A 144,179-nucleotide genomic window follows, 5' to 3' on the forward strand; every position below is an offset into this window, starting at 1 on the left:
AAAAATCCTTGGGCAGAGGCGGGCCTGGATCGATCGGGACTTGGGGCCGATCGGTCGATGCCGGAGAGGAGGGAGGAGGAGAAGATCCTCGGGCGAAGGCGAAGCTCGATCAAGGCTTGAGGGCAAGAGAACAAATTAAAGAAGGAAAAAAACCCACGAATACCCGAAGAAGAGGAGGAGGAGAAGGAGGAGAACAAGCGAGACAGAGGGAGAGGAGGGAGGAGGAGAAAACTACCTCAGGCAGAGCGCGTTGGGGTCGGTCGGTCGACGCTGGAGAGGAAGGAGGAGGAGAGGAGGTAGGAGTCGGACGGTCCGCGTCGGAGAGGAGGAAGATGAGGGCTAAGGCAGCGCCGGAGACGAGGAAGACGAAGACAAGGGCAGCGCCGAATAGGAGAATGAGGGGGCTCGGGAGTAGCTAGAGCAAGTATGCAGGCTCGGGGTCGGCCGCTGGGTTTTAAGGGGGCTTCGGTGACGCTTATAAGCGTCGTTTTTAGCATTTCAATTAACCACGCTTATACGCGTCGTCTTAGGCCAAAAACAACGATGCTTTAAAGTGTCATTTGGCTTTAGGTCTACGATGACGCTTTTAAGCATCGTCCACTACTTCAAATTACCCACGCTCAACAAGAGCGTTGGGAAAGTTTGACGCGGGAGCAGAATTTACCGACGCTTTCCCCTAGCGTCGGCTTTTCCCGCTTTTACTGTAGTGATAGGGCCTCAGACAGGAAGCAAAGCAGTTAAATATGGAAAGAAATGAACCTATTACGAAAAAGACAAGCATTCGAGTTCTTGTGATAACAAGAGAAAATAATAATAATACTAATAAAAGAGATTGGACCCTTCTAAGAACTGCATTAACAAAAGATTTGTATTTTTTTTTCTCAAATTGATAAACCAAGCGGAAAAGTATTGCTTCAGTAACGTTAGAAATATGAGGCGAGGATCAAAGCAAAGATTAGCGGAGAGACCCACCGAGGTTTTGGGAGATCCGCAACAGACACCAATCTGCTTTAGAGAACTAGGCAGCAGCCATGGTACAATGGAAACAAGAAGAAAGAAATGAAGGTTTCACACGATCATGCGTGCAACTAACATAAGAAATTCTTAGATCACATTTTCTTTTGCCTTGCAAATTACATTCATAGGAAGGCGCATTGCTTTCTTGCATGCTCTGGAATCAACTTGGCTACGATCTCCAATGGGAACTCCCTTCAACTCTGCTCAATGTAGTCAATAAGCAACGATGACTATCTAGAGGGCAAAAAGACAGGCACAGATGGAACATTTAGTACTTAACCATGAGGCTTGAAGTTAAAGACTAAAGAGCGGGGGTAGAAACCGACCATTTGGCAGACGGGTATTTGGGTCCCTAGAGATCGTCAAAGAATGGATGAATTAATGCCTCCAGCTGCATCGGATGACAACTGTTCCATTAAAGGCCTTTGGCACATAAGCTACAAACAGTGTTTTAGATATATATTGTCACGCCCCGAATCCAGGCTTTGAATGTCATGCCCTAATTCCGAACCATGATACGGCCGTGCTATTGCAAACTTTTGCTCACAATAACATAAAGCCACTCTAAGAATTCATATCAATAGTGAACAAATCTTATTGATAAAATGTCATCCATATTTCATCAATATGGAGTAGTACATAGCTTCTAAAATTTGAATATTACATATCAATTTCCATTACTCCAACCCTGAATAACATCAAGCTCCCTGCTCCTAGTAGTCTTAGTCATCTGTAAGAAAAAGATAAATAGAATGACATGAGCTACAAGGCTCAGTAAGTAACCAAGTACTATCTTATTGGATCAAGCATAATTATGCCAATGCAGTATTTAAGAAGTTAACAATTATAGCAAAATAAATCATTTTATAGATTGTATATACAAATCAGGTTATAAAGTAATGCATGCTCCATCCATGAAAGTTCATAATTATGATAATGCAAGTCATATGAAAATGTTGCCATCTATCTATACTTTATAAAACATGCTCTCAAACGGATGTGCTGCTATGGTCACTATAATCTCATGACATGGCCTGTTAATCGCAGTCGACGAGTTTCATAACTCATTCATTTTCATTACCAACTTTAACCCGTTGGCAGAGGGCCATATTCATTGGATGCTAGCTCCAGGATGTCGACTGGCCTCTATTTCTAGAGGCAGGCATAGCTATCCGAGAGTTCATAAATTATATTCTTTTTCTTTCATAAATTATAATCATCATAAATGGTTGGAAAATGATAAATGACATCATATAATTTAAAATGCATAAACATGCCTCAAATATCATTTTTCATGCAGTTTATCATAATCAGAATTTAAATATTTATGAAGGATGCTATTTAATCAAATTCATGAATCACATGCAATCATATACTTGATTCTAATTTTGAGAAAATATATCATAACAAATATATTTTCATAATTATAATCAAACAGTGATTTGAAAACTTTAAGATCAGTGTCAGGGTTACTTACTTCAATTTGCCCACCAAATCCTAGGTTCGGATGATAATTCTCCAACACCTAATAATATCATCAAATTACATGTCACTTGCACATTCAATTTCTATTTATTTATACTCTTTTCTTAATTAACCCATTTACAGCCCATCCACAGGACTCAATTTCATTTCCAGATTACTAACCTGGTTCAATTTCAATTTATGGTTTAAGTCTAGTCAAATTTCTGATTCAAGTCTAACCAATTTCTTGGTTCAGGTTTAACCCAAAGTTCTGGTTCTGGTCTAGTCAAATTTCTAATTCAGGTCTAACCAATTTTCTAGTTCAAGTCTGACCCAAAGTTCTGATTTTTGATTCAGTCTAACCAAATTTTTGGTTTGGGTCTGACCAAAATTTCTAGTTTAGGTCTAGTCAAATTTTTGATTCAGGTCTAATCAATTTTTGGTTCAGGTCTGACCTAATCTCTAGTTCAAGCCTGACCCAATTTCTGATTCTGGTCTAGTCAGTTTTCTGATGTAGGTCTGGGCTCATTTACATTTAGGCCAAAAATTTATTTAATTCTGGATCAGGCCCCTGGTCTGATTCAGTTACCGGGCCCATTTGCATTCAGGCCCAGAACTTAATTAATTTATGGAACATGCCCTTGCCCTGATTCAGTCACTGGGCTTGTTTCTATTCAAGCCCAGTAACTTATATATTGGGTTTACAATCATGCCCATAGCCCCAATATCCTTTTTCTTTGACTCGGCCCAAGTCCAGTTTGGGTTTAAAAGGAACTGTGCCTAAGACCAAGCCCAGTTACAGGGCTAATATTATTTTATTTCAGTTATATTTATTTATTATCTTAATTTATTATTTATTTATTTACTATTTATTTATGCATGGTTGTGTGTGTAATCCCACATCGACTATGCACCGAGTAGATATTAGGTACTTGACAGAGCCAAGAAACCCAAATAACACATTTCAGCTAATCTTTTTAGATTAGGTCCTGGGTTGTGACAAATGACCTATGTGGGCTGGGGGACACTATAGTATGGATTCACGAGAGCTAATCACGAACTGATTGTGGTGTTTTTGATTAGATTTCAATGGATTTGGACCTTTAGACGATGATGTCAGGACTTGGAAGGAGTATGTGAGGATCCGTGCGGGAGTCCTACATCGGCTATACGTTGGATAGATCTTGTATACTTGTGTAAGGCCAAGGAACCCAAGTAACATCTTCTAGCTAGTCTCCTTTTGGGGGTTGTGATAGGAGGATTGAAGTTGCTTCTACTTTTCTCTACTTTTCTTTGCACCTTCGACAGGTGCACAAATATTTGCTGCTCGAACTACCTGAACTCATGACACTTTGCAGTAAGCCCATACATAATATATTCCAATCAATACATGAAAACAAACTCCATGAGGGCTCCCAAGCATGACTAAATCCCCACAATAGTCACACATATGAAAAAAATAAAGGGTTGACCATATGGGTCTTGAGCTCTGTCCATGTTATTGTGTCTCTAAATTGCTGTAGCTGAAGCACTAATAAGTTCAGCAAACTAATCCAAGGTTCTCTTTGACGGACTGAGGCTCCCCTTCCTGCAAGCAAGAGATAGGTGGAATTGTTAGTGTCTCCATGCTCCCATAGGCATTCCAACAAAAGGGGTCATCCACCAACTCTCCATCAAATTTGATATGGAATTGAGGGCTGTTCTCGATCCGTAGGTCCTTAACAGTGAGATTACTGCTCATGAAGAACCTAATCAACTGTAAAAAGGAAAAGAAAAACGAAAAGTTTAAGGATTTCTTACACTGTTAGAATGAAACCCAATATGATTGGAAAGGTCCAAAGAAACAGAAAAAAATCTTACTGAAATCGGTGCTTACCGCTGGGCTATCGCAAGGTCCAGGCAATGTAGTACCAAGTGGCCCCTGATTTGGTATTAGATTACAGCATTGGTTCACCATGAGGCTAAACTCCTACTTACATAATTTACATGAGATCAAGAGTGTGACATACTCTGTGAGGTTTACATGGGAGATTCCACCAATCTTCGCCATTGCCTTCGATGGTTCCTTCTCCCCTCAGAGTCATCCCATCGAGTTTATAGAACACAAGCCACTGGCGCTTGCTATCAGATGCTGGCCAGCAGTCAGGACCATCAGGGGGCATCAGCACTCCATCCACCTATACTAGTACAGCTACTATAAGAACTCAGTTCAATCTGAGAGAGAGAATGAGGCATTGCTGAGGGAGTTAAAGTCTATATGCTTACCTGAAACACAAACCCGGGCTTGCATGGCCCTGAAAAGATTGTCGAAGTGATCATGAAGTCGCCATCTGATGGCACAAGAAGTATGCTGGATTCAGCGGCACACGCAGCCTTCCAAGCCGCTCGAAAGGCTTGGGTGTCATCGGTGGATCCATCGCCAGCAGCCCCGAAAGACCTCACATCAAAAACACAAGGCTCCGAACTCGAATTATAGAAGTTATCACTAGCTGTTGGAGGATCAGCAGGGGAGAGCTGAGGGGGCTGAGAGATGTAGTTTCCACTCTCTTTATGACTTTTCTTTTGCTTGTAGAAATGTTTCCTTCCATTTGAGCTCTGAAGACTTAATAGAAGGAATGTGATTGCAGTAAAAATGGAAAATGACACATGAAATATCGCCATTAGCTTCAGAGAATGAGAAGAACAATAATTAAGGGACTTGGAAGATTTGAATTGAACGAGAGAAAAGGAGAGGAGGGAAAGAAAGTAGTATAGCTGGTTGAGGCGAGTAATTGAAGGGAAGGAGTTTAGAGCTGAGGTGAAGGCTATCACAGCGTCAGGGTGTTATGTATGCCTCTGGGGTTTATAAGGGGGCAAAAGACTCCCCATGAGAGGGCGACATGTGTCTTATTGATTGGATCATCATTGTCTAATGTTCTGCTCCACTTCACATGAATCTATAGAATCTCTCTCGCTCTCTGCGCTTTTAGGCCTTGGTCTGAATGTGACAAAGACTATTCGCCATTCTCTTGGCTTCCAGACAAAAGACTACGCTTTCCAACTATAGACTTGTGTTGAAGAACAGGGCATGAGGTTATATTATTAGTAAGTGGGGGTACAAGACGACTCATATAGGTTATTTTCAAAATTTGAGTAGAACGGTAGAAGCTTCTAGGGATTCACAAGTGGTTATTATAGTTGGCTTTTTTGTTTTTCTTTTTGTAGCATCACATTTTAGAATAATGTTTCAAGAGGAAGCAGAAGATATATAGAGCTCATGACACACTAAAGTTGCACTGCCTTCATTACAATTTAGGAAACAAATTGAACAAGTTAAATTGGATATGCTTACCAGCAAGTGATACGTATTAAAATGCAATGCAGTGAAGTTCTTTTTCTTGTAAATTGAAGTTCTTCATTTAAGTTTCGCAAGCACCGCCGACTACATTTTGGTTTTTTATGAACGTAAATGATTAAAAAAAAGGCATGCAACTTTAGCATATAATGACACATCTTTAAGGGTAGTGTCATCATTTACATAACACTGTCTTTTGTTATTATCTGTAAAATTGCGGTTCATGTAATATTTTTAGTCTGGCCATGTATCATGCTCCCATTACCCATTACACTGATATAAACTGAGGTTACAGTATATGACGATGATGATGATGATGAAGCTATTACTATGACATATATTGAGAAGCAATTACTTTTTTTTTATTGAAATAGTGCTATGCACCAAAGATTTATTAAAATCCAGCATATTTCAAGGTTCAGTATTCTCATTTGAAGAGAAACGTAGGAATATGGAGGATTCCACAAAGAAAGAATGAAAGAGATCGATGGGGGCCTTAGAAGAAACAGTGGTGGCAAGAAGAGAGTCCCGTGACCTTAGGTCGTACTTCTGCCTCTCTCGTGGCCGAGAGCGCAGCAAAAGGTGGCGAGAAGAGACAACAGAATTTAACGAGTCACGGGCCGGCCGGGTCTCCGCATGACGAGATCGACTGAAAACTCCTTTACCTTGGCGTCCTCTCACATGCCCTGACACAAAAGACTAATAAGAATAGCAGTTTGAATCAGCACGTGATTAAGAAAAAGATTGGAGAGAGAGAGAGAGAGAGATAGGGGAAAGGCAATTCAACTCCAAGAGTTAATCATGAGAGAATATTAAGCTATAAATGAAAAAAATATAATCATATAGACTTCTCTCATTAAACTAGTAGACATGATCATAACAATGATACTGATGCAGCCACATACAATGAATTTTACAACCAAAGTGTGATGTGTGGATGTCTTCTAACTTTAATTCAATCAAAGCTTGTCCAGGAGCACGCACTGGGATCGCAAAGATTCTTATTCTCATAAACACTTTTTTTTTTTGTTGAGGAAAGAACTACTATTTGTCAGTACTATCTGCATCCACCACCTTTTGTTTGAAAAATTGAAGGGGTCAGGTGCGTATTCTTTATGTAGCCATAGATATGGCTGTGGTCTTGCTCACGGATGCTAGAGGGGCTGCATAAAAGCTAATAATTGTGTCTGTTTCTGAAGGTCACGGATGAATTGGATGATGTTAGGGATGATGCTTGTGATTTTTTTCCCCCTTTTGTTTTCGAAATGCTTGTGTAGCTATCACCAATGGGCTGTCATGGTGGTTGGGCTCCCTCTCCTTTATTTAATAGCTCTAAGCTTAGCTTTTCAAGAAACTGATTCTTCCTCCCATACTTCACATGAAAGATTCTGAAATTCCAAGCTGATCTCTCTCACCCACCACCCATGCTGGTGCGGTCTTTTTGGTTCACGGGTCTATGTGATATGGAGTTACGGACAGGTAAAAGGACAATAGGAAGTGTATCATAATATAAGGCTGGAACTCTTCATTTCAAGACATTTAGTAGTACATCAGATTGCCACAAAGCTAGTTTTCATTAGCAGTGTTCAGAGGGAGGATCTATATATATATATATATGCCTTCAGTTGTTGAAGCATAAGGTGGGGGGTGGGGTTTGGTTGTAGCTATGGAAAGTATATATGTAGGTCCATTTAAGGATATGGCATCTATTCACATGGACGGTGATTGATGTCGGCGGTACAATTAATTCATATCAGAGTAGTACCATTAATTCATTTGATGATTCAAGACTTATATGGGGCTTGGTACATCGATCATGCTATGTATTCCAAATTCCAATACTTGAAATCAGAACTTCAAAATCAGAATTTTGAAAATAAATAAATAAATTAAATGATCGATTTAAATGCTCAACATGTAGTTGATCATAGGTGGGTGGGAGTAATTAGATTCCTTAATTATGTTACAAATTAATGTCAAATTTATTGTATATATATGTTAGGGGTGCTTTGGTTTTGTCGTAGGTAGGTGGAGGTAAGAATTTTTTTTACATACTTATAATGTGAATGCTTAATTCTTATATATGAATGTACAGTTCCGATATATGCATTATAGAAAATATATGAGCTTGATTATGCATAGAAAATGACAGTAATATTGCATGTTGTGATGTGAACATGATGTGAACATGTTGTGCGTGTATGTTATAGAAAATATAAGAGTTCACATTACGGTTAGAAATTGATAATATTTTGCATTCTATAATATAAGAATGTCAAGTTATTTAACTAATAAATGAGACTAACTTAGCTAGGTTATTGGGTGGGTTGATTTGATTGGCTACGTTATTATCGATTGCCCTATCATAGGCTGAAAATATAGTATTATCGGCATGATCAATTGCCTTGCCACAGGCAGAAAATGTGACAGTGGTTTAGTCTAAAGCCGAAGATAACATAATATAATCAATATGCATTCTTGACATATATGGGTGGGTGTGAGCTCCAGAATAACCATGTTAATTTTGGACGGCTAGTCACGAGCCGTAGCATAATATTATAGATAGTCTAGCCACGAGCAGAAATATGGTTCATTGGCAGGAGACATGGCACTATTGATTGTTCCATCATGGATGAGAAATGTAACCATGGTTAATCTAAAGCTAAAATATGAGATATGTGCATGTGAATATGTTTGGTGAATTTGGACTCTGGGTTGATCTCATTATTATTGATTGCCCCATCATAGGTGGGGGTGTGCACGGTTCGAATTGAGTTGGTTCAGAGATATTTTTGAAATCAAACCGATTTAAATCAGTTTTCTAAAACCGAAACCAAAACCGAACCGACCCTATGCTTAAACCGATTTAGACCAACATGGAGAAAAAGAGAGGGAGGAGAACAATGGACTCAGCGTACAACCTAGACTAAGACATAGATCGATAAAATTCAAACCATGCCACTACAGTACCTTAAAAGAATTAACAACAAATAGATCTATAACCCCAAAAAAGAAACAAAAAAAATCGAAGGTTACCTCTCCACAAATGTCATCTATCTTCTTGGAGTTGTAGACCCTTCTGGCATCATGGACTGATCCAAAACAAAACTTACCCAAGATTCCTCTTTTCCCTCTTCAAATCCCTCTCAATCAAGCAGCTTTCTCGTTGAAATTCCATTGTGAATAAAATGGTTAATTTGATATTACATGAAATGCTATTTATGAATGAATTAATTATATTGGCATATGGTGTGCATATGTATGTATGTATGTATGTATGGATCTTACTGGAAATGCTATTTGTGAATTGATCAGTTATTGTCGCATATGGTGTGCGTATGTATGTATTGATGTTACATGAAATGCTATTTATGAATGGATTGGTTATTTTGGCAAATGGTGTGCGTATGTATTTATTCTGGTATATTTGAGTCATGGTAGATTGTTAATATGTCTCTTCATAGTAATTGCATAAAATATCAAAAAATAGTTATTTTGATATATATATATATATATATATATATATATATATATATATATATATATAAAAGCATTTTCCAGTTTATTTGAGTTTTCCTAGATTATTGGTATGTGATTTCTTGAAAATTGCATATAGTTCAGTATTGATTATTTATTTATGAGTATGTTTGTCTAGGGATTCTTACGAGACTGTTAGCTTATATCATTGTCTTTTTTTTTTCAAAGCAACATGTTGTATAGCATTCAGTTGAGGTTGGGGTTTGCTAGAGAGAACTAGAAGGAAAATCAATATCTTTGATATCATTGAAAAAAAAAGAGTATTTGGATCACACTTTTCACTTAATAAATATCGAAACTAATTGTTTTGAAATTTATGGAAAAAAATAATCTAATAGGCCTTGCATATTTTATAGGGTTATGCTCTATGGAATGTGCATCAGTGTGATGTGCCAACTCGAATGGTAGGTTTGGAGCATGACAATTTTCATATTCGGTAACTCATTTAGACATGAAAATGCTTGATTCCCATGGATATTGAATTATACTTAGAAAAGATAAATCTATGTCTAATGAGGGGCTTGGTTATCATTTCTTATAGTCCTTGATATATGCCTAAGTAACAATAGAAACCAATTTATTATATTATATTATTAATATTAATTATTGATTAAAAAATAGTGTAATAATTTTTTATATTATATCATTTTTATTATTTATTTTCAAAAATATACAACAATAATCTATTACCTAACATTTATTACCTATTAGGTAAAATATTATATATTGTATTGTTATATATATTACATTATAAATATTATATCGTAAGATATATTGTATGATATTTTAAGTTACACATATTTAATATACAATAAGTTCATAATATGTAATGTTTGATATTAAATAATTATCATTTCGTTAGTAACTATACTTTATATGATATATTAAATTTTCTATTAATGATGTTATTGTATCATAGTATGTTATACATTATTTAATTAGATTTTCTACTATTCATCATAATTCTTAATTATTATTATATTAATAATGACAGCATCTCATCTTGGGGATAAGTTCATCTGAAGTTCCTTGGGAACTTGGGAACAAACATCTCAACTTTGGGCCAGCATCTCACCTTGGGGATAGCAAGCCATGGAATCCTCTTTCTTGTGACTTTGGAATCCCCTCCTTCCCAAGTTGAGATGCTATTCCGAAGTTGACACGGGCTCGTATAGGAGAAGACGCACGGCATGAGGCAAAGTTTATATTATAGGGGAAACTAATGGCCAGTCCATGTTTTGACCAGTCAATAATGTTTAGTCCCTGTTAACCGGTTCTTTAACAACCGGTCTAGCAGCATTTCGATATTCCGTCATGAGACGGAAATACCCCTCACCCTTTGCTCTCCCTCTGTTCCATGAATAGTGACCTCTTTGTGGAAGACAATGAGACCGAGGGGTGCATCGGGCACCTCGGCCGCCGGTCATGGCCCGGCTCCCTCCTGGGGCCGCCATGGCCCGACCCCATTCCAACACTACCGGCCTCGCGAGAGGAGAAGAGGGAGGCCGGGCCCCGATGACCCCCTTCCGGTGCCACTGGCCTCTCGGGACGAGAAGAGGAAGGTCGGGCCGTGGTGGCCACTATTGACCGTGGAGGCCGGGCCTCACGGAGGAGAAGAACATCGCTGCTGGCCAGCCGCGACTGCCACTATTGACTTGCAATTAGTTAAGTAAGCTTAGAACTCAGTTCATATAGGCTTGAACACAATTAACTCACCATTGCAATTAGGTTAGTAAGTTTCGTACACAGATAAGGTTAATTTAGCCTGGCACATAGTTCGTATAGCATTGTACACATATAAGTAAGTTTGGCATGCAGTTAATCAATGTTTGAACACTTACTCTAGCCTGTCACACATTTAAGTAAGCTCGGCACCCAGTTAAGTAACCTTGGAATATACTTAATCTAGCCTAACACATAGTTAAATCATCTCGGAACACAGTTACGTCTTCTCTGCACACAGATAAATCTTCTCTGCACACAGATAAATCTTCTCTGCACAGAGTTAAGATGGCTCAATGTTGGAAAAGGTTTGAGCCATCTTAACTATGCAGAGAATATTTATCTATGTGCAGAGAAGACGTAACTGTATTCTGAGATGATTTAAGTAAGCTTGGCATATAGTTAATTAATGTTTGAACAGTTAATCTAGCTTGGTATATAGTTAAGTCTTCTCGACACACAGTTAAGTAAGCTTGGAACATATTTAATATAGCCTAGCACATAATTAAATCATCTTGGAACATAGTTATGTCTTTCCTGCACAGATAAATCTTCTTTGCATAGAATTAAGATGGCTCAATGTTGCAAAAGATTTGTGCTAGACTAGATTAAATGTATTCCAAGCTTATTTAACTGTATGCCGAGAAGATTTAACTGTGCAAAGCTAGATTAAATATTCAAATATTAATTAACTGCGTGCTAAGCTTACTTAAATGTGTGTCATGCTATATTACCTATATACCAAGCGTACTAACCTAGTTGCAATAGTGAGTTAACTATGTTCGAGACTAGATAAACTGAGTTCCAAGCTTACTTAACTAATTGCAATAGTGACAAATTCACTGTACCTATCAATATCATAAAGATTAAATTATTTGCCACTCACTCATTATTTTTATTTATTTAGTTATTTATTATTTTATTTCATTGAAATATATTTATTTATTTATTTGTTTGTTTATTCATATATATATATATATATATGCATTTATTTATTTATTTATTTATTTTATTTATTTATTTTCTTTTTTTTCTTTCCTTTTCTTCTTTTTTTTTCCTTTTATTTTTCTTTTCTTTTTTCTTCTCTTCTTCCCGAAGCTTCTTCTTCTCCTTTCTTCTCCTCCCGGCCTCCCTTCTTCCTCTTCTCTTCTTCTCTTCTTTCCATTACCCGTGACTCAAGGGAGGCCGGCAGCGCCAGCAGCCGGTCAGCGGCTTAAGGGACTCTTTCCTTCACTTCTCTTCTTCTCTTATTTTCTTCCTAGGAACTCTATCCTTCACCCACGGCTCAAGGGAGAGCTTCCCTCGTCGAAGTGGCCGGGAGGGGGCCGGGCCATGGCCAGCAGTGGCCGCAACCGGCGGCACCAGCCAGCGGCTTAAGGGACTCTTTCCTTCACTTCTCTTCTTCTCTTATTTTCTTCCTAGGAACTCTATCCTTCACCCACGGCTCAAGGGAGAGCTTCCCTCGTCGAAGTGGCCGGGAGGGGGCCGGGCCATGGCCAGCAGTGGCCGCAACCGGCGGCACCAGCCAGCGGCTTAAGGGACTCTTTCCTTCACTTCTCTTCTTCACTTCTTTTCTTCTCTTCTTCACTTCTTTTCTTGTGAGGCACTCTTTCCTTCACTTGCGACTCAAGAGAGAGCTTCCCTCGTACCCAAGAGGGGGTCAGGTCGTGGCTGGCGGCGGCCGTGGCTGGTCAACAGCGCTTGCGGCAGCTGTGGCCTGGCTGTTGCGACTGACCCCCTTCTTCTTTCTTTTCTTCGGTAGGAATGGGGATTGGCACCTCTCCACCGTGGAGGCGGGGGCATCTTTGGTACTTTATTTAAAAAAAAACCTCTTAGGAACTGGAAATTAAAATTAGTGAAGTCGTTGGACTGGACATTTCAGTTATTGATCAGAACTTTTTGTTATACCAAGGTCCATCAGAGCCTCGGAGGGAAGGGAATTAATTACCCGTATATGATATATACTAAGCCGTTGGACCTTTTCCCAAGTTGTCATCCTGCTCCTTGTATTATCGTTTATCTGCACCGCGAACATACATCAATAGCAAGAACATTCCTTTCAACTTTTTATTATTTTTCTCACAAAACAATAACATTTATATACTATAAGCAAACATTACCCCCATATTACCATTGTCTGCAGCCTTACCAAAGGTAAGGAAGGTTCGTGTAAAAAAGATGCAAGCAGGGCCCATTATCTGGATTTATCTCAATAGTCCCGACATGACTAAACCTGATATAACATGATCCTACACTCAGTGTTGCAATTTCATGGACTGCATGCGGGAATTAGAACACAAAATAAACAAACCGTGAAACTATTTAAAGAAAATTGAAGCATACCTTGATGGCTCTGAGCAGCCATTGTTGATCACTGCAGTGATATCCTGCAGAAAACGAAAGCACAGAGATGGGCTGGATCTTTCCCTCTTTTATGCATGTCTCCTCAATGGGATAGTTGCTTCTAGAACGTAGAGATCTTAATGCCATAGGTTTTCTCTACAGGCACATATATCTAGGAGTAGAATGTGGACCCAGCCCAATTAGTAATATTAATGGGTCCATTTATTACATAGCCATTAACCAAATCAAGCCTATACCAATACTCACTACACCACAAGACTAAAACTAAAAAGCCCAAAATAATTATATGATTATAAATTAATTATGAGTTTCTTAATATTTATTCAAATGACAATTTAGCCCATATTATGTAACAAATTAAATTAAAATCAATCCATAATAAATGGAAACCTCCTTTTATGAGTAATTCTAACATTCTCCTATTTTAGCGACATTCATTAGAACTTTATATATATATATATATATATATATATATATATATATATATATATATATGCATGCATGAATGTATAATTCCGGCTAAGTTCGCCTCATGCGGCCTAATGTGCCGCATCTTTCGTATGCCGCATCTTTTTATCTCCCGTATCCAATTCTCCACTCTTTCGTCTCCCCTCTTCCTCCTGGACTCGGCATCTTTGAGGAAGCTTTTCATTCGTTGCAGTTCTGTTCTGACCCATTCGACTTGATCCCTCGCCCCACTTAAGAAAGCAGCTTCTGAGGAGGTTGGCAAGCTGAGAGACGACATCGGAAACCAGAGACAGCCATCTCTCCTTCCCTTGCTCCTCCTCACAGGAATAAGGTTTCAGACAATACGGTCAAATGGAGGAGCCAAGAGGAAGAGGGAGAGGGCTTTATCTCTCCGGAGCAAGAGCTCAATTCTGATGCTTTCCGTCACCAAGAAAAAAGAAAAAAAGAAAACAATCTGATGCTTTCCTTCAGCAATAGCCATGGAATTTTCCTTTTTTAAGGCAGGAATGGAGGAAGTGAGAAACTTCCCCCAAAATTTATTAATTGAAATTCAACTTCGGGACAGCATCTCATCTTTGGGATAAGTTCATCTGAAGTTCCTTGGGAACTTGGGAGCAAACATCTCCACTTTGGGACAGCATCTCACCTTGGGGATAAAGTTCATCTAAAGTGCCCCGGCAAGGACGGCTTCCAAAGATAAATTCTTCAAGAAAGAGGATTCCATGTTTCGCAATAGCTGTCCATGGAATCCCAAGATTTAACTTTGGATGCCCTCCTTGCCATGGAACTTCAGACGAACTTTATCCCAAAGTTGAGATGCTGTTCCGAAGTTGGCACGGACTCGTATAGGAGAAGAAACACGACATGAGGCCCAGCTTATATTATATATACTAAGGCCCTGTTTGGGCCCTCCAAAAGTACTTTTAGATAAAAAACTGTGTTTGGTAAATTTTTCAAAAAAGTGTTTCAGCTTTTGCGGGAAGCTGAAAACAGCTTTTGAGAGGAAGCTCTAATTTGGAGCTTTTGGGAGGAAGCTGTTTCAGCTTTTTCGGAAAACTGTATTTTTGACAAAAATACCCATATTAAAATAACATAATTATATAGTTTGTCCCTTTATAAACCTAAAAATCTGCTGGAGCAAAGAACCCTAGCCGTCAGACTCCCTTCCAAAATCAATTTATTGTTTTTTTTTATCATCAACCTCGCGGCCCACGCTGAGGTCCTCCTCGAGCGTGGACCACGAAGAAGAGCCCATGGACCGCGGAAAATTATTTTATGGAAAATTATTTTATACTAATAATTATAATATTTTATACCTTTATTTTTGTATTATACTATAAATATAATATCATATTATATTACATCATAATACATTAATATGTTATGTTAAATAATTTAATATTATGTTATATTGTGGAAAATTAATTTATACTAATAATTATAATATTTTATACCTTTATTTTTGTATTATACTATAAATATAATATCATATTATATTATATCATAATACATAAATATGTTATGTTAAATAATTTAATATTATGCTATATTATGAAAAATTAATTTATACTAATAATTATAATATTTTATACCTTTATTTTTGTATTATACTATAAATATTATATTATATTACATTACATTATAATACATTAATATGTTATTTTAAATAATTTAATATTATGTTATATTATGGAAAATTAATTTATAATAATAATTATAATATTTTATACCTTTATTATTATATTATACTATAAATATTGTATTATATTACATTACATTAAAATACATTAATATGTTATTTTAAATAATTTAATATTATGTTATATTATGAGAAATTAATTTATACTAATAATTATAATATTTTATACTTTTATTATTGTATTATACTATAAATATAATATACATTACATTATATCATAATACATTAATATGTTATGTTAAATAATTTAATATTATGTTATATTACCAAATATTAATTTACTCTAATAATTATATTACTATTATGCTATATTAACATAATATTATTTTATATTACAATAATATTATACTATATCATATATTTATGTATTAATTTATGTTATGTTTTATTATATTATGTTGTATAATACTATGCATGTCCTTTATGGTAATTTTGTCATATAAAAGTACTTTCTCAGTTTGTTTATCAAACACAAAACAAAGTACCACAGCACTTTACGAATGTAGTTACCAAACAGCAAACAGCTTTTTATAACAGCTCTACTTCAGACAGCTCTACTTCCAACAGCTCTACTTCCAACAGCTCTACTGCCAACAGCTCCCCCAAACAGGGCCTAAGCCGTTGGACCTTTTCCTTGGAAAGGGGAGTATGTCATTGTTTTATCATTATTCTTATCCTACTATAATTTTCTTTGACATAGAGGTAGCCTTTTTCAGATGGTAGTCAGCAATTATTTAGGATAACTTGGAAATGTGTCTTCTGCTTAGTTTTTTTGAAAAAAAAATAAAAGTAATGTTTCTTTAGATATGAATTTGAATGGATTCTGTTACGCCCCGAACCCAGCACCTGGTCCGATACGCGACCGGCCGCATGAGCCCTAAAGCAGTGTCTTAAAGATCATGCAAGGACTATGATTACAAAAATTTCAATAGATCCACAATTAATTTAGTAATTCAAATAGACAAATTCAACATGCCCAAATAAACACGTTAGTTCAATTACAATATCTTCAAATGTTCATCGACATCAAAGAAAGATAAACAACTAACTAACTAATGACTCTGGTACTCGCACTCTGTACCCATCCTATCCAAATCTATGCATCCTATAACTCTGGTAAAAAAAAAAAAAAGAAAAGGGGGTGAGCTTTACAGCCCAGTAAAGAACCCTACACATCCATACCAACACAATAATAATATGAATTTGAAAACCACGACAAATCGATGCACATTTCATGAAATTATAAACAGTTTCCAAAAGACTCAAATAATCAATATAATTATGTACATCAATCATTAATGAAAGTCCATAATTATACATCAAACATCAATAAAAGTCCAGCAACATAAGAATGATATGGTATATAATAGCTTAAAAAACATTATGACTGTTTTTAATGCTTTTTCTTCCCATTCTCTATTAACTTGATCCGGATCAATTATCTTTCTGACTTTGGGCTATATCCCGATCACGTTTCCGGCCCGTGACGGGACAATCGATAGTATCACATTTCCAGCCTGTGACGGGGCAATCGATAGTATCACATTTCCAACCTATGATGGGGCAATCGATAGTATCACATTTCCAGCCAGTAATGGGGCAATCGATAGTATCACATTTTCAGCCTGTGATGGGGCAATCGATAGTATCACATTTCCAACCTGTGACGGGGCAATCAATAATATTACATTTCCAGCCTGTGATGGGGCAATCAATAATAACAAGATAAGCCCAAAGTTTCTACTCATTTAACCAATTCACATACACACATCAATTCCTTTTCTCATCTTATATCCGGCCTACACTAACCATGGTCACGTTTCCGGCCCATGACAGGGCAACCAATATAACATGGTTAGTCCATACCACCACATCCATTAGTCCAATTATGTAAATGTAAATTATGCTCAGAATTGTATTCGTCATAATATCAATTATAAACAAATATAACCAAAATACGATTTAATGCCATCATATCATAGGAACCTCATTTATAAATCCAAATATGCAGGTGTAGGTTATGCGCATGCATGCATCCACCATAGTACCAATCATAAGCTAACACAATCAAAATATAATTTAATATAAAACTATTTTTGCTTTGTCTATATCATAGCATATCAAACTATATGATATAAAAATATTTATATCATGCAGGATTGGCGTACAAGGATTCTTACCCTTTATTGAAAACTCAAAAAACTAATCACCCGCCCTCATGGCGATCTATGAATCGAACTGCGCAGGCCTCTGCTCAGCGTCCTCTCGTCCAATAGATTGTTTTCCTACAGAATCTAGTCAATATTAAAAATTACCTAAAATATTTGACAATCCAAGACCCCGTTTGATTTTCTAAAGAGGAAATCTAGCATCTTAGGACTACCCAAGGTCCTCAACAGTCCAGATCCAAGTTTAGAGAGAGAACCCTAACTAGAGAAAAAAAAGACTAGAAAGAGAAAAGAAGGGCAAAGAAAGAAGAGGGGGAACCGAGTGGCTCTCCCTCCCTCCCTCCCTCTCTCTCTCTCTCCTTCTTTCTATCTTCTCCTCGTGGCATGCTTGGCGGCGGTAGCCACCCATGGCCGACGACCCAGTCATCGACAACCCCAACGTGGTGCCGACCACGTGCCATGCCCGACGACGGTCGGCCACGCACCATGCCCGACGACGGTCGGCCACGCACCATGCCCGACGACGGTCGGCCACGCACCATGCCCGGCGACGACAGGCCGAATGGAAGAAGGAAAAGACCGAACCGTTGCTCAGTTTCTCCATCAATCTAATGGCTTACCGACCATATTCCCAAAGAAGTAATGGCCCAAAGATGAGGAAGAAGGAGGAGGAGGTGCTCACCTTGCCTCCGACGAGCTCCTCTGGCTAGATCAGTGGTGAATACTCTGATCTCCTCTCACAGATTGCTTGGCGGTCAATCCTCCTATGGAAGGGCTCTTGGTTGATGCCCTAGAAAGGAGGGGAAAGGGAGTCTTTATAGGCAAGAATAAGGCTCAATTTAGGTAAGATTTGAGCCTCGTTTTCCTCTGGATTTTTTTTTTTCGGGTGGATTTGGGAGGATGAAGATGGGTTTGAAACAGAGGAGGGAGAAGACCCGATCAGGAGTCTCCCCCCCTTCTCATGGGTCAGACTAGTGCCCCAATCCCAATAAAATGTGGGCTTTACAGATCCAGCATAATTTTGTTTCTTGACCGAAAAGAAAAGAGAGTCTTCAGTGAGGCTTGAGTCCTCAAGGTTCCTTTAAGAAGCGTCATTCTAAATATAAAGTATGTGAATACATTTGTCATAGTTCAGCCTAGATTAAGTTATCATCTCTTTTTTCTATCTAATGCAGATTCTGTCTGTTTATGAAGAGAGTCAAGTGGTTTTAAGTGGCTTGGCAATAATGTATCTTGGCACTTGAATTTTAGGCTTCAATTCAATTATACTTATCATCCATTCGCATACAGATGAAATATTCTTTCTGTTTGGTAGCTAACAATGTGAACTTCTTGTTAATTAAATGCAGACTTCTCTTCCGGTGAATGAGATTACTAAAGCCTTGGCAAAAATGGGATACTTGGTGATACCATCAGACGATGCTGGCCGATTCGTGTGCAACTATGTTTACTATCATTCGCTCCAGTTTGCAGAACAACATGGCATTAAGTCTCTTTTTGTACATGTTCCTCTTTTTCTGACAATCAACAAGGAAACCCAGATGCAATTTGCTGCTTCCCTTTTGGAAGTACTTGCTTCCTTGCCCTAGTGCCTTGATCATCTTCTTGAACATTAGTTCCCTCTTCAAACCTGTTGGAATTTATGGTGAACCAAGGTGTCAGGCATCATATAAGGATGCTTATTTGCTTGTTAGACCAAAATCGTCTCTCTTGAAGATAATAACTGTGATTTTGTTGATTTGGTCAATCATCTACTCATGTGTCTTGGATAGATGGTCAATGGAATTTTCATGTTTGATACAAGCAATGTACGGTTGCTTGAGGGTGTATATATTTGTGATCAGATTTTGCTCATGAGTTTGTGCATCCTGCAAAGAACTCTGTATTTGCAGAAGCAAATGTGGAACAAGTTGGGTCATTTCTGCTGAGTTCCTGCTTATGGTTTGTATGAGTGCTAAGAATTCCCATCTAAGAGCTCGAATTATTGTTTTTTTTCAAGTTATAAGCAATAAAGTGAGGAAATTTCAGATCCTAAATTAATAAATTATAATAATGAATAAAATCAGCTGGTAATCCTTTTACAAAAGCATATCGAGCTTGTTCCTATGAATATGGTCAAATAAACTCTATGTACATGGACGACCATAAGCCAGCAAACTTAAAAATTTCTGCTTGATTTATTCATTAGGACTTGTTGCTGGCTTATGGTAGATGCTTGGTGTAATGTTAAGCTCTAAAAGATGTAATGGAATCCTGGGACGATTATTATTGGATGAAACCTTCAAACCCAAAACATCAACATTAACAGCCTACTGCAGTGCATTAAATACATGCGCAGAGAAAAATGCGCAACTATGAACACAAAGCCCCTGCAGTTGCCTGGGAGACCTAAGGTTTCATCCAATAACATCAGGATCACTACTTATAACATCAAGTGATTCTTCATGAGTTGCTGCCTTTGAGAGCAATTGCTTAACTTGGCTCTTCTTTGTCAGACTTGCCATTGAAAGTTCATCAAGGTAGGTGTCTGGGTGGTTAAAGTCTTGGTGATAAACAGTACCTATCAAAGTGACACCTGTGTATTTGGAGCTGCAGGTATAACTAAGTCTGGTTGGATGTAGTTCTTGCTCCATTGTTGTTTGAGAAAATTCCTAGGTTCACAACCACACCATCAGATCAGAACAGAATAACTAATGCACGAAAGAACCCTAATCAGCCTTGGCTTCCACCCTTACCACGCGATTGAGGTATGGTTTCTTTCTTAATTTCTCTCCGGTTATTTACCTGTTTGGAGATTCCAATCTCTTTCTTTGAAATTCTTGATCTCAAGGTTTCTTTTGGATTGTTCTTTTTTTTTTTTTGAAAGAATTTTTTTCGGATTGTTCTGGCTTTGTTCCCGTTTTATTTATCCGAAATAGTCAGATGCTTGTGTTTCGAGATGATTTCATGCTGTTTTAGATGAATCGGTGCATGATTTCTGGGTAAGTTATGGACATGGTGTTGGTCTTGTAGTTGAATGGCATCGTGCTTCTTTGAGACGATCTCGAAGATGAGTGGTTGCTGTGGTCCTGGTATCGATCTAAAGATTAAGTTTTTTGGCTAGATGTTAAGAGTAATTTTTCTTCGAGAGCCGGTGCGGGATCATCCTTGAATCACCACTACAATTTTGGTATTGATAACTTGTTTTCTTGAAGTCAACATCTTTCTTCTAAGTTTGTTTTTGGTCGCTTATGGCAGCAAGTTTCGGATGGATATCTGAATTCATCTTCAGTATTATTAAGCAATGAGGAGATAAACATTATGGATAGGGATAAACAATGTTATAATTTTGACAGCCTTGTCATCCAGCTTAGGAACTATTACCATGGCATCTACCAAGAATGCTTGCTAGGATTCCAAACACAAAATACATCGAGGTGTATCTAAGTGAAATAGTGAGAGGCTGATGGGCAGCTGTTCACTGATGTTCTGTGCTCTGAAGATATGTTTTATTTGAACTAAGGTTTGGTGTTCTTCCCCTGTATCGAGATGGGAGACAAATCGATGCAACTGCTGTAAAACAAAAAATGAGTTTCCACCGAAAGCCTGCCTACAATCTAAGGCTGATCTGAGATTCATACGACACTCTGTGTAGCTGAACATTTCAAAACCTATCATATATTGGAGGCAAATATTGAGCAGAAACCCAGTAACCATATAAGTAAAATAATTCAACAAAAACAAAAAGAGAAAAATATTTGTCAGTAAAGATTTAAAAGACTCAAACAGAAATAGCTTTTCAGAAGCAATAGCAGCAGAGCAGTCCATTCAAGTAGATAAAATTTCAGATATTAGAAGATGTCATGGTAGCCGAGGCCTGCTCATCCTTAGATTTCTTCTTCAGTGCCATTGAGTATCATCTCAAGAGCGAATTGTTGCATATGGTGGTTGTTCTGAAAGGTTAATACAGATATCTCTCATCTCTCTCATTGGCCATGTGGATAATATTATTATAAGTTTAGTTCTGTCATTTTTGCATTTTGATTGTGTTTGGGGACACTAAGTTTGTTCACTGATATTGCTGAAGAACATTGACACTGCATACCTACATATCCACTAGTATATTGATATATAAGGCTGTGTTACAAGGATATACCATCTCAGTATACTATATCAACGTTACCTTTTTTTCAGTGCTATGCCTTTATATGTTAAAGTCTGATATCCATAAGCTCACTGTATAGGCTTAGCTTGCAAATTCAAGTTAGCGAGCAGACTGTCTTGTGTTATGAATGGATGTGCTACATACTACATGACTGCTACACTATAGTTGTATGCTTCTTTTTAAGTGATTAATATCGAGCAGTTGTGAATTATCAATATGCTGATCTCAGATATTTCTTTGAATGGATATGTAGATGAAATGGATCACATGGCTGTCCTCATCAAGTACACATTTAGAGCCATTAGTCATCTTATGGCCTTTTTAACTTGCTCGCCTTCCATCACATTGTCAGTTTTATTGCCTTCTTGGCCTGGTACCGGCTGCATGTATCATATGATTCTTTTCTTTGGTAGGATTCATATTATTGTTGTAGGAAATTGTGTTTGAAACTAAAATTTAGTAAGGGTGGGCCTATGTTGAGCTAAGTCAAATACAAATTTGTAATGTTGAAGGAAAAACAAAGAAATTATAACCTTTGCTTGTGGTTGCAGGCTGTATCCATGCCAACAGCCTCATTTCTGAACCAATCTACAAAGGTCCCGGATTGGGTAGAAAATGGCAAATGGCAAACTGTAAGTAATTCAATGTTGAACGATTTAGAAGGGATGTCTCATCAATATGACACAGGGCAATTGATCCATACAGTGATACCTCCTACACTTGGTGCACTTAATCTGCATGATGGCATCACCAATACTTGGTCCATGCTTCGTCGGGGAAGACCAACCAAGTTGTTGGCTTGTCAGCTGGGATTAGGGTGTTGGTACTAGATACCTCATGTTGGTGTCGATGAGATCTTGGGAGGCGATGATGGCCCGATTGGGGGTGAGTTTAGGCGATGGTGGCAGCACGGGTACTAACTCCAGTGAGGCATGTAACAAAAGCATGCTTGATCACATACACCACTAGCAGTAACTCTGTACATGCTCTTGTTCTATCAAGGTTCGCTCATCTCTCTCTGTTCCTATGTTAACACTTTAATGACAACTAGACTGATTATCACATGAATGTTAATTTTGATTGAGGCCACTTAAATTTCAGTTTTATTTTCAAATCATATTCATTTCTAGGCCCTTATCTTTTAAAATTTTGTCAGCATGTTTTGAATTTGGATTAACCTAGTCAGGGGCAGCGGTGAGGATGAGGGAGAGAAGGAAGCCAGAGGGACTGCGATAAGCGTGGGATGAGAGGAAAGAATAGCTGCATGCAATGATCTTAGTTTTTGGGGTTCTTGGGTGAAGGGGGTGGGGCATGGGGGCTCCAATAGTCTTATGTACCAGGACCAAAATTTTGTTGATCAGAGATTTTTTGAACTTTGAAAACAATGCCTTCCCAATGCCTTCCCTCTCATTAGCTTTTCTTGATTCCTCCACTTTTTTAGGTTAAATAATACCTCCATTTATTGTGGATGAAACAAACTCTAATTTGAGTGTCGGGCCATTTGACCTATAATAATGTATACTTGATTTCCAACTCTTTGATAAGTTTTATAATGAACTGCAAATAAGTATATTTTAGGTTTTTCTCTCTAAAGGCAAATTTCTGCAGCAACAACTTTTATTTCTGTTTTATTAAGGTCATAGCATTGGGAAGCACGAATTCTAAACATTTGGATCCAAAAATAATAAGATAAAGTCAATTTCACTTGTTATTTAATTAGCTCTAGGTTTTATTGCATCTTAATTTTTGCATTTCTTCTTCTAATCTATTCAATGGATTTTTCAAATCCTGATGCAGATGTTTTTATGTCTTGTGGTTTCAATCGTATGGTTATTTTGTTTTGTTTATTATAACACCTTTTTTGGGCAGAAGGAGAAAGGAAACAAACATTCTGGCTTAGGAAGGTTGATGATATGTTCCCAGCTTCCATTAAAAGCCTTTTGACAAGCAGTATCGTTAAACAGCAGTTACAAGAACTACTTGTATCTGATACTAAAGACTAAGAAATGCATACATGTTTCGAAACCCATTTTAATGGATGCCAGATCAAAGCCAAGGGCTAACAAACCCCGTATGCCTTCAAGGTGGACCTTATAAGCATGGAAGGCTACCCGATTAACCAACTAAATAAAATCTCAGTAAATTCAATTTAAAAGCAAAACTCACTCAATCTTCCAGGTATTAGGTAAGGAAAAATGTAAATAATAATTTATGCTCAACAACAATAATCCCAAGATAATAGTGTCACAATGTTCCAGCACATAATTTGATAACCAAACCAAATATAAAAGTAACATATACAGAATCCAACTAAATAACTAAAGAAAACTATATCTACTAGGAACTCGGAAGCAAGTCTATGCGTGCACTCCCCAAGCCCCATGTGATTCATGATTTAGAATCTGAAAATAGGAAAAAAAGAAAACAAAGAAAAAAGTTAGTGAGCAACACTAGCTCGGAAAGTAACATAATATTAGAAAATAGTGTCTAGATATGCTAAGCAAATGATAAACCAAAACAACAGTTTACAAACATAATATTAACTAGGAAAAAAAATTTATTTTCATTAAATCTCAATGAATGTCTTTTAGAAATTTACTTTTCATGAACTATTAATAAACTCAACATCAGATAATGACCACATAACTTAGTGGCATGGATCAGATACTGAATAATAGGCATAACAGATATAAAGTACACTAGGTACCAGATAACAGATATCAAATAACAAGCATTACTCTAATTACTTGTGGCTCGATATTAAAATTAGTTTATCAAGTTACAAATCGATAGAACAAATTAATTTAAAGCAAATTATTAACAAAAACACTAAGAAGTGTTATGTTACTTACTTGCCATAGCGAGAAACTCCAGCGCTCTCCTTCGCATGCGAAGCCTAGCATGTTCAATTAATCAATACAAATTCAGTGCATCGTTCATCAACCATCATAATAAATTATTTCTAAATTCCTAATTTCAGCTTTAATGTCCAAATTACTTTTAGCTTTAATTTTTTATCCCACTTAATTTGAGACTACATAAATGAATAAAAAATTAGAGTTTTGACTAGAGCATAAAACAAGTAGATATAGTACGTAAAGAGTAATCACTAGCAAGGTCAGCAGTACTTCATTGAGTTAAATAGTCTTTTATCTTAATCTAGAGGAGGTAAAGAACTTTACAATCAATTTTCTTAAGTTCTGGATCAAAAGTGTTAAAACTCAATCAGAATTTGAGCAATTAGAACATTCAATCATGCAAGAAGTTTATTCCATTAGCAGTATCTCAAGGGATGGATATAACATAGGAAAGGGAGGGGAGAGGGAGCGACTTACATGAATTCAATTTCGTTCGGCAAGTCAAAATGAATGGAGGGGATGTGTCGGACTTTGTACGCATCCTCATTTCTGACCCTTTTGTTGAACTCATAGGACATATCTCTCAGGTCCAGTTCTCGAAGTGTGGTCACGTGCTGCAATCCCTCAGGAAGCATCTTCAACTTCTCGCATTTTGCGATAGTTAAGTGGGTTAGGCTAGGCATCGCCCCAGCCTTCACTCTCCATTCCTCTAAACTATGGACACCGAATAATACCAATTGTTGTAGTTGAGGAAAGCCTCTAGTAGAAGAACATGACATGCTCTTCCCTTTGTATGCATACGCATTTAGTTGAAGAAGCCTGAGGTTTGGTAGCTTGTCCAGCACCGGCATTGGGTCTTGCTCGAATTCAGAATGAATTAATACGAGCTTGGTGAGGTTTGGCGGGAATTGACTGCTATCTGGGCACTGCTGCTGTTGTTTGAGTAACAACCGTCCCCATAATGTCAATGAACGGAGCTGGTACAGGTTTGGTGTCTGAGCAAAAAGGACATCCCCAGGGATTATACGTTCGAGCAAAATCAGAGACAACGAGACGAGGTTGTCCATTTGCTTGAGTGCTTTTTCGAGTGACTCCTCAAACATTCTATCAACTGCTTTGTGAATCTCCTCTGTAGTAAAGCTTGGCGTAGTAACCGATTTTTTGATGAATCTTATGCCTCGTAAACGGACAATATCCATAGCATCCAGACCAAATTCAGACTCCTCGATTTGCAGAGTCTGCAAGTTTTTGTGATCACCACCTATCGGTGCGCTTAGAAACATGTGCAGATTAATATATACGTGCCTCAGTGTCCGGATTTTCCAAAATGATTTTGGAAGCCAATAAATGTATGTACCACTCACATCCAGAGTCTGCAGATTCAGGAGATGTCGGATGGAGGATGGCAGTCTCTTCAAACTAGTGTTTCTCAATCCCAGATATCGTAGATGAATCATGCTGCCGATCTGTTTCGGTAACTCCTTAGAGAATAATGAGATTTTTCCAGCTCTTAGATTAAGCTATAGCCGCATGCCAGCACGTGTAGATCTAAAATTAGAACTCAAATAAAAAAATTAGATTGAATTGGAATTACCCGATCCAATCGATCCATGTGCATCCCTAGCTGTAATGGGCATATACTGAATTAAATTTAGATCTAAAATTAGAACTCAAATTAAAAATTAGATTGAATTAGAATTACCCGATCCAATCGATCCATGTGCATCCCTAGCTGCAATGGACATATACTGAATTAAATTTAGATCTAAAATTAAAACACAAATAAAAAATTAGATTGAATTGGAATTACCCGATCAAAGATCCATGTGCATCCCTAGCTGCAATGGGCATATACGCATAGAGAAGTTAGCTCCTTGCTTTCCTCGTCGCAGTGAGGGGGCTGAGTGAGAGAGATGGAAAGAGCTATTGCTGAAGCTCTGGTTTCCAATGTCGTCTCTCAGCTTGCCAACCTCCTCGCACAAGAAGCTGCTTTCTTAAGTGGGGTCAGGGATCAAGTCGAATGGGTGAAAGCACAACTCCAGCTATTGCAAGGTTTCCTCAAAGATGCCGAGTCCAGGAAGAGGGGAGATGCAAGAATGGAGATCTGGATAAAGCAGATGAAAGATGTGGCATAAGTTATAAGTTATACACATGCATGCATCCATCATACTACCAATCACAAGCCAACACGATCAAAATATAATTTAATATAAAACTATTTTTGATTTGTCTGAATCATAGCATATCATACATATCTAAGCATAAAAATATTATATCATGCAGGATTGGCGTACAAGGATCCTTACAGAAATTGTAGATTGACTCAAGCACAGATCCGAATCACAACCTACGCGCTGGGGTGCTGAGTCCCCTGATCAAACTCTCCTGACACTGCTGACTCTTCCCCTACAACATCAATTATAATTCACAAACTAAATTATTTAATATTTAAATATTCTAAACCATAATTCACATCTACTATGGGGTCCATCACCAGGTCCCCAAACATCTCAATCCCTCCAAATCTAGGGCAGTCGGGGTGGCCCGACTCCCACCTTGTACCACCGGCCTACGTCGTCGCCAGCCGTGGCCACTGCCACGCCGGCGATGATGGCCGGTCCCAGTAAAGAGACCAACATAAAGGGATGATTTTTCTTTTTTTTTCATGGTTGGGAGTACATCTCCCTCCCTCAAATCTTTTTGATCCAAGGGCAACAACCATGGTGGCTGTGCCCTCTCCTTCCCCAACCCGACAACAACTCGGCTACCATTGGCCGAACCATCGCCGGCCGCCACTGTTGCAGTCGCCGGCGATGGGGCCGGCCAAGAGAGGGAGGGAAGAAAAATCGACAGAGGTTAGAAGACAAGCCCTCTGTCTTCTTCTTCTTCCCTAAGACCCGGATCCCTCCCCTCACCATCATCACCGAGGGCCACCTTGATGGTGGCTCGGCCCCCCACTCGACGGCAGTCACAATGGCTCCGATCTCACCGTCGTCGCCGGCCGGCGGCCAACCGAAGAGAAGGAAATGGGATCACGAGGATGAAGACCTCGGATCCACTACTCCCCATCACCAATCAACCCAGAAATCCCTCTACGACCCTCACACAGACCCGATCCACTCTCAAAACCATAGATCCCGGCCAACCCGGCGGCCGACGGCGGCAAGCTCCGGAAAGAAGAGGCCGAAACAGGGGTACCCTGTTTCGGACTCTTCTCCGACGATTCACCGGCCAAAACCTCACCCACATGACCCAAAAAAAATCTAGCAAATGCAGCGCAAAGGGGCGAGCCATGCTTACCTCGGTCCGATGGGTGTTCCGGTGACCTTTCCGGCGAGAAATTGGAGGAGGAAAACCTTCGGATCCCCAAGCTTCTTCGCCCGATTTGTGAGGAGTCTTCACGAAGGGAAGAGGTCGCTTTGCGGCCGGCCGGATCTCCTCTCCGGTGTCGTCTCCTCCGGCGATCGACCTCACGCCGGACGCCGCCGCCCCCCCCTCTAATGCCCTCTTTGCTTTTCCCCTTCCACGATCGTGCCTAGGGCACGATCGTATTTGATAGATGGGCCCGGTTTCTTCGGGCCAGCCCATCAATCCACACATTTTTTTTTTATTATTATTTTTTTTTTGGGGGTATTACATGTTGAAAGTAAAATGATTAATAATTATGAAATGTACATTACTTATGATATATTTTTTATTCTATTTTTAAGTTCTTATTATTCTTCTGTTGCATAAAATTACATTTCAGTTTTCAGTATCTCCTCGCACATCGTGCGAGTATCTTTCTTATTCTTTTCCTAAACAAAAGAATAAACAATAGAGGAAGGAGAAATTATAGGAGATAACCTGGCTGGTGATTAGATCTTCCTCAGGTTGAGATTGATAGCAACAACTTGCTTTGATAGACAAAGGGAGGGAGAGTGAAAAATAGTAATGAGAGAGAGATCGATGATGAACGAGAAGAGCCCTGAAATTGGAATTGGAATTGGAAGGAGAGAAGTCGAGGTCGAGGTGAGGACCACCTCCTCTCCCAGCACCAATCCGAGTTGGTCTTCTTTGTTTTTTTTTCTCTTGATGTCTTGGACCTGGCATTTAGGGCCAGGATCCATTAAGAAAAGAGTGAAACTGGAGTAAATATTTTGGGCTCTTCAGGCCAAACTTTTAGGCCCATTAAAGACAACTTGCAAGATTAGTACACCAGGAAGAGATGACGACTTCTGTTGGGGAAGTACATTGGAAATTCTCTATATGGCCCGAATTTTGCAACTTTCTTGCCCCTAAACATATCTAATTTATCCTGTTGTGTCAAACTTTTAGCTCTATCACTTATCTAAACAATCTTTTCTTTGACTATTACATTTTCATAAGAAAAAACTCAGATTTTTATTCATGGATATCACCCATTTGTTTGTTTTCATGCAACTTTTGTGCTGGCTCTTGTATTCCAGTTGCTAGGCACACTTAGACGAAGAAAATTATCTTAAGAATCAAAAAGAAGTACCTTGAGAATGTGATTGTACATGAGCATGTTTCAACAACTTGAAGCATTAGAAGTTGGATACGAGGGGTGCTTCTTCCTCCAAAATAAGCCATTGTGGAATTTGAGTGCCTTCAATGGGATTGGAATGATAAGAATTTGGAACACGGATAGCTAAATTCAGTTACTCCACCCATCATGGCAGACTTGGCTTTGATGAACCTGGTGCTGTAATATAATGGATGAAACAAATCAAACTAATTGGTTTGAGTTGCTGGATTCCACAAGCTCAATCTGTGGCTTTGGGCCGTTGGTCATCATTGGATCAAAGGAACGAACATGTTGTCATCATGGTGACTGAACAAGATCATCACTTAATGGATCCCGATCATGATTCCAGTCAACATCTTCCATCTCACAATCCATCACTTGCCGCTCCAGGTTTTCATCATCAGTAAATTCTTCAGTATCTACTTCACTATTATGGCTGTTGAGACACTGAAAAGAAACACGAGAAAGGGAGCAGTTGGTGTAATTCTTATTCTTTGGCAGATAGCCTGGTTATAAGTTTAACTAATTTAAATGGTGCAGAACAATAGTTGACAATCTGTGATTGTAGTGAACTAGGAGATCTACCTCGATGCTTTGAATGTGATATCTTTGGCACCGCTCCTTCAGCCTTGGGCAATGAGCAGTTTCCACTAGTTGGGGAATGAATGGCAGCTATTCATTTGGTGAGAACTGGAATTCAGGGCAATGACTTATTCTTAAGGTCTGCAGAGAGGAAAGGTTGTTCGGCCCTGCCATGGTTCTGAGCTTGGGGCAATGCATTATCTAAAGCTCCTTGAATGCAGATAGGTTCTGATGGAGCAATGGAAGGGATCTTAGGTTCTCGCAGCCATTAACTACCAATGACTCAAGCGAGGATGAAAGCTGCACATTTGGCAAGAGCTGGAGTTCCCAACAGTCATATATGAACATGTTTTGGAGAGATGTGAGGTGGCGCAGGCCGAGCACCAATTTCAGCTCCTTGCAGTCCTTTATTGTCAACCTCTTAAGCACAGAGAGGTTCTAGTGCAGGCGAAGGGAATCTGGAAACTTACAGAAAACAAGCATCAAGGATTGAAGTGATGATGATAGCCACTCGTCTGCTTGAGAATCCAGCACAACACTGTCCTTAATTTCCATAAAGATGTTCAAGGTCGGTAAAATTGTCGACCCCATGGTTTCTGATCTCGTTGATGTTTGATATGGTCAGAATGTCAGCAAATAAAATGAAACACAGATTTAAAGCCTGTAATCAAATATATATTATGAAAGAATGAACAATTATACAACATTTTGGAATAATAATTTGAACCAACTTAAGCTGGAATGTACCTGAGAGTACATGATCTTCTGTCTATTGCACCACTACCTCATCTCGGGGCAATCAACAATCTCCACATCCTAACGTATCGACGAAAGATGGTCACCTGGTGCAATCTGGAGTTTCGGACATCGAGCTATATGTAGCCTCCTTAGACAAGTAAATTTTGCAATCCCACCAATGATTTAAGCTGCATGCAATCCCTAATATCCACAGTTTCAAGCCTGGGTGGCAATGGTAGCTCTGGTGATAGGTGGAGTTGAGGACAGTTGCTTATCTCCAACTTTCGCAGGGAATCAAGATTTTACAACCCCACCAATGACGCGATCTGCATGCAATCCTTGATATACATAGATTCAAGCTTGGATGGCAATGATTCCTCTGGCAAGACATGAAGATTTCTTGGAGTGACTCAAAGAAGGTTTTGTAGGCCTTCTGGCAACTCTGCAAGACTTGAAGATGTGAGATCCAGTGTCTGTAGGTTGTAAAGGAAACATAATGATCCAGCGAACCCTGACCCATAATCAATGTACAGATAGCGCAGGTGTTTCAGGTTGCCAATTGAATCTATCAATTCGTTACGGCTAGCCAATCCAATTCCAAGGCCCTTAATCGCTGCATATTTTGTAGAATTCTCATGCTGTCTACCATGAACACTTGTTTCATCCACCAGGTGGCTTGTTGGTGGTGGGTTCATAGTGCTATCAACTCTTCTCTCTCCATCTTCATAAGCACTTCATAAGGACAACATATAGCACTTCATAAGGAGATAACAACTAATATAATTTGCCTATAGGCTGTTTATATACATCATAAATACTAAAAATACTCCATGTAGACTACATTAAAAGCCTGTAGACATTTCTTTACCAGATAAATATGCCCACAATTTGAATTAGTTCGTAGAAGCTTGGACTCCTGCGATTCATGTGCCTCATCTTTAAGTCTCCACTTTCTTGCTTAACTAAGTTTAGAGTGTAACCCATAGAATACAAAGCAATCTCTAGAGAAAAATATTTCAGGGCGCCAATGATATGCAACAAAAGAGTTCGTTGGACATAAAAAATCCAATTTAGTAGTTGAATAATCAACCAATATTTCGTATATCGAAATAATTCTCGCAAGTTATACCTTTCAATCTCTTTATATAGCATGGTTTTTTTTGTTTGTATGCACATGATAGAAGCTCCATGGCATTACTCATAACCAAGACAAGAAATGCATTTTTGGGTTCTTAGCCATAACTACTGGTTTGGCACATGTTTCTCTTGTAAGCATATATTCAATTCTTTTGAAGTTGATTTTAAAGAAACTTAATTTGAAGATAGTTCGAGAAAATTTTAAAATATGTTTGCAGTGCCTGTCACATTTTAAGCATCCCATATGGTTTCATGTTCCTTTAGTTTGAGACCATGACTGTGCACCGGTACAGTATAACTAATTAAGCAAGGAAAAGTCGTACTGAGGCTCCTCTTAAACAATATACATAGAGTTTGCAGATTAAACATTCGCAACTACTCATCTAAATATAAAACTCGGACACTCGTTAATATTTTTCTTGAATAAGAAAGGATTTTTGTACGATTTTCCAAGAGAAGTTTTATTTAGGATTTTTGTTTTCCAAGCACAGCTCTAGCGGTGCAGTTGGACACAATATATTTATTAGTCCCGAGACATGTCCGTGGTTATGCTACGAGCCGTTTACACGTATTGGTCTTAAGCTCAAAAATCTTGAAGGGGGGGAAGGAGAATAAAAAGAGATGCTCATGGATGGTTTCGTGTAGATTTAGTCGAGTGACCTAGGAATCCGGGTCAATACATTGCCCGCTGCCACCTTAGAGGATACCCCGATTACATATTTGAGGCTGCTGATGTTGAAGTTGGCATAGTTAATAGATATCAAGAATTTGACCAGAGATCAGCAACAGAAATGAGGTAGCTAGAGAAGAGTGGGTTTGTTTCTTTTCTTTTTCTTTTTGAGAAATCATGCAATCAGATATGTGAAAAAAATAAAAAAGAAGATTGGATTCGGTGCTGTCTGATTGTTTTCAATCTATGTAACATTTAATGCATTTATCTTAAAAGCAGAGACAGGAATAGCCCACATCTTTTCCATTTTCTCTAAATATACTTCTTGATCTGGAGATTTGGCGCCCACAGATATTTAAACACGGAGGCGCCTTCACCATAGCTAGGATAGCTTCAGGCAGCTGCTTTGGAGTTTGATCTATATTTCAGTGCTTTTTCCATTAAGTTCGGCATAGAAAATTTGGATATTTGAAGAAAAAGAACCAATAATCTGGAAAAATCAGGAGGACGTCACACAACAGAAGATTTAAGATGGAAGAAAAGTCTTGGCGTTTTAAAAACCTGTTGAAGTAATTAGGAAATCCAACATTTGTGTCCAAATACATGTGAAGGCACATTTCAAGAAAACTACATGTGAAGATAGAAAACATAGGATAACTGTGAAATGAAAGAAAAGAATAAAAAGAGTGAATGGCCTAAGAGCTTGATATAATTTTAGAGCATGCAGATTTTAGCCACTGAAATCCATGAAGTTCTCAAAAAAATTCAGCTTCAATGCTTAATTCCTTGTGTAACATAAACAAATGAGTCGACCATGAAAGGCAACAAAAAATAAAGGGCCACTTCTCCTTTACGATCATTGAAACTCTAATCAACAAACACATGGTGCTATACGTAGTTGAAAACATGCCACCCTAGCATCCATGTTCTTTTAATTGCGTAAACAGGATACTGTGAAAATCAAAGTCTCCCACCACAACAAAATATAGTAAGACCCTGAACCAACCCTGAACCATTAAACAATTGAAGTCAACTTGATAAAACATGGACATATATCAGACAGGAAAGGGTAGATGCTTTAAAATCCTCTACCGTTATTCCCGTCGTTGCTCTTCTAACTTGATATTTTCTAACCAGCATGTGCCATTTTTGAACGAGAATCACCTTGAGTTTGCAGTGACGCAGCATCTTACGCCATTATTTCCTGTAAGACTTAGCAAAAAGGCTTCAAATATCTCTCCTACATTTTTCGCCTTTCCCCATCTTCCAGCTAGAACTCGAAGGACCAAAATCTCTTGTAGAAGGATGGCAAAGTTGGGAGACAGCAAAGGAGCTGAATCCTTCAGTATTGATCTTGAAGAGATAGGGAGGAGCATAAGGTCGTCCTTTCGGATTGCTGCTGCGAGTTCACGGAGAAGCTCCAGCATCTGTTCTGCAAGGGAGGAGGATGATGAGTATGAGTTAAAATGGGCTGCAGTTGAGAGGCTGCCCACCTTCGAGCGAATAAGAACGTCAGTACTCGATCACTACAGCAACGGAGATGGCGACGGATTGCGCAAGGAGAGGAGGGTGATTGATGTTGCCAAGCTTGGAGCACTAGAAAGGCGCTTGTTAATTGAGAATCTCATCAAACACATTGAGAATGATAATCTTCAGCTGCTGCAGAAGCAAAGACAGAGAATAGACCGGTAAGCTTCATCTTATAGTTTCACTCTGTTTGTATATGCACGCAATATCACCTGTGGGACACTTACATATCTAGTTTGCCAATATATGCCAATAAGATGATTATGTACATTGAGATTGATGGGTAAACACTAATTATTCATTAATCGTTTGAACAGAGTAAATGTGAAACTTCCCACTATTGAGGTACAATACAAGAACCTGTGCGTGGAAGCGCAGTGTGAAGTAGTTGAAGGGAAGCCCCTGCCACTGCAAAGAGCATGCTTTATGTAAGTAGACTGTATCATCCCTCATTGATTGATGAAGATGTCCTGAGTAAAACTTTATTGTTTACATCAAGCCCATTGATGTGGTTTGATCACTAACTGATGCATTTAAAAGAACAATTTTCTAAACTGGAGCTGTTTAAAATTTAGACTACATAATCCAAATTAAGTGGCAAGGAGACCAGTGTCGCATTATGTACGGAAAGTTTATGATATCTGATTACCATGACTCTTCTCCACAGTGAGAGAGAGAGAGAGAGAGAGAGAGAGAGAGAGAGAGAGAGAGAGAGAGAGAGCTAGCTTGATGAAGAGCTTTACAACATTATCATGCCATCACAATTTAAGTGAAGGTATTTACAAAGCTAAAATATTTATTGATTCCAGAAGTAGATAACTGAATGAAACTTTGATGATGCATGGACAGTTAGCCAATCATCTTAATATACACGAATTTGCATTATAAAGTAATGCTGCTTCCTATGGAACAGGATCTTGCCAGGTTGACAGGCTTCAGGACTCAAGAGGCTAAAATTTGCATTTTAAAAGACATCAGCGGGATCATCAAGCCCTCCAGGAAAGTATTTAGGATAAATCAAGTTAAAGAATGAACCTATATACTCACTTTTGTTTATGGCTAGTTTAAAAAGAGTCCGAGCAATTTTGCTTATCTTTTAGTACTTGAAAACTTACCTTGCCCTTCCATGAGGATTGAATTATTGTTCAAGCCATCTTTATTTCAAATGCAAAGAGATGGATATGGATCATGGATCTTTGTCAGAAGTAACCATTTTACTTGTCTTTGCTTTTTCATTTGCAGGATGACTCTCTTACTTGGACCACCAGGATGTGGAAAAACTACTCTATTGCTAGCACTCGCCGGGAAACTGGACAAATTCCTCAAGGTTTATGTCTTCTGGCTTACCATCAATCATAAGTCAGCCATATGGAAGTGGTCCTTCCCCTTCAAAATTTGCAAATATCATAACAGTTGCATTCTGATAAGCTTACTCAATCCACTGCGAACGATGTTCTCGACATATTCACAACTTCAACACAGAATGATAACCCCACCACAGAAGCTTTCTCATAAAAAACCCAGGACTTTAATTTGAAAGAATGGATTATTTAAGCATATGATTGCAGAAGGATGTTTCTCCAAGATCATCAATATTTCTGCTAGATTTGCACTCCTACTTAAATTGCATCCAGTTTTAGCCTTTTTCTGCATGTTATCAAATAACCACGCATTATTTTCAAATAGCATACACCATGACCCTCCTCTAAAGCAAATTTATCAATTAAAAATCTTATTGAGATAAGTGACTATTGTAGATCCATTGAAACTAGAAAGTTGCCTATCAAACTACAAGAACTCAACTAAGTCATTGTCATCTGCTATTTACTGGTCTTAAATATAAACTATTGATGTGCAAACCATCCCATAATAAACAACATGCTTAAAAATAGTATGTTATCTTAACCATGTGTAAATTTTTCTTTTCCTTCTCCTTACCAATTTATCACCAATTCTACAAAATAACTCCCTTACATGAAAAGCTGCAAACATACCTTAAAGACATAATAAACACCTGGGATAAATGAGTTTTGGTCATAACTGGTCTCTATAAATGCTTTCAGCTTGTGGGCTTCAATCCTTGACAAACATGTTAAACATTTCTTTTACAGGTAACAGGAGAAGTTTCTTACAATGGCTTCAGGTTGGAGGAGTTTGTTCCTGAGAAAACATCAGTTTACATAAGCCAATATGATTTGCATATTCCTGAGATGACAGTGAGGGAGATTTTGGACTTTTCAGCACGCTTTCAAGGGTGTAGGGAGCAGAGCAGGTAACATTCTCATGTGTCTTTTAATTGCTTCTAGCCACTATCACCAGAATAAATCCAAACAAGCTAAAATGCTAAATGGATTTACTTTGTGAAGAAATTATGAAGGAAGTGATCAAAAGGGAGAAGCAAGCAGGAATCATCCCTGAACCAGACATAGACACGTATATGAAGGTAAACAAATAATAAGTTGTCATTCTCTGTTTTCCTTGTTAAACCAAGGGGCATCTGGTAGATAGGCGCAAAAAGAATATGTTATCCAAATGAATTAACAATTTGTACTGCACTCATGGGTCTCTTTGTTTTTGGTAAAATGATAATTTAAAGCTAACGCCGCATCGAAAAATGTACAGAATTCATGGAATATAGACTTTTAATCTTGTCATGAAATGCTCATATCTGACAAGTGGATTTGTTACTATAGGCAATATCAGTGGAAGGATTAGAAAGAAGTCTCCAAACGGACTATATCTTAAAGGTAATTTTGCTTCAGGATATCCAAAATCAGACTATTGAATATACACATATCACTATAGTTGCCACCCTCACTTTTGTCGCTGCAAGTAATGCGCCAAAATTTCCTTGACATATCAGATCATGGGACTGGACATCTGTGCAGACACAATTGTAGGGGATGCCATGAGAAGAGGCATCTCAGGTGGACAGAAGAAAAGACTGACCACAGGTACTATAAGAAAGCTGATAAAATCAATATTAAATACTTCCAGTTAGTTCCTGGAATATAATGTCATGGATTTAATGATGAGTTAACTATGAATAGCTCCAATTGTCCATGTATTAAATATGATGATTAGTTTTTTTCTATGAGTGAACCTTGTCTTTTGATTACACTTACTAGGAGAGATGATTGTTGGACCAACAAAAGTTCTTCTTATGGATGAGATATCAACTGGCCTAGACAGCTCAACTACCTTCCAGATTGTTACTTGCCTCCAACAATTGGCACATATTTCAGAATCTACTGTGGTGGTTTCACTTCTTCAACCAGCACCTGAGACCTATGACCTCTTTGATGACATTATTTTAATGGCTGAAGGGAAGATAGTATACCATGGCCCTCGCAGTCATATTCTCAACTTTTTTGAAGAATGTGGTTTCAGATGCCCAGAAAGAAAAGGAGTAGCTGACTTTCTCCAGGAGGTAATTACCAATGCTCACATTCCATCAAAAAAAATACCAATGCTTACGTACTAACCTACCTCCCATTTTCTTACATACCCTTAAAATCAGCTCCACCTAACTTTGCTAACTTTATTCAGGTGTTGTCCCGAAAGGATCAACAGCAGTATTGGTTTCATTTAGACAAAAGCTATAATTATGTCTCTGTAGATCGACTCGCTCAAAAATTCAAAGCATATCACATTGGACAGAGTTTACAGAAGGAGCTATCAAAGCTTTATGGCAAGTCCCAATGCCATCAAAATGCTTTATCATTCTGTACTTATTCACTATCAAAATGGGAACTGTTTAAAACTTGCATGGCAAGGGAATTGCTTCTCATGAAGAGGAATTCATTTGTTTATATATTCAAAACAACACAGGTAATATCTACTCTCAGACAGGCTTCTTGATAATACTCTGGTTCAGCAACTGAAGCGACTCTCTCCCTATTATATTGCAGCTTGCAATTATTGCAATCATAACAATGACTGTATTCCTGCGTACGCATATGCGGGTTGATTTGATCCATGCTAATTACTATATGGGTTCACTCTTTTATGCACTCCTCTTGCTCCTGGTTAATGGATTCCCAGAATTGGCTATGACAGTTTCTAGACTACCAGTTTTTTACAGGCAAAGAGACTTTTACTTCTATCCTGCATGGGCATATGCAATTCCAGCTTGCATCCTAAAAATTCCAATCTCATTAATAGAGTCTTTACTTTGGACATCTCTTACTTACTATGTCATTGGATATAGTCCTGAGGCAGTAAGGTAAGCGTAGTTTAGTACATAACCATGTTCAGTCTATTCCTCTATCCTCACAATTCATAAATCCTTACTGTTTCTTCTTATGTTATTTCAGGTTCTTCCGCCAGTTCCTTATACTTTTCCTCGTCCATCAAATGTCATTATCCCTTTTCCGTTTTCTTGTCTCATATTTCCAGACATTGGTGGCTTCTACAATTAGTGGCACCATGTCTATGCTAGTTATCTTTTTGTTTGGAGGCTTTATTCTCCCACAGCGTAAGGCCGTTACCAGATTTTTTTATATGTTTAACCAATAAGATAAATGTATTTAAATGGCTTTGCTATTGCAGCCTCTATACCTGGTTGGTTGAAGTGGGGATTCTGGATTTCTCCATTAACATATACTGAGATAGGCTTAACTGTAAATGAATTTCGCGCACCAAGATGGCAAAAGGTGAGGAAGACTTCAATTGGACATTATATAAACCATCCACTGAGTGAACAACAACAGACTAATGCTCCAACTATTCCCTTTGCTATCATATTTCTGTTCGGTAGATGTCATTAGCAAATACCACTATAGGGCAGCAAGTCCTGACCAGCCGTGGACTGAACTACAATAGCTACTTTTATTGGATATCAGTCGGGGCATTGCTTGGGTACATTCTACTTTTCAGTGTTGCATTTATGTTGGCCTTAACTTTTAAAAGATGTAAGTTTTCATCTCTCCTAGCCAACATATTAACTATGCATGGCATGCACTGCCTCCCTCTTTTAACTTTGCAATGATATTGAAATACGTGGGTGCAGCTATTGGGGTCTCTCGTGCTATTATCTCTCGTGCAAAGCTTTCTCAGATGCAAAAAGGAGGAGATATTGATAACTCAACAGTCCTAACAAATCAGTCCAGAAAGGTGCCCCAGACAAGTACTGCTGAACCCAAAAGAAATGGTAAGGCTATTTTGTCCGATTCTACTTGCAAGATCAAAAGATAATACATGATAGAAAAGTTCCAAAAGACAAAAACAAGCTGAAATACAAGAGTCTCCATCATTTATCTTGCAGGAAGGATGGTTTTACCTTTTATTCCCCTCACAGTGACATTCCAAGATGTGAATTACTATGTTGATACTCCACTGGTAATCATGTTAGAGTAATTACGACATCAGTTTATTAAAAGCTTCTGAGAATTGGAAGTCAGTAGACTTCCAATGAACATCAGTTTATCTGGGCACTGCTGCTGTTGTTTGAGTAACAACCGTCCCCATAATGTCAATGAACGGAGCTGGTACAGGTTTGGTGTCTGAACAAAAAGGACATCCCCAGGGATTATACGTTCGAGCAAAATCAGAGACAACGAGACGAGGTTGTCCATTTGCTTGAGTGCTTTTTCGAGTGACTCCTCAAACATTCTATCAACTGCTTTGTGAATCTCCTCCGTAGTAAAGCTTGGTGTAGTAACCAATTTTTTGATGAATCTTATGCCTCGTAAACGGACAATATCCATAGCATCCAGACCAAATTCAGACTCCTCGATTTGCAGAGTCTGCAAGTTTTTGTGATCACCACCTATCGGTGCGCTTAGAAACATGTGTAGATTAATATATACGTGCCTCAGTGTCCGGATTTTCCAAAATGATTTCGGAAGCCAATAAATGTATGTACCACTCACATCCAGAGTCTGCAGATTCAGGAGATGTCGGATGGAGGATGGTAGTCTCTTCAAACTAGTGTTTCTCAATCCCAGATATCGTAGATGAATCATGCTGCCGATCTGTTTCGGTAACTCCTTAAGATCTCTTGTGCCCTCGAGATCCAGCACCCTTAATAAGTTTAACCCATTCAAAATCTTCTCCCATTAGTCAAAATCAAATTGAAGCCCAGCAGAGTGCGGAGATGTGGTGAGGAAACAGCAACCTCGTCATTTATACGATTGTGGAAAGCCGCACGATGACTCCATATAGATACTGCCATGTTGTCACTGCTGCAAATTTGAAGAAATCCATCCCTTCTGGCTTCCGATTGGCCAAATTCCCGTAACAGATCATGGATGCGTATGCTCTTAACCCGCCCGCCAGCCTTGCTTCTCTCGACAACCTGGATCATGCACCTCTGGACCAAATTATCCAACCAAACTCTAGCAGTTTCTTCCATTGTCCTTCTCTGCTCTTCCGGTATGAAACCTTCGGCGACCCACAACCTCACTAATTTGGAAGCAGAGATAATGGAGTCCTCTGGAAACGCAGCGATGTATAGAAAACATGGTTTTAACAGATACGGCAAGTCATTGTAACTTAAGCCCAATATATTGAAGCACTTCTTCCCATCTGGACCATCTTCCCAATTCATGCTCTGAGCTACACTCCACCACGCATCATAGGTAGAATCTTTTCCTGACAAAAGGCCCCCTAACGCCACCAGTGCAAGAGGAAGTCCACCGCACCTCTTTGCAAGTCTCTTGGCCAATTCCTTCAAATCAGCGGGGACATCTTGTTTTAGTGGAAATGCCTTCCTACACAAGAGTTCCAAACTCTGTGTGTCATCCAGAGTGTGCAGTTTATATGGAGGAAAGCTTGACCTGGCACGGTTTGCAACTTCCATCTCACGGGTAGTAAGCAGTATTCTGCTGCCGTTGTTTCCATTAGGAAAGAATGGATGCATTTGTCCCCAAACGTCAACACTCGATACATCATCCATCACGACCAAATACTTTCTGTCTCTTAGGAAATCACGGAGCTTCTCTCTCACTTCTTCTTCACCCATCTGCTCTAAGTCTTCTTCAGTAATTTCTGTAGTTGTTTCTTTCTTCTTTTTGATTCCCATTTTTTTCATGATGTCCTTCGCTAGCTCGATAACTCGGTAGCTCTGAGAAACTGAAACCCAAGCAGAGGTATCAAAATGTTTTTTAATTGCAGGGTCATTGTACACTTTACTCGCTAGGGTGGTCTTGCCTAGTCCACTCATACCCACTATAGAAATTACACATCGTGCTTTCTCATTCCCATCAAGCAATTGACACACTATTTCTTTCTTATCATTCTCGAAGCCTATAACATCAATGTCATCATCATCAGAGTGAGGAGAGGATTGTCTGAGTGATTGCGAAATTTCATCCACCGCACTACTTCCACCTATATCAGTAATGCCATATGTATCTTTGCTCGCGAAAAGATTCTGGATCTTTTCATTTATTTTTTCAATTTCAGAACCAATTTTATGTAGGGTAATCAATTCACCAGGTTTGTGAGAGTACCTGGAAATGGTGCCCATGAAGCCTCTCCTCTGACGCTGCCTCTCGCCCATGTACTTGATGGTGCCTATGATGTCTTCTATTTCATATGCCACATCTTTCATCTGCTTTATCCAGATCTCCATTCTTGCATCTCCCCTCTTCCTGGACTCGGCATCTTTGAGGAAACCTTGCAATAGCTGGAGTTGTGCTTTCACCCATTCGACTTGATCCCTGACCCCACTTAAGAAAGCAGCTTCTTGTGCGAGGAGGTTGGCAAGCTGAGAGACGACATTGGAATTTTAGAGTTCTAAATTTAATTCAGTATATGCCCATTACAGCTAGGGATGCACATGGATCGATTGGATCGGGTAATTCCAATTCAATCTAATTTTTTATTTGAGTTCTAATTTTAGATCTAAATTTAATTCAATAAAAAATTAGATTGGATCGATTCGAATCTACGGCTGCAATTTTTGACCCAACGAATTATTCAAATCGGATTAAGTCTGAATTCGGTAAACTCAAACCTGAAAATAGAACGAGTCCAATTTTAAGATCCGATCTAATTTTACGGGTCCTCCATAATAAGTCGGGTCAGAACTAAGTGGATCGGGTTGGGTCACGGGCCAACCCCAATCTATTTGCAGCTGGGCCGGACATCTCATCCTCCGACTGCCCACATTGTACCCTCTCTTCATGTGTCCCAACGTCGCGTCATCAGCTTCTTCCCGGGTAAGCTGTCTGATCTTGGACGGCAACCAGCCTCACATGATGAGGTGGCCAAAGACAATTGCCAACGTTGGCACAAAAAGGTTACTACTAAAGCATCATTCTGAATCAACCGCCAAAATCCATTTATTGGTGAAATGGGTTCGGGTTTCGGGTCCTGGGTTTCGGGTTCGGGTACTTTGGGTCTGATCTGGACCCAAGTTGGGCCCATGAGGGTATTGCCCAAATGGGTTCGGTTATTTACCTGTTTGGAGATTCCAATCTCTTTCTTTGAAATTCTTGATCTCAAGGTTTCTTTCGGATTGCTCTTTTTTTTTTTTTGAAATAATTTTTTCAGATTGTTCTGGCTTTGTTCCCGTTTTATTTATCCGAAATAGTCAGATGCTTGTGTTTCGAGATGATTTCATGCTGTTTTAGATGAATCGGTGCATGATTTCTGGGTAAGTTATGGACGTGGTGTTGGTCTTGTAGTTGAATGGCATCGTGCTTCTTTGAGACGATCTCGAAGATGAGTGATTGCTGTGGTCCTGGTATCGATCTAAAGATTAAGTTTTTTGGCTAGATGTTAAGAGTAATTTTTCTTCGAGAGCCGGTGCGGGATCATCCTTGAATCACCACTACGATTTTGGTATTGATAACTTGTTTTCTTGAAGTCAACATCTTTCTTCTAAGTTTGTTTTTGGTCACTTATGGCTGTAAGTTTCAGATGGATATCTGAATTCATCTTCAGTATTATTAAGCAATGAGGAGATAAACATTATGGATAGGGATAAACAATATTATAATTTTGACAGCCTTGTCATCCAGCTTAGGAACTATTACCATGGCATCTACCAAGAATGCTTGCTAGGATTCCAAACACAAAATACATCGAGGTGTATCTAAGTGAAATAGTGAGAGACTGATGGGCAGCTGTTCACTGATGTTCTGTGCTCTGAAGATATGTTTTATTTGAAATAAGGTTTGGTGTTCTTCCCCTGTATCGAGATGGGAGACAAATCGATACAACTGCTGTAAAACAAAAAATGAGTTTCCACCGAAAGCCTGCCTACAATCTAAGGCTGATCTGAGATTCATACGACACTCTGTGTAGCTGAACATTTCAAAACCTATCATATATTGGAGGCAAATATTGAGCAGAAACCCAGTAACTATATAAGTAAAATAATTAAACAAAAACAAATTACCTCGGAGAACAGCAAATCAATTACCTCCTGCTTGTCGCGTTCCCTTGTTGAAACAGAAGGAACTCTAGTAGATGAAACAGGTCTTGAAGCGTGAATTAACACTGTTCTTAAGCGAATTTTGCCCCACTATGTTGCTGTTGGTGATCCAGCAAATTCGCTCCAGGATACATCAAAACCAAAATAGAATTCTAGCCAGCAAAACTAGGATTCTCCAGAACAACGAAAAAATGAAAAGTTTATGTAGAAGAAGTTATCTGTTCAAAACATAACTGCTAGTGCAGTTATTTTGTGCAAAAACGGATATAAACTGCCAATATAAATTTCATTTTACACGTGCCAAGTGCCAATATTTGATAATAAAATATTGGCTTTCCACCACAACTTCCCACCAAAAAATTACTTTAGCATGTTTAGGATATGAATGCTTATTAAGCTATCTAAAAAACTCTACACAAGCAATGTGGGACTAAAACCCCTCTCAACATTACAAATTATTAAAGGAAGGAGACTTCAAACATCCCTTCCATAAATACCCGACTCCTCCACCATGTGGCTGGTTGATTCTGGGTACGGAGCTTTGAGGACCCGTCTCTCTCCATCTTCCTCTCTTAAATGGAGGCGTTCCCGATCCTGCGAGATTTCATCGAAGCCACATGCGAGATCTTAAGGGTGCTTTGAGGACCCGTCTCTCTCCATCTTCCTCTCTTAAATGGAGGCGTTCCCGATCCTGCGAGATCTCATCGAAGCCACATGCGAGATCTTAAGGGTGCTTTGAGGACCCGTTTCTCTCCATCTTCCTCTCTTAAATGTGGCTGGTTAACCAGCCTTACCCCTAAATTTTAGATGCTTTAAATACTTTAAAATACTTATTTTTTCAGATGCTTCTATCCCACATGCCGCCCGTAATTGAAGCCACTCTGCTGGAAAGAGAACCACTTACCTCGTCGTCCCCTTCCACTCGCTTCCTCTCGCGGGAAGCTCGACCTTCCACTTGGGCTCGCAGTAACTCGTACTCGTACTCGTCCAGCACGTCGTCTGCTTGATAAGTCACTTCTTTAAGCTCCTTCAGCCAGAGCTTGACGGATTCGTCTCGTATCTCCCTCTCTTCCGCGTCATGGAGCACTGCCTGGATCCTCCTCAATGTTCTCTCCAGCTTCTCTAGATCTTTTAGGATACTGCTGCGTGGATCCGATGATGAAGACAACGAGACTGCCCAACTGCGAGCACACCCCAACACTAGGCTGGTTTTTGATAGGATGGAAGAGAGGAAAGCGCTCGCCATTGCACAACCTCGGTTTCCTCCTTGCTGTGCTCGGAGCAGACACGGCAAACAGGAAAGAGGGCTTTGGCTTTCCTTCTCGTCTCCGTATCTCATTCGCGGAAAGACTGAGCCGGGGTCAAGTCAATGGCGGGCAAAACAGAACCACCATTATACTTCAAATTAATGACTTCTTAGTTTCTAAACCCTTCTGGTCTATATGTCTCACATCATGGCTCAATATCTGGTCGGGCCTGGGCTCCCCATAAGTCCAAGTGCGTCGTCATTTGTGGGCCCCAGAGAATTCTAATAGGTCCAGCTGTTTCCCACTTCCAAGCATTTTGATTCCCCAGTCCGACCATTTCCTCCTATCCCATGCCCCGGCTCACTCTTTCCGCGAACGAGATAAGGAGGCGAGGAGGAAAGCCAAAGCCCTCTTTCCCCACCCACTAATTAAAAAGAAAAAAATCAAAAGAAACAGAAATAAACAAAAGTCAAAAGAAAAAGAAAAAAAAAAAAAAGTTGAGATCTATGTCCGCGGCCATCAGATCATCTTTACTCCGCTTTGAGATGTGTAATTGTAGATGATGTCAATGTATAGTATTTTGAGATTAATGGATAATCCGGCGGTCGATGGGCACAAAGGGATGTGCATCAATTTTTGATATGAAGAATACAATCACGACCCTTCATGAAATAAGAAGAAAGAAAATTTCAAATATATCAATAAGTTTTTTTTTCAGTGAATCTAGATTGGGCTTTGCACAATCTCTATACCTATCTTCTATACCGAAAGGAGAGAGAAAATTTGACCCCTCTCCAAAATTCAAAAAAATTAGAAAGAAATTCATAGAAAAATCTACTCTTCTCAATAAAATTTATTTCTCAACGCACAAAGGAGATAAAAATAGATTAAATTAGCATGCAAAAGAAAACCATGAGTTAGATTTAGTTTTTCAATGTACAAAAAGGGGAAAAGTAAGAGAAAATTAGTGCAAAAGAAAACACGATTTCATTTCTCCATGCACAAAAAAGGAAAAAAATCAAAAACCCATGAGTTGTATTTTGTTTCTCAACGCACAAAAAAAAGAAGGGGGGAGGAGGAGTACACTTCAAAATGAAAAATAAAAATAAAATCATTCAAAGCAGGACTCTTCAAAAAGAAAATCCGTTCATAATATTTCTCTTTAGAAAGCAAATCCATTTGTAATATTTTCTATACCCACAAAAAAGAAGTCCATTTAAAAAGGACTTTCAAAATGGAAAATTTTGCACAAAGTAAATTAGTGTACAAAAAAAAATCATGCACAAACTAAGCCAAAAAAAGTTTCATTTCTTATTTCTTTTGGGAACTCAAAGAAAAAAAATTTGCTACTTATTTTTTAAAAAAAATCTGAGTTAGAAATACCAAAATCCTCATGGAAAAAATTTATTTTTCAATTCTAAGTATCTCATACATATTAGAATATGTGATCATATAGAAGAAGTTGCTTCAATTACTTTAGATAGAAATACTAAAATCCTTATGGGAAAATCTGTTAACAAACCGTATGATCTATATTTGGAGATTGTATAATTATGATATATTTTAATCAAGCAGAGTTTCCCGATAATAAATATATTAATGTTGTATCTATATTATGGGAGGGGGACCAATAAAACTGGAAGAATTTATTCAAAAAATGTTATAGGAATGCTATATCTTTGTTTTAGCGTTCATAATAAACAAAGCCTTCTTATCCGCAAGGTCTAACTAGCTTGTATGTGGCATATTTCAAATAGGTCCGATTGAAGAAATTAGTCATTTCCTTTTACAACTTATTATTCAATATGATCAACCTAATGAAAAGTTATAACTTTACCATTTCTCTACTTATTCATTTGAAGCATATAAATGTTGCTAAATTTTCTTCTCTATTTTTTCATATGTTGAAACAATCCCAACATAAATGCTCCAACAAGAATGAAAACAGCTACTCAAATTCAAAAGAAAAGTAATTGAAATCTACTGCATCAAATCAAAAAGAATCGGATGTCTTCACATAAGCAAACATTTACTTATCATACTACATACATTTATCTATTATATTAAACAATTTATCTTTTCCATTAGCTGATCTTTTTATTAGTGGGATGTTGAAAGTAAAATGATTAATAATTATGAAATGTACATTACTTATGATATATTTTTTATTCTATTTTTAAGTTCTTATTATTCTTCTGTTGCATAAAATTACATTTCAGTTTTCAGTATCTCCTCGCACATCGTGCGAGTATCTTTCTTATTCTTTTCCTAAACAAAAGAATAAACAATAGAGGAAGGAGAAATTATAGGAGATAACCTGGCTGGTGATTAGATCTTCCTCAGGTTGAGATTGATAGCAACAACTTGCTTTGATAGACAAAGGGAGGGAGAGTGAAAAATAGTAATGAGAGAGAGATCGATGATGAACGAGAAGAGCCCTGAAATTGGAATTGGAATTGGAAGGAGAGAAGTCGAGGTCGAGGTGAGGACCACCTCCTCTCCCAGCACCAAACCGAGTTGGTCTTCTTTGTTTTTTTTTCTCTTGATGTCTTGGACCTGGCATTTAGGGCCGGGATCCATTAAGAAAAGAGTGAAACTGGAGTAAATATTTTGCGCTCTTCAGGCCAAACTTTTAGGCCCATTAAAGACAACTTGCAAGATTAGTACACCAGGAAGAGATGACGACTTCTGTTGGGGAAGTACATTGGAAATTCTCTATATGGCCCGAATTTTGCAACTTTCTTGCCCCTAAACATATCTAATTTATCCTGTTGTGTCAAACTTTTAGCTCTATCACTTATCTAAACAATCTTTTCTTTGACTATTACATTTTCATAAGAAAAAACTCAGATTTTTATTCATGCATATCACCCATTTGTTTGTTTTCATGCAACTTTTGTGCTGGCTCTTGTATTCCAGTTGCTAGGACACACTTAGACGAAGAAAATTATCTTAAGAATCAAAAAAGAAGTACCTTGAGAATGTGATTGTACATGAGCATGTTTCAACAACTTGAAGCATTAGAAGTTGGATACGAGGGGTGCTTCTTCCTCCAAAATAAGCCATTGTGGAATTTGAGTGCCTTCAATGGGATTGGAATGATAAGAATTTGGAACACGGATAGCTAAATTCAGTTACTCCACCCATCATGGCAGACTTGGCTTTGATGAACCTGGTGCTGTAATATAATGGATGAAACAAATCAAACTAATTGGTTTGAGTTGCTGGATTCCACAAGCTCAATCTGTGGCTTTGGGCCGTTGGTCATCATTGGATCAAAGGAACGAACATGTTGTCATCATGGTGACTGAACAAGATCATCACTTAATGGATCCCGATCATGATTCCAGTCAACATCTTCCATCTCACAATCCATCACTTGCCGCTCCAGGTTTTCATCATCAGTAAATTCTTCAGTATCTACTTCACTATTATGGCTGTTGAGACACTGAAAAGAAACACGAGAAAGGGAGCAGTTGGTGTAATTCTTATTCTTTGGCAGATAGCCTGGTTATAAGTTTAACTAATTTAAATGGTGCAGAACAATAGTTGACAATCTGTGATTGTAGTGAACTAGGAGATCTACCTCGATGCTTTGAATGTGATATCTTTGGCACCGCTCCTTCAGCCTTGGGCAATGAGCAGTTTCCACTAGTTGGGGAATGAATGGCAGCTATTCATTTGGTGAGAACTGGAATTCAGGGCAATGACTTATTCTTAAGGTCTGCAGAGAGGAAAGGTTGTTCGGCCCTGCCATGGTTCTGAGCTTGGGGCAATGCATTATCTAAAGCTCCTTGAATGCAGATAGGTTCTGATGGAGCAATGGAAGGGATCTTAGGTTCTCGCAGCCATTAACTACCAATGACTCAAGCGAGGATGAAAGCTGCACATTTGGCAAGAGCTGGAGTTCCCAACAGTCATATATGAACATGTTTTGGAGAGATGTGAGGTGGCGCAGGCCGAGCACCAATTTCAGCTCCTTGCAGTCCTTTATTGTCAACCTCTTAAGCACAGAGAGGTTCTAGTGCAGGCGAAGGGAATCTGGAAACTTACAGAAAACAAGCATCAAGGATTGAAGTGATGATGATAGCCACTCGTCTGCTTGAGAATCCAGCACAACACTGTCCTTAATTTCCATAAAGATGTTCAAGGTCGGTAAAATTGTCGACCCCATGGTTTCTGATCTCGTTGATGTTTGATATGGTCAGAATGTCAGCAAATAAAATGAAACACAGATTTAAAGCCTGTAATCAAATATATATTATGAAAGAATGAACAATTATACAACATTTTGGAATAATAATTTGAACCAACTTAAGATGGAATGTACCTGAGAGTACATGATCTTCTGTCTATTGCACCACTACCTCATCTCGGGGCAATCAACAATCTCCACATCCTAACGTATCGACGAAAGATGGTCACCTGGTGCAATCTGGAGTTTCGGACATCGAGCTATATGTAGCCTCCTTAGACAAGTAAATTTTGCAATCCCACCAATGATTTAAGCTGCATGCAATCCCTAATATCCACAGTTTCAAGCCTGGGTGGCAATGGTAGCTCTGGTGATAGGTGGAGTTGAGGACAGTTGCTTATCTCCAACTTTCGCAGGGAATCAAGATTTTACAACCCCACCAATGACGCGATCTGCATGCAATCCTTGATATACATAGATTCAAGCTTGGATGGCAATGATTCCTCTGGCAAGACATGAAGATATCTTGGAGTGACTCAAAGAAGGTTTTGTAGGCCTTCTGGCAACTCTGCAAGACTTGAAGATGTGAGATCCAGTGTCTGTAGGTTGTAAAGGAAACATAATGATCCAGCGAACCCTGACCCATAATCAATGTACAAATAGCGCAGGTGTTTCAGGTTGCCAATTGAATCTATCAATTCGTTACGGCTAGCCAATCCAATTCCAAAGCCCTTAATCGCTGCATATTTTGTAGAATTCTCATGCTGTCTACCATGAACACTTGTTTCATCCACCAGGTGGCTTGTTGGTGGTGGGTTCATAGTGCTATCAACTCTTCTCTCTCCATCTTCATAAGCACTTCATAAGGACAACATATAGCACTTCATAAGGAGATAACAACTAATATAATTTGCCTATAGGCTGTTTATATACATCATAAATACTAAAAATACTCCATGTAGACTACATTAAAAGCCTGTAGACATTTCTTTACCAGATAAATATGCCCACAATTTGAATTAGTTCGTAGAAGCTTGGACTCCTGCGATTCATGTGCCTCATCTTTAAGTCTCCACTCTTGCTTAACTAAGTTTAGAGTGTAACCCATAGAATACAAAGCAATCTCTAGAGAAAAATATTTCAGGGCGCCAATGATATGCACACAAAAGAGTTCGTTGGACATAAAAAATCCAATTTAGTAGTTGAATAATCAACCAATATTTCGTATATCGAAATAATTCTCGCAAGTTATACCTTTCAATCTCTTTATATAGCATGGTTTTTTTTGTTTGTATGCACATGATAGAAGCTCCATGGCATTACTCATAACCAAGACAAGAAATGCATTTTTGGGTTCTTAGCCATAACTACTGGTTTGGCACATGTTTCTCTTGTAAGCATATATTCAATTCTTTTGAAGTTGATTTTAAAGAAACTTAATTTGAAGATAGTTCGAGAAAATTTTAAAATATGTTTGCAGTGCCTGTCACATTTTAAGCATCCCATATGGTTTCATGTTCCTTTAGTTTGAGACCATGACTGTGCACCGGTACAGTATAATTAATTAATCAAGGAAAAGTCGTACTGAGGCTCCTCTTAAACAATATACATAGAGTTTGCAGATTAAACATTCGCAACTACTCATCTAAATATAAAACTCGGACACTCGTTAATATTTTTCTTGAATAAGAAAGGATTTTTGTACGATTTTCCAAGAGAAGTTTTATTTAGGATTTTTGTTTTCCAAGCACAGCTCTAGCGGTGCAGTTGGACACAATATATTTATTAGTCCCGAGACATGTCCGTGGTTATGCTACGAGCCGTTTACACGTATTGGTCTTAAGCTCAAAAATCTTGAAGGGGGGGAAGGAGAATAAAAAGAGATGCTCATGGATGGTTTCGTGTAGATTTAGTCGAGTGACCTAGGAATCCGGGTCAATACATTGCCCGCTGCCACCTTAGAGGATACCCCGATTACATATTTGAGGCTGCTGATGTTGAAGTTGGCATAGTTAATAGATATCAAGAATTTGACCAGAGATCAGCAACAGAAATGAGGTAGCTAGAGAAGAGTGGGTTTGTTTCTTTTCTTTTTCTTTTTGAGAAATCATGCAATCAGATATGTGAAAAAAATAAAAAAGAAGATTGGATTCGGTGCTGTCTGATTGTTTTCAATCTATGTAACATTTAATGCATTTATCTTAAAAGCAGAGACAGGAATAGCCCACATCTTTTCCATTTTCTCTAAATATACTTCTTGATCTGGAGATTTGGCGCCCACAGATATTTAAACACGGAGGCGCCTTCACCATAGCTAGGATAGCTTCAGGCAGCTGCTTTGGAGTTTGATCTATATTTCAGTGCTTTTTCCATTAAGTTCGGCATAGAAAATTTGGATATTTGAAGAAAAAAGAACCAATAATCTGGAAAAATCAGGAGGACGTCACACAACAGAAGATTTAAGATGGAAGAAAAGTCTTGGCGTTTTAAAAACCTGTTGAAGTAATTAGGAAATCCAACATTTGTGTCCAAATACATGTGAAGGCACATTTCAAGAAAACTACATGTGAAGATAGAAAACATAGGATAACTGTGAAATGAAAGAAAAGAATAAAAAGAGTGAATGGCCTAAGAGCTTGATATAATTTTAGAGCATGCAGATTTTAGCCACTGAAATCCATGAAGTTCTCAAAAAAATTCAGCTTCAATGCTTAATTCCTTGTGTAACATAAACAAATGAGTCGACCATGAAAGGCAACAAAAAATAAAGGGCCACTTCTCCTTTACGATCATTGAAACTCTAATCAACAAACACATGGTGCTATACGTAGTTGAAAACATGCCACCCTAGCATCCATGTTCTTTAAATTGCGTAAACAGGATACTGTGAAAATCAAAGTCTCCCACCACAACAAAATATAGTAAGACCCTGAACCAACCCTGAACCATTAAACAATTGAAGTCAACTTGATAAAACATGGACAAAAATCAGACAGGAAAGGGTAGATGCTTTAAAATCCTCTACCGTTATTCCCGTCGTTGCTCTTCTAACTTGATATTTTCTAACCAGCATGTGCCATTTTTGAACGAGAATCACCTTGAGTTTGCAGTGACGCAGCATCTTACGCCATTATTTCCTGTAAGACTTAGCAAAAAGGCTTCAAATATCTCTCCTACATTTTTCGCCTTTCCCCATCTTCCAGCTAGAACTCGAAGGACCAAAATCCCTTGTAGAAGGATGGCAAAGTTGGGAGACAGCAAAGAAGCTGAATCCTTCAGTATTGATCTTGAAGAGATAGGGAGGAGCATAAGGTCGTCCTTTCGGATTGCTGCTGCGAGTTCACGGAGAAGCTCCAGCATCTGTTCTGCAAGGGAGGAGGATGATGAGTATGAGTTAAAATGGGCTGCAGTTGGGAGGCTGCCCACCTTCGAGCGAATAAGAACGTCAGTACTCGATCACTACAGCAACGGAGATGGCGACGGATTGCGCAAGGAGAGGAGGGTGATTGATGTTGCCAAGCTTGGAGCACTAGAAAGGCGCTTGTTAATTGAGAATCTCATCAAACACATTGAGAATGATAATCTTCAGCTGCTGCAGAAGCAAAGACAGAGAATAGACCGGTAAGCTTCATCTTATAGTTTCACTCTGTTTGTATATGCACGGAATATCACCTGTGGGACACTTACATATCTAGTTTGCCAATATATGCCAATAAGATGATTATGTACATTGAGATTGATGGGTAAACACTAATTATTCATTAATCGTTTGAACAGAGTAAATGTGAAACTTCCCACTATTGAGGTACAATACAAGAACCTGTGCGTGGAAGCGCAGTGTGAAGTAGTTGAAGGGAAGCCCCTGCCACTGCAAAGAGCATGCTTTATGTAAGTAGACTGTATCATCCCTCATTGATTGATGAAGATGTCCTGAGTAAAACTTTATTGTTTACATCAAGCCCATTGATGTGGTTTGATCACTAACTGATGCATTTAAAAGAACAATTTTCTAAACTGGAGCTGTTTAAAATTTAGACTACATAATCCAAATTAAGTGGCAAGGAGACCAGTGTCGCATTATGTACGGAAAGTTTATGATATCTGATTACCATGACTCTTCTCCACAGTGAGAGAGAGAGAGAGAGAGAGAGAGAGAGAGAGAGAGAGAGAGAGCTAGCTTGATGAAGAGCTTTACAACATTATCATGCCATCACAATTTAAGTGAAGGTATTTACAAAGCTAAAATATTTATTGATTCCAGAAGTAGATAACTGAATGAAACTTTGATGATGCATGGACAGTTAGCCAATCATCTTAATATACACGAATTTGCATTATAAAGTAATGCTGCTTCCTATGGAACAGGATCTTGCCAGGTTGACAGGCTTCAGGACTCAAGAGGCTAAAATTTGCATTTTAAAAGACATCAGCGGGATCATCAAGCCCTCCAGGAAAGTATTTAGGATAAATCAAGTTAAAGAATGAACCTATATACTCACTTTTGTTTATGGCTAGTTTAAAAAGAGTCCGAGCAATTTTGCTTATCTTTTAGTACTTGAAAACTTACCTTGCCCTTCCATGAGGATTGAATTATTGTTCAAGCCATCTTTATTTCAAATGCAAAGAGATGGATATGGATCATGGATCTTTGTCAGAAGTAACCATTTTACTTGTCTTTGCTTTTTCATTTGCAGGATGACTCTCTTACTTGGACCACCAGGATGTGGAAAAACTACTCTATTGCTAGCACTCGCCGGGAAACTGGACAAATTCCTCAAGGTTTATGTCTTCTGGCTTACCATCAATCATAAGTCAGCCATATGGAAGTGGTCCTTCCCCTTCAAAATTTGCAAATATCATAACAGTTGCATTCTGATAAGCTTACTCAATCCACTGCGAACGATGTTCTCGACATATTCACAACTTCAACACAGAATGATAACCCCACCACAGAAGCTTTCTCATAAAAAACCCAGGACTTTAATTTGAAAGAATGGATTATTTAAGCATATGATTGCAGAAGGATGTTTCTCCAAGATCATCAATATTTCTGCTAGATTTGCACTCCTACTTGAATTGCATCCAGTTTTAGCCTTTTTCTGCATGTTATCAAATAACCACGCATTATTTTCAAATAGCATACACCATGACCCTCCTCTAAAGCAAATTTATCAATTAAAAATCTTATTGAGATAAGTGACTATTGTAGATCCATTGAAACTAGAAAGTTGCCTATCAAACTACAAGAACTCAACTAAGTCATTGTCATCTGCTATTTACTGGTCTTAAATATAAACTATTGATCTGCAAACCATCCCATAATAAACAACATGCTTAAAAATAGTATGTTATCTTAACCATGTGTAAATTTTTCTTTTCCTTCTCCTTACCAATTTATCACCAATTCTACAAAATAACTCCCTTACATGAAAAGCTGCAAACATACCTTAAAGACATAATAAACACCTGGGATAAATGAGTTTTGGTCATAACTGGTCTCTATAAATGCTTTCAGCTTGTGGGCTTCAATCCTTGACAAACATGTTAAACATTTCTTTTACAGGTAACAGGAGAAGTTTCTTACAATGGCTTCAGGTTGGAGGAGTTTGTTCCTGAGAAAACATCAGTTTACATAAGCCAATATGATTTGCATATTCCTGAGATGACAGTGAGGGAGATTTTGGACTTTTCAGCACGCTTTCAAGGGTGTAGGGAGCAGAGCAGGTAACATTCTCATGTGTCTTTTAATTGCTTCTAGCCACTATCACCAGAATAAATCCAAACAAGCTAAAATGCTAAATGGATTTACTTTGTGAAGAAATTATGAAGGAAGTGATCAAAAGGGAGAAGCAAGCAGGAATCATCCCTGAACCAGACATAGACACGTATATGAAGGTAAACAAATAATAAGTTGTCATTCTCTGTTTTCCTTGTTAAACCAAGGGGCATCTGGTAGATAGGCGCAAAAAGAATATGTTATCCAAATGAATTAACAATTTGTACTGCACTCATGGGTCTCTTTGTTTTTGGTAAAATGATAATTTAAAGCTAACACCGCATCGAAAAATGTACAGAATTCATGGAATATAGACTTTTAATCTTGTCATGAAATGCTCATATCTGACAAGTGGATTTGTTACTATAGGCAATATCAGTGGAAGGATTAGAAAGAAGTCTCCAAACGGACTATATCTTAAAGGTAATTTTGCTTCAGGATATCCAAAATCAGACTATTGAATATACACACATCACTATAGTTGCCACCCTCACTTTTGTCGCTGCAAGTAATGCGCCAAAATTTCCTTGACATATCAGATCATGGGACTGGACATCTGTGCAGACACAATTGTAGGGGATGCCATGAGAAGAGGCATCTCAGGTGGACAGAAGAAAAGACTGACCACAGGTACTATAAGAAAGTTGATAAAATCAATATTAAATACTTCCAGTTAGTTCCTGGAATATAATGTCATGGATTTAATGATGAGTTAACTATGAATAGCTCCAATTGTCCATGTATTAAATATGATGATTAGTTTTTTTCTATGAGTGAACCTTGTCTTTTGATTACACTTACTAGGAGAGATGATTGTTGGACCAACAAAAGTTCTTCTTATGGATGAGATATCAACTGGCCTAGACAGCTCAACTACCTTCCAGATTGTTACTTGCCTCCAACAATTGGCACATATTTCAGAATCTACTGTGGTGGTTTCACTTCTTCAACCAGCACCTGAGACCTATGACCTCTTTGATGACATTATTTTAATGGCTGAAGGGAAGATAGTATACCATGGCCCTCGCAGTCATATTCTCAACTTTTTTGAAGAATGTGGTTTCAGATGCCCAGAAAGAAAAGGAGTAGCTGACTTTCTCCAGGAGGTAATTACCAATGCTCACATTCCATCAAAAAAAATACCAATGCTTACGTACTAACCTACCTCCCATTTTCTTACATACCCTTAAAATCAGCTCCACCTAACTTTGCTAACTTTATTCAGGTGTTGTCCCGAAAGGATCAACAGCAGTATTGGTTTCATTTAGACAAAAGCTATAATTATGTCTCTGTAGATCGACTCGCTCAAAAATTCAAAGCATATCACATTGGACAGAGTTTACAGAAGGAGCTATCGAAGCCTTATGGCAAGTCCCAATGCCATCAAAATGCTTTATCATTCTGTACTTATTCACTATCAAAATGGGAACTGTTTAAAACTTGCATGGCAAGGGAATTGCTTCTCATGAAGAGGAATTCATTTGTTTATATATTCAAAACAACACAGGTAATATCTACTCTCAGACAGGCTTCTTGATAATACTCTGGTTCAGCAACTGAAGCGACTCTCTCCCTATTATATTGCAGCTTGCAATTATTGCAATCATAACAATGACTGTATTCCTGCGTACGCATATGCGGGTTGATTTGATCCATGCTAATTACTATATGGGTTCACTCTTTTATGCACTCCTCTTGCTCCTGGTTAATGGATTCCCAGAATTGGCTATGACAGTTTCTAGACTACCAGTTTTTTACAGGCAAAGAGACTTTTACTTCTATCCTGCATGGGCATATGCAATTCCAGCTTGCATCCTAAAAATTCCAATCTCATTAATAGAGTCTTTACTTTGGACATCTCTTACTTACTATGTCATTGGATATAGTCCTGAGGCAGTAAGGTAAGCGTAGTTTAGTACATAACCATGTTCAGTCTATTCCTCTATCCTCACAATTCATAAATCCTTACTGTTTCTTCTTATGTTATTTCAGGTTCTTCCGCCAGTTCCTTATACTTTTCCTCGTCCATCAAATGTCATTATCCCTTTTCCGTTTTCTTGTCTCATATTTCCAGACATTGGTGGCTTCTACAATTAGTGGCACCATGTCTATGCTAGTTATCTTTTTGTTTGGAGGCTTTATTCTCCCACAGCGTAAGGCCGTTACCAGATTTTTTTATATGTTTAACCAATAAGATAAATGTATTTAAATGGCTTTGCTATTGCAGCCTCTATACCTGGTTGGTTGAAGTGGGGATTCTGGATTTCTCCATTAACATATACTGAGATAGGCTTAACTATAAATGAATTTCGCGCACCAAGATGGCAAAAGGTGAGGAAGACTTCAATTGGACATTATATAAACCATCCACTGAGTGAACAACAACAGACTAATGCTCCAACTGTTCCCTTTGCTATCATATTTCTGTTCGGTAGATGTCATTAGCAAATACCACTATAGGGCAGCAAGTCCTGACTAGCCGTGGACTGAACTACAATGGCTACTTTTATTGGATATCAATCGGGGCATTGCTTGGGTACATTCTACTTTTCAATGTTGCATTTATGTTGGTCTTAACTTTTAAAAGATGTAAGTTTTCATCTCTCCTAGCCAACATATTAACTATGCATGGCATGCACTGCCTCCCTCTTTTAACTTTGCAATGATATTGAAATACGTGGGTGCAGCTATTGGGGTCTCTCGTGCTATTATCTCTCGTGCAAAGCTTTCTCAGATGCAAAAAGGAGGAGATATTGATAACTCAACAGTCCTAACAAATCAGTCCAGAAAGGTGCCCCAGACAAGTACTGCTGAACCCAAAAGAAATGGTAAGGCTATTTTGTCCGATTCTACTTGCAAGATCAAAAGATAATACATGATAGAAAAGTTCCAAAAGACAAAAACAAGCTGAAATACAAGAGTCTCCATCATTTATCTTGCAGGAAGGATGGTTTTACCTTTTATTCCCCTCACAGTGACATTCCAAGATGTGAATTACTATGTTGATACTCCACTGGTAATCATGTTAGAGTAATTACGACATCAGTTTATTAAAAGCTTCTGAGAATTGGAAGTCAGTAGACTTCCAATGAACATCAGTTTATCTGGGCACTGCTGCTGTTGTTTGAGTAACAACCGTCCCCATAATGTCAATGAACGGAGCTGGTACAAGTTTGGTGTCTGAGCAAAAAGGACATCCCCAGGGATTATACGTTCGAGCAAAATCAGAGACAACGAGACGAGGTTGTCCATTTGCTTGAGTGCTTTTTCGAGTGACTCCTCAAACATTCTATCAACTGCTTTGTGAATCTCCTCCGTAGTAAAGCTTGGTGTAGTAACCAATTTTTTGATGAATCTTATGCCTCGTAAACGGACAATATCCATAGCATCCAGACCAAATTCAGACTCCTCGATTTGCAGAGTCTGCAAGTTTTTGTGATCACCACCTATCGGTGCGCTTAGAAACATGTGTAGATTAATATATACGTGCCTCAGTGTCCGGATTTTCCAAAATGATTTCGGAAGCTAATAAATGTATGTACCACTCACATCCAGAGTCTGCAGATTCAGGAGATGTCGGATGGAGGATGGTAGTCTCTTCAAACTAGTGTTTCTCAATCCCAGATATCGTAAATGAATCATGCTGCCGATCTATTTCGGTAACTCCTTAAGATCTCTTGTGCCCTCGAGATCCAGCACCCTTAATAAGTTTAACCCATTCAAAAATCTTCTCCCATTAGTCAAAATCAAATTGAAGCCCAGCAGAGTGCGGAGATGTGGTGAGGAAACAGCAACCTCGTCATTTATACGATTGTGGAAAGCCGCACGATGACTCCATATAGATACTGCCATGTTGTCACTGCTGCAAATTTGAAGAAATCCATCCCTTCTGGCTTCCAATTGGCCAAATTCTCGTAACAGATCATGGATGCGTATGCTCTTAACCCGCCCGCCAGCCTTGCTTCTCTCGACAACCTGGATCATGCACCTCTGGACCAAATTATCCAACCAAACTCTAGCAGTTTCTTCCATTGTCCTTCTCTGCTCTTCCGGTATGAAACCTTCGGCGACCCACAACCTCATTAATTTGGAAGCAGAGATAATGGAGTCCTCTGGAAACGCAGCGATGTATAGAAAACATGGTTTTAACAGATACGGCAAGTCATTGTAACTTAAGCCCAATATTGAAGCACTTCTTCCCATCTGGACCATCTTCCCAATTCATGCTCTGAGCTACACTCCACCACGCATCATAGGTAGAATCTTTTCCTGACAGAAGGCCCCCTAACGCCACTAGTGCAAGAGGAAGTCCACCGCACCTCTTTGCAAGTCTCTTGGCCAATTCCTTCAAATCAGCGGGGACATCTTGTTTTAGTGGAAATGCCTTCCTACACAAGAGTTCCAAACTCTGTGTGTCATCCAGAGTGTGCAGTTTATATGGAGGAAAGCTTGACCTGGCACGGTTTGCAACTTCCATCTCACAGGTAGTAAGCAGTATTCTGCTGCCGTTGTTTCCATTAGGAAAGAATGGATGCATTTGTCCCCAAACGTCAACACTCCATACATCATCCATCACGACCAAATACTTTCTGTCTCTTAGGAAATCACGGAGCTTCTCTCTCACTTCTTCTTCACCCATCTGCTCTAAGTCTTCTTCAGTAATTTCTGTAGTTGTTTCTTTCTTCTTTTTGATTCCCATTACTTTTTTCATGATGTCCTTCGCTAGCTCGATAACTCGGTAGCTCTGAGAAACTGAAACCCAAGCAGAGGTATCAAAATGTTTTTTAATTGCAGGGTCATTGTACACTTTACTTGCCAGGGTGGTCTTGCCTAGTCCACCCATACTCACTATAGAAATTACACATCGTGCTTTCTCATTCCCATCAAGCAATTGACACACTATTTCTTTCTTATCATTCTCGAAGCCTATAACATCAATGTCATCATCATCAGAGTGAGGAGAGGATTGTCTGAGTGATTGCGAAATTTCATCCACCGCACTACTTCCACCTATATCAGTAATGCCATATGTATCTTTGCTCGCGAAAAGATTCTGGATCTTTTCCTTTATTTTTTCAATTTCAGAACCAATTTTATGTAGGGTAATCAATTCACCAGGTTTGTGAGAGTACCTGGAAATGGTGCCCATGAAGCCTCTCCTCTGACGCTGCCTCTCGCCCATGTACTTGATGGTGCCTATGATGTCTTCTATTTCATATGCCACATCTTTCATCTGCTTTATCCAGATCTCCATTCTTGCATCTCCCCTCTTCCTGGACTCGGCATCTTTGAGGAAACCTTGCAATAGCTGGAGTTGTGCTTTCACCCATTCGACTTGATCCCTGACCCCACTTAAGAAAGCAGCTTCTTGTGCGAGGAGGTTGGCAAGCTGAGAGACGACATTGGAAACGAGAGCTTCAGCAATAGCTCTTTCCATCTCTCTCACTCAGCCCCCTCACTGCGACGAGGAAAGCAAGGAGCTAACTTCTCTATGCGTATATGCCCATTGCAGCTAGGGATGCACATGGATCTTTGATCGGGTAATTCCAATTCAATCTAATTTTTTATTTGTGTTTTAATTTTAGATCTAAATTTAATTCAGTATATGTCCATTGCAGCTAGGGATGCACATGGATCGATTGGATCGGGTAATTCTAATTCAATCTAATTTTTTATTTGAGTTCTAATTTTAGATCTAAATTTAATTCAGTATATGCCCATTACAGCTAGGGATGCACATGGATCGATTGGATCGGGTAATTCCAATTCAATCTAATTTTTTATTTGAGTTCTAATTTTAGATCTACACGTGCTGGCATGCGGCTATAGCTTAATCTAAGAGCTGGAAAAATCTCATTATTCTCTTCGATTTCCCATACATCATTTTGCATGACATCCATCCAGTCATCTTCAACTGCCATGTGTCTTAGAAGGCTTCCTATTGATTTCACAGCCAATGGTAAACCAGAACACTTCTTGACAATCTGCTTACCGATATCCACCAAGTGTGGTTGTTTTTCAGGGTCTTGACTACCGAATGCATAATGTCTGAATAATGACCAAGACTGCTTTGGAGACAAGCAGCCAGGATGATAAGGACGCATTGTCTGCTATCTGGGGCACTGCTGCTGTTGTTTGAGTAACAACTGTCCCCATAATGTCAATGAACGGAGCTGGTACAGGTTTGGTGTCTGAGCAAAAAGGACATCCCCAGGGATTATACATTCGAGCAAAATCAGAGACAACAAGACGAGGTTGTCCATTTGCTTGAGTGCTTTTTTGAGTGACTCCTCAAACATTCTATCAACTGCTTTGTGAATCTCCTCCGTAGTAAAGCTTGGTGTAGTAACCGATTTTTTGATGAATCTTATGCCTCGTAAACGGACAATATCCATAGCATCCAGACCAAATTCAGACTCCTCGATTTGCAGAGTCTGCAAGTTTTTGTGATCACCACCTATCGGTGCGCTTAGAAACATGTGTAGATTAATATATACGTGCCTCAGTGTCCGGATTTTCCAAAATGATTTCGGAAGCCAATAAATGTATGTACCACTCACATCCAGAGTCTGCAGATTCAGGAGATGTCGGATGGAGGATGGCAGTCTCTTCAAACTAGTGTTTCTCAATCCCAGATATCGTAGATGAATCATGCTGCCGATCTGTTTCGGTAACTCCTTAAGATCTCTTGTGCCCTCGAGATCCAGCACCCTTAATAAGTTTAACCCATTCAAAAATCTTCTCCCATTAGTCAAAATCAAATTGAAGCCCAGCAGAGTGCGGAGATGTGGTGAGGAAACAGCAACCTCGTCATTTATACGATTGTGGAAAGCCGCACGATGACTCCATATAGATACTGCCATGTTGTCACTGCTGCAAATTTGAAGAAATCCATCCCTTCTGGCTTCCGATTGGCCAAATTCCCTTAACAGATCATGGATGCGTATGCTCTTAACCCGCCCGCCAGCCTTGCTTCTCTCGACAACCTGGATCATGCACCTCTGGACCAAATTATCCAGCCAAACTCTAGCAGTTTCTTCCATTGTCCTTCTCTGCTCTTCCGGTATGAAACCTCCGGCGACCCACAACCTCACTAATTTGGAAGCAGAGATAATGGAGTCCTCTGGAAACGCAGCGATGTATAGAAAACATGGTTTTAACAGATACGGCAAGTCATTGTAACTTAAGCCCAATATATTGAAGCACTTCTTCCCATCTGGACCATCTTCCCAATTCATGCTCTGAGCTACACTCCACCACGCATCATAGGTAGAATCTTTTCCTGACAGAAGGCCCCCTAACGCCACCAGTGCAAGAGGAAGTCCACCGCACCTCTTTGCAAGTCTCTTGGCCAATTCCTTCAAATCAGCGGGGACATCTTGTTTTAGTGGAAATGCCTTCCTACACAAGAGTTCCAAACTCTGTGTGTCATCCAGAGTGTGCAGTTTATATGGAGGAAAGCTTGACCTGGCACGGTTTGCAACTTCCATCTCACGGGTAGTAAGCAGTATTCTGCTGCCGTTGTTTCCATTAGGAAAGAATGGATGCATTTGTCCCCAAACGTCAACACTCCATACATCATCCATCACGACCAAATACTTTCTGTCTCTTAGAAAATCACGGAGCTTCTCTCTCACTTCTTCTTCACCCATCTGCTCTAAGTCTTCTTCAGTAATTTCTGTAGTTGTTTCTTTCTTCTTTTTGATTCCCATTACTTTTTTCATGATGTCCTTCACTAGCTCGATAACTCGGTAGCTCTGAGAAACTGAAACCCAAGCAGAGGTATCAAAATATTTTTTAATTGCAGGGTCATTGTACACTTTACTTGCCAGGGTGGTCTTGCCTAGTCCACCCATACCCACTATAGAAATTACACATCGTGCTTTCTCATTCCCATCAAGCAATTGACACACTATTTCTTTCTTATCATTCTCGAAGCCTATAACATCAATGTCATCATCATCAGAGTGAGGAGAGGATTGTCTGAGTGATTGCGAAATTTCATCCACCGCACTACTTCCACCTATATCAGTAATGCCATATGTATCTTTGCTCGCGAAAAGATTCTGGATCTTTTCATTTATTTTTTCAATTTCAGAACCAATTTTATGTAGGGTAATCAATTCACCAAGTTTGTGAGAGTACCTGGAAATGGTGCCCATGAAGCCTCTCCTCTGACGCTGCCTCTCGCCCATGTACTTGATGGTGCCTATGATGTCTTCTATTTCATATGCCACATCTTTCATCTGCTTTATCCAGATCTCCATTCTTGCATCTCCCCTCTTTCTGGACTCGGCATCTTTGAGGAAACCTTGCAATAGCTGGAGTTGTGCTTTCACCCATTCGACTTGATCCCTGACCCCACTTAAGAAAGCAGCTTCTTGTGCGAGGAGGTTGGCAAGCTGAGAGATGACACTGGAAACCAGAGCTTCAGCAATAGCTCTTTCCATCTCTCTTACTCAGACAAAGAAGATTTTACAGGATGGTCGAACGTATGCGCCATGAAGAAGAGTCAATCATCATTTTTGATGCCTTAGCATGATTGGAAGAAGGTAGGGGGTTCTGAAGGGAATCCTCCTCCTTGCATCCACTCCAGAGTCTCCTGATCCCTCTGGTTCTATGTGGGCCCCCGTAAGAGGAGAAATAGCATGTGAGACGCCTCACTGAGTCCACCCGGGTCCCACTGCCAACCGCCGCGACAAGAAAAGCAAGGAACTCCCTTCTCTATGTGGGCAACCAGAAGAGGAGAAATAGCATGTGAGACACCTCTGATGACCCAAAGATTGATTCATAGATTGATTTTGATGATCACAAAACCTTGAAGTATAGATACTAATGTTTATGTTGCAAGGAGAAAGATATTTATTTTGCAAGGAACATAGCAAGTTGGAAGAACACAAGAAGGCCTCCAAAAGCTCTCAAGAAAAGTTAGAAGAAAGCTACAATTCATTGGCCCAAGTTTAAAGTTCAAAAGGTTCAAATTGGAGGAGTAAAATCAAAGGAAAAATTCGAAAGAATAGTCTTCGAGTCGACTCCTGAGGAATTCGAGTCGACTCCAATGTTTACCGAGTCGACTCCGGGGAAGTATGAGTCGACTCCTAGGAGTCACAGGCAGAAAAGTCAGAGAGCAGTTTTCGGGTCTGAAATTCGAGTCGACTCCAGTGGAACGCGAGTCGACTCCGATGGTTGGCAGGTCGACTCCAAAGAAAGCAAGAGTCGACTCTCAGCGGTACATAAAGAAAAAGTCAGAGAGCATTTCATGGACTCTGAGATTCGAGTCGACTCCCGCAATACACGAGTCGACTCCGAGACTGCACGACCATCAACAGACAGAAGATCAAGTTACTGCCTCTGAGATTCGAGTCGACTCCCAGACAGCTCGAGTCGACTCCACGATAGCTTCACGTCAAAAGGGAGAAGACCAACTTTCAGAAACTGAGAGCCGAGTCGACTCCGAGGAAGTTCGAGTCGACTCCAAGACTGGATGAGCCGAAAGACAGAGGATCGGGAGTTCGGGCTCTGAGATTCGAGTCGACTCCCAGGACAGTCGAGTCGACTCGAGTGGATCAAATTCAAAATTGGATCCACGGACTTCAGTGGATGAGCCGACTCCGAAATTGCCAAGTCAGCTCCAGAAGTTGGCGAGTCGACTCCAGGTTAAGACGAGTCGACTCCCAGTCAAGGCATGCACTTTAATTCAAATTTGGAACAGTGGCCGAGTCGTCTCCAGTAAAGCACGAGCCGACTCCTGCAACAGGCGAGTCGACTCCTGATCGCGCGAGTCGACTCCAATCCCAACGGTAATATTGTCAGGAAGTGCAGACTGTGTCCAACGGCTCTATTTTTGTCTCTAACGGCTATATTCTTGTTTCCACGCCATCTAAAGCTATAAAAACAAGAAGAGAGCTAGGAGAGAACTTATGGAAGTGGGAGAGATCATCTAGGAAAGAGATCTCAAAGAGATTACAAAGAAAATCTCCCATAAGCACAAAAGGGCCATCCAAAACGAAATAGAGAGAAGAAGAGCATCCAAGTGAATCCGAAAGCTTCCTCTCCATCCGTGTGCTGCCTCAGTGATCCTCTACCTCGTGCCAAATCAGAAGAGGGTCAAGTAAAGAAGAAGCCGAGCTCCTCCATCTTCAAAACTCGTTTGAGGGCTTCTCTTTACTCTATTTGTTTATATTGTCATATTTGCTTGTTTAAGAAGCTTTGTTTTGTTTTATACTTTGTTTTAATATCTTGTAACTTGATTCAATCAAGGGATTGAATCAAGGGGTTAAGGTTTGTTGGTGAGCTAAAGGGAAAACCAACTGTGTAAGGTTTGTTGGTGAGCCAAAGGAAAAACCAACTGTGTAAGGTTTGTTGGTGAGCCAAAGGGAAAACCAACTGTGTTAGGTTTGTTGGTGAGCCGAGGGTAAAACCAACGAGTAGGGTTCGATTGTGATCCCGGGAAAACAATCGGAGTGGTTCTAGTCGGTGAGCCTGGAAAAACCGACCGAGTTCGTTGTGCGCTCGTAAAACAACAAGTTGGGTTGTGAGCTTGTAAAACAACCAGCTGTAATCTGTAGGATTATAGTGAAATTCCTAAGAAGTCTTGGGGAGTGGATGTAGGTGCTGGGGTGCACCGAACCACTATATGTTTGTTGTGTTTGTAATGCTTCTGCTTATTGTCTAACTAACACACTCACTTACTTAGATAAACTGCTTGCTTAACTCTTATCTGGACATCCTTTAGTTGCAAGCATATTTAATCAAGTCACATTCTATACATCAAACTGTTGCTAAGTTTAACTTTCACTGCGCATATATACAACTTAGCATAATTAATCAAAAAGTTCAAGAAGTAGCATAAAAGTTTTGAAAAACCCAATTCACCCCCCCTCTTGGGTTGTATCTACTGGGCAACAAGTGGTATCAGAGCGGGTGCTCAAATATTATTTGTAGTCTTAACCGACTAGAGCCAAAGATCATGACAACTCAAATAGATAGTTTTCTAGGAGAAGGACAATCAATTGATACACCTCCACTATTTAATGGCATAAACTATACACATTGGAAAATACGCATGCGCATTTTTATTCAATCACAAAACTATTATTTATGGAAATTCATAATAAATGACCTTCACACACTCTCTCAAACTTTTAATGAAAAGGACTTAGCACAATTGAATGCTAATACTATGAACATATTATATTGTGCTATTCAAGAAACAAAGTTTAATGAAATTTCTGCATGCTTATCTGCTAAGGAGATCTGGGATACTTTAGAAAATATTTATGATAAATCTCAGACTAGCTCACATGTGCTTCAATTACATACTAACAATAAGACTGCAGAAAAAGGTGTTGAATCTCCCTCACTCGAGTCGACTCCAAGTATCTCAGAGTCGACTCTCAAGCTCACCGAGTCGACTCCAATAAGGTCCGAGTCGACTCCGAGGCAAATCAGCTTCCTAAAGACAAAGAAGAAGAGGAAGCAAGAAGAAAGGAAGAAAGAGATAAAAAGGAAGAAAGCCTTGACCAAGAAAGAGTCTAGCAAGAAAATAAAAGTTAGGAGCAACAATGATGATATTAGCTCTAAGGAACTACAAGAGGTAACTAACGTGTGCTTTATGGCACAAGAAGACAAGGTAAAGACTGAATCTACACTTACCTCAAATGATTTTCAAGAAGAATTCTCTTATGATGAATTATTAAATGCTTTTCATGATTTGTATAGTGAATGTAGAAAATTAGCTGTGAAGAATAAAAATCTTAAGAAACTAAATCTGAAAATTTCAAAAGAAAGAAATTCTAATGATGAAATACAAGATTCTGAAAATAAAAGCTTAAGGTTAAATTTAGAACAATTGATTCAGAAAAATCAAAATTTAATTAAAGAAAATCAAAACTTAAGCGAAGAAATTAACCAATTAAGATGTTTTATTAACAAATTCACTGTAAGTTCAGAAAGATTAAAAATGATGTTTGAAAGCCAACATGCTGATTTTGATAAATCAAAATTTAGCTTGACTCCTTCACTTAGCCATAAATCTCTAGAGAAAAAGGTTATCAATTCACCAAGCAAACCATTAAATAAGATAACTTATTTCAAACATGAAAAGAATGGGCATAACAACTTTACCTATCGTTCTAACACAATTAAATCAAATGGTAAAGTTATTACTATCAAACAGATTTGGGTTCCAAAAGGAACCATATGTCCTAACTCTCAAGGACCCAAGCAAGCTTGGGTACCTAAAATGAAAATATGAGGATGTAGACATAGATGTGCCAAGATACCCATGGAACAAATAGATTCATACAAATGGGTGTTCTAGACACATTGAAACTTAAAACTTACTTATGAAAAGTAATTTTAAATAAACATAATAATTATAATAATAAGGAAATTAGTAATCCTTGCATCTCATCATTATTTTTGTTTTAGTATTTGATTAAAGTATGAATTGCATGTGTTGATCAATTTTGTGATATAGAAAATACTTTTGGAAATATAATCAAATCACTTCATTTTATAGGATACTTTACTCACTATTGGATAAAGTTGCTAAATGATTAATCATTATTAAGATTAATTCTATGAATTCTCTATATGCTTGATTGAGAGTTTTTATCCATGGCATTATTGTTTATTGATCATAGATATGATAATGTGTACTTGGTATGCTTTTGAATATATGCACTATGAATATCAAGATTAAAGAAACCATCCTTGGCACATAGAATCAACTCATGCTAGTATGTGCTTAATCTCAAAAGACCTTGCCATAGGCTTACTTAGATTATCTACTTAAAGGTCAAAGTTTTGCTATGCATGCTAACTAAGGAAACAAACAAAAATCATTTCTAAATCTAAAGATGTTGTTTCCATCTCTAAGTTTTCAAAAGCTTACATTGGATTTGTTCTTGGAAAATAAAACTGAAGTATTTTTCTGTATTTACTAAATCTTCTAAAAGCGTTTCAAATGAACAAGGTTTCCAAACTGTGAAGATCATGGCACAGTGTTGAAAACCAAAATCCTGATTAAGGTTATACAGAAAATAATATTAAATTCAATTATTTCAGCTCCAAGGACATCATAAGTAAAATAGGATTAATAGAATTCTTGAAGAAATGAAAAAGACAATTATGTATGATAGTCATCTACTTAAATAATTTTTAAAAGACTATCATCACTACTTGTCATACATATGATTTCTATTAGATCTATTTTTGATGAAAATTTTGATCTTCTGAAAAATGGAAAATGAACCATTGCATATCTTTCATATTTTTCAGTCGTACATGTTATGCTTGATATGCTCTTATGAAAATAATGCCAAATCTGATAAAGATATTTCTATCCTTGGATACCATTCATCAAGCAATGCATATAGAACATTCATGAAAAATTCTAGTTGTAGAAGTATCAATTCATTTTATTCTTTATGAGACTAATGATTTGTTATCAAAATACTAAAATCAAATTATATGGTTAATCTTTTACATATACACTTAATGAAGAAAAATTGATGACTACTAAAAGATTAAATCAAGAAAAGATGAAATAGATCTTGATAAGATTCTTGCATGATTAGAAGTAAAAATCACCATTATCACTTGTTTGCTTTATGAACGTTATATTTTATCAAATGAGTGTGTAGAATGGACTCCTATGTGCTTACTTTATAACCACCATATTTGAAAACACTCATTACAAATATGATAAAGCAATATATGATTTGAAACAAGCATCAAAAGCATGATATAAAAGCTTAAGCAACCCTTTTGATAGAAAGTAATAATGATAAATCTATGTATCAAAAGGAAGAATTTGTGACATCATTTTTGGTTCTGCTAATGAAGATTTATATGTAGATTTTTACTAAGCTCATACAAGGCGAGTTTGAAATATGTATGATGAATGAATTAACATCTTCTCTCAAACTCCAAATTAGGACAAACAGGAAAGGGGATCTTCATTGACCAACATTAGACCACAAGAAAACTCTTATAGAAAATTGGCATGAAGAAGGTATATCTATGACCCCATCTTGTAGAATTTGAAAAGAATGAGCAAAGTAGATCTATTGTTTAAAGCTGTATTGAAGCATGATAGAATAATTATTTTATCATACAGCTAGTAGACCAGATTGTATGCTCATTATAAGACCTTGTGCAAGACTTCAATCTAACTTTAATGAATCATATTTTATTGATAACAAATAAATCATATTCTGAATTTTGATAGAAACAAACGTTTAAGATAAGTTGATTAACACTAGGCTAACTTATCTTATTAATAATTATCTTAAGCAAATAGAATCCAAACTAAATTGATCTTGAAAATAAGAAATTGATTTGACCTCGATAAATCTTTCTATTGCCTCACATGCTTATCCTTGAACTATCTTGGTTAATGAAACTATCTCTTTAGTTCAAGTGATATGTGCTTGCTTATATTTAGGCATTCTCTTGAAGTAAAGTGACTCAATATTCAACTATTGTCTTACCTTATGTTGAGTCATCTAGTTTTAAAAAAAATTATTATATGTTGAATGAATATTTTGTATCTTAAAGAAACTAAAGACCTTCTTTCAAGAAAGAAAAGGAGTTTGTTAATAATGCAGGATCCTTGAGCAAGAAAATGAAAGATCTCAACTTGAAGGATATCTCCGTGTAAGATACAATAAATATTCACATGCAAACAAGAGAGAGAACCTTCTTCAGCCAAAAGTTCATACATAAGGAATCTAGTAGGTATTTGACTGAAGAATGCAGAATGAATTGGTAATTCTAGATACTTCTCTCACAAATTAATTGAGCAAAGTCAATAACTTAAATCTTATTATGGCATGATTAAATTCTTTAATTATTAATTTTTGATATCATGTCTATATGTGTATTGACTGACTTGTACTTTTAGAAACTGTTTCATGGTTTGCCCAAACTAAATTATTTCTTTGCCTATATCATAACCATGAAATACACAAGTATATGCTTAAAATTTTGATGTAAAATAACTTGTGAGAAGTTATGAATCCTTGAGCATAATGAAAATGTTGTTTGCATGATATACATATATATGATACATAAGATTATTTCTTTATTCTGCTCTTTCATGTAAATTACTTGAGAATAACAAAAAGAGAGAGAGATAAAGAAAAGAAAATGGACATTGTTCAAGAGATGAAAAATCTGAGCAAAGGCAAGTACTTCAATCTTAAGGAAAAGCAAAACAAGCATAATATATTCGGCACATTTGGAAGGGATAAAATCTATAATTAATTACACTCAAACAGGGAGAGTTTGAAGTAAACATTTTAACCTTTCTATATTGCTCATCATAGGGATGGTGCCAATGGGGAGGCTAGTGGTAGTACCCGGCACTATTTGACCCAACTATTCGGTGTAGGGCATATTAGGGACGGCACAAGAGGGAGGCTAGTGGTAGTACCTCGTGCCCCTTCCCAACTCCACCGGATAGGGAGCAAATAGAGTATAGAGCTTAAGAAAGTTAAAAGAAAGACAAAGTAAATGAAAGTATACAAGAAAGAATCAATTCAAATTTTTAATCACATGGAAACACACTTTAAGGATGAAATCAGTGCAAAATTATATTTAAATAGGGGGAGTTTATTTGAAAAGAATTGATTTTGATACTTGACATGCTTGTTCTTAATATTTTAATGTATGACTTAACACACACTATATTTTGCATGTGGCATGATATTTTAAATTATGGGTTCTCAATATCTTTTGTAGTACCCCATACTTGGACAATTTGATTGAATGTTTGAAATGCTACATAGCATCTTTTGTTTGGTTTTATTGAAAAGAAAATTCAGATTTGTTATTCACAATCATCGTTAAAATCTGAAAGTTAAATAAATTTGTAAAAAAAAAAAAGGGAGAAGAGAAGGATATCTCTATTTAGGCAAAATGAATTGAGTTTGTCTTATCCATCAACTTGCTTAACTTTGGTATATAATGTGCTAACTCATACCAAAATTCAACATAAATACAAATATTCTGAATATGCTTGAAATATGTGTTTTCAATCGTAATGATTTAAGATAAGCTACAATGTGGAAGATCCATATCTCAAATTATGACTTTGAAAGCCTCTTTTGAAAATCTTTATGAAATTCAGAATCTGATTTCGTATAAAAGCTTAAACTCAATATGATTTCTAAAATAAAATCTTAATTTAAGAAAAACAGAATTAATTTTGATGCCTTGGTTGATTGCTCCGATACGCATCCGAAACATATCTTTTCTTATCGTTAAAATGTACTAATATTGGTCCAAATGATGTGTCTTTCGATGATCTTGATTGCAAACAAAAATTTCTAAATATATAATCTTATTTTGATATTAAAAAGATTTATTGTGTTTCATGAATACATTGGTGAAAAACTATGATTAAGAAATTGAGTTCTATAAATATATATACCTCAATGATCATCTATATGTTTTTCTCTCCTACATTCTTAAAGATTTCCATCAGAATATCAATAGAGTGAATGATCTTAAAACTAGAAATATTTCAGTTCACTCAAATGACTCTAAAAGAAAGAAAATGTAAATGTTTTTGAAAGAAATTGAGCTTCAATTGAATCATTTTCTGATTAATACTTTTATACATTTTCTCTAAGATTAGGAGAAAGCATAACTTGTTCTTAAAGGATTAGAAAGAGTGATTACTATAAATTCTGAATATTTCTAGATCACTCTACATTCTTGATATTACAGAATTTCAGTGTTATTCACGTTTATCACTAAAATCTGAAATTCAACAATTTAAAATGATTAAAGAAGAATGCATCTTTTGAGGGGGAGATTTAGATATTCAGTATCCTATCCCAAAGACACTTTATTTTGATGCATACCTTGATTTTTATGGATTGATTTTGATGAACCTCCTTATATTACAATACTTGCTTTAATTATAAGTTTATACCTTGAGATGAGTTCTATAAAGGTTGTCTTGTCTCAAACCTTGAGTCTTATGAAAATAAGCTGAAATATATTTTTGAGATTGACAATCTTATTGAACATTATCTACAAATTCTAAACTCTTAAAATGGAATGATCAATTAAGGGGGAGAAAGAAAATTTCAGAAGGAAAGATCTTATGGAACTTAATCGCATAAATCTATAACTAAAGGAGAGGGAAAGAATACTAAATAAAAAGTGATCCTAATACTCTCCAATATGTATCATCTGAAATTTAAATCTGAAAATCTTTATGATACACCTTGAGGCGTGTTATTTGGTTAGTATATCTTATGCATAAATCATGAACCAAATTGCAAGTTGAGCTTAAAGAGCCTCTAACTTAATGAAAAAAGGGGAAGAATAACGTGTAAAATTTTCTTGAGTATCTTTTAGAAAATCTATTTTGATATTCACTAATGAGTCCTAATTGACTTGATCTTTAAAACTTAAATTGTGTGCCAATTCATATTTTTATGTATCAAATTTTTTTTTTTAGGAATAAAAGAATAAAGTCTTTAAAAGAGCTTTAAAAGAACCTTCAAAGCCTTGAACTTTATGTATACTCTAAGATATATTATAAATTGCATGAATTCATATTTTGGTATTTATGCCACAATATTTTTACACCATAAAAGCACTTTGCAATCATACTTAATATATTGCTCTTATACTCAGAAAATTAGTTAAATTGCTCTCATGTTGATAAAATACTTAATAGATTGGCAACAAGATCTTAAATGAACAAGCTTTCACACTTATTATTGAAGAGAGGTTAGATTTCCACTTCTTGAATTAACCTAAGGAAGATTCCACCTACACTTGATTAGAAAACTATCTGTGGTATCAACTTAGAAAACTTCTTGAAAACTATCTTAATTGGCTCTGATCTGTGCTCACTAATCTGATTCCAATATTATTGCCTTAAGTTATATGATTCATATCCTTGCAATAATTTAACATTCAAATCAGAGTACAATAAGGGAAAGAAATATTTGAGTGTTCTTATCTTTGTGCTTAATGTTTTCCTATCTTTTTGATGTTGTCAAAAAGGGGGAGAAATATCTAAGTATATGCAAATATCTAAGTATATGCTCATAATGCCTTTATGCTTTGAATTGAATACAAATCAGCTTAAATTGAAATATGTTGATTGTGTTAAGCTGATTAAATCTAAAGCATTATCATGAAGTATGTTTTAAAAATATATGTTTTCTACTTCATGCAACTTTGCTATGTATTACTTCTAGAAAACAATATCTTTTATATTGCATATACTCCAAGTTTTGTCATCATCAAAAAGGGGGAGATTGATGACCCAAAGATTGATTCATAGATTGATTTTGATGATCACAAAACCTTGAAGTATAGATACTAATGTTTATGTTGCAAGGAGAAAGATATTTATTTTGCAAGGAACATAGCAAGTTGGAAGAACACAAGAAGGCCTCCAAAAGCTCTCAAGAAAAGTTAGAAGAAAGCTACAATTCATTGGCCCAAGTTTAAAGTTCAAAAGGTTCAAATTGGAGGAGTAAAATCAAAGGAAAAATTCGAAAGAATAGTCTTCGAGTCGACTCCTGAGGAATTCGAGTCGACTCCAATGTTTACCGAGTCGACTCCGGGGAAGTATGAGTCGACTCCTAGGAGTCACAGGCAGAAAAGTCAGAGAGCAGTTTTCGGGTCTGAAATTCGAGTCGACTCCAGTGGAACGCGAGTCGACTCCGATGGTTGGCAGGTCGACTCCAAAGAAAGCAAGAGTCGACTCTCAGCGGTACATAAAGAAAAAGTCAGAGAGCATTTCATGGACTCTGAGATTCGAGTCGACTCCCGCAATACACGAGTCGACTCCGAGACTGCGCGACCATCAACAGACAGAAGATCAAGTTACTGCCTCTGAGATTCGAGTCGACTCCCAGACAGCTCGAGTCGACTCCACGATAGCTTCACGTCAAAAGGGAGAAGACCAACTTTCAGAAACTGAGAGCCGAGTCGACTCCGAGGAAGTTCGAGTCGACTCCAAGACTGGATGAGCCAAAAGACAGAGGATCGGGAGTTCGGGCTCTGAGATTCGAGTCGACTTCCAGGACAGTCGAGTCGACTCGAGTGGATCAAATTCAAAATTGGATCCACGGACTTCAGTGGATGAGCCGACTCCGAAATTGCCAAGTCAGCTCCAGAAGTTGGCGAGTCGACTCCAGGTTAAGACGAGTCGACTCCCAGTCAAGGCATGCACTTTAATTCAAATTTGGAACAGTGGCCGAGTCGTCTCCAGTAAAGCACGAGCCGACTCCTGCAACAGGCGAGTCGACTCATGATCGCGCGAGTCGACTCCAATCCCAACGGTAATATTGTCAGGAAGTGCAGACTGTGTCCAACGGCTCTATTTTTGTCTCTAACGGCTATATTCTTGTTTCCACGCCATCTAAAGCTATAAAAACAAGAAGAGAGCTAGGAGAGAACTTATGGAAGTGGGAGAGATCATCTAGAAAAGAGATCTCAAAGAGATTACAAAGAAAATCTCCCATAAGCACAAAAGGGCCATCCAAAACGAAATAGAGAGAAGAAGAGCATCCAAGTGAATCCGAAAGCTTCCTCTCCATCCGTGTGCTGCCTCAGTGATCCTCTACCTCGTGCCAAATCAGAAGAGGGTCAAGTAAAGAAGAAGCCGAGCTCCTCCATCTTCAAAACTCGTTTGAGGGCTTCTCTTTACTCTATTTGTTTATATTGTCATATTTGCTTGTTTAAGAAGCTTTGTTTTGTTTTATACTTTGTTTTAATATCTTGTAACTTGATTCAATCAAGGGATTGAATCAAGGGGTTAAGGTTTGTTGGTGAGCCAAAGGGAAAACCAACTGTGTAAGGTTTGTTGGTGAGCCAAAGGGAAAACCAACTGTGTAAGGTTTGTTGGTGAGCCAAAGGGAAAACCAACTGTGTTAGGTTTGTTGGTGAGCCGATGGTAAAACCAACGAGTAGGGTTCGATTGTGATCTCGGGAAAACAATCGGAGTGGTTCTAGTCGGTGAGCCTGGGAAAACCGACCGAGTTCGTTGTGCGCTCGTAAAACAACAAGTTGGGTTGTGAGCTTGTAAAACAACCAGCTGTAATCTGTAGGATTATAGTGAAATTCCCAAGAAGTCTTGGGGAGTGGATGTAGGTGCTGGGGTGCACCGAACCACTATATGTTTGTTGTGTTTGTAATGCTTCTGCTTATTGTCTAACTAACACACTCACTTACTTAGATAAACTGCTTGCTTAACTCTTATCTGGACATCCTTTAGTTGCAAGCATATTTAATCAAGTCACATTCTATACATCAAACTGTTGCTAAGTTTAACTTTCACTGCGCATATATACAACTTAGCATAATTAATCAAAAAGTTCAAGAAGTAGCATAAAAGTTTTGAAAAACCCAATTCACCCCCCCTCTTGGGTTGTATCTACTGGGCAACAACCTCACTCAGCCCCCTCACTGCGACGAGGAAAGCAAGGAAGCTAACTTCTCTATGCGTATATGCCCATTGCAGCTAGGGATGCACATGGATCTTTGATCGGGTAATTCCAATTCAATCTAATTTTTTATTTGTGTTTTAATTTTAGATCTAAATTTAATTGTCCATTGCAGCTAGGGATGCACATGGATCGATTGGATCGGGTAATTCTAATTCAATCTAATTTTTTATTTGAGTTCTAATTTTAGATCTAAATTTAATTCAGTATATGCCCATTACAGCTAGGGATGCACATGGATCGATTGGATCGGGTAATTCCAATTCAATCTAATTTTTTATTTGAGTTCTAATTTTAGATCTACACGTGCTGGCATGCGGCTATAGCTTAATCTAAGAGCTGGAAAAATCTCATTATTCTCTTCGATTTCCCATACATCATTTTGCATGACATCCATCCAGTCATCTTCAACTGCCATGTGTCTTAGAAGGCTTCCTATTGATTTCACAGCCAATGGTAAACCAGAACACTTCTTGACAATCTGCTTACCGATATCCACCAAGTGTGGTTGTTTTTCAGGGTCTTGACTACCGAATGCATAATGTCTGAATAATGACCAAGACTGCTTTGGAGACAAGCAGCCAGGATGATAAGGACGCATTGTCTGCTATCTGGGGCACTGCTGCTGTTGTTTGAGTAACAACTGTCCCCATAATGTCAATGAACGGAGCTGGTACAGGTTTGGTGTCTGAGCAAAAAGGACATCCCCAGGGATTATACATTCGAGCAAAATCAGAGACAACGAGACGAGGTTGTCCATTTGCTTGAGTGCTTTTTTGAGTGACTCCTCAAACATTCTATCAACTGCTTTGTGAATCTCCTCCGTAGTAAAGCTTGGTGTAGTAACCGATTTTTTGATGAATCTTATGCCTCGTAAACGGACAATATCCATAGCATCCAGACCAAATTCAGACTCCTCGATTTGCAGAGTCTGCAAGTTTTTGTGATCACCACCTATCGGTGCGCTTAGAAACATGTGTAGATTAATATATACGTGCCTCAGTGTCCGGATTTTCCAAAATGATTTCGGAAGCCAATAAATGTATGTACCACTCACATCCAGAGTCTGCAGATTCAGGAGATGTCGGATGGAGGATGGCAGTCTCTTCAAACTAGTGTTTCTCAATCCCAGATATCGTAGATGAATCATGCTGCCGATCTGTTTCGGTAACTCCTTAAGATCTCTTGTGCCCTCGAGATCCAGCACCCTTAATAAGTTTAACCCATTCAAAAATCTTCTCCCATTAGTCAAAATCAAATTGAAGCCCAGCAGAGTGCGGAGATGTGGTGAGGAAACAGCAACCTCGTCATTTATACGATTGTGGAAAGCCGCACGATGACTCCATATAGATACTGCCATGTTGTCACTGCTGCAAATTTGAAGAAATCCATCCCTTCTGGCTTCCGATTGGCCAAATTCCCTTAACAGATCATGGATGCGTATGCTCTTAACCCGCCCGCCAGCCTTGCTTCTCTCGACAACCTGGATCATGCACCTCTGGACCAAATTATCCAGCCAAACTCTAGCAGTTTCTTCCATTGTCCTTCTCTGCTCTTCCGGTATGAAACCTCCGGCGACCCACAACCTCACTAATTTGGAAGCAGAGATAATGGAGTCCTCTGGAAACGCAGCGATGTATAGAAAACATGGTTTTAACAGATACGGCAAGTCATTGTAACTTAAGCCCAATATATTGAAGCACTTCTTCCCATCTGGACCATCTTCCCAATTCATGCTCTGAGCTACACTCCACCACGCATCATAGGTAGAATCTTTTCCTGACAGAAGGCCCCCTAACGCCACCAGTGCAAGAGGAAGTCCACCGCACCTCTTTGCAAGTCTCTTGGCCAATTCCTTCAAATCAGCGGGGACATCTTGTTTTAGTGGAAATGCCTTCCTACACAAGAGTTCCAAACTCTGTGTGTCATCCAGAGTGTGCAGTTTATATGGAGGAAAGCTTGACCTGGCACGGTTTGCAACTTCCATCTCACGGGTAGTAAGCAGTATTCTGCTGCCGTTGTTTCCATTAGGAAAGAATGGATGCATTTGTCCCCAAACGTCAACACTCCATACATCATCCATCACGACCAAATACTTTCTGTCTCTTAGGAAATCACGGAGCTTCTCTCTCACTTCTTCTTCACCCATCTGCTCTAAGTCTTCTTCAGTAATTTCTGTAGTTGTTTCTTTCTTCTTTTTGATTCCCATTACTTTTTTCATGATGTCCTTCACTAGCTCGATAACTCGGTAGCTCTGAGAAACTGAAACCCAAGCAGAGGTATCAAAATATTTTTTAATTGCAGGGTCATTGTACACTTTACTTGCCAGGGTGGTCTTGCCTAGTCCACCCATACCCACTATAGAAATTACACATCGTGCTTTCTCATTCCCATCAAGCAATTGACACACTATTTCTTTCTTATCATTCTCGAAGCCTATAACATCAATGTCATCATCATCAGAGTGAGGAGAGGATTGTCTGAGTGATTGCGAAATTTCATCCACCGCACTACTTCCACCTATATCAGTAATGCCATATGTATCTTTGCTCGCGAAAAGATTCTGGATCTTTTCATTTATTTTTTCAATTTCAGAACCAATTTTATGTAGGGTAATCAATTCACCAGGTTTGTGAGAGTACCTGGAAATGGTGCCCATGAAGCCTCTCCTCTGACGCTGCCTCTCGCCCATGTACTTGATGGTGCCTATGATGTCTTCTATTTCATATGCCACATCTTTCATCTGCTTTATCCAGATCTCCATTCTTGCATCTCCCCTCTTTCTGGACTCGGCATCTTTGAGGAAACCTTGCAATAGCTGGAGTTGTGCTTTCACCCATTCGACTTGATCCCTGACCCCACTTAAGAAAGCAGCTTCTTGTGCGAGGAGGTTGGCAAGCTGAGAGATGACACTGGAAACCAGAGCTTCAGCAATAGCTCTTTCCATCTCTCTTACTCAGACAAAGAAGATTTTACAGGATGGTCGAACGTATGCGCCATGAAGAAGAGTCAATCATCATTTTTGATGCCTTAGCATGATTGGAAGAAGGTAGGGGGTTCTGAAGGGAATCCTCCTCCTTGCATCCACTCCAGAGTCTCCTGATCCCTCTGGTTCTATGTGGGCCCCCGTAAGAGGAGAAATAGCATGTGAGACGCCTCACTGAGTCCACCCGGGTCCCACTGCCAACCGCCGCGACAAGAAAAGCAAGGAACTCCCTTCTCTATGTGGGCAACCAGAAGAGGAGAAATAGCATGTGAGACACCTCTGATGACCCAAAGATTGATTTATAGATTGATTTTGATGATCACAAAACCTTGAAGTATAGATACTAATGTTTATGTTGCAAGGAGAAAGATATTTATTTTGCAAGGAACATAGCAAGTTGGAAGAACACAAGAAGGCCTCCAAAAGCTCTCAAGAAAAGTTAGAAGAAAGCTACAATTCATTGGCCCAAGTTTAAAGTTCAAAAGGTTCAAATTGGAGGAGTAAAATCAAAGGAAAAATTTGAAAGAATAGTCTTCGAGTCGACTCCTGAGGAATTCGAGTCGACTCCAATGTTTACCGAGTCGACTCCGGGGAAGTATGAGTCGACTCCTAGGAGTCACAGGCAGAAAAGTCAGAGAGCAGTTTTCGGGTCTGAAATTCGAGTCGACTCCAGTGGAACGCGAGTCGACTCCGATGGTTGGCAGGTCGACTCCAAAGAAAGCAAGAGTCGACTCTCAGCGGTACATAAAGAAAAAGTCAGAGAGCATTTCATGGACTCTGAGATTCGAGTCGACTCCCGCAATACACGAGTCGACTCCGAGACTGCACGACCATCAACAGACAGAAGATCAAGTTACTGCCTCTGAGATTCGAGTCGACTCCCAGACAGCTCGAGTCGACTCCACGATAGCTTCACGTCAAAAGGGAGAAGACCAACTTTCAGAAACTGAGAGCCGAGTCGACTCCGAGGAAGTTCGAGTCGACTCCAAGACTGGATGAGCCAAAAGACAGAGGATCGGGAGTTCGGGCTCTAAGATTCGAGTTGACTCCCAGGACAGTCGAGTCGACTCGAGTGGATCAAATTCAAAATTGGATCCACGGACTTCAGTGGATGAGCCGACTCCGAAATTGCCAAGTCAGCTCCAGAAGTTGGCGAGTCGACTCCAGGTTAAGACGAGTCGACTCCCAGTCAAGGCATGCACTTTAATTCAAATTTGGAACAGTGGCCGAGTCGTCTCCAGTAAAGCACGAGCCGACTCCTGCAACAGGCGAGTCGACTCCTGATCGCGCGAGTCGACTCCAATCCCTACGGTAATATTGTCAGGAAGTGCAGACTGTGTCCAACGGCTCTATTTTTGTCTCTAACGGCTATATTCTTGTTTCCACGCCATCTAAAGCTATAAAAACAAGAAGAGAGCTAGGAGAGAACTTATGGAAGTGGGAGAGATCATCTAGGAAAGAGATCTCAAAGAGATTACAAAGAAAATCTCCCATAAGCACAAAAGGGCCATCCAAAACGAAATAGAGAGAAGAAGAGCATCCAAGTGAATCCGAAAGCTTCCTCTCCATCCGTGTGCTGCCTCAGTGATCCTCTACCTCGTGCCAAATCAGAAGAGGGTCAAGTAAAGAAGAAGCCGAGCTCCTCCATCTTCAAAACTCGTTTGAGGGCTTCTCTTTACTCTATTTGTTTATATTGTCATATTTGCTTGTTTAAGAAGCTTTGTTTTGTTTTATACTTTGTTTTAATATCTTGTAACTTGATTCAATCAAGGGATTGAATCAAGGGGTTAAGGTTTGTTGGTAAGCTAAAGGGAAAACCAACTGTGTAAGGTTTGTTGGTGAGCCAAAGGGAAAACCAACTGTGTAAGGTTTGTTGGTGAGCCAAAGGAAAAACCAACTGTGTTAGGTTTGTTGGTGAGCCGAGGGTAAAACCAACGAGTAGGGTTCGATTGTGATCCCGGAAAAACAATCGGAGTGGTTCTAGTCGGTGAGCCTGGAAAAACCGACCGAGTTTGTTGTGCGCTCGTAAAACAACAAGTTGGGTTGTGAGCTTGTAAAACAACCAGCTGTAATCTGTAGGATTATAGTGAAATTCCCAAGAAGTCTTGGGGAGTGGATGTAGGTGCTGGGGTGCACCGAACCACTATATGTTTGTTGTGTTTGTAATGCTTCTGCTTATTGTCTAACTAACACACTCACTTACTTAGATAAACTGCTTGCTTAACTCTTATCTGGACATCCTTTAGTTGCAAGCATATTTAATCAAGTCACATTCTATACATCAAACTGTTGCTAAGTTTAACTTTCACTGCGCATATATACAACTTAGCATAATTAATCAAAAAGTTCAAGAAGTAGCATAAAAGTTTTGAAAAACCCAATTCACCCCCCCTCTTGGGTTGTATCTACTGGGCAACAAGTGGTATCAGAGCGGGTGCTCAAATATTATTTGTAGTCTTAACCGACTAGAGCCAAAGATCATGACAACTCAAATAGATAGTTTTCTAGGAGAAGGACAATCAATTGATACACCTCCACTATTTAATGACATAAACTATACACATTGGAAAATACGCATGCGCATTTTTATTCAATCACAAAACTATTATTTATGGAAATTCATAATAAATGACCTTCACACACTCTCTCAAACTTTTATTGAAAAGGACTTAGCACAATTGAATGCTAATACTATGAACATATTATATTGTGCTATTCAAGAAACAAAGTTTAATGAAATTTCTGCATGCTTATCTGCTAAGGAGATCTGGGATACTTTAGAAAATATTTATGATAAATCTCAGACTAGCTCACATGTGCTTCAATTACATACTAACAATAAGACTGCAGAAAAAGGTGTTGAATCTCCCTCACTCGAGTCGACTCCAAGTATCTCAGAGTCGACTCTCAAGTTCACCGAGTCGACTCCAATAAGGTCCGAGTCGACTCCGAGGCAAATCAGCTTCCTAAAGACAAAGAAGAAGAGGAAGCAAGAAGAAAGGAAGAAAGAGATAAAAAGGAAGAAAGCCTTGACCAAGAAAGAGTCTAGCAAGAAAATAAAAGTTAGGAGCAACAATGATGATATTAGCTCTAAGGAACTACAAGAGGTAACTAACGTGTGCTTTATGGCACAAGAAGACAAGGTAAAGACTGAATCTACACTTATCTCAAATGATTTTCAAGAAGAATTCTCTTATGATGAATTATTAAATGCTTTTCATGATTTGTATAGTGAATGTAGAAAATTAGCTGTGAAGAATAAAAATCTTAAGAAACTAAATCTGAAAATTTCAAAAGAAAGAAATTCTAATGATGAAATACAAGATTCTGAAAATAAAAGCTTAAGGTTAAATTTAGAACAATTGATTCAGAAAAATCAAAATTTAATTAAAGAAAATCAAAACTTAAGCGAAGAAATTAACCAATTAAGATGTTTTATTAACAAATTCACTGTAAGTTCAGAAAGATTAAAAATGATGTTTGAAAGCCAACATGCTGATTTTGATAAATCAAAATTTAGCTTGACTCCTTCACTTAGCCATAAATCTCTAGAGAAAAAGGTTATCAATTCACCAAGCAAACCATTAAATAAGATAACTTATTTCAAACATGAAAAGAATGGGCATAACAACTTTACCTATCGTTCTAACACAATTAAATCAAATGGTAAAGTTATTACTATCAAACAGATTTGGGTTCCAAAAGGAACCATATGTCCTAACTCTCAAGGACCCAAGCAAGCTTGGGTACCTAAAATGAAAATATGAGGATGTAGACATAGATGTGCCAAGATACCCATGGAACAAATAGATTCATACAAATGGGTGTTCTAGACACATTGAAACTTAAAACTTACTTATGAAAAGTAATTTTAAATAAACATAATAATTATAATAATAAGGAAATTAGTAATCCTTGCATCTCATCATTATTTTTGTTTTAGTATTTGATTAAAGTATGAATTGCATGTGTTGATCAATTTTGTGATATAGAAAATACTTTTGGAAATATAATCAAATCACTTCATTTTATAGGATACTTTACTCACTATTGGATAAAGTTACTAAATGATTAATCATTATTAAGATTAATTCTATGAATTCTCTATATGCTTGATTGAGAGTTTTTATCCATGGCATTATTGTTTATTGATCATAGATATGATAATGTGTACTTGGTATGCTTTTGAATATATGCACTATGAATACCAAGATTAAAGAAACCATCCTTGGCACATAGAATCAACTCATGCTAGTATGTGCTTAATCTCAAAAGACCTTGCCATAGGCTTACTTAGATTATCTACTTAAAGGTCAAAGTTTTGCTATGCATGCTAACTAAGGAAACAAACAAAAATCATTTCTAAATCTAAAGATGTTGTTTCCATCTCTAAGTTTTCAAAAGCTTACATTGGATTTGTTCTTGGAAAATAAAACTGAAGTATTTTTCTGTATTTACTAAATCTTCTAAAAGCGTTTCAAATGAACAAGGTTTCCAAACTGTGAAGATCATGGCACAGTGTTGAAAACCAAAATCCTGATTAAGGTTATACAGAAAATAATATTAAATTCAATTATTTCAGCTCCAAGGACATCATAAGTAAAATAGGATTAATAGAATTCTTGAAGAAATGAAAAAGACAATTATGTATGATAGTCATCTACTTAAATAATTTTTAAAAGACTATCATCACTACTTGTCATACATATGATTTCTATTAGATCTATTTTTGATGAAAATTTTGATCTTCTGAAAAATGGAAAATGAACCATTGCATATCTTTCATATTTTTCAGTCGTACATGTTATGCTTGATATGCTCTTATGAAAATAATGCCAAATCTGATAAAGATATTTCTATCCTTGGATACCATTCATCAAGCAATGCATATAGAACATTCATGAAAAATTCTAGTTGTAGAAGTATCAATTCATTTTATTCTTTATGAGACTAATGATTTGTTATCAAAATACTAAAATCAAATTATATGGTTAATCTTTTACATATAGACTTAATGAAGAAAAATTGATGACTACTAAAAGATTAAATCAAGAAAAGATGAAATAGATCTTGATAAGATTCTTGCATGATTAGAAGTAAAAATCACCATTATCACTTGTTTGCTTTATGAACGTTATATTTTATCAAATGAGTGTGTAGAATGGACTCCTATGTGCTTACTTTATAACCACCATATTTGAAAACACTCATTACAAATATGATAAAGCAATATATGATTTGAAACAAGCATCAAAAGCATGATATAAAAGCTTAAGCAACCCTTTTGATAGAAAGTAATAATGATAAATCTATGTATCAAAAGGAAGAATTTGTGACATCATTTTTGGTTCTGCTAATGAAGATTTATATGTAGATTTTTACTAAGCTCATACAAGGCGAGTTTGAAATATGTATGATGAATGAATTAACATCTTCTCTCAAACTCCAAATTAGGACAAACAGGAAAGGGGATCTTCATTGACCAACATTAGACCACAAGAAAACTCTTATAGAAAATTGGCATGAAGAAGGTATATCTATGACCCCATCTTGTAGAATTTGAAAAGAATGAGCAAAGTAGATCTATTGTTTAAAGCTGTATTGAAGCATGATAGAATAATTATTTTATCATACAGCTAGTAGACCAGATTGTATGCTCATTATAAGACCTTGTGCAAGACTTCAATCTAACTTTAATGAATCATATTTTATTGATAACAAATAAATCATATTCTGAATTTTGATAGAAACAAACGTTTAAGATAAGTTGATTAACACTAGGCTAACTTATCTTATTAATAATTATCTTAAGCAAATAGAATCCAAACTAAATTGATCTTGAAAATAAGAAATTGATTTGACCTCGATAAATCTTTCTATTGCCTCACATGCTTATCCTTGAACTATCTTGGTTAATGAAACTATCTCTTTAGTTCAAGTGATATGTGCTTGCTTATATTTAGGCATTCTCTTGAAGTAAAGTGACTCAATATTCAACTATTGTCTTACCTTATGTTGAGTCATCTAGTTTTAAAAAAAATTATTATATGTTGAATGAATATTTTGTATCTTAAAGAAACTAAAGACCTTCTTTCAAGAAAGAAAAGGAGTTTGTTAATAATGCAGGATCCTTGAGCAAGAAAATGAAAGATCTCAACTTGAAGGATATCTCCGTGTAAGATACAATAAATATTCACATGCAAACAAGAGAGAGAACCTTCTTCAGCCAAAAGTTCATACATAAGGAATCTAGTAGGTATTTGACTGAAGAATGCAGAATGAATTGGTAATTCTAGATACTTCTCTCACAAATTAATTGAGCAAAGTCAATAACTTAAATCTTATTATGGCATGATTAAATTCTTTAATTATTAATTTTTGATATCATGTCTATATGTGTATTGACTGACTTGTACTTTTAGAAACTGTTTCATGGTTTGCCCAAACTAAATTATTTCTTTGCCTATATCATAACCATGAAATACACAAGTATATGCTTAAAATTTTGATGTAAAATAACTTGTGAGAAGTTATGAATCCTTGAGCATAATGAAAATGTTGTTTGCATGATATACATATATATGATACATAAGATTATTTCTTTATTCTGCTCTTTCATGTAAATTACTTGAGAATAACAAAAAGAGAGAGAGATAAAGAAAAGAAAATGGACATTGTTCAAGAGATGAAAAATCTGAGCAAAGGCAAGTACTTCAATCTTAAGGAAAAGCAAAACAAGCATAATATATTCGGCACATTTGGAAGGGATAAAATCTATAATTAATTACACTCAAACAGGGAGAGTTTGAAGTAAACATTTTAACCTTTCTATATTGCTCATCATAGGGATGGTGCCAATGGGGAGGCTAGTGGTAGTACCCGGCACTATTTGACCCAACTATTCGGTGTAGGGCATATTAGGGACGGCACAAGAGGGAGGCTAGTGGTAGTACCTCGTGCCCCTTCCCAACTCCACCGGATAGGGAGCAAATAGAGTATAGAGCTTAAGAAAGTTAAAAGAAAGACAAAGTAAATGAAAGTATACAAGAAAGAATCAATTCAAATTTTTAATCACATGGAAACACACTTTAAGGATGAAATCAGTGCAAAATTATATTTAAATAGGGGGAGTTTATTTGAAAAGAATTGATTTTGATACTTGACATGCTTGTTCTTAATATTTTAATGTATGACTTAACACACACTATATTTTGCATGTGGCATGATATTTTAAATTATGGGTTCTCAATATCTTTTGTAGTACCCCATACTTGGACAATTTGATTGAATGTTTGAAATGCTACATAGCATCTTTTGTTTGGTTTTATTGAAAAGAAAATTCAGATTTGTTATTCACAATCATCGTTAAAATCTAAAAGTTAAATAAATTTGTAAAAAAAAAAAAGGGAGAAGAGAAGGATATCTCTATTTAGGCAAAATGAATTGAGTTTGTCTTATCCATCAACTTGCTTAACTTTGGTATATAATGTGCTAACTCATACCAAAATTCAACATAAATACAAATATTCTGAATATGCTTGAAATATGTGTTTTCAATCGTAATGATTTAAGATAAGCTACAATGTGGAAGATCCATATCTCAAATTATGACTTTGAAAGCCTCTTTTGAAAATCTTTATGAAATTCAGAATCTGATTTCGTATAAAAGCTTAAACTCAATATGATTTCTAAAATAAAATCTTAATTTAAGAAAAACAGAATTAATTTTGATGCCTTGGTTGATTGCTCCGATACGCATCCGAAACATATCTTTTCTTATCGTTAAAATGTACTAATATTGGTCCAAATGATGTGTCTTTCGATGATCTTGATTGCAAACAAAAATTTCTAAATATATAATCTTATTTTGATATTAAAAAGATTTATTGTGTTTCATGAATACATTGGTGAAAAACTATGATTAAGAAATTGAGTTCTATAAATATATATACCTCAATGATCATCTATATGTTTTTCTCTCCTACATTCTTAAAGATTTCCATCAGAATATCAATAGAGTGAATGATCTTAAAACTAGAAATATTTCAGTTCACTCAAATGACTCTAAAAGAAAGAAAATGTAAATGTTTTTGAAAGAAATTGAGCTTCAATTGAATCATTTTCTGATTAATACTTTTATACATTTTCTCTAAGATTAGGAGAAAGCATAACTTGTTCTTAAAGGATTAGAAAGAGTGATTACTATAAATTCTGAATATTTCTAGATCACTCTACATTCTTGATATTACAGAATTTCAGTGTTATTCACGTTTATCACTAAAATCTGAAATTCAACAATTTAAAATGATTAAAGAAGAATGCATCTTTTGAGGGGGAGATTTAGATATTCAGTATCCTATCCCAAAGACACTTTATTTTGATGCATACCTTGATTTTTATGGATTGATTTTGATGAACCTCCTTATATTACAATACTTGCTTTAATTATAAGTTTATACCTTGAGATGAGTTCTATAAAGGTTGTCTTGTCTCAAACCTTGAGTCTTATGAAAATAAGCTGAAATATATTTTTGAGATTGACAATCTTATTGAACATTATCTACAAATTCTAAACTCTTAAAATGGAATGATCAATTAAGGGGGAGAAAGAAAATTTCAGAAGGAAAGATCTTATGGAACTTAATCGCATAAATCTATAACTAAAGGAGAGGGAAAGAATACTAAATGAAAAGTGATCCTAATACTCTCCAATATGTATCATCTGAAATTTAAATCTGAAAATCTTTATGATACACCTTGAGGCGTGTTATTTGGTTAGTATATCTTATGCATAAATCATGAACCAAATTGCAAGTTGAGCTTAAAGAGCCTCTAACTTAATGAAAAAAGGGGAAGAATAACGTGTAAAATTTTCTTGAGTATCTTTTAGAAAATCTATTTTGATATTCACTAATGAGTCCTAATTGACTTGATCTTTAAAACTTAAATTGTGTGCCAATTCATATTTTTATATATCAAATTTTTTTTTTTAGGAATAAAAGAATAAAGTCTTTAAAAGAGCTTTAAAAGAACCTTCAAAGCCTTGAACTTTATGTATACTCTAAGATATATTATAAATTGCATGAATTCATATTTTGGTATTTATGCCACAATATTTTTACACCATAAAAGCACTTTGCAATCATACTTAATATATTGCTCTTATACTCAGAAAATTAGTTAAATTGCTCTCATGTTGATAAAATACTTAATAGATTGGCAACAAGATCTTAAATGAACAAGCTTTCACACTTATTATTGAAGAGAGGTTAGATTTCCACTTCTTGAATTAACCTAAGGAAGATTCCACCTACACTTGATTAGAAAACTATCTGTGGTATCAACTTAGAAAACTTCTTGAAAACTATCTTAATTGGCTCTGATCTGTGCTCACTAATCTGATTCCAATATTATTGCCTTAAGTTATATGATTCATATCCTTGCAATAATTTAACATTCAAATCAGAGTACAATAAGGAAAAGAAATATTTGAGTGTTCTTATCTTTGTGCTTAATGTTTTCCTATCTTTTTGATGTTGTCAAAAAGGGGGAGAAATATCTAAGTATATGCAAATATCTAAGTATATGCTCATAATGCCTTTATGCTTTGAATTGAATACAAATCAGCTTAAATTGAAATATGTTGATTGTGTTAAGCTGATTAAATCTAAAGCATTATCATGAAGTATGTTTTAAAAATATATGTTTTCTACTTCATGCAACTTTGCTATGTATTACTTCTAGAAAACAATATCTTTTATATTGCATATACTCCAAGTTTTGTCATCATCAAAAAGGGGGAGATTGATGACCCAAAGATTGATTCATAGATTGATTTTGATGATCACAAAACCTTGAAGTATAGATACTAATGTTTATGTTGCAAGGAGAAAGATATTTATTTTGCAAGGAACATAGCAAGTTGGAAGAACACAAGAAGGCCTCCAAAAGCTCTCAAGAAAAGTTAGAAGAAAGCTACAATTCATTGGCCCAAGTTTAAAGTTCAAAAGGTTCAAATTGGAGGAGTAAAATCAAAGGAAAAATTCGAAAGAATAGTCTTCGAGTCGACTCCTGAGGAATTCGAGTCGACTCCAATGTTTACCGAGTCGACTCCGGGGAAGTATGAGTCGACTCCTAGGAGTCACAGGCAGAAAAGTCAGAGAGCAGTTTTCGGATCTGAAATTCGAGTCGACTCCAGTGGAACGCGAGTCGACTCCGATGGTTGGCAGGTCGACTCCAAAGAAAGCAAGAGTCGACTCTCAGCGGTACATAAAGAAAAAGTCAGAGAGCATTTCATGGACTCTGAGATTCGAGTCGACTCCCGCAATACACGAGTCGACTCCGAGACTGCGCGACCATCAACAGACAGAAGATCAAGTTACTGCCTCTGAGATTCGAGTCGACTCCCAGACAGCTCGAGTCGACTCCACGATAGCTTCACGTCAAAAGGGAGAAGACCAACTTTCAGAAACTGAGAGCCGAGTCGACTCCGAGGAAGTTCGAGTCGACTCCAAGACTGGATGAGCCAAAAGACAGAGGATCGGGAGTTCGGGCTCTGAGATTCGAGTCGACTCCCAGGACAGTCGAGTCGACTCGAGTGGATCAAATTCAAAATTGGATCCACGGACTTCAGTGGATGAGCCGACTCCGAAATTGCCAAGTCAGCTCCAGAAGTTGGCGAGTCGACTCCAGGTTAAGACGAGTCGACTCCCAGTCAAGGCATGCACTTTAATTCAAATTTGGAACAGTGGCCGAGTCGTCTCCAGTAAAGCACGAGCCGACTCCTGCAACAGGCGAGTCGACTCCTGATCGCGCGAGTCGACTCCAATCCCAACGGTAATATTGTCAGGAAGTGCAGACTGTGTCCAACGGCTCTATTTTTGTCTCTAACGGCTATATTCTTGTTTCCACGCCATCTAAAGCTATAAAAACAAGAAGAGAGCTAGGAGAGAACTTATGGAAGTGGGAGAGATCATCTAGGAAAGAGATCTCAAAGAGATTACAAAGAAAATCTCCCATAAGCACAAAAGGGCCATCCAAAACGAAATAGAGAGAAGAAGAGCATCCAAGTGAATCCGAAAGCTTCCTCTCCATCCGTGTGCTGCCTCAGTGATCCTCTACCTCGTGCCAAATCAGAAGAGGGTCAAGTAAAGAAGAAGCCGAGCTCCTCCATCTTCAAAACTCGTTTGAGGGCTTCTCTTTACTCTATTTGTTTATATTGTCATATTTGCTTGTTTAAGAAGCTTTGTTTTGTTTTATACTTTGTTTTAATATCTTGTAACTTGATTCAATCAAGGGATTGAATCAAGGGGTTAAGGTTTGTTGGTGAGCCAAAGGGAAAACCAACTGTGTAAGGTTTGTTGGTGAGCCAAAGGGAAAACCAACTGTGTAAGGTTTGTTGGTGAGCCAAAGGGAAAACCAACTGTGTTAGGTTTGTTGGTGAGCCGAGGGTAAAACCAACGAGTAGGGTTCGATTGTGATCTCGGAAAAACAATCGGAGTGGTTCTAGTCGGTGAGCCTGGGAAAACCGACCGAGTTCGTTGTGCGCTCGTAAAACAACAAGTTGGGTTGTGAGCTTGTAAAACAACCAGCTGTAATATGTAGGATTATAGTGAAATTTCCAAGAAGTCTTGGGGAGTGGATGTAGGTGCTGGGGTGCACCGAACCACTATATGTTTGTTGTGTTTGTAATGCTTCTGCTTATTGTCTAACTAACACACTCACTTACTTAGATAAACTGCTTGCTTAACTCTTATCTGGACATCCTTTAGTTGCAAGCATATTTAATCAAGTCACATTCTATACATCAAACTGTTGCTAAGTTTAACTTTCACTGCGCATATATACAACTTAGCATAATTAATCAAAAAGTTCAAGAAGTAGCATAAAAGTTTTGAAAAACCCAATTCACCCCCCCTCTTGGGTTGTATCTACTGGGCCACAACCTCACTCAGCCCCCTCACTGCGACGAGGAAAGCAAGGAAGCTAACTTCTCTATGCGTATATGCCCATTGCAGCTAGGGATGCACATGGATCTTTGATCGGGTAATTCCAATTCAATCTAATTTTTTATTTGTGTTTTAATTTTAGATCTAAATTTAATTGTCCATTGCAGCTAGGGATGCACATGGATCGATTGGATCGGGTAATTCTAATTCAATCTAATTTTTTATTTGAGTTCTAATTTTAGATCTAAATTTAATTCAGTATATGCCCATTACAGCTAGGGATGCACATGGATCGATTGGATCGGGTAATTCCAATTCAATCTAATTTTTTATTTGAGTTCTAATTTTAGATCTAAATTTAATTCAATAAAAAATTAGATTGGATCGATTCGAATCTACGGCTGCAATTTTTGACCCAACGAATTATTCGAATCGGATTAAGTCTGAATTCGGTAAACTCAAACCTGAAAATAGAACGAGTCCAATTTTAAGATCCGATCTAATTTTACGGGTCCTCCATAATAAGTCGGGTCGGAACTAAGTGGATCGGGCTGGGTCACGGGCCAACCCCAATCTATTTGCAGCTGGGCCGGACATCTCATCCTCCGACTGCCCACATTGTACCCTCTCTTCATGTGTCCCAACGTCGCGTCATCAGCTTCTTCCCGGGTAAGCTGTCTGATCTTGGACGGCAACCAGCCTCACATGATGAGGTGGCCAAAGACAATTGCCAACGTTGGCACAAAAAGGTTACTACTAAAGCATCATTCTGAATCAACCGCCAAAATCCATTTATTGGTCAAATGGGTTCGGGTTTCGGGTCCTGGGTTTCAGGTTCGGATACTTTGGGTCTGATCTGGACCCAAGTTGGGCCCATGAGGGTATTGCCCAAATGGGTTCGGTTATTTACCTGTTTGGAGATTCCAATCTCTTTCTTTGAAATTCTTGATCTCAAGGTTTCTTTCGGATTGCTCTTTTTTTTTTTTTGAAATAATTTTTTCAGATTGTTCTGGCTTTGTTCCCGTTTTATTTATCCGAAATAGTCAGATGCTTGTGTTTCGAGATGATTTCATGCTGTTTTAGATGAATCGGTGCATGATTTCTGGGTAAGTTATGGACGTGGTGTTGGTCTTGTAGTTGAATGGCATCGTGCTTCTTTGAGACGATCTCGAAGATGAGTGATTGCTGTGGTCCTGGTATCGATCTAAAGATTAAGTTTTTTGGCTAGATGTTAAGAGTAATTTTTCTTCGAGAGCCGGTGCGGGATCATCCTTGAATCACCACTACGATTTTGGTATTGATAACTTGTTTTCTTGAAGTCAACATCTTTCTTCTAAGTTTGTTTTTGGTCACTTATGGCTGTAAGTTTCAGATGGATATCTGAATTCATCTTCAGTATTATTAAGCAATGAGGAGATAAACATTATGGATAGGGATAAACAATATTATAATTTTGATAGCCTTGTCATCCAGCTTAGGAACTATTACCATGGCATCTACCAAGAATGCTTGCTAGGATTCCAAACACAAAATACATCGAGGTGTATCTAAGTGAAATAATGAGAGACTGATGGGCAGCTGTTCACTGATGTTCTGTGCTCTGAAGATATGTTTTATTTGAAATAAGGTTTGGTGTTCTTCCCCTATATCGAGATGGGAGACAAATCGATACAACTGCTGTAAAACAAAAAATGAGTTTATACCGAAAGCCTGCCTACAATCTAAGGCTGATCTGAGATTCATACGACACTCTGTGTAGCTGAACATTTCAAAACCTATCATATATTGGAGGCAAATATTGAGCAGAAACCCAGTAACTATATAAGTAAAATAATTAAACAAAAACAAAAAGAGAAAAATCTTTGTCGGTAAAGATTCAAAAGACTCAAACAGAAATAGCTTTTCAGAAGCAATAGCAGCAGAGCAGTCCATTCAAGTAGATAAAATTTCAGATATTAGAAGATGTCATGGTAGCCAAGGCCTGCTCATCCTTAGCTTTCTTCTTCAGTGCCATTGTGTCACGTCCCGAACCCGGGGCCCGGGACACGAGCAGACGCCGCGCACCTGCAGGGCGGACCCCGCAGGCATGCAAGGCAGATAAATCAGATCAACCATCAATAACTAAATGAAGATAAATTCCAGTTTTCATATCAAATATCAACATACACATATGTCAAAGAAAAGTCAATATCTACTAGCTAAATACATCATGATCACTCGGTCCCGTAACCCCTATAATTATATGTCATCACCTGCAAAAAATGTAAATAGTAGGAGTGAGCTAACAGCTCAGTAGGCAACATCATGCAATAAAGTCATCATATAACATGTCATGATGCATATGAAAAGCAGCTAAAACTCATGAATTCACAAAAAAAAATTCCACACGATAACCCGTAAATCCGATCCGAGACTCAAAATATCTCAACCGCATGACTACGGCCACATCACCCAGTGGCATGGTTGCACCGAAGTGCCAATACAACTCTCCGCAGAGCCGCTCCACTGAGCCAACGCACAACTGTGCCGCACCCCCTGGTGCCAATCTCCCGCTCCACCGAGCCGCTCCGAAGAGCAAAACGCACCCCTGTGCCGCCACTATTCTATCACCGATGGTTGCGGTGTCGGAACTAGTTCCTCAGTACAAGTCGATAAGGCCAACGTATCATCCCATTGGCGAGGCCTAGACTATAGTCACGCGGTCTTAAAAAAAATCCATAAATCAACTTTCCACATAGTAAATTTCCAAATCAAAGTCATGATCATGCTCCCAATAGTAAAGCACATAACAGTTTATGAAATTAAATATTTAATTCTAATTCTAACACATAATGCCAATAATAAATGATAACATCAACATATGCAAGATACATGTTAAAATTCTACTTTAAAGCAATAGGTCACCTACCTGGGCTAGCTTAAAAATTTTCTGCCACAGATATCACGAACCCCTGATTAAACATAAACATTAATTATTTAACTAATTAAGAAACATAATTTAAACTATTTCCAACCTCTTAGACTCCTAAATTCATAGATCCAAGAATGGGCCCCCCAAGATCAAACATAGACCCTAATAACAAGTAAACCAAAATCCCAAAATTAGAATCCTTTAAACCCAAAACCAATTGTGGCCCAAAACAGATTAGGCCCAATTGAACCAAACTAGATTACAGATCCAGATCAAGTCTCAGGCCCAGACCAAACTAGCCCACAAATCCAATTAGATCCAACTCAGCCTAAAAATAGATCCCCAGCCCCACCCAAACTAGATCTGATCCGACCAGATTAGATCAAACCTTAACAAACCAGATTACACTCAAATCAGGCCAACCCAAATTTCTGACTCAGATTCTGACCCAAATTCTAATTACAATCCAAAGCTGATTATTCAGATTGCAACTCAAACTCAATCCATCCTACTAATTGCTGGTTCAATCAGACCATAACAAAACCCATTCACTCAAACTCAAATCAAACCCAATTCAAGGAATAGGTGGAACCGGTTCATAGCCTGAACCGGGTCATGGTCTGATTCGGTTCAATCAGGTCAGGGTTCCAGACACAAACAGGGAACAAAAATCAAAATAAGAAAAAAAATAAAAAAATAATAAAAAAATAAATGCCCAGGAAGAAGAAAGAAGAAGAAGAAGAAGAAGGAGAAGAAGGAGAAGAAGAAGAAGAAGGGAAGAAAGGAAGAAGGGAGGGTGGCTGGTGGTTCCGATTGGCCTTCGGCGGCCGACCGTGGCCCTCGGCGGCGGTGCTCCGCCAGCCGCCGTCGGCCACGCCGCTGTCACGAGCAGCGCGGAAGAAAAGAAGAAAAGGAGAAGGAGAGGAAGAAAGGGAGGGAAGAGAGAGGCCAGGGCTGGAAAGCCCGGCCCCCCGTTCGTCCACCTCCGGCCGAACTCATTTCGGCCCGAATTGACCCCGGCCGGCCGAATCTCACAAAAACTTTCCCGAAATAGGGGAAGTGAAATCGATTAACATACCCTCGTTCCTTTCCCCTTAAATCCATAAAAAGGTAGTAAACAGGTTTTCTTTCTCACCTCCGGTCGTCGATGAGTGGATTCCCGGCGGTGATGGTGGCTCCGGCGGTGACGGTGGCTCCGGCGATCCTCTCAAAAAGGGGAAAAAAGAGAGGAGAAAAGACTCGAATTTTAGGGAGATGGGGGCTCCTCTGAGGGTCCTCAACTCCCTTTAACGAAGAGAGAGAGAGAGAGAGGGGAGAGGGATGCGGAGAGGTTTCGCTGGCCATTCGGCCGGCATGGTGATCGTGGGGATGGCCACGATAATGAAGTTGGCACCCATTGCCGACTTCAGTTCATTGGGCCCAAGGACGGGCCCAACAAAATTTTAGGTCTTTACACTCTAACCAACTAAAAAGAAATTTCGTCCTCGAAATTAACACATACCTCAATCCAAGAACAAGGCAGAAAACTTCTCTCTCATCTCCTCCTCCAATTTTCAGGTAGCTTCTCTCTCACTGTGATTGCTTCACTGTACCTTTACATAAGAAATAATGCACCTCCTCAAAACTTGGTCCTTCCTATCTACTATACGGATAGGCTGCTCAACATAAGAAAGATCTGCGCGGAGCTGCAAAGATGCCACCTCAATCACATGACTGGGATCAGCAATACCTCCTCAACATAGAGACATGAAAAACAAAATAAACCCCTGATAAAGCAGGTGGAAGTGCCAGCTTATAAGCAGCAGCTCCAACTCTTTCGAGAATCTCGAATGGTCCCACATATCTCGGACTGAGCTTACCCCGAACTCCAAATCGCATTACCCCTTTAGAAGGGGACACTCTGAGGAAAACATGATCTCCGGTTTGGAATTTCAGATTCTGTCTCCTGATATCAGCATAGCTCTTCTATCTACTTTGAGCTGCCCGAAGTCGCTCTCTGATCAGCTGAACCTTCTCCACTGTCTGCTGAATAATCTCTGGACCTAGAATCTTTCTCTCTCCCACATCATCCCAACAGATCGGTGATCTACACTTCCTACCATACAAAGCCTCATAAGGAGCCATTTGAATACTTGCCTGGTATCTATTGTTATAGGCAAACTCTACCAACGACAAATGATGATCCCAAGAATCCCTCATGTCAATAGAACAGTTTCTCAGCATATCCTCCAGAATTTGAATGGTCCTCTCAGATGCCCATCTGTCCGTGGATGAAAAGCTGTACTGAAGCTAAGAGTGGTCCCCAAAGCTTTGTGCAAACTGCCCCAAAAATGAGCCACAAATCGGAAGTTCCTGTCAGACACTATAGATACTGGAACTCCATGCAGTCGCACGATCTGTTCAATGTACAACTCTGCAAATCTCTCTAATGTTATCTTGATCTTAAATGCTAGAAAGTGTGCTGATTTGGTCAATCTATCTACAGTCATCCAGACTGAATCATTACCTCTAAGGGTACGAGGTAGCCCTGACACGAAATCCATAGTAATATGCTCCCACTTCCACTCTGGGATCGGAAGGGGCTAAAGCATACCAGCTGATCTTTGATGCTCAATCTTAACTTGCTGATAAGTTAAGCATTGAGATACAAACTGAGCAATCTCTCTCTTCATATTGTTCCACTAGAACACAACTTTCAGATCCTTATACATTTTTGTACTACTAGGATGCACTGTATATCCAGTATTGTGAGCCTCCTCCATGATTTCCTTCTTCAGACTAGGATCATCTGGAACACAAACTCTGCCAATAAACCTCAATGAGCCATCCTCATGTATATGAAAATCAGGCTGAGATCCAGACTCAACGTCTTCTTTAATTTTCTGGAATCGAGAGTCATCCACTTGCGCTGCCTTAATTCTGTCAATAAGTGTAGGCTGGACCCGCAAGTTTGCCAACTTTAGGGTAGCTGTTGGGGTATGTGCAGACTTTTGGTGATGAAGAGAATTGAAGGAGAATCAATTCTGCATAGTTCTGTCTGGCGGACTGTCAGAGTCGACTCGAGCTACAGTCGAGTCGACTCGGGAACAGTCGAGTCGACTCGAGGCCTGTCGAGTCGACCCGAGAGGAGAAAAGCCGCAAAAATCATGTTTCTGTCTGGACTGTCAGAGTCGGCTCGAGCTACAGTCGAGTCGACTCGAAGCATCATCGAGTCGACTCGAGCCATAGTCGAGTCGACTCGAGATCGTGCCAGTTAAACTGGAAATTGTCCAGACGTGCCAGAGTCGACTCAAACTTCAGCCGAGTCGACTCGGGCTCGCGGGAAATCATACGGATGAGTTCTCTTTTGGTGTTTTGTTGGCGTTTCGACGGCTATGATCATCTGAAGGTCTTGAGACTATATATAGGACTCATGAGAGCCCTAGGGAGAGTATTGGCCGTATATTTGAGAGAGACTCTTGTTTGTGAGGCTAGGGTTCTAGAGAAGAAGAGGATTGGGATCCTACTTCTTGTGCAAAGGGAATTCTGTGTGAATCTCTTGTAGATCGATCGCTTGTGATCGTTCGGGTGTGTGCTATCTCTGTAATCAGTTCATCCTAATTGAGATTTGGAGCGGTGGAGGACGTAGGCTATTTGTAGCCGAACCTCGTTACATCTTTGTGTTTGCTTTGCTATTTTCTTCCTTCTCCTTTCTTTGATCTTTGATAATCCGTTGCGGTGCTCAAGTGTTTTACCCTACTGATACCACGGGGTAATCTTTTGCCCTTCGTAGGCGGAGCGAAGAGGTGATCCTTGAGTCCGGAGTCGAGGGAGCGAGAGAGTGCTTATCCGTTCGTATCTCTCTTTGCTTGTCCGACGTCGGTGGCGGCGCCGGTGTGAGTGGGTTCCGGTGCGGGTCGCTGACAACAAGTGGTATCAGAGCTATTGGTTTTCTGCGATGGCGGATGAAGGAAAGGTGCGAATTGAAAAGTTCAATGGCACGAACTTCGGGTTTTGGAAGATGCAAATAGAGGATTACCTTTACCAGAAGGATCTCTATTTACCTCTTGGAGGTAGAGCAAAGAAACCAGAGAAGATGTCCGATGAAGACTGGGAGGTCCTCGATCGGAAGACGCTCGGCACCATTAGATTGTCACTTGCATCCCAAGTGGCATTCAACATCAAAAACGAGAAGACGACGATGGAGTTGATGGCAACATTGTCGCAGATGTACGAGAAACCCTCAGCATCAAACAAGGTATTTCTCATGAAGAGGTTGTTTAATCTTCGTATGAAAAATGGCGGCAGCATAGCAGAATACCTCAACGAATTCAATGGACTCACAGCCCAGTTGGAGTCAGTGGAGATTAGTTTTGACGATGAGATTCGGGCATTGCTAATCCTCTCCGGATTGCCTGATAGCTGGGAGGGCCTTGTGATGGCAGTGAGCAACTCTTCGGCGACGGGGAAGTTGATCTTTGATGACGTTGTGGGAGTGCTTCTGAGTGAAGAAGCAAGAAGGAAATCTTCTGGAGCTACGGAGTCGTCTGGAAGTGTACTAAACACCTCTGACCGAGGAAGACAAAAGAAGGACGGTCGATCTCGAAGCGACTCGAAGTCGAGATCCAACAGGTCTCAAGCACCTCAGAACAAGGGAGTGAAGTGCTGGAACTGCGGAAAGACGGCGCACTTTAGGAGGGACTGCAAATCTCCTAAAGGGAAGCAAGGCGACCACACCGAAGGAGTCAGCAAGGATCTGGCAAATCTTGCTGAAGACGGTGATATGGATGCCCTCGTTCTATCTTTATCTACCTGTGACGAGTCTTGGGTGATAGACTCGGGCGCGTCTTTCCATGCTACATCCCAACGGAAGCTTCTTGGAGGATATGAGAAGGGAGACTTCGGCAAAGTCTACCTAGGGGATGGAGAGCCTTGCACCATACAAGGAAGGGGAAGCGCGGAAGTGAAGTTGACTTCTGGATCTTCACTTGAGCTTGAGGACGTACGGCACATGCCTCAACTGCAGAGGAATCTGATTTCTGTTGGACAGTTGGCGAGCCAGGGGTACAACACTACTTTCACAGCTGATAAGTGGAAGATATCCAGGGGTTCGTTGACGGTGGCTAGTGGCAAGAAGGTTGGGACACTTTATGTCGCCAACGGCATGGAGAACTCTATTGGAGTTGCTGCAGCAGATGTGGACACCAAGTTATGGCATTGTAGACTTGGGCACATGAGTTATCAGGGACTGGAGGTGATGCACCAGTTGGGAAAGCAGCAGGGTCTCAGGAGTGTTGAGATGGACTTCTGTGAGGATTGTGTTCTCGGAAAACAGAAGCGTGTTTCATTCAACAAAGAAGGTAAACCTCGGAAGCAAGAAAAGCTAGATCTCGTGCACACGGACGTGTGGGGGCCTGCACCGGTTTCTTCCATTGGTGGATCTCAGTACTATGTTACTTTTATTGATGATGCTACCAGGAAGCTTTGGGTGTTCTTCTTGAAGCACAAGTCAGAGGTATTTGGGGTCTTCAGGAGATGGCAGGCGATGGTAGAACTCGAGACAGGAAAGAGGTTGAAATGCCTGAGATCGGACAACGGTGGTGAGTATTGTAGCAGGGAGTTTGAGGACTACTGTGCAGATGTTGGGATCGTCAGGCAAAGGACAGTTCCAGGGACACCACAACAAAACGGAGTTGCTGAAAGGATGAACAGAACAATTAATGAGCGTGCCAGGAGTATGAGGATACATGCTGGATTGCCACAGCAGTTTTGGGCGGAAGCAATTAACACTGCTGCCTACTTGATCAACAGAAGGCCATCAAAGAAACTTAAATTTGGGATTCCTGAGGAAGCATGGACAGCGAAGAAGATTGATTTGGCGCACTTACGAGTATTCGGTTGTACCAGTTATGTCCATGTTGATTCCAGTGAAAGAAGCAAACTAGACGCCAATCAAAGAAGTGCATTTTCGTTGGATACGGAGGTCAACTGTTTGGGTACCGGCTGTGGGATCCCGAACACAGGAAGATCATTCGTAGTAATGATGTGGTATTCAATGAGAAAATGCAGCAGAGCTATGAATCAAAAACAAAACCTGTTGAGCCGTGTTTTGTGGATCCTGAAGAGGAGTCTGCAAATTCTGATCAGAAGACTCAGTCAGAGCAAGAACCTGAAGCATTGGCACCCCCTCCACAACTAAGAAGGTCCACTCGTAGTACTCATGGGAAGCCTCCTCAAAGGTATGATGGGACTCTTAGTTATTTGCTGCTCACAGATAATGGCGAACCTGAATGCTTTACGGAAGCATTGGAGGTTGATACCAGGAAGGAGTGGGAGTTGGCCATGGATGATGAGATGAAGTCATTGGAGCAGAATCAAACATGGAATTTGGTGGATCTGCCTAAGGGGAAGAAAGCACTGTCAAACAAATGGATTTACAGGCTGAAGGAAGAGCAGGATGGGAAGAAGCGGTACAAGGCCAGGCTGGTTGTAAAAGAATTTCAGCAGAGAGCAGGTATCGACTTCACAGAGATTTTTTCTCCTGTAGTCAAGATGAGTTCTATTCGAGCGGTGCTGAGCATGGTGGCAGTAGAGGATCTTCACTTAGAGCAGCTTGATGTGAAGACGGCCTTTCTCCACGGAGATCTCGATGAGGAGATATATATGCAGCAGCCGGAGGGATACATTGCAGCTGGCACGGGTGACTTAGTCTGCAAATTAAAGAAAAGCCTCTATGGTTTGAAACAGGCACCCAGACAATGGTATCTCAAGTTCGATAGTTACATGCTTGAGATAGGATACAGAAGATGTCAGGAGGATCACTGTTGCTACTTCCGGAACTTCGGTACATCTTACATTATCTTGCTATTGTATGTTGATGACATGTTAGTTGCAGGAGCTAGCATGCATGAGATTGCAAAATTGAAGCTGAAGCTGTCAAAAAAATTTGCAATGAAGGATCTAGGAGCAGCGAAACAGATCCTTGGGATGCGGATCAGCAGAGATAGGTCTAAACATATCCTCAGACTATCTCAGGCGGAGTACATCAGCCGAGTACTCAGGAGATTCTGCATGGAGGGTGCCAAACCTGTTGGCACACCGCTGGGTGCCCACTTTAAGCTTTCAAAAGGGCAAAGTCCGAAGACGCGGGTGGAGGAGCTCAATATGTCAAAAATCCCGTATGCATCGGCAGTGGGGAGCTTGATGTACGCTATGGTGTGTACGAGACCAGACATTGCTCAAGCAGTGGGAGTTGTGAGTCGCTTTATGAGCTGCCCAGGCTTGGAGCATTGGCGCGCGGTCAAATGGATACTGAGGTATCTGAAAGGCACTGAGCACATGTCATTGTGCTATGGAGGTTCTGAGATCCGGTTACAGGGCTATGTGGACTCAGACATGGCAGGGGACTTGGACGGCAGGAGAAGTACGACAGGGTACTTGTTCACCTTGGGCAGTGGAGCCGTCAGTTGGATTTCCAGGTTGCAACCAGTTGTTGCATTGTCGACTACGGAGGCGGAGTATGTGGCAGCCACAGAGGCGTGCAAGGAACTAATATGGCTTCAAGGCTTGATGAAGGAGCTTGGGAAGGAACAGAAGGATTGCATGTTATATTCAGACAGTCAAAGTGCAATTCATCTGGCGAAGAATTCAGCTTTTCATTCAAGGACGAAGCATATTGACATACGGTACCACTTCGTGAGGTCATTGCTCGAGTAGGGACTCGTCAAGTTGGAGAAAATTCATACAAGTCAGAATCCTGCAGATATGTTGACGAAGGTCGTCACGGTGGAGAAGCTGAGGAGTTGTTCAGCTTCTGCTGGTCTTCATGCTTGAAGACGTTGAGGAGGCATCGTACCGATTTCATTAGGATGATCCATTTTCAGTGGGAGCACAGAGGAGAACCAAGTAACAAGAGGATATACCCAAGGTCTCCAAGTGGGAGATTGTTGGGGTATGTGGAGACCTTTGGTGATGAAGAGAATTGAAGGAGAATCAATTCTGCATAGTTCTGTCTGGCGGACTGTCAGAGTCGACTCGAGCTACAGTCGAGTCGACTCGGGAACAGTCGAGTCGACTCGAGGCCTGTCGAGTCGACCCGAGAGGAGAAAAGCCGCAAAAACCATGTTTCTGTCTGGACCGTCAGAGTCGGCTCGAGCTACAGTCGAGTCGACTCGAAGCATCGTCGAGTCGACTCGAGCCACAGTCGAGTCGACTCGAGATCGTGCCAGTTAAACTGGAAATTGTCCAGACGTGCCAGAGTCGACTCGAACTTCAGTCGAGTCGACTCGGGCTCGCGGGAAATCATACGGATGAGTTCTCTTTTGGTGTTTTGTTGGCGTTTCGACGGCTATGATCATCTGAAGGTCTTGAGACTATATATAGGACTCATGAGAGCCCTAGGGAGAGTATTGGCCGTATATTTGAGAGAGACTCTTGTTTGTGAGGCTAGGGTTCTAGAGAAGAAGAGGATTGGGATCCTACTTCTTGTGCAAAGGGAATTCTGTGTGAATCTCTTGTAGATCGATCGCTTGTGATCGTTCGGGTGTGTGCTATCTCTGTAATCAGTTCATCCTAATTGAGATTTGGAGCGGTGGAGGACGTAGGCTATTTGTAGCCGAACCTCGTTACATCTTTGTGTTTGCTTTGCTATTTTCTTCCTTCTCCTTTCTTTGATCTTTGATAATCCGTTGCGGTGCTCAAGTGTTTTACCCTACTGATACCACGGGGTAATCTTTTGCCCTTCGTAGGCGGAGCGAAGAGGTGATCCTTGAGTCCGGAGTCGAGGGAGCGAGAGAGTGCTTATCCGTTCGTATCTCTCTTTGCTTGTCCGACGTCGGTGGCGGCGCCGGTGTGAGTGGGTTCCGGTGCGGGTCGCTGACAACAGTAGCATCATGCAGATATACCTCTATTTCTACCCTCCTCAGATCCTCCACGATATTCCTTTGAGTAGTAATCAAAGCTGCAACATTTTCTGAAGATTTTCTACTTAGAGCATCTGCTACCACATTTGCCTTTCCAAGATGATAATGAATAGATAAGTCATAATCCTTCAGTAATTCCAGCCACCTTCTCTGTCTCATGTTCAGCTCCTTATGAGTGAAAAGATATTTCAGACTTTTATGATCAGTGAAAACCTGGCATGTCTCTCCATACAGATAATATCTCCAGATCATTAAGGCAAAAACCACAGCTGCAAGCTCAAGATCGTGAGTTGGATAATTCTCTTCATAGGGCTTGAGCTGTCGGGAGGCATAAGCAATAACTTTCCCATTTTGCATTAGCTCACAACCCAAACCCTTCTTGGAAGCATCACTGTAAATGGTAAAATCAGTACCGGTAACTGGTAGGGTCAGAATAGGTGCTGATACTAATCGGTGTTTCAATTTCTCGAAGCTTTTCTCACACTGATCCGACCATTCAAACTTCACTCCTTTGCGAGTGAGTCGAGTCAAGGGTCCAGCAATACTAGAGAAGCCCTCCACAAACTTTCTGTAATAACCGGCTAGTCCAAGGAAGCTGCGAATCTCAGACACATTACTCGGTCTGCTCCAATCGACCACAGCTTCAATCTTCTTTGGGTCAACCATAATTCCTTCCTTAGAGATAACATGCCCCAAAAACATCACCCTGTCCAGCCAAAATTCACATTTCTTCAATTTACCATACAACTGATTCTGCCTCAGACTCTCCAAAATAGTCTTCAAATGATACTCATGCTCTGCGTGACTCCTGAAATATATCAGAATATCATCAATAAATACTATCACAAATTTATCTAGAAAAGGCTTAAACACTCTGTTCATCAGGTCCATAAATGCTGCTGGAGAATTAGTCAAACCAAAAGGCATCACAAGAAACTCATAGTGCCCATATCTGGTATGGAAAGCGGTCTTGGCAATGTCAGACTCCTTTATCCTCAGCTGGTGATATCCAGATTGAAGATCAATCTTGGAAAATACTTGAGCACCCTGAAGCTGATCAAACAAATCATCAATCCGGGGCAGAGGATACCTATTATTAATAGTCACCTTATTGATTTCCCGATAATCAATACACAGTCTCATGCTACCATCTTTCTTCCTTACAAATAATACTGGGGCACCCCAAGGAGAGACACTAGGTCGAATGAAACCCAGATCCAATAGCTCATGTAATTGGTCCTTCAGCTCCTTTAGTTCAGCAGGGGCCATTCTATAAGGAGCTTTAGACAAAGGTGCAGTACCAGGGATTAAATCAGTAACAAACTCAACATCTCTATCAGGACGTAAGCCAGGCAGATCATCGGAAAAAAACATCAGGGTACTCACTGACCACTGCTATATCCTCAATTCTCTATTCAGACTGCTCAGAATCTGCAATTGCGGCCATAAAGATAGGAAACTCCTTTCTAAGAGATCTTATGCCCTGCATAACAGACACTATCTGAGAAGAGACACCCCAGTCATCACCCATGAAACTGAACTCATCAGTACCCGGAATCCGGAATGTCACCCTCTTCAGAAAACAGTCCATGGTAGCGTGGTATGCAGCCAACCAATCCATACCCAAGATTACATCGAAGTCATGCAGATTCATAACAATCAAATTAGCTCTCAAATCTCTACCCTCAACTAGTACTGGACAGAAAATGCAGATCTGACTAACTATCATCGTACCCCCAGCTGGAGTACTAATGCATAATTTCCTCTCTAAGGAAGAGTAGTGTAAATCGCACTTATGCACATATGAAGATGAGATAAAAGAATGCGTAGCACCGGAATCAAATAACACATAAGCATAAGTGGAAGATACCAACAGTGTACCTATCACTACAGTGTTGGATGCCTGAGCATCCTGCTGAGTCAGTGCATAGACTCGTCCTTGGGTACGAGGCCCTCCTCCCCTTTGCTGTCTGGGGACAGCTGACTGAGTAACCTGTACTGGAGTGAAGGAAGTCTGTCGCTGTGGAGCTACAGAACTCGGTGGCCTCTGCATAGATCCAATACGAGGACACCTGAAAATCCTGTGGCCCGGCTGACCACACTCGAAACAAACTCCAGAAATAGTCTGAGTCTGAGGGCACTCAGCTATCTGGTGGCCCTGCTGACCACACCTGAAACACGCTCCATCACCAGACCGTGTCTGAAGGCACTCAACGGCTCTATGTCCAATCTAACCACACTTGAAGCACACTCCTGATATCCCCCTACGATCCGGTGCAGTCCTCCCATGTGGAACTCGCTGCCCAACTCCTAGACGGAACTGCATAGGTCGGCGCAGATGTCGCTCACCGTCAGAATCATAGTCCTTGGTCCTCTTCGACCTCCCTTTCTGAGCATCCTATGTCTCCTTCCAGATGATCTCCATATTTTTAGCTCTGTCAACTAGATCATCATAATCAGTCGAGTGAACAGTAGCTAAACCCTGACGCAGGCGAGGCCTCAGTCCTTCCTCAAATCTTCTCATCCTAGATTTAGGGTCTTGGACAAGAGATGGTGCAAAACGGGACAGCCGATTGAACTCAGCCTAATAGTCCTCCACAGTCGTACTCCCCTGAGAGAGGCTCAGAAACTCCCTCTCCAGCTCCTTGATACGACTGGAAGGAAAATACTTGGAGTAGAAGGCCATGCGAAATCCCGGCCAGGTCACAAATCCTGCATCCTGCATCATGGTCCTCTCCACAGACTCCCACCAATGATGAGCCCGGTCCTGAAGCATATAGGTGGCAAATCTGATCTTCACCTCCTCAGTACAACCCATGGCCCTGAAGGCCTTCTCCATCTCATCTATCCAACATTCGGCCTCTTGGGGATCGGTAGTTCCCTTGAAGGCCGGAGGAGCCAACTTCCTGAACTCAGCTATACTCCTCCCCTGATCTGAAGAACTAGCAGAGGGTAACAGTTGCTATGGTTCCCTCTGCTGCCGAACTAACCCAACAACCTCTCTAATCAGCTCCAACACCTGAGTCAAGCCTCCCATCATGCTCTTCTGGCCATGATCTGGTCCATCCAGTACCGTCTGATCAGTCTCGTCCTCCTAAACTCTCTCAGTCGGATGAGAAGGGGCTGGATCACCTTCGATAGTCTTGATCAGGCGGCGAGGTGCCACACATGCACGGTGGGGCAGCATGCTGATACATACACAAATAACACAATATTAGGGTTAGATCCATCCACACTAAGATTTCTACCCCACTCTCATTTCTTCACATGTGTCCCTATATTCCTAGGTTTTTCATCAATTATTATTCTTTATTACGATTCTGTTTTAATGTCCCCAGTGATCTTTAACCTATGCTCTAATACCAATAAATCTGTTATGTCCAGAATTCGGGGCCCGGGACGCGAGCAGACGCCGCGCACCTGCAGGGCGGACCCCACAGGCATGCAAGACAGATAAATCAAATCAGCCATCAATAACTAAATGAAGATAAATTTCAGTTTTCATATCATATATCAACATACACATATGTCAAAAAAAAGTTAATATCTACTAACTAAATACATCATGATCACTCGGTCCCGTAACCCCTATAATCATATGTCATCACCTGCAAAAAAGGTAAATAGTAGGAGTGAGCTAACAACTCAGTAGGCAACATCATGCAATAAAGTCATCATATAACATGTCATGATGCATATGAAAAGCAGCTAAAACTCATGAATTCACAAAAAAAAATTCCACACGATAACCCGTAAATTCGATCCGAGACTCAAAATATCTCAACCGCATGACTACGGCCACATCACCCAGTGGCATGGTTGCACCAAAGTGCCAATACAACTCTCCGTAGAGCCGCTCCACTGAGCCAATGCACAACTGTGCCGCACCCCTTGGTGCCAATCTCCCGCTCCACCAAGCCGCTCCGAAGAGCAAAACGCACCCCTGTGCCACCACTATTCTATCACCGGTGGTCGCAGTGTCGGACAGTTCCTCAGTACAAGTCGACAGGGCCAACGTATCATTCCATTGGCGGGGCCTAGACTATAGTCACGCGGTCTTAAAAAAAAATCAATAAATCAACTTTCCACATAGTAAATTTCCAAATCAAAGTCATGATCATGCTCCCAATAGTAAAGCACATAACAGTTTATGAAATTAAATATTTAATTCTAATTCTAACACATAATGCCAATAATAAATCATAACATCAATATATGCAAGATACATGTTAAAATTCTACTTTAAAGCAATAGGTCACCTACCTGGGCTAGCTTAAAAATTTCCTGTCATAGATATCACGAACCCCTGATTAAACATTAACATTGATTATTTAACTAATTAAGAAACATAAATTATTCAATGGACATAAAGTATGCTTTTCTCAATGGGCATCTTGAAGAGGAGGTTTATGTCAATCAACCCTCTGATTTTGTTGTGCAAGGAGAGGAAGAGAAAGTCTACAAGCTGAAAAGAGCTCTCTATAGGCTTAAACAAGCGCCAGGAGCATGGAATTCCAGAATTGACGGGTACTTTATTCAAAATGGATTTACTAACTGTCTATATGAACTTGCTATATATATGAAGACTAATCTGCAGGGTGATGTTATGTTCATTTGTCTCTATGTGGAGGACCTGATTTTCACCGAAAATAATTTATCCATGATTGAAGAATTCAAAGGCTCGATGGCGAAGGAATTTGAGATGACCGATTTGGGTCTTATGGCTTATTTCTTGGGCATTGAAGTGAAGCAAGGAAACAATGGAATTTTCATTTCTCAAAAAAAGTATGCGAAAAAAATCTTGGCAAAGTTTGCCATGGATGATTGTCAACTAGTTGATACCCCGGTGGATTGTGGGGTGAAGTTAACCAAGAAAGGTGAAGGTAAACTTGTGAATCCAACTTATTATAAAAGTCTAGTTGGATGTTTGCGATATTTGACTTGTACTAGATCCGATATTTTATATGGTGTTGGTTTGGTAAGTCGATTTATGGAGACTCAAAAGAATTCTCATCTAAAAGCAGCAAAGAGAATATTAAGAAACATCAAAGGTATGCTTGATTATGGAGTATTTTATTCTTCACATGCAAATTTGGAGTTGACTGGATTTAGCGATAGCAATTGCGCTGGAAGCTATGATGATCGAAAGAGCACTACGGGGTTTGTGTTTTATCTTGGTGAAGCCACGTTTACGTGGTCTTCGAAGAAGCAAAATATTGTTGCTTTGTCAACGTATGAAGCTAAATATATAGCAGCATCTTCATGTGTTTGTCATGCTATTTGGTTAAGAAAATTACTTGAAAAGTTGCAGCTGAAGCAAAAAAGTTCAACAAAGGTTTATGTCGATAGCAAATCAGCTATTGCATTGGCGAAAAATCCGGTTCATCATGAGAGATCAAAGCATATTGATACTCGATTCCATTTCATGAGGGAACATGTGAAGCCAAAAGATGTAAATCTCATTTATGTAAAGTCAAGCGAGCAAGTTGCTGATATATTGACAAAGCCACTTAGTGCTCAAGTTTTTCAAAAGCTAAGAAGGTTGCTTGGAATGATAGCACTTGGAGGAACAAGTTCAAGGGGGGAGCATGTTGAGAATTAAACTTGTTCTTATCCCTTTATTTATTGTTTTGATAATATATATATCTAGAAAGTTGAAAAGTTGTATTGGAATATGTAAAGACTCCTAGAAGTATGAAGAGTCTATCTAGAAAGTTGAAAGGTCATTATGTGGTTTATGTATTTAGATTTATTTATGTACCTAGAAGTCCTATAAATACTTTGTAAGTCTTGTAATTTTATGCAAGCAAGGCAAGAGCTAAATTGAAAGAAAAATTTGAAGTATTTTTGCCTTTTTATCCTTTCCTATCTAGATTTCTCTCTTCCTATTTTCCAACAAACAGCACACTCAACAACTACACAAGATTGACAACAAACAAAAGTTCAGAGCACATATCAAAACCAAAGCATATTAAAATTTCAACCGAAGCTCCAAATCTGCAAACCACTGAACTTATCTTCATTGTCTCTCTTCCATCAAAAAACAAACAAAAAAATCTCCACTGTCTCTGAACACCATAAATTTCGCAATTCAGTCAAGGCGAATAAACATGACAAGTTTGCTGTTCTTCAACTGATAATTATTATGCTATTACCTACACAAATTCAGCATAATGCAAAAATATGAAGCTTCGAAGGATGAGTACGACGCTAAGTATCGGACTGCCCAGACATTAAGCCCCGTGTACTTCATATGACGCAAAAATGAGCGAAAAAACGATGCAAAAACGAGCTCGGATCTACAAGATCTATATAACAGATATTTCAAGTCAAAACATAAATCAAAGATCAAAAAAACCCTCTTTTACTGCAATTTTTTGATTCGTCCAAGTAAGGATGCAAAAATCTAAAGTAAACAGTCCACGATGCCAAAGTAAATGGCAGCTCAAACTCAAATTCAAGTTCACAACCACGAAAAACGAAACTTTAGAGGAAGATAGCGGAGAGATAGTGGTCGCTTCTCCATTCGAACTTTAAGCCTCCAGAGCAAGAACGGAACTTTGGAATCATATTAGAAAACTCCCTTCAATGGCACAAGACCACACAAATAGAGCGAATCACAAAGCAGAGCAAGACCCATTTTTTTGGTACAAGAGAAAGACCCATTAAAACCATCCAAAAATAGCCATAGTCCAACACCCAATCTCATTCCCTGTTACTTTCCCACAAATCCAACATATCGCCCTAGAGAGATCAATCCACAGATCTAGACCGGAAAAATCGAAACCAAAAGAAAATTAGAGAGAAAGCCGATCTGATCAAATAACCCCATGAAGCCCAACATCAAAAAAAAGGCATCCCTTGAACCGTATTGTTGTATTGGTTAGTACTTCTTGTATTTCGTCACAAAATTCATTAACAATACTCCTTAATTCCTGCAAAATTATGTTGGTAGAACTATAGGTGACCAAGGCTAGCAATCATGAGACAAAATTTGAAAAGTTACTCTAGTTTCCTGGTCATTTCAATGTCGACAATTGTCGCAAGAATAATTTAGAAGCGTTAACCCAGCCAAGTAGTGCCATGTCTATGGGTCATCATTCCTGCCATTCCTGTTGGAAGGCTTTTCCTGCGTTAGTTGCGGATCATTTTCCATCTATAGGCTTTCTTCGCATTTGCTACAAACAAAATACAGAATGATGCTTTTCCATTACCAAAAAAATAAAAAATGATGCTTGGGATGCCACGAGGCTTAATCCTCCCCGCTCTCTCTCTCTCTCTCTCTCTCTCTCTCTCTCTCTCTCCCTCCCTCCCTCCCCCGCGCGCGCGCAGTCAAGGGGACATGATAAAAGTAGTCACATGCTTGTTAGATACGAGGAAATATTTTTGGGTGAAGGGTGGCACATTTTTGTAGGCAGCGACGGAGCCCAAAAATAGCAAGCTACGGTTTAAGAGGCATGGGATACATTTAAGCTAAATTTACACAGAAGTCGATAGAGAAGCAGTGAAATCAAATTCCCACTATGCCCACCTTACCAAAGATAATGAAAGATCATTACGCCCGTTGTGTGTGAGGCGCTGATGTACCAAAAAAAAAAAAAATCACATAAATCTATCTGAGTGTCTCGTACCCCTCTCGCAATCTTCAACTCTTCCCCCTCGCCGTCCCTCGGTTGCCGGTGTGCTCCACGGACCGATTTGTGGATCGGCAGCCGACCGGGCCCTTTGCCACCAAATCTCCTATTTTCCTTGCTGACCCTTTTTGATCCACCGAGATGTTGGTCCCTTTCTTGGGTCGATCCACCGAGATGTTGGTACCTTCCTTGGGCCGTCGATCTTTGATGGCCGCCGCCGCAGCAGCCACCCAGTTTTTCCACTGCTTGTCGAGATTCTGACTCCACCTTGTTCCCTTCTCACTATCGATATCGTCACCTCATCAGGATCCTTCATTGCTTCGTAAGATCTAAGATAGTTTCCTAATCCCATATCTATCTCCCCCGCTCATGCGCCCCATTGCATCCGGCTCCCAGCCTATCTTGGCCAGCGATTTTGGGCTGCAATAGGTCGTAATTGGCAGAAATTGTGACACCATTTATTACTCCATCACAAGCAGCAACATGATCGGGATTGGCCTAAAGTCGGAAAGGTAACCGATACGGATCTAGATTACTTGTTTGAAAATGACAAATAAGTATTTTGAAAATGGTGTTGAATAAAATGGTTAATTTGATATTACATCAAATGCTATTCATGAATGAATTGGTTATGTTGGCATATGGTGTGCCTATGTACATATTGATGTTGCATGAAATGCTATTTATGAATGGGTCTGTTATTTTGGCATATGGTGTGCGTATGTATTTAGTCTGGTCTATTTGAGTCGTGGTAGATTGTTGATATATACCTTCATAGTAATTGCATGAAATATCAAAAAATAGTTTCTTTGATATATGATATACTAAGCATTTTCCAATTTATTTGAATTTTTCTAGATTGTCGGTATGTGATTTCTTGATAATTGCATATAGCTGAGTAGTGATTAATTATTTCTGAGTGTGTTTGTCTAAGGATTCTTACTAGGCTGTTAACTCATATCATTGTTTTCTTTTTCTTTTCAAAGTAGTAGGATGTATAGCATTCAGCTGAGGTTAGGGTTTGATAGAGAGAACTAAAAGGAAAACCAATATCTTTGATATCATTGAAAAAAATAGTATTTGGATTACTCTTTTCACTTAATAAATATCGGAACTAATCGTTTTGAAATTGAGGATGATAGTGTTATTTTGATGATTAACAAGCAATAATCGAGAGTGTGTTATAAGTTAAATTGATACTTCATTTATAAGTCTGTTACTCTCAGTATATTTGCATAATAAGTTAAAGATGCATTTCATTGTTTACTTGGATGAATCTAACCTTGAGTTTCAGCAAAGTGTGGATTGAGTCGATCCAAAGGATGATTGGGTCGACCCCGGCACATCAAGAAAGCATTTGGCACACTTCTGCAAAAATGGCACAGATGAACAGTAAGTTGGGTCGACCCAAGGAAAGCATGAGTCGACCCAAACTCCAAGCTTCTCAACAACTCAGAAAATGGCTCTCTGGAAATACTGAGAGGGTCGACCCAAGATAAAGTTGAGTCGACCCAAGCTTGAGTCGACCCAAACCCTGAGAGGGTCGACCCAAAGTCAAGACAGAACAGATGACAGAAAAGGTTCTCTGGAAACCCTGAGAGGGTCGACCCAAGAAGAAGTTGAGTCGACCCAACTGAACCTTGAGTCGACCCAAAGAAATGTTGGGTCGACCCAAGTGAAGGAAGGCTGAATTGCAAGTTTCTGTGGTTCTGAGAGGGTCGACCCAAGGAAAGTTTGAGTCGACCCAAGTGAAAGTTGGGTCGACCCAAGGACAGGTTGAGCCGACCCAAACACGGGCAGAAGCATAACGGCTAGTTCTGCAGAAGTACTTTTTGTCCTTCCAACAGTGAGTAACGGCTAGTTTTTGAATTCTAACCATTGGGGCTTGTCCAATGGATGAAGGAAACTATTTAAAGTGGCACTATTCATCAGAGAGAACATCCTTTCCAAAGAATATCAAAGAGTACACAAGAAAGAGAAAGTGCCCTAATCTTCTTCATTCAAGTGCTTCATTCAAGAATCAAAAGAAAGTGGTTGAGCAGATTGAAAGAGTCTTTAAGAGCTCCATCCACCCTTGAAGAGTGAAGCATCATTGACAAAGAAGAGAGAAGTCATATCAAGCGATAACTATTCTCTAAACTCTTCTTTGTAGATTATATTGTTATATTTGCTCATCTAGGAGTTTAAATCTTCTTCCTTTGTTTATTAAACTACTTGTAAAGGTTAGTTGGTTAGCCCGTAAAACCAACGGAATAGGTTGATTGGTGAACCCGTAAAACCAATTGCAAAGGTTCGTTGGTGAGCCCGGAAAACCAACATAGGTTCGTTGGTGAGCCCGTAAAACCAACATAGGTTTTTGGTGAACCCGGAAAACCAAAGTGTAAAGGTTTTTGGATTGTGAGCCCGGAAAACAATCCAACTATAATCCGCGGGATTATAGTGAATTCCCAAGGGGTCGCTTGGAGAGTGGACGTAGGTGCTAAGGAGAGCACCGAACCACTATACTTCTTGTTGTTTGTATTGTGAGTTATTTATTTCACTAACTCATCAATTAACATAAGTAAGATAGTTAAAATTAAAAGAAACTAATTCACCCCCCCCTCTTGGCTTGTCACCTTGGGCAACAAGTGGTATCAGAGCAAGGTGCTCCAAGAGTACTCATTGATCTCACAATCAAGAGTTAAAGATCATGACAACCCAAGTGGGATGTTCTATGAGTGAGGGGCAATCCACAAATAGACCACCTCTATTTAATGGCACAAACTACACATACTGGAAAGCTAGGATGAGGATATTCATTCAAGCTTTAGACTATGAATTATGGTACATCATTACTAGAGGACCTCACACACCCACACTTAATATAGAGGGCACTATCATACCCAAACCAGAAATGGATTGGAATGAAAGTGATAGAAGATTGGCACAGTTAAATGCAAAAGCTATTAATGTACTTTATTGCTCATTAGATGTAAGTGAATTTAATAGAATATCTACTTGCATCTGTGCTAAAGAAATTTGGGACAAACTTGAGGTCACTCATTGATGAGAGCACAAAAGTGCGTTCTACACATTGTTTAAATTAATATTATTGCTAATAAATAATGATAAAAGTGTTGCATTAATATTATATTTTTGTGGTGCACAGGTTATTGTAAATCAAGAGTTTAAATGCGCATTTTGTATAGTTTGGGATAAGGCATGGCTCCAAGCCTGATGATGTTAGGAGCATAATTGAACCTGGTCAAGCATACTTGCACCGGAGCTACACATGTCTATATGCCACAGCTTCTAGAGCACATTGGGGATCAAAATAAAGAAAGATCACGTGTAGTTGGGGAAATATTCCAAGTATTGGTTGGCTATCCCACGCAACTCCAGCGTCTGCGTCCCAGCCACCCCGTCTTCACTGCATCCCAGCTCCTCTCAGATCTCCACGATCAGCTCCTTCGTCCATCAGCGTCCCAGCCGTCCGCCTCCTCCGTTCTTCCGCGAAGCACGCGCGATTCTCCCGCACCCAAACGTCCGCCCGAGCCTGTGAAGCCGCCTCCTCCATCCCACAGCCGGCTCTTCAGCCATTCCTTTTCCGCGTGTGAGCCAGCGTCCATCTTGCATCCCCTGAGTTCCCAGCATCTTCGCATCCTTCTGCAACGGAACAAGCAAGGAATCCCAAGTCCCGCGATCACCTCCCGGATCCACGATCTGCTCATCTTCCGCTTGCCTCACACGCCTCCCAGCCGTTCGTGAGGTTCATAGCAGCATCCCGAGCCCAACACCCAGCTGTCCGTGGTGGTCTCCTTCCTCCCGGATCCGTGATCTGATTTTCAGCGCCGGATCCAGCCGCGATTACCTCCCAGCCCCATTCATCCCGTTCGTCCGCTCATCCCAGCACTCGTCCACGCCCCATCTCCTGCGTTCGATCCAATCATCCGAATCCCAAGCGCCAGCAGTCCAAGCTTCATCTTCAGCTCTCACTCGCTTCCGGATCTTCCTCCCCACCAGCGCATCATCCGAGTCCCAGCGATTTTCCAGCATCTGAGTCCCAGATTCCAGCGTCCGTTTTGATTTGCTTGGAAGATTATTCAAAATTTGGGGAGGTTTTCATTGTATAAAAAGGAACAGGGGGGCTCATTTTGGGGGGAGAAGAAGAGGAAGAACAGAGGCGCGGGGGGGGGGGGGGGGGGGGCTGCTGCGGTTGAAGGAAGGAAACAGAGGAGGAGCTCCAGCCGTTTGGGAAGAAAAAAAAAAGAAAAAGAAACAGGGTATGCCCTGTTTCGGAAAAGAAAAAGGAAAAAAAATAGGGGAGTTGATGTTTGTAATGGCTTGCTAACTCTTTAGGCAAAGGGTGATGGATGAATCCTTGTCATGTTGCTTTCATCAAGTATACTCTAATCTTTTATTCTAATTGTTTTATATCTATTGGTATGTTTTGAATTCTTGAATATTTATTTGATAGATCTTTTATGGTTTATATAGGTATTGATGCATGGATTGTTTCGATTTTTGATTTGTCGTAGACGTAACCGGCACGATAAATACTTAAATGTTGAATTCATATTTTCAGATTGTATACTCCATGATTAGAACTACTCTATCTTATTAATCTTTAATCAAGAATCACCGAGTTTATTTGTTGAAAGTAATATTGTTAAGGAGGATTCCGGATCCCTAGCCTTCTCTATATTCTTGAACTTTGTTTAATTATCTATTAATCCTCTGCTTTTAAATTTTGAAAATCAACTGAAAATTACATCTAAAAATTACGCTAATAATCTATAGATCGTTCCCTGAGGAATCGACCTCGGACTCCTGAATTATATTACTTGTGCGATTCTCCTGCACTTGGGAGAGCAGTTTTATTTTTGCACCAAGTTTTTGGCACCGTTGCCGGGGAACGGCTGAGTTATTAGTATAATTTTAGATTTAATTTTTACCTTAGTAGTTAGTATTTTTCTTTTGAAAAAAAAAATTACTACTATTTTTAATTCACTGCACAGTATGCATCAAACTCTGATATCATAGAAATTCGCCGTCTGATTGGACTCAAATTTGGTCAGCTAGTGCATAACAAATTGTTCAATAATCTGAACGGTCTGATTGACATTTTGAGACTTTTACGATCATTAGATTAATATAAAACCTTGCTGATTTCTGTTTTAAATTTTCTGCATTTAATTTTTTTAGAATCAGAATTTATTGTTATTATATCTCATTAACCCTTGTTGCTAATTGAAAATTGAAGAAAAAAAAACTTTAAGAAAAGATCAAGGGTGATTATTCAAAAATTTAATTTTAAAAAAAAGAGGAAAACCTAAAATTTCAAATTTCAAATTTCAAATTTCAAATTTCAAATTTCAGACTTCAACTCATAAAATTTTTTAAAAAAAATAATTAATTTGCTTGATCACCTATTCAATGAAATTTAATGTCATGTCATAAAACATTAAAAAAAAAAATCTCTTGATTGTTGCATATAGTATAAGGCATCAACATAAAATATTCTAAGGGCTGAACCCATTTAAAAAGATAAGGTCGGGATTTCATCACTCGTCCTTAGCCCAAAAATCACCCCAGTGCATAAATGTCCCAAGCTTAACTAAAATCAACTAGACGTTGGCCCCTAAGGACATTCGAGCTCAATAGGACGAAGACCACCGAAAGTTGCACCAATTCCGCTCTGTGGCCTAGTTGATGTCTAGGCAAGCTTTGTCCCTATAAGGGAGACAGTTCATCTGTTCGAGGCAAGTGGGTTTTAAGTGGGACCTTTGCGAACGCATCGTGACCCCTCCACTTACCTGTGAGCTTACCTGGTCAACTCGGTTCATTAGACCGGATTGGAGGCTTAGGTGCCCTCTTCAAACCAGTTAGGAGCTGTCTAGAAATTTAAGAAAAACATTAGAAATTGAGGTGTAATGTTTTGTTGCATGTTTGATTGTGAATAGGATTTTTGCTTTAGGATGTCGTTTTAGGGTATCTTTAGTTGGTACTTATATTTATTTTTTTAATTTAAAAAAAAGAAAAAAAAAGAAAAAAAAAGAGAGGGAAATATTTTGCATGCTAAAGTGGAATAGGGACGACACTGGTTGATTAAGTCGTACAACTTTAGATCATCCCTTAGGACATACCCCTGAAATTCCTTCCCAATATCTCACACCTTGTGAGATGGCTGATCTAAATGAAGATGTGGGGAGTCACCACAATCGAGATCGAGAACCCCATGTTATGACTCTAAGACAATACCTACAACCGGCTAGGACTAGTCAGCCTTCATGCATAATTTTTCCTGATAATGTAGGACATTTTGACATCAAACCAGGGGTAATCCAATTGCTGCCCAAGTTTCATGGGTTAGAGTCCGAAAGTCCGTATCTTCATTTAAAGGATTTTGAAGAATTGAGCATTACATTTAGAGTGCCAAACGTCACCGAGGATGTCCTCAAGTTGACATTGTTTCCTTTCTCTCTAAAGGATAAGGCCAAAACATGGCTAAACTCTTTGCGACCTAGATCAATAAGAAATTGGCAAGATATGCAGAGAGAATTTTTAAAGAAGTTCTTTCCCACACAAAGGACTAACTTTTTTGAAAAGACATATCAGCAATTTCCAACAAAAAGATAATGAAACATTTTATGAATGTTGGAAAAGATTTAAAGACCTTCTTCTCTCATGCCCTCATCACGGATTCGAAACTTGGAGAACCATTAGCTTCTTTTATGAAAGTTTATCTCCACAGTTGAAACAATTTGTAGAGACCATGTGCAATGGTAGATTTTTAGAAAAACAACCTGATGAGGCATGGGAGTATTTGGATTCCCTTGCTGAGACTGCCCAACTTTGGGATAACGGGGATAGAAACAACAAGTCTTTGCCTAAGCCTACTAGCTCTGTACATGGAGGCCTTTACAACCTCAGAACTGAGGATGATCTTCACGCTAAAATGGCAGCCCTCACTAGGAAGGTAGAAGAAATTGAGCTTAGGAAGGTTGAGCCTGTCAAAACTATAGAGCTTAGAAACGAGTGTTGTGGTATCTGCGTGATGACCCAAAGATTGATTCATAGATTGATTTTGATGATCACAAAACCTTGAAGTATAGATACTAATGTTTATGTTGCAAGGAGAAAGATATTTATTTTGCAAGGAACATAGCAAGTTGGGAGAACACAAGAAGGCCTCCAAAGCTCTCAAGTTGGAAGAAAGCTACAATTTATTGGCCCAAGCTTAAAGTTCAAAGGATTCAAATTGGAGGAGTAAAATCAAAGGAAAAATTCAAAAGAATAGTCTTCGAGTCGACTCCTGAGGAATTCGAGTCGACTCCAATGTTTACCGAGTCGACTCCGGAGAAGTATGAATCGACTCCTAGGAGTCACAGGCAGAAAAGTCAGAGAGCAGTTTTCGGATCTGAAATTCGAGTCGACTCCAGTGGAACGCGAGTCGACTCCGATGGTTGGCAGGTCGACTCCAAAGAAAGCAAGAGTCGACTCTCAGCGGTACATAAAGAAAAAATCAGAGGGCAGTTTCTGGACTCTGAGATTCGAGTCGACTCCCGCATTGCACGAGTCGACTCCGAGACACCGCGACCCCAAAGAAGACAGAAGACTAATTTGCTGACTCTGAGATTCGAGTCGACTCCCAGACAGCTCGAGTCGACTCCAAGGCAGCACTTCACCAAAGACACAGAAGACTAATTTTCAGAAACTGAGAGCCGAGTCGACTCCAAGGAAGTTCGAGTCGACTCCAAGACTGGACGAGCCAAAAGACAGAGGATCGGGAGTTCGGGCTCTGAGATTCGAGTCGACTCCCAGGACAGTCGAGTCGACTCGAGAGGACAAAATTCAAAATTGGATCCACGGACTTCAGTGGATGAGCCGACTCCGAAATTGCCAAGTCAGCTCCAGAAGTTGGCGAGTCGACTCTAGGTTAAGACGAGTCGACTCCCAGTCGAGGCAAGCACATTAATTCAAATTTGGAACAGTGGCCGAGTCGTCTCCGGTAAAATACGAGCCGACTCCTGCAACAGGCGAGCCGACTCCTGATCGCGCGAGTCGACTCCGATCCCAACGGTAACATTGTCAGGAAATGCAGACTGTGTCCAACGGCTCTTTTTCTTATCTCTAACGGCTATATTCTTGTTTCCACGCCATCTAAAGCTATAAAAACAAGAAGAGAGCTAGGGGAGAACTAATGGAAGTGGGAGAGATCATTTAGGAAAGAGATTCCAAAGAGATTACAAGGGAAATCTCCCATAAGCACAAAAGGGCCATTCAAAGTAAAATAGAGAGAAGAAGAGCATCCAAGTGAATCCCAAAGCTTCTTCTCCATCCGTGTGCTGCCTCGGTGATCCTCTACTTCGTGCCAAATCAGAAGAGGGTCAAGTAAAGAAGAAGCCGGGCTCCTTCATCTTCAAAACTCGTTTGAGGGCTTCTCTTTACTCTATTTGTTTATATTGTCATATTTGCTTGTTTAAGAAGCTTTGTTTTGTTTTATACTTTGTTTTAATATCTTGTAACTTGATTCAATCAAGGGATTGAATCAAGGGGTTAAGGTTTGTTGGTGAGCCAAAGGGAAAACCAACTGTGTAAGGTTTGTTGGTGAGTCAAAGGGAAAACCAACTGTGTAAGGTTTGTTGGTGAGCCAAAGGAAAAACCAACTGTGTTAGGTTTGTTGGTGAGCCGAGGGTAAAACCAATGAGTAGGGTTCGATTGTGATCCCGGAAAAACAATCGGAGTGGTTCTAGTCGGTGAGCCTGGGAAAACCGACCGAGTTCGTTGTGCGCTCGTAATACAACAAGTTGGGTTGTGAGCTTGTAAAACAACCGGCTGTAATCGGTAGGATTATAGTGAAATTCCCAAGAGGTCTTGGGGAGTGGATGTAGGTGCTGGGGTGCACCGAACCACTATATGTCCTTTGTGTTTGTAATACCTCTAGTTATTGTCTAACTAACACACTTACTTACTTAGATAAATTGCTTGCTTAATTCTTATCCGCACATCCTTTAGTTGCAAGCATATTTAATCAAGTCGAAGTCTATACATCAAACCCTTGCTAAGTTTAACTTTCACTGTGCATCTATACAACTTAGCATAGTTAATCAAAAAGTTTTAGAAGTAGCATAAAAGTTTTGAAAGACCCAATTCACCCCCCCTCTTGGGTTGTATCTACTGGGCAACACTGCGATATGTCGAGTCATACCACTACAGATTGCTCCACCATACCGGCATTCAAAGAAGTCTTGCACGATCAAGCAAATGCTATGAACTCCTACCAAAAGCCTTATAACGATCCATACTCGAATACCTATAACCCTGGTTGGAAGAATCATCCAAATTTTAGGTGGAGAAATGATCATTCTCAACAGTCACACCATTCAGCTCCTCCACCTGCACATCCTACTTTTGCATCACCACCTTCTCAAAAGCCAAATATCGAGGATACATTGCAATCCATACAAACTTTTCTACAAGGTCAAGCTAATATCAATGCTCAAAATACTCAAAATTTTGAAGACATAAGGAACCAATTGTCAATGTTGACTACCGTCCTAAGTACCCAAGAAAAGGGTAAGCTTCCAGCTCAACCCCAACCTAACCCACAAGTGCACGGTAGTAATAATACGGCTCCTTCTAGTTCACATACAGAGCATGCAAAGAGCATCATGACTTTGCGTAATGGGAAAGTCATTGATCAAACTGTCCAATTGAGACCGCAAGTCACTTCTAATTCTGATGCTCCCAAAGTCGATGAAAGGGACAAAGAAGAAGTTGAGGTCCCAACTTCTACTAAGAAAGTTGAATGTCCTTTTCCTCCACCTTTTCCACAACGGTTAAAGCCGTTGCAAAAGCTCGAACCTAACTCTGAAATTCTTGAGCTTTTTAAACAAGTAAAAATCAATATACCTCTTCTTGATGCAATCAAACAAGTACCCTCATATGCCAAATTTTTGAAGGACTTGTGTACTGTTAAACGCCGATTAAATGTTAAGAAGAAGGCATTTTTAACTGAAAATGTGAGTGCTATTTTGCAGCACAACATTCTCCCTAAATATAAAGATCCAGGTTGCCCAACCATCTCGTGCATCATAGGTGACTTTAGGATAGAGCGAGCATTGTTAGATTTAGGGGCGAGTGTGAATTTGTTGCCATATTCTGTATATGAGCAACTTGGTTTAGGTGAGTTGAAGCCAACCTCCGTCACTTTGCAATTAGCTGACAAATCAGTTAAAATTCCAAGGGGGATTATCGAGGATGTATTAGTCCAAGTAGACAAGTTCTACTTTTCTGTCGATTTTATCGTATTGGACACACATCCAGCTTCGAACTCACAGTCTCAGATTCCGGTCATTTTAGGACGTCCATTCCTTGCAACTTCTAATGCATTGATTAATTGTAGGAATGGCGTCATGAAGCTTTCTTTTGGTAACATGACCTTAGAACTGAACATTTTTAATGTGTGCAAACAACCCAACGATCCCGAAGAGAGTAAGGAGGTTGATTGGGTTGAAACCATCGCAGAAGAATATTTGTTAGCTAAAGCAATTAACGACCCATCCAATGATAGCTTAATTGATTGGTGTCCTAATGGAACTGATGATGATGATTTGTCAGTCACACCTATTGTGGATAATCTGGATATCAAGATGGTCACTGGATGGAGACCAAAAGTAGGAGAATTTGAGAGGTTGTCGCCTCAAGAGGCGAAAATAGTACCATCCCATTAGCAAGCACCCAAGCCCGAATTGAAACCCTTACCAAAGGAACTTAAGTATGCTTTTCTTGGACCCGATGACACTTTTCCTGTAATCATCTCGTCTGGACTTGATCATACTCAGGAAAAAAAAATAGTTGGTGTTCTAAAGAATCATAAAGGAGCCTTAGGGTGGTCTATTGCAGACTTGAAGGGGATTAGCCCCTTAATCTGTACGCATCGGATATATTTGGAGGACAATGCCAAAACCACAAGGCAAATGCAACGAATGCTGAACCCTACGATGAGAGACGTGGTTAAGGCAGAAGTCCTCAAGTTGCTTGACGTGGGTATTATTTACCCAATTTCCGACAGCAAGTGGGTAAGCCCTACTCAAGTCGTTCCTAAGAAGTCGGGTTTGACGGTAGTAGAAAATGAACAAGGTGAACTAGTTCCAACTCGTGTCCCGACGAGTTGGCGCATGTGTGTCGACTACCGAAAGCTGAATTTGGTCACACGAAAGGATCACTTTCCTCTACCCTTCCTAGACCAAGTGTTGGAGAGAGTTGCAGGGCATGATTTCTATTGTTTTCTCGATGGCTATTCGGGATATTATCAAATTGAAATTTCACCAGAAGATCAAGAGAAGACTACCTTCACTTGTCCTTTTGGCACATTTGCTTTCCGACGAATGCCATTCGGGTTGTGTAATGCACCTGCAACATTCCAAAGATGCATGCTCAGCATCTTTGAAGACATGAACGAGAAGTTTTTGGAAGTGTTCATGGATGACTTCTCCATTTTTGGTTACTCATTTGATGATTGCTTGTCACATTTACAAGCAGTCTTAGCTCGATGAATAGAAAAGAATTTGATATTGAATTGGGAGAAATGCCACTTCATGGTACCAAAGGGAATTGTCCTAGGACATATTGTTTCATCGAAGGGCATGGAAGTAGATAGAGCTAAGATCGATTTAATTGCTAAGCTACCTGCACCCAAGACGGTTAGAGATGTTCGATCATTTTTGGGTCACGCCGGATTTTATAGGAGGTTCATCAAGGACTTTAGTGTCATAGCTCGACCATTATGTAACCTCCTGTCCCTTGATACACCATTCAATTGGACTGAAACCTGTCAGAAGGCATTCGAAAAGTTAAAGTCTATGCTTAGCACTGCACCCATCATACGACCACCTGATTGGTCCTTACCTTTTGAGATTATGTGCGACGCTAGCGACTATGCGATAGGAGCCGTCCTAGGACAACGCAAGGATAATAAGCCATATGTCATTTACTATGCAAGCAAAATCTTAAACGATGCTCAAATGAATTACACCACCACCGAGAAGGAATTGCTTGCTGTAGTATTTGCCTTAGATAAATTTCGCTCTTATATCCTTGGTGCTCCTATTGTTATCTTCACGGACCATGCAGCGTTAAAATATTTGCTGGATAAGAAAGAGGCCAAACCACGCTTAATACGATGGATACTTCTACTCCAAGAATTTGACATCACCATTAAAGATAAAAAGGGAGTAGAGAATGTGGTTGCTGACCATTTATCACGATTAGTTTTTCATGATTCAGTGCCACAGTTTCCCATCAAAGACTCATTCTCTGAAGAGCAGTTGTTTGCACTTTCTAGTATACCATGGTATGCAGATATTGTAAATTTTCTTGTTACAAGCCGAATGCCGGAACATTGGGGGTCGACAGATAGAAAAATTTTCTTGCGCGAAGTAAAGAATTATTACTATGACGAACCCTATTTATTTAAATATTGTAATGACCAAATTTTTAGACGATGCATACCAGATCATGATATACAAAGCGTACTTTTTTTCTGTCACACTGATGCTTGTGGTGGACACTTTGCTTCTAAGAAAACGGCAGCTAAGGTATTGCAATGTGGTTTTTATTGGCCTACACTATTTAAAGATGCCCACGAGTTCTGTAGGACATGTGACCCATGTCAACGTGTTGGGAGTCTAACTCGTAGGCAAATGATGCCTCTTCAGCCCATTACTACTATTGAGATTTTTGACATATGGGGCATCGATTTCATGGGCCCATTCCCACCATCTTTCGGATATGAGTACATTTTAGTCGGTGTTGAGTATGTATCTAAATGGGTAGAAGCTATCGCCTGTAGAACCAACGATCACAAACCTGTTTTGAAATTCCTGAAAGAAAATATTTTTTCATGATTTGGGATGCCTAAGGTCATAATTAGTGATGGGGGAAAACACTTTTGTAATAAGCCTTTTGAGACATTATTAAAAAAATATGGTGTCACCCACAGAGTTGCTACCCCATATCACCCGCAAACTAGTGGTCAGGTAGAGTTAGCCAATCGGGAGATTAAACGAATTTTAGAAAAAACGGTGAACCCATCACGAAAGGATTGGTCCTTGAAACTATCAGATGCATTATGGGCTTACCGTACTGCATACAAAACCATTCTTGGCATGTCTCCCTACCGGCTAGTCTACGGAAAAGCGTGTCATTTGCCCGTAGAAATAGAACATAAATCGTATTGGGCAATTAGAAAATTGAATTTTGATTTACAAGATGCCGGTCCAGCTAGAAAATTGCAATTGAACGAGCTTAATGAGATTCGCAGAGATGCTTATGACAATGCTAGACTTTTTAAAGAACGAATGAAAATTAGGCACGATAGATCAATTTTAAGAAAATCTTTTAAACCTTCACAAAAAATTCTTTGTTATGACTCCCGCTTACATCTGTTTCCTGGTAAGTTGCGATCAAGATGGACAGGTCCTTACATTATAAAAACTGTTTTTCCACATGGGGCGGTTGAGATTGAGAATCCACGGAATGGTAGAATTTTTAAGGTAAATGGACACAGACTTAAACCTTTTCTTGAGAATTTTGCAGATGAAGAAGACTCCTTTTTCTTGGGGGAGCCTTCTTATGACTGAACATGAAGGCAAAGGTATGTGTATATTAGTTAGGATTATTTTTCTAGTTTTGTAGGTTTTATTTTCTGGATATCAACAGTTCAAGGTATTCCTCTTCTCTCCAATATTATTTTCTCTACTGTCTTTCATTATAATTTTCTTGTATCTATTACATTGAGGACAATGCAATGTTTAAGTTGGGGGGAGGGAAGTATTCTAAAAAAAAAAAAAAAAAGTTTTTGCATTCTTTTCTAAGCAAATGCACATGTATTTTCATATTGAGTTTGTGCAACTATTAAGGCAAGGAATACATGCGTACTATGACTGATTAGAGACCTATTATTAGATCCCCGCACATGTATTTAATGATTATAGGAAGGCCTCAGGAGTTCACATTTGTTTAATGCATTTTTATTAAGCCATATCTGTAAAAGAAGTACGAGTATCCTTGTCCGTACTATAAGGTTCTTGATTTGGTTTTCACATAAAGATAGAGGTTGAATACCCCGGCTAGATCATCTAAGTGCCTTATGTTCCGATCTTGGTTGACCTATAGTCACGTTACAGTCACATTATATGGTTCAGTTTACCTTCTCTATTTTGAAAAAAAAAATTTAAATAAATAAATAAATGAGGAGATGACAAGTCTAACCTCGTGGCGTAGTTTGGTTCGAGTAATTAAGCCCGAGGGGTGTTTTCACCTAATGCTTTGAGCCAACTGGATCAAGAGTCATTGGCCGAAAACTCGCTACATGGACCTTGCCAGAGCCTAAGGGGGTTGGACTATTGTAATCACCATATGTGTTTAAAAAAAAAAAAAAAAAAAAAACATGAATAGGGTTGGTCGGGCTGAACCCAGTGACATGTGGTAATGGCTGGTTTGACTCCATTGTATTGGACCTTTGTGTACTTTGGATATTTAGTTAGGATTTATAGCTCTTTCTTTACATACGAACCATTCTTGACGAATGTAGACAACATGTGATATTCTGAAAATTTGATAGATCAGGTTCTAATAAACTGTAGTAAACACTTGCGAACTTGAGTAGTGCACCTAAAATTCAAGCGGTACCATGTTGTGGTGGAGGTATTAGTGCTTTAAGAAAGTCATTCTGTTTATGCATACTACACTTTAGTATTCCCCTTGCTTTGATAGTTGCCAAGCTTGAAAAAAAAAAAAAAAAAAAAACATATATCACATGTGTATTGACTTAGATTTCATTGTATATCATTTTATGAATGATGTTTGTGGGTAACATTACTGCAAACCCTCACGAGACAACACTCGTCCACTAGGGTAACTTAGGGGTTTAACGGCTTGTTGCACGAGCTAAGTGCAATCGTGATGCCCTACGAAAATGGGTACGTATCTTAGTTTTGTGTCTTTAGCTTCAATAAAAAGTCATAGGTTAGACCACATCTTTTGTGTCCTCATTATCGTTTGCTCGTTAATTACTAGAGACTAGCAATAAGCTAGTTGGGGGGTGTGATGAGAGCACAAAAGTGCGTTCTACACGTTGTTTAAATTAATATTATTGCTAATAAATAATGATAAAAGTGTTGCATTAATATTATATTTTTGTGGTGCATAGGTTATTGTAAATCAAGAGTTTAAATGCGCATTTTGTATAGTTTGGGATAAGGCATGGCTCCAAGCCTGATGATGTTAGGAGCATAATTGAACCTGGTCAAGCATACTTGCACCGGAGCTACACATGTCTATATGCCACAGCTTCTAGAGCACATTGGGGATCAAAATAAAGAAAGATCACGTGTAGTTGGGGAAATATTCCAAGTATTGGTTGGCTATCCCACGCAACTCCAGCGTCTGCGTCCCAGCCACCCCGTCTTCACTGCATCCCAGCTCCTCTCAGATCTCCACGATCAGCTCCTTCGTCCATCAGCGTCCCAGCCGTCCGCCTCCTCCGTTCTTCCGCGAAGCACGCGCGATTCTCTCGCACCCAAACGTCCGCCCGAGCCTGTGAAGCCGCCTCCTCCATCCCGCAGCCGGCTCTTCAGCCATTCCTTTTCCGCATGTGAGCCAGCGTCCATCTTGCATCCCCTGAGTTCCCAGCATCTTCGCATCCTTCTGCAACGGAACAAGCAAGGAATCCCAAGTCCCGCGATCACCTCCCGGATCCACGATCTGGTCATCTTCCGCTTGCCTCACACGCCTCCCAGCCGTTCGTGAGGTTCATAGCAGCATCCCGAGCCCAACACCCAGCTGTCCGTGGTGGTCTCCTTCCTCCCGGATCCGTGATCTGATTTTCAGCGCCGGATCCAGCCGCGATTACCTCCCAGCCCCATTCATCCCGTTCGTCCGCTCATCCCAGCACTCGTCCACGCCCCATCTCCTGCGTTCGATCCAATCATCCGAATCCCAAGCGCCAGCAGTCCAAGCTTCATCTTCAGCTCTCACTCGCTTCCGGATCTTCCTCCCCACCAGCGCATCATCCGAGTCCCAGCGATTTTCCAGCATCTGAGTCCCAGATTCCAGCGTCTGTTTTGATTTGCTTGGAAGATTATTCAAAATTTGGGGAGGTTTTCATTGTATAAAAAGGAATAGGGGGGCTCATTTTGGGGGGAGAAGAAGAGGAAGAACAGAGGCGCGGGGGGGGGGGGCTGCTGCGGTTGAAGGAAGGAAACAGAGGAGGAGCTCCAGCCGTTTGGGAAGAAAAAAAAAAAGAAAAAGAAACAGGGTATGCCCTGTTTCGGAAAAGAAAAGGAAAAAAAATAGGGGAGTTGATGTTTGTAATGGCTTGCTAACTCTTTAGGCAAAGGGTGATGGATGAATCCTTGTCATGTTGCTTTCATCAAGTATACTCTAATCTTTTATTCTAATTGTTTTATATATATTGGTATGTTTTGAATTCTTGAATATTTATTTGATAGATCTTTTATGGTTTATATAGGTATTGATGCATGGATTGTTTCGATTTTTGATTTGTCGTAGACGTAACCGGTACGATAAATACTTAGATGTTGAATTCATATTTTCAGATTGTATACTCCATGATTAGAACTACTCTATCTTATTAATCTTTAATCAAGAATCACCGAGTTTATTTGTTGAAAGTAATATTGTTAAGGAGGATTCCGGATCCCTAGCCTTCTTTATATTCTTGAACTTTGTTTAATTATCTATTAATCCTTTGCTTTTAAATTTTGAAAATCAACTGAAAATTACATCTAAAAATTACGCTAATAATCTATAGATCGTTTCCTGAGGAATCGACCTCGGACTCCTGAGTTATATTACTTGTGCGATTCTCCTGCACTTGGGAGAGCAGTTTTATTTTTGCACCACTCATGAAGGGACCAATCAAGTTAAGGAGTCAAAAATAAACATATTAGTACACAAGTATGAATTGTTTAAAATTGAATCTACTGAGTCCATAACTGATATGTTTACTCGTTTTACTGAAATTATAAATGGGCTTAAGAGTTTAGGAAAGTCTTACACTAACTCTGAATTGGTGCGAAAAATTCTCAGGTCTCTACCAAGAATTTGGGAGGCCAAGGTAACCGCAATTCAGGAAGCTAAGGACCTCAACACACTCCAATTAGAGGAACTTCTAGGATCACTCATGACCCATGAGTTGACCATGAGGCAAAATTCGGAAGATGAGGTCAAGAGAAGAAAGCCCATTGCCCTAAAGTCTACCATCCCTAAACAACAAACTGAGTCGGAAGATTCAGATGATGATGATGAATTTGATGAAGAAGGGATGGCTATGCTTGGAAGAAAATTCAGAAAATTTATGAGAGGTAAGAATAGATTTCATAAAAAGAAACCCTTCTTCAAAGTAGCTCAAGCAAAAAAAAGGGTAAGGATAAAGAAAAGGAGAAGGAAACTCCTATTTGCTATGAGTGTAACAAACCCGGGCATTATAAGATAGACTGCCCAGATTTGAAATGGATGGCAAGAAAACTGAAAAAGAAGAACTTCATGGCTGAATGGAGTGAAAGTGAGGAGTCGAGTTCAGAAGAGGAAGATCATCAAGAGACGGCCCAAATGTGTCATATGGCCAATGACGATGAGGTAGATTCTGAACTTGAATGTGATTTTACTGTTGATGAATTACATGATGCATTCTTAGAACTCATGGAAGAACATAGAAAACTAATCAATAAAAATAAAGTTCTAAAAGAAGAAAATCAGTCTCTTGTCAAAGATAAGTTAAAACTATCTCATAACTATGAAACATTAAGTATGAAACTTACAAATGAAACCAAGAATCTAATTGCTGAAAATGTCAAGTTAAAAGAAGATGCTGAAAAATATAAATCCACAGTAGATAAGTTTACACTTAGTTCTACCAAATTAAATATGATTCTTGACAGTCAAAAAGTTGTATATGATAAGGCTGGATTAGGATATAAAACAAATAGGAAACAAAAATACTTAAAGAACATTTTTGTAAAAGCTAAAAATGAAAATATTACTTGTCATTGCTGCAATAAATTAGGACATAAAGCATATGAATGTAACTATAGAAAGTCCAGTCAAAACAAATTAAGTAATAATCATAAGATTAAATTCAAGAAAGTTTGGGTTCCAAAAGGAACATCAAGTACTAACCCTAAAGGACCCAACATAGTTTGGGTACCTAAAGCTCTTTCTTGATCTTGATTGCAGGGGTGTCTTGCAGCTGATAAAGTGGAAAAACGATGGTATCTAGATAGCGGCTGTTCAAGACACATGACCGGTGACGTAGACCAATTTGTCACCTTGAAATCAAAGAAGGGTGGAGTAGTAACCTATGGAGACAATGGTAAAGGGTATATCATTAGAAAGGGTAAAATTTTCATTACTCCATCTATTTTCATAGAAAATGTCTTATTAGTTAAGGGTTTGAAACATAATCTATTTAGCATAAGTCAATTTTGTGATAAAGGATTTAAAGTCACATTTGAAGCTTCAGTATGCATAATCACAAATCCTAAAGACAATAGCATTGTACTTGTAGGACAAAGGCAAAGAAATATTTACATGGTAGATCTTCAGGACTTAGGAAAGAAAAATGAATTATGCTTAATTACTAATGAAGAAAAAAAAATAAAACAAGTTGGCTTTGGCATCGTAGACTAGGACATGCTAGTATGGAATTAATATCAAAACTAGTCAAGAAGGAATTAAGCGCTACCATTACACTATAGGAGTCGACGCGAGCCTGTGCCAGTGCCTCTGATACGCTTGGAGTCGACTCGTAATATCCCGGAGTCGACTTGAGTCTCAGACTTTGGTTCATATAGGCTTCTTAACTTATCCAAATTGTCTTGAACCAAATCTAGAGACACTTAACCATAAATTTACAGAGATATCACTGAAACACTAGATTGAATTCATTAGTAAACACAAGATATACTCAAATGCTTTGAGCTCATCAAAATCAAATAGGGTTATAATCAATCACTCCACAATCTCCCCCTTTTTGATGATGACAAAACATTGAGTATATGTAAAGTGAATTGCTCAACAAACAAGGAAAATTATAGTAAAATTTGAACATGAATTCAAGTGTCTAGTTATTTTAATTTATCCAAACTTGAAAGGTGTGAAACAATAAATTTTGAAGTTAAGGCTCCCCCTTTTATTTGGAATTATATAAGCCTTCATATCATGCAATCAATTGTTTGGCTTATATATTTTTAATGATTTTGCTTTCTTAAAAAATTCAGATTCTCCCCCTCAACACATGCATTCAACTCTGTTTTGAATCTCAGAATTTTCTTTTAGTGTATTGAAGCTTTTGGACTTAAGTTTTTGGTTTCTAGAGGAAAAATCTGCCAATTTGTTCTTAAGTATGATTCAACTAATCTCCAAATATCCCTTGAATAGATTCTGGAGATTACTCCATTAGGAGCCCCAACAGAGAGATAATAAGCCTCGAGGTATCGAATCCACTAGGAACAAATTCTTGTGTGTTATAAAAATTTTCTTTTTATTGATTTTCATTGATTCCTTTTACATATCTATTAAATATATTTCTCCCCCTTTTTGTCATTGCATCAAAAAGGAAGTAAGCAGAACACACAAGCAAGTAGAGATCAATGTGCACAATATTGAAGAAAATTGTCTACTCATTGTATTGATGTATATGTAAGTACATTTGTGAATACAATAAGTAAAGCAGTAAATACATGTCAAAATACAATAAATGAGCTAGGGCTTCTTGGAGGAGGATGCGGCTCCCTTGGGCAGTCTGGACTATTCCATGAGTATGGTGACCGCATCGGTGACGTGCCCTAACTGTGTGATAATCGCCGAGGTAGCTCTGCTGTGAATCGAGGAGAGCTCCGTCACACTCTCCTGGAGTGTGTCCAGCTTGGCGATCAACACATTCGCCAAGCGCTCGGCCCCCTGACTAGTAGTGCCCATATCGTGTCGGATGTCATCTCGCATCTTCCGTGTGTTGCTTGTGACATCGCTCATGTTGGAGAACTGGGCTTGTATCAGGCTTCTGACATTGAAGATCTCCTCCCTCAGATGAGCCGTCATCTCGGTCACGGTTGATAGGGAGGGAACCAATGCAGAAGAAGGTGCAGGGGCTGGACCTCGGAGCTCCCTCAGCAGGTCGTCCCGAAGATCCCGAACAATCTCCTACCGCAACTCCCGGAGCTGCTCAGGAGAAATCCGAAGCTCCATCGGCTGAGTGGGTGGAGCTGAGGAGGAGGGTCCGGCTGAGGTGGTGGGAGCTGAGGTGGAGGGAAAGGTAGGATAGTCTGAATCTGGATCAGGACTGGGGGAGCGTCTAGTGGTAGGTGTGGAGGAGGATGGTTTCCTAACCCAGTTTCCCTCTACCTTATGAAATCCCATCCTGTGTAGGGTTCCCTCACCCATGCGATCTGTCCATCACAATGCGCGAGAGGGTTCCCCCTCAGGAATGGGGATCTCAGACTCCCTAAAGATAAGAGTGTACAGCATCCCATAAGGAAGGGTGAGCCTAGGTCTGTCTAGTGGCTCACATAGGTATTTGTAGATGAGTTTGGGGAAGTTTATTGGAGTATCCTGAAGGAGGTAGAACATAAGGGCTAGGTCCCTCTCAGACACAAAGTCAAAACGGCCGGTTTTAGGGAATAGTGTCCTAGAAATAATGCTCAGGAGGAGCCGCATCTCAACTGAAAGTGAGCTAGCGGACACCTCATCTAGGGGGGACTGGGGTGGACTCCCTAAAATGGCCGTAAGGGCCTCAGTCCTGTCCTCGGGATGAGTGGGAGATACCCCTACTTGGGGAAGATGGAGGATTTGAGCAACGAAATCCTCCGAAATAAATAATGGGGCACCTGCTACGGTTCCCTATATCCCCCCATTGCCCCAAGACACTGTACCATAGAACTCCCTAACTAGCCCTAGGTATGTGGGGAGATCTAAGGAACAAAAGAACTCTAAACCTTGGGCCCTTAACCTCTCTCCTATGGTGAAGCCCTCCCAGGAGAGATAGTCAAAGTTGACGTATCTCCCGGTGGAGACCGCCTTCCCGGTGCACGGTCGCGAAGGAACCGCCCTCAGCGGGGAACGAACCGGAGGTTGTGGCCTCACGGGATCGTTCCGAGCTTTGGACCGTCGCTCGGCACCGGTCGCGGGTTGGGGCCTCTTCCGGCTCGAGACAACCGATTTACGAGGCATTCTTGACCTAGGGAAGAGGAATGAAACCTAAGGGACGGAAGAGGGTCGACGGAAAAGCCCTAAGGACGGTCGGAGACGACGTAGGAGACGGCTCTAGGGTTTTGATAGTCAACTTTAAAGACCACGCAATAGCACGTATCTGGTAGGATAGTGATTACGGGTATCGATCCACAGGGATTGGGGTATAGTTGTTTTCCTAAAAATAAAAATATTTAAAGGGAAGAGTTTGTGAAGAAAATTAAACTAAGAAATTTAATAAAGAAAATGCAATTAAAATGATATCAGTTTAGGAGAACCTAGGGCATGGAATTCACCATTAACATCGGAACAAGGATTAATTATATTTTTAATTTATTCTTGGATAAACATGCAAATTGGCTACAAGCCTAATAAGCATTCGAATAAAATTTCACAAAAGTGTGGGCATAATCCATCTTCAGTTGGCATGAAATGTCTACCTTAATCTAAGGTGGCAGCACATCGCATCTTCCCTAAGCATGGACTATCTTATATTTACTTAGTGATCATGAAGAACAGTTGTACGAACATCATACTTAAAATCACAGAAATTAAATATGATTCAAAAGAAGGTATTCATTAAAAATAATAAGTTCATACAACCCCAAGAATATAAAAAAAATATAAAACCCTTATCCCTTTGTTAGGGCGGCATCCAGCCCTGGAGAAGAAATCAGCCCTGCATATAGTTGTGGACGATAGCAGCAGCACGAAGAGCTTCCATCTTCTTCCTCCCTTCCTTTCCTAATTCCTTCCTCCCTTCCTCCTCTGCTTATTTTTTTATTTCTCTGGTATTCCCTCCTGAGAAGAGATCGGTGGGAGAAGAAGGAAGAAAGGGAGCAGTCCCCTCCCCTGGTGGGGAAGAGGAGGAATGCCCTCGTTTGATCAGAAGTCCTCCCTTATATAGGCAACCTATCTCTCTCTCTCTCTTCCTTGTGGCTCTTCCGAACGGGTGGATAAGGTTGTGGAAGTTCGAGTTGATCCGGACGTTGGGAGAGGCTGACAACAATCTGGAACGCTAGTGATCAGAGAAGATCTCGGTGGATTTATCCGGCTCTGTTTCGAAACAGAAGATTCCATGGAGCTCGGGATGCACTTGGGATGTTGATCCACTCAGAGCAGGGGAGAATGTTTCTCCTTGCAAACGGCAGTCTGATCTTTGGTTGAGCAGCTAAGAACGGAAGAACGGCTGAGAGGATCTTGGAGAAGGTTGGGAGGATGCGAAGAAGATCTCGGCTGGATGGTTGAGGGGTAATCCGGAAGCAGAGGAGATGAAGATGAATCGTGGGGTTGCTAGGATTTTATGGAATGACTGGACCGTGAACGGGATGAAGCTGGGAGATTCGGGGAAGAGGATGAGGCTGAATCGCGGAAGAAAAGGGAGTCATGAAGTTAAGAGTATCTCGGCTGAGAGGAGATGCTCTGGATGCTGATGGATTCGGAAGAGGAAATCTGGGAGGCAGTTGAGAGCTCATCCGGAAGATGCTGGGATGAATCCGGATGGAAACAGGGGATGCTAGGAAGAAGAAGCTCGATCGCAGATGATTCAGGAGGATATGGCTCACAGCTGAGATGCAGACCGGATCAACATGGACGTGAAACAATGGCTGGGTCGTTGGGAGATTAAGCCGGAAGATGGGATTTTGAAACAGGGGATTCTATTTGTGGACGTGATCCGTGGAGGCTTGCACGGATAGAGCTGAGAAGAAGTCCGGATTGGGATGAAGGTGGATCACGGACGAAGAATACGGCTGGGGAAGAAGCTGGGATCCGTTCGTGGGATATTGGGAAGGATGCGGATGAGATCCTGAGATGGCTGGTTGCAAACGGGATTAGATTTGTTCCTTGGAGTTTGGTGACGGTTGGCTTTGTTCATGGGATAAGCGTGGGATTTGTTGATAAATACCGAATGGTAATGAAGGGGATATGAGAAGTTAAGTTGTTTTGTCAACGGAGAGGAGCTGGGGGTTGTGTTTAGAGATGGAATAAGGATGGGTTGAGGCTTTGAGATCCGTGCAATTAGATGATATACTTTGAGATATAAGAAACAAATAATTGAAGAGATTTTATTAAAATCGGATCATGTGGAAAAAGAGTTGGGTGACTGAATCAGAGGGTCTTGATTTACGGGGTGCATATGATTTGGATTCAGGGATCATCCCAAATAAGTTTGACTTGACCTGCATTCATTAGGCTTAATCATTAAATAATTAAATCAACTCGAATTACCTCTGATAATTATTAAAATGCAATGATGATGGTAACACATATTTTATGGTTAAATTTACGAAATATGTGAATTAAAATAATGATAAGTGCTATGAATAAAAGGTTAATTTATGCATTATTTAGCACTTATCACACCCCCCAACCTACATCTTGCTAATCCTTGAGCAAAATAAAAAAAAACTAACTCACTTTCGCAAGAATCGCGATTGCATTTACCGTATGCAATAAGGCTTTAAACCCCTAGGTGGCCCTAGTGGACGAGTTTTGTCTCGTGAGGGTTTCCGGCTCAAATACCCACAAACTGCTGTCGAAAGAATTTATTTTATTGTTTTATAAAATCTAATTTCAAATACCTTAATGTCAAGAATTTCAAAAGCACACAAAATTTTAATTACTAAGTCAGCCCAAATTCTAGGTCAGTATGCAACTTAAGTTGAAGTCATTAAGTTTCTGTTAGGGAGTTGTAAGACTTATTTATACTTGGGTGCTTGGTGATATCTGGACCATACACAAGCTAAGGCTTTAGATTCTCCAAAATACTGCTAAAGCTAGTAGTTTCCAAGAATTGGTCAGATAAGACCTAATCACTGATTCAAAATCATCCTACCTTGCAGGATTTCGAGAGTTGTGGATATTTACTTTAATACCTCATGGGCTTTATCTGTAATATTCCAGTTTACTCAAATTTTTACAACGACGGCTTTCACACTATCGTCTTTTTTCAAGGTCAATATTATTTTCTCTTTTTCTCTTTCATCATTTTTTTTTTGATTTTGATTTTATAAATAAATTATGCACTTTTACTCTTGTAATGATTCCTCCATGTAGCGAGCATTCAGTCAACACTCCCACGCCAGATGGCATAAGGTGTTGGGCATCAAGACTCCCCTACGGACCTATGCTCGGGTTCCTCATTACAAGCCCGCTGACCTTTGACAATAGGTAGCCCTTTTCGATGTACCTGACTAAATTCACTTTTTTTTTTTTTGATAAAAGTGAATTAGATAAGTATGATTCATCAGGACTCAAGGTTGCTACCAGACTTAACAACATAATGTCTAACCCTTAGAAGTGTAGGCCATGTGTGTTGTAAAATTCTAAAGTAAAAATTATCTTACAACTCACTAAAAGAACTTTTAATAAAAAGAACTCAAATTGACTTACTCCTGACTAGTTATTGGGCTTTTTAGATTTTATATACTTTGTGTGTTTATCATTTCAGCACTAAAGCATAGAAATTAGGTGGTTTTTTTTTTTTTTTGAGATGAAATACTTATTCACAAAATCAAAAATTTCGAAAAATTTCTTCAAAAATTCGAATCTTATACCACCCAACCTAGATCAGACATTGTCCTCAATGTTTTTTTTTTTTGATGATTTTTTTTTGAATATTATATTATTATTTTTATTGTTTTTTTTATTATTTTTATTTTGGATAAAAATATGATGCATATGGAGGATAGAAACATTGTACCTTAATTGCATTAGTAATATGAGGACTTCTGAAAAAATACGACAAGAAAATGTGCAAAAATAATCTATGAAAATTGGGTTGCCTCCCAACAAGCCCTAAGTTTAACGTCTTCAGCCAGACGCAGTGCATATTTATCAAATCATACCGGGTATAGTTGATTCTAATGTTCTGATCTCAGCTCGAATATTTCTAAGGGTCCGTTCTATTTCAGGGTCAAAAGGTAATAGTTCAGGAGATTTGGAACGACACCCTAGCATGCACCAATACTTTTCGGATCAATCACATACAGTCAAGCATGCACTAAAAGAAAAATACATCAAATCCTTGTATTTGCCCTAAAATTACTAGACAGCTCCTAACTAGTTTGAAGAGGGCACCTAAGCCTCCAATCCGGTCTAATGAACTTAGTTGACCAGGTAAGCTCCCAGGTAAGTGGGGGGGTCACGATGCGTTGCAAAGGTCCCACTTAAAAACCACTTGCCTCGAACAGATGAACTGTCTTCCTTAAAGGGACAAAGCTTGCCTAGACATTAACTGAGCTAGAGAGCGAAATTGGTGCAACTTTCGGTGATCTTCGTCCTATTGAGCTCGAATGTCCCTAGGGGCCAACATCTAATTGATTTTAATTTAAGTGATGGCTATGTGAGAATTGATTCACCTAATTTGGGCAAGAATCTGGTAATAAAATCCAGTTCTTATCTTGTTGGGGTGATTGTCCTTACTATGTGCGGATTAAATGGTGTATGTATATCAAGCATGCATTCACACTTTTGCTGAAATTAAAATTAAACAATCACCACAAAATTTTTTTTTTTTTTTGGCTAATTGGGAATCAATCTAAATAAATAGCACGTATCTGGTAGGATAGTGATTACGGGTATCGATCCACAGGGATTGGGGTATAGTTGTTTTCTTAAAAATAAAAATATTTAAAGGGAAGAGTTTGTGAAGAAAATTAAACTAAGAAATTTAATAAAGAAAATGCAATTAAAATGATATCAGTTTAGGAGAACCTAGGGCATGGAATTCACCATTAACATCGGAACAAGGATTAATTATATTTTTAATTTATTCTTGGATAAACATGCAAATTGGCTACAAGCCTAATAAGCATTCGAATAAAATTTCACAAAAGTAATGTGGGCATAATCCATCTTCAGTTGGCATGAAATGTCTACCTTAATCTAAGGTGGCAGCACATCGCATCTTCCCTAAGCATGGACTATCTTATATTTACTTAGTGATCATGAAGAACAGTTGTACGAACATCATACTTAAAATCACAGAAATTAAATATGATTCAAAAGAAGGTATTCATTAAAAATAATAAGTTCATACAACCCCAAGAATATAAAAAAAATATAAAACCCTTATCTCTTTGTTAGGGCGGCATCCAGCCCTGGAGAAGAAATCAGCCCTGCATATAGTTGTGGACGATAGCAGCAGCACGAAGAGCTTCCATCTTCTTCCTCCCTTCCTTTCCTGATTCCTTCCTCCCTTCCTCCTCTGCTTATTTTTTTATTTCTCTGGTATTCCCTCCTGAGAAGAGATCGGTGGGAGAAGAAGGAAGAAAGGGAGCAGTCCCCTCCCCTGGTGGGGAAGAGGAGGAATGCCCTCGTTTGATCAGAAGTCCTCCCTTATATAGGCAGCCTATCTCTCTCTCTCTCTCTTCCTTGTGGCTCTTCCGAACGGGTGGATAAGGTTGTGGAAGTTCGAGTTGATCCGGACGTTGGGAGAGGCTGAGAACAATCTGGATCGCTAGTGATCAGAGAAGATCTCGGTGGATTTATCGGGCTCTGTTTCGAAACAGAAGATTCCATGGAGCTCGGGATGCACTTGGGATGTTGATCCACTCAGAGCAGTGGAGACTGTTTCTCCTTGCAAACGGCAGTCTGATCTTTGGTTGAGCAGCTAAGAACGGAAGAACGGCTGAGAGGATCTTGGAGAAGGTTGGGAGGATGCGAAGAAGATCTCGGCTGGATGGTTGAGGGGTAATCCGGAAGCAGAGGAGATGAAGATGAATCGTGGGGTTGCTAGGATTTTACGGAATGACTGGACCGTGAACGGGATGAAGCTGGGAGATTCGGAGAAGAGGATGAGGCTGAATCGCGGAAGAAAAGGGAGTCATGAAGTTAAGAGTATCTCGGCTGAGAGGAGATGCTCTGGATGCTGATGGATTCGGAAGAGGAAATCTGGGAGGCAGTTGAGAGCTCATCCGGAAGATGCTGGGATGAATCCGGATGGAAACAGGGGATGCTAGGAAGAAGAAGCTCGATCGCAGATGATTCGGGAGGATATGGCTCACAGCTGAGATGCAGACCGGATCAACATGGACGTGAAACAATGGCTGGGTCGTTGGGAGATTAAGCCGGAAGATGGGATTTTGAAACAGGGGATTCTGTTTGTGGACGTGATCCGTGGAGGCTTGCACGGATAGAGCTGAGAAGAAGTCCGGATTGGGATGAAGGTGGATCACGGACGAAGAATACGGCTAGGGAAGAAGCTGGGATCCGTTCGTGGGATATTGGGAAGGATGCGGATGAGATCCTGAGATGGCTGGTTGCAAACAGGATTAGATTTGTTCCTTGGAGTTTGGTCACGGTTGGCTTTGTTCATGGGATAAGCGTGGGATTTGTTGATAAATGCTGAACGGTAATGAAGGGGATATGAGAAGTTAAGTTGTTTTGTCAACGGAGAGGAGCTGGGGGTTGTGTTTAGAGATGGAATAAGGATGGGTTGAGGCTTTGAGATCCGTGCAATTAGATGATATACTTTGAGATATAAGAAACAAATAATTGAAGAGATTTTATTAAAATCGGATCATGTGGAAAAAGAGTTGGGTGACTGAATCAGAGGGTCTTGATTTGCGGGGTGCATATGATTTGGATTCAGGGATCATCCCAAATAAGTTTGACTTGACCTGCATTCATTAGGCTTAATCATTAAATAATTAAATCAACTCGAATTACCTCTGATAATTATTAAAATGCAATGATGATGGTAACACATATTTTATGGTTAAATTTACGAAATATGTGAATTAAAATAATGATAAGTGCTATGAATAAAAGGTTAATTTATGCATTATTTAGCACTTATCAGGTTTATGAATAGTGGCGGCGGTGAATAGAAGTTTTGATTAAACGCTTGGATTAGGGTTAAAAACCCGGATCCCGACCGCGAGTCGACTCCTGTAAGTCTCGAGTCGACTCGACCTCGAGTCGACTCCAAGATATGCGCGAGTCGACTCCTCCTATGCTGTCATCGACCTCGAGTCGACTCCCGTCTATGTGCGAGTCGACTCCCCCTTATGAGCCGACTCTGAAACTTACTCGAGTCGACTCGAACTCTGGCACGCACCTAAAAATCATGCTATTTTCGTACCAACCAAGGGACAATCACTAAGTTATGATCTGATTTGATGATTATAGATGAGAAACTCCATATTTAACACAATCTAATCATCAAAATCAATGAAATAGAAGAGAACATCACTAGGATGGATCAATCACTCCTAATCCTCTCCTAAGCACACTAAATCTCTCTTCACTCAAGGGTTTTGTGAAGATATCAGCTAATTGATCATCAGTGCAAACAAATTGAAGTGTCACATCACCATTCAGTACATGATCTCTTATGAAGTGATGTCTTATCTCAATATGTTTAGTTCTTGAATGCTGAATTGGATTTTTAGTTAGATTAATGGCACTTGTATTATCACAATTAATGAGAATTTTATCTTGTTTAATGCCATAGTCTTCAAGTTGTTGTTTAATCCACATGATTTGAGCACAACAACTCCCGGCTGCAACATATTCAGCTTCAGCAGTAGATAATGCAACCGAGTTTTGTTTCTTGCTGAACCATGAGATTAAATTTTCTCCTAAAAATTGAAATGACCCGCTGGTGCTTTTTCTATCAAGTTTACAACCAGCAAAGTCTGAATCTGTGTATCCTATTAAGTTCAGGCTAGATTCTTTAGAATACCATAAACCTATATTCTTTGTTCCTATTAGGTATTTAAAGATTCTCTTGACTGCAATTAGATGAGATTCCTTAGGATTAGACTGATATCTAGCACACATGCATACACTAAACATGATATCAGGTCTACTTGCAGTGAGATACAATAAAGATCCTATCATACCTCTATATAACTTTTGATCTACAGATTTACCTGATTCATCTTGGTCTAATTTGCATGATGAGCTCATGGGTGTGCTGATTGACTTGTTTCCCTCCATATCAAACTTCTTAAGCATCTCCTTGATGTATTTGGCTTGATTGATGAAGATCCCTTCTTCAGATTGTTTGATTTGAAGCCCGAGGAAATAGTTCAGCTCTCCCATCATGCTCATCTCAAACTCACTCTGCATCAAGTCAGCAAATTCTTCGCAGAGGCGATTGTTAGTAGCACCGAAAATAATATCATCAACATAAATCTGCACTACTAACATATCTTTGTTTTTCTTCTTAAGAAACAGTGTTGTATCTACATTTCCCCTAGAGAACTCATGTTCTAGTAAAAATTTGCTAAGTCTTTCATACCATGCTCTAGGTGCTTGTTTCAAATCATAAAGTACTTTATTCAGTTTATACACATGATTAGGATATTGATGATTTTCAAAACCAGGAGGTTGTTCTACATACACCTCCTCATTAATATACCCATTTAAACATGCACTTTTTACATCCATTTGAAATAATTTGAAGTCCTTAGAGCATGCAAATGCTAATAATAATCTAATTGCCTCGAGTCTAGCTACAGGAGCAAAGGTTTCATCAAAATCTATACCTTCTTCTTGATTATACCCTTTTGCTACTAGTCTAGCCTTATTTCTTATTACAATTCCATTTTCATCAAGTTTATTTTTATATATCCATTTGGTACCTATAATTGAATATTCAGAAGGTCGTTCAACTAGATTCCATACCTTGTTTCTAGTAAATTGGTTTAATTCTTCTTGCATTGCATTTATCCAATTTACATCTTTTTCAGCTTCTTCTATGTGTTTGGGCTCAAAATGTGAGACAAAAGCTAGATGATTATTTAAGTTCCTAAGAGATACTCTAGTCCTAACAGGTTGAGATGGATCATCTAAAATCAATTCTTTAGGATGCCCGTGAGCATACCTCCAAGCCTTAGTCAGCCCATGATCCATCATAGCCTCTTGGCTTGATGATGCATTTCCAACTAATTTTTGTTCATCATCTTGTAATGTCATCTCATCAATCTTTTCCTCAAGAATTTCAACATCATCATCAAAATTAACTCTCTTGCTAGAAGAGATATCACTAGAATCATCAAAAACAACATGTATGGATTCTTCTATAACTAGGGTTCTTTTATTAAAGACTCTATAGGCTTTACTAGTTGTAGAGTACCCCAAGAATATACCCTCATCAGATTTAGAGTCAAATTTTCATAGATTATCTTTCTCATAATTATGAACAAAATACCTACATCCAAAGATATGAAAATAGTTCACTTTTGGTTTTCTGTTTTTCCAAAGTTCATAAGGTGTTTTCTTTATAATGGGTCTCAATAAAACTCTATTTAATATATGACATGAGGTATTGATGGCTTCTCCTCAAAAGTACTTAGGGAGGTTACTTTCACATAACATGGTTCTAGCCATTTTCTCTAGAGTTCTATTTTTTCTTTCCACAACTCCATTTTGTTGTGGTGTCCTAGGTGCAGAAAAATTATGAGTTATCCCCTTTTTACTACAAAACTCATCAAATAAGTGATTTTCAAATTCGGTTCCATGGTCACTTCTAATAGCTATGACTGAAGTATCTCGAGCATTTGTTACTTCTTTATGAAATTTCTTGAAAAATGAAAATGCTTGATCCTTATGAGCTAAGAACATGACCCAAGTGTATCTAGAATGATCATCTACAATAACTAGACCATATTTATTTCCACCTAGACTTGTGGTTCTAGTTGGTCCGAATAGATCCATGTGTAGTAGTTCTAGAGGTCTAGAGGTAGAGACACAATTTATAGATTTAAAGGAGTTTCTTGATTGTTTGCCAAATTGACATGCTTCACATATTTTATTCTTTTCAAACTTTAGTTTTGGCAAACCTATCACGGAATCTCTTTTAACTAGTTTTGATATTGTGTCCATGCTTGCATGACCTAACTTACGGTGCCATAACCAACTAGCATCATTATCCTTAGTTTCATTAACAACTAAACATGGGTTATGTTTGGCAAGATCCTCAAGGTCTACAACATACACATTCCCACGTCTTATTCCTTTAAAAACTAAACTATTGTCATTTGAGTTGGTTATGATGCATAGCGATGGTTTGAACAAAACATCAAAACCTCTATCACACAATTGACTAATGCTAAGTAAATTATGCTTAAGACCATCAACATATCGAACATTATCAATAAAGGTTGAAGGGGTAATTTGTACTTTACCTATACCAATGATGTGACCTTGGTTATTGTCTCCAAAAGTCACAGCACCTCCCTTCTTAGCTTCAAGGGTGAAGAATTAATCCTTGTCACCCGTCATATGTCTTGAGCAACCACTATCTAAGTACCAACAATTTTTGTCGACCTTGGCTGCAAGACACTCCTACACAAGCAAATCATACAATTTTAGGTACCCAAGTTTTCTTGGGTCCTTCATGGTTAGTAATGTTGGTTCCTTTTGGAACCCAAACCCTTTTAATTTTTTTTTTAGTTTTTCCTTTTCTATAATCACATACATTTGCTTTGTGTCCTAATGTTCCACAGCAAAAACATGTTATTTTCTTAATTTTACTCTCCCCTGCTTTAACAAAGAAATTACTAAGGAGTTTTTGCTTATTTTTAGGTTTATACCCTAAACCAGCTCTATTGAATACAGCTCGTTGACTATTAAGTATCATCTCTAATTTTTCTGAGCTATATGTAAATTTTTCTACAAACGGCTTGTACTTTTCAAGTTCTAGTGTCAATTTTCTTTTTGTTTTTCTGTTTTTAGATCATCTAAGTCTTTTGTGAAGTTACTTCCAATAGTTAGATTATCCTTTTTAAGTTCAGAAATTTCCTTAGCTAGTTTTTCGTTATCTTTACTCAAGGTATTAGTTTTTTGAATTAAGAGTTGGTTGCTTGTCTTAAGTTCTAAATTTTCTTTGGTGATAAAATCCTTATCCTTAACTAATTTATCGTATTTATGGAGGTGAGATTGATTGGTTAGTTTTAGCTCTTTATTCTTAAGGCTAATTGTCTTATATTCATCCATTAACTCATTAAACGCATCATATAACTCATCAAAGGTAAAATCTAAGTGCGTTTCAGATGTTACCTCATTTTCGTTTGCCATAAAGCACAGATTGGCCTTTTCTTCTTGTTCCTCATCCGATGATGATGAAGATGTATCGGAGTCCGATAGGGTGGAGACGAGGACCTTCTTTTTCTTGTACTTGCTGGCCTTCTTGAGCAAAGGACAATCTGCTCTGAAGTGTCCCGGCTTCTTACATTCGTAACATCCGATTCCCTCATTTTTCCTTTCCTTACCTTTATCCTTGTGATAGAAACTTGAGGAGCCTCTCCTTTGATGAAAGGTCTTCTTACGGTTGATGAATTTTCTGAACTTACGCACGAGAAGAGCCTCATCATCAGCTCCCTCATTGTCTTCCTCTTCACTATTGCTGCTGCAAGATAAGTCTTTATTAGTAGAAACAGATTTGAGGGCTATTACCTTTTTCTTGTGGGAGGACTCTTCTTTGCTGTGTTGTTTCATTGTGAGCTCGTGCGTCATTAGGGATCCAAGAAGCTCCTCAAGTGGAAGCTTGTTCAAGTCCTTGGCTTCTTGGATTGCCGTCACCTTGGCTTTCCATGACCTTGGTAGACAGCGAAGAATCTTCCTGACAAGCTCACTGTTAGTATAATTTTTGCCAAGGCTTTTTAGGTCATTGACAATATCAGTAAATCTAGTAAACATGCAAGTGATTGTTTCATTAGAATCCATCTTAAATAATTTATACTTATGAACTAATATATTTATTTTGGATTTTTTGACTTGATTCGTGCCCTCATGGGTCACTTCAAGTCTATCCCAAATCTCTTTTGCAGAATTGCAAGTAGAGACTCTATTGAATTCATTTCTATCTAATGCATAGTAGAGCACATTCATTGCTTTGGCATTGAGTTGTGCCTTCCTAAAGTCATTGTCATCCCAATTCTTTTTAAGTTTGGGTACAGTGACACCCTCTACATAGATGGATGGGATGTATGGTCCATTTAGTATAATGGTCCACATCTCATAGTCTTGGGCTTGGATAAATATTCTCATCCTAGCCTTCCAATATGAGTAGTCGGATCCATTAAAGAATGGGGGTCTTTGGGTGGACTGGCCCTCAATGTGGGAAGATCCAAATGGGGTTGTCATTTTGATCTTTTACTCTTTGGGTAAAAGAGTTCCGGCTCTGATACCACTTGTTGCCCAGATAGACAATCCAAGAGGGGGGTGAATTGGGTTTTAAAATAATTATTACAATTGTTTGATTTGTGAAAACCGACCGGTGTTAGTGAAGGCGCAACTCTATTTCCTTAAACCCCACCAAAGGCAGCACCACGAGTCGACTCCGACCAAGGCCTCGCCCAATTGTCAGGATCAAGCGCTACCATTACACCAAAACCGACCGGTGTTAGTGAAGGCGCAACTCTATTTCCTTAAACCCCACCAAAGGCAGCGCCACGAGTCGACTCCGACCAAGGCCTCGCCCAACCCCGGACTCCGACCTGGCCTCACCATGGGTTCAGGGACCCTCGGTATGACCCACCTACTAACCAGGCCATCGCCGTTGGCAGGCGGCAGGACATGCTGACAGTGACCCTCCCTGTGCTGCTCAGGGACCCCGCGGGTATGGCCCGCACAGCGGCCGAGTATGTCCAACATTCCCCCCCCCCAACGCGATGCCTGGGTTTCGAACTCGAGACCTCTGGCTCTGATACCAATTGTCAGGATCAAGCGCTACCATTACACCAAAACCGACCGGTGTTAGTGAAGGCGCAACTCTATTTCCTTAAACCCCACCAAAGGCAGCGCCACGAGTCGACTCCAACCAAGGCCTCGCCCAACCCCGGACTCCGACCTGGCCTCGCCATGGGTTCAGGGACCCTCGGTATGACCCACCTACTAACCAGGCCATCGCCGTTGGCAGGCGGCAGGACATGCTGACAGTGACCCTCCCTGTGCTGCTCAGGGACCCCGCGGGTATGGCCCGCACAGCGGCCGAGTATGTCCAACATGGGCATCGCCCCAACCTCCACTATCCATTCCTCTAAATTTAGGAGTTCCAATAATATCAAGTGCTGCAGTTGTCGAGGAAAGCCACCAACAGAAGAACATGACATGATCTTCCCAAGATATGAATTCCGATTCAATTCAAGAAGCCTGAGGTTTGGTAGCGTCTGGAGCACCGGCATTGGGTCTTGCTCCAATCCAGATTCTCTTAATATGAGCTTGGTGAGGTTCGGAGGGAATTGATTGTTGTCTGGGAGCTACTGCTGTTGTTTAAATACCAACCGTCCATCCAGTGTCAATGAACGGAGTTGGTGCAGGTTTGGTGCACGAGCGAAAAAGACGATCTCCGTAACATCCATATCAAATTCAAACTCCCTAATTTCCAGAGTCTGGAAGTTCTTGTGATCCACAGTTATCAGTGCGCTTAGAAACATATATATATTAATATATACGTGCCTCAGCGTCCGAATTTTCTAAAATGATTTCGGAAGCGAATAAATTTTTGTGCCTCTCACATCCAGTGTCTGCAGATTCAGGAGATG

At 39.3% G+C, this 144,179-nt stretch overlaps 9 protein-coding genes, 2 long non-coding RNA genes, 1 other non-coding gene and 3 pseudogenes across 16 annotated transcripts in view; 5 read left to right on the forward strand and 10 right to left on the reverse strand.

Annotated features, from left to right (window-relative positions):
• Nucleotides 1-3,841: 3,841 nt before the first annotated feature.
• Nucleotides 3,842-5,280, reverse strand: LOC120105531 (polygalacturonase At1g48100-like). Its single transcript, XM_039118098.1, has 4 exons — nt 4,747-5,280; nt 4,491-4,658; nt 4,358-4,402; nt 3,842-4,237 (listed from the first exon to the last, which is right to left on the reverse strand). Exons 1-4 carry the CDS (start codon nt 5,140-5,142, stop codon nt 4,022-4,024), a joined length of 825 nt encoding a protein of 274 aa, XP_038974026.1. The 5' UTR covers nt 5,143-5,280; the 3' UTR covers nt 3,842-4,021.
• Nucleotides 5,281-12,168: 6,888 nt separating this feature from the next.
• On the reverse strand, nt 12,169-13,789 carry LOC120105533. 2 transcript variants are annotated; one of them, XR_005507917.1, is made up of 3 exons: nt 13,418-13,789; nt 13,206-13,307; nt 12,169-13,094 (listed from the first exon to the last, which is right to left on the reverse strand). It is a non-coding gene; the product is annotated as an uncharacterized LOC120105533 (long non-coding RNA). The 2 variants fall into 2 exon arrangements; XR_005507918.1 differs by having other exon boundaries at nt 13,195-13,307.
• A 4,285-nt stretch (nt 13,790-18,074) lies between these two features.
• Nucleotides 18,075-24,380, forward strand: LOC120105532. 4 transcript variants are annotated; one of them, XR_005507916.1, is made up of 5 exons: nt 18,075-18,616; nt 19,123-20,520; nt 22,469-22,549; nt 22,623-22,919; nt 23,100-24,380. It is a non-coding gene; the product is annotated as an uncharacterized LOC120105532 (long non-coding RNA). The 4 variants fall into 4 exon arrangements; XR_005507915.1 differs by having other exon boundaries at nt 23,104-24,380; XR_005507914.1 differs by having other exon boundaries at nt 22,171-22,549; nt 22,623-24,380.
• An 868-nt stretch (nt 24,381-25,248) lies between these two features.
• Nucleotides 25,249-26,058, reverse strand: LOC120105514 (disease resistance RPP8-like protein 3). The gene has a single exon (XM_039118076.1). The coding sequence runs from the start codon at nt 26,056-26,058 to the stop codon at nt 25,249-25,251; it is 810 nt and encodes a 269-aa protein (XP_038974004.1).
• A 6,925-nt stretch (nt 26,059-32,983) lies between these two features.
• LOC120105515 lies at nt 32,984-38,726 on the forward strand (annotated as a pseudogene).
• A 1-nt stretch (nt 38,727) lies between these two features.
• On the forward strand, nt 38,728-39,373 carry LOC120105529 (ABC transporter G family member 41-like). The gene is made up of 3 exons (XM_039118096.1): nt 38,728-38,870; nt 38,969-39,109; nt 39,224-39,373. The coding sequence occupies exons 1-3, from the start codon at nt 38,846-38,848 to the stop codon at nt 39,313-39,315; spliced, it is 258 nt and encodes an 85-aa protein (XP_038974024.1). The 5' UTR covers nt 38,728-38,845; the 3' UTR covers nt 39,316-39,373.
• LOC120105516 lies at nt 39,324-44,603 on the reverse strand (annotated as a pseudogene).
• A 7,174-nt stretch (nt 44,604-51,777) lies between these two features.
• On the forward strand, nt 51,778-57,005 carry LOC120105517 (annotated as a pseudogene).
• Nucleotides 57,006-57,073: 68 nt separating this feature from the next.
• On the forward strand, nt 57,074-57,636 carry LOC120105530 (ABC transporter G family member 41-like). Its single transcript, XM_039118097.1, has 3 exons — nt 57,074-57,149; nt 57,248-57,388; nt 57,503-57,636. Exons 1-3 carry the CDS (start codon nt 57,125-57,127, stop codon nt 57,592-57,594), a joined length of 258 nt encoding a protein of 85 aa, XP_038974025.1. The 5' UTR covers nt 57,074-57,124; the 3' UTR covers nt 57,595-57,636.
• Nucleotides 57,637-57,916: 280 nt separating this feature from the next.
• On the reverse strand, nt 57,917-58,848 carry LOC120105528 (putative disease resistance RPP13-like protein 2). Its single transcript, XM_039118094.1, has one exon. The coding sequence runs from the start codon at nt 58,770-58,772 to the stop codon at nt 58,212-58,214; it is 561 nt and encodes a 186-aa protein (XP_038974022.1). The 5' UTR covers nt 58,773-58,848; the 3' UTR covers nt 57,917-58,211.
• LOC120105518 (disease resistance protein RPP13-like) lies at nt 58,782-59,997 on the reverse strand. Its single transcript, XM_039118077.1, has 2 exons — nt 58,835-59,997; nt 58,782-58,788 (listed from the first exon to the last, which is right to left on the reverse strand). The coding sequence occupies exons 1-2, from the start codon at nt 59,995-59,997 to the stop codon at nt 58,782-58,784; spliced, it is 1,170 nt and encodes a 389-aa protein (XP_038974005.1).
• A 673-nt stretch (nt 59,998-60,670) lies between these two features.
• LOC120105519 (disease resistance protein PIK5-NP-like) lies at nt 60,671-61,423 on the reverse strand. Its single transcript, XM_039118078.1, has one exon. It carries the CDS (start codon nt 61,421-61,423, stop codon nt 60,671-60,673), a length of 753 nt encoding a protein of 250 aa, XP_038974006.1.
• LOC103721596 (putative disease resistance RPP13-like protein 3) lies at nt 61,332-77,996 on the reverse strand. Its single transcript, XM_039118079.1, has 2 exons — nt 75,870-77,996; nt 61,332-61,559 (listed from the first exon to the last, which is right to left on the reverse strand). Exons 1-2 carry the CDS (start codon nt 77,994-77,996, stop codon nt 61,512-61,514), a joined length of 2,175 nt encoding a protein of 724 aa, XP_038974007.1. The 3' UTR covers nt 61,332-61,511.
• Nucleotides 77,997-116,002: 38,006 nt separating this feature from the next.
• Nucleotides 116,003-116,112, reverse strand: LOC120105536. Its single transcript, XR_005507921.1, has one exon. It is a non-coding gene; the product is annotated as a small nucleolar RNA R71 (small nucleolar RNA).
• A 27,998-nt stretch (nt 116,113-144,110) lies between these two features.
• The window catches only part of LOC120105520 (putative disease resistance RPP13-like protein 2), a 726-nt gene continuing 657 nt past the window's right edge, over nt 144,111-144,179 (reverse strand). Inside the window, exon 1 of the mRNA XM_039118080.1 lies at nt 144,111-144,179. This exon is cut by the window's right edge and continues 657 nt beyond it. Coding sequence (XP_038974008.1) covers nt 144,111-144,179 — 69 coding nt within the window.

The sequence above is a fragment of the Phoenix dactylifera genome, unplaced genomic scaffold (genome assembly GCF_009389715.1).
Source record: "Phoenix dactylifera cultivar Barhee BC4 unplaced genomic scaffold, palm_55x_up_171113_PBpolish2nd_filt_p 000305F, whole genome shotgun sequence".
Lineage (NCBI taxonomy): Eukaryota > Viridiplantae > Streptophyta > Magnoliopsida > Arecales > Arecaceae > Phoenix > Phoenix dactylifera.

What these genes read in the sequence shown, in the direction of transcription:
- LOC120105519 (XM_039118078.1), bottom strand. Translation starts at nt 61,423, where the DNA reads ATGGCAGTATCTATATGGAGTCATCGTGCGGCTTTCCACAATCGTATA.
- LOC120105529 (XM_039118096.1), top strand. Translation starts at nt 38,846, where the DNA reads ATGTTGGCCTTAACTTTTAAAAGAT. An exon ending in GGCCTTAACTTTTAAAAGAT is followed by an intron (nt 38,871 to 38,968) that starts GTAAGTTTTCAT and finishes ACGTGGGTGCAG; the next exon opens with CTATTGGGGTCTCTCGTGCT. An exon ending in TGCTGAACCCAAAAGAAATG is followed by an intron (nt 39,110 to 39,223) that starts GTAAGGCTATTT and finishes TTTATCTTGCAG; the next exon opens with GAAGGATGGTTTTACCTTTT.
- LOC120105528 (XM_039118094.1), bottom strand. Translation starts at nt 58,772, where the DNA reads ATGGTCCAGATGGGAAGAAGTGCTTCAATATTGGGCTTAAGTTACAAT.
- LOC103721596 (XM_039118079.1), bottom strand. Translation starts at nt 77,996, where the DNA reads ATGGAAAGAGCTATTGCTGAAGCTCTGGTTTCCAGTGTCATCTCTCAG. An exon ending in CACCAAGCTTTACTACGGAG is followed by an intron (nt 61,560 to 75,869) that starts GAGATTCACAAA and finishes TTTGGTCCAGAG; the next exon opens with GTGCATGATCCAGGTTGTCG.
- LOC120105531 (XM_039118098.1), bottom strand. Translation starts at nt 5,142, where the DNA reads ATGGCGATATTTCATGTGTCATTTTCCATTTTTACTGCAATCACATTC. An exon ending in AGCCCGGGTTTGTGTTTCAG is followed by an intron (nt 4,659 to 4,746) that starts GTAAGCATATAG and finishes GTACTAGTATAG; the next exon opens with GTGGATGGAGTGCTGATGCC. An exon ending in TCCCATGTAAACCTCACAGA is followed by an intron (nt 4,403 to 4,490) that starts GTATGTCACACT and finishes ATACCAAATCAG; the next exon opens with GGGCCACTTGGTACTACATT.
- LOC120105514 (XM_039118076.1), bottom strand. Translation starts at nt 26,058, where the DNA reads ATGTTTCTAAGCGCACCGATAGGTGGTGATCACAAAAACTTGCAGACT.
- LOC120105518 (XM_039118077.1), bottom strand. Translation starts at nt 59,997, where the DNA reads ATGGAAAGAGCTATTGCTGAAGCTCTCGTTTCCAATGTCGTCTCTCAG.
- LOC120105530 (XM_039118097.1), top strand. Translation starts at nt 57,125, where the DNA reads ATGTTGGTCTTAACTTTTAAAAGAT. An exon ending in GGTCTTAACTTTTAAAAGAT is followed by an intron (nt 57,150 to 57,247) that starts GTAAGTTTTCAT and finishes ACGTGGGTGCAG; the next exon opens with CTATTGGGGTCTCTCGTGCT. An exon ending in TGCTGAACCCAAAAGAAATG is followed by an intron (nt 57,389 to 57,502) that starts GTAAGGCTATTT and finishes TTTATCTTGCAG; the next exon opens with GAAGGATGGTTTTACCTTTT.